Raw genomic sequence first — 144,179 nt, 5'->3', positions numbered from 1 at the left:
CTATGACTGTCCTATTGACCTCCTTCCAGGCACCTTCCCTCCAAAGGGCCATCTCTACTCGGTGGAGATGGCCAAACGAAACGCAAGAACCAAGCTATGGAGATCGCCCTCTGGTGTATGACCACCCAGGATGTTACTACCTGGAGCAAGTTTCTCCCATGGATCGAGTACGCTTACAACTCTCTGCCGTCTGCCGCCACAGGCCTCTCTCCATTCCAGTGCTGTTTGGACTACCAACCACCGCTGTTTCCCTCTCAAAAGGGAGGCGGTAGAGGTCCCCTCGGTGCAACATTTTGACCACCGCTGCAAACGGACGTGGTTGCGGGCCAGACGATCCCTACTGCAAGCATCCAGATCGCGAGTCTGACTGCGAGTCATGCTCGCCACCAGGGACATCCCCATAAGGCACCCCTTTACTGGATCTTATCTCACTCTAGCTACAGCAGGACTCTCCTCTCTCACTGGAGAACACGAGGAACCTACAGCCCCATACTGTACCCAGGTACAGCTGTCATTCAAACTCCCCTACTGGTCAGATTTCCCCTTAGTTATATTGTTCCAAACCTGACTACTCTTGAGTATCTACACACTCTACACACAGCAGCTGGCAGTATGCAGCTAATTGGTTTACATTCCACCAATAAACAAAAATAAGAGAGCAGAAAAGACTCATCTGTTGCACTATGCCTAAAGTTATTGATATTTTTGAGACAATCTCACCATTTTGTCACAGAAACACCAGGCTCCACCCTCAATCTCCATTCCCAATCACCCGAGTTCTAAGCACACACCTGACTCACATTAGCACTACACCTTAAATACACGTCACTTCCCCTCACTCAACGTCTGACCTCAAATATGGAAAAAGACTCCGCAACGCACCTGACCCAAAACCTTTGCTCCGTGTTTTCATCTCGTTTCCTTGCTCTACTTCTCATCTCCTTGCTCCACCTCTTGTCTCCTGGTTCATGTATGTTCCATGTTCTGCGCTTCACCTGATTGTCTGCACTCGTTCATCAGCTTTATCATCAACACATTTAAGACTATCCGGTATATTTATTCACTGTTTCTTATTTTCCACAAACTGTTAATAAAACGCCTGTTCGGGTTTTCATATGTTCATTGGCTGTTGAGTCTGTATTTCCGTAACAGAAGGTCAGACCACAACAATGAACCCGACGGGTCTGGACCCGTTACTTGAGCTGGTGAAATGACGCCAAGTTTTCACCTCCACTGCACCACTTCCGGCAACAACCGCTTCTTCGCTGACATCACCCTCTCACGCCAGTCCCATAGCAGCAGTGCCCTTCGGTGGCGAGGCGGAAAACTGCAATGGATTCCTTCTTCAGTGCTCTCTCACCTTCGAGGTGCAGCCTCAAAGGTACCCATCTGACAGAGCTAAAATTGTGTACATAATCTCCCTGCTTACCAATAAAGCCCTTCAGTGGCCCGAGGCCATTTGGAAGCAGGATGGCAGCATAGTGCATAATTACCAAGAGTTTACAACATACTTCCGGGAGGTGTTTACTCAATCAGCAGACTCTTCCAACACTGGCGAGAAACTGTTTAAACTCAAGCAAGGCGAAAGTTCCATTACTGACTATGTTTTAACTTTCAGAACCTTAGCCGCCGCCAGTGGGTGGAATGAAGCAGCACTCCTGACGAAGTTCCGATAAGGGCTGGATCCACATCTGAGACTAAAATTCGCGGCGCAGGACGACTTGTTGGGATTGGAGCGGTTTATCCGAACCGTCATCCAAGTGGCAAACCGTCTCCAAGAATGCACCACCGAAACCTCTCTGCGCCTCGAGCTATCTGCAGTTCTCAGCCAAACAAGGGTGCGATCCATTCCAGAACCAATGCAAGTGGACCCACAAGCATTCTCCAGACTCACACCCACTGAAAGACATCATGGCTGATCCAAGGGCTCTGCCTTTACTGTGCAGAAAAGGGACATGTCCGTCTGACATGTCCCAGACGGCCTCCTCGTCCATTGGTAAGCAAATTATCTTATCTCAGTAAACCTATGGCTCCTTTAACCACCGACGTAGCTCTTAATACTGCCTCTCTTTTTGTTCCAGTACAGGCACTCCAGGATTCGGGTTCAACCGGCAACTTCATTTTTGCTGCTTTATGTCACCAACTCAATATCCCTATGATTTTCCACCCGACCCAGTTCAAAATATGCTGAGTCCCCGGTGACCCCCCTCGGGTGGGATGGGTTTGTTACACCACTCATTCTATCAACATGCGAGTGGGCTGGCTACATCAGGAACGCATTGAATTTCTGGTTCTGGAACGGTCCACCTCTGATGTCATTCTAGGACGCCCATGGCTCACCGAGCACCAACCCATCATCTCTTGGGAGAGTGAAGAGATCCTGAAGTGGGGGTTGGAATGTATGAGTTGATGTTTACAGGCAAAGCCCATCCTGTCCGTTAATACCACATTTGTGGAGAGCCCCACCGACCAGCCCTGTGTGACTAGCCCTGAGTGCTACTCCCACTTCAGAGACGTGTTTTGACCTCAGTCCAGGGGGAACCATTGCCCAAAGGAAAAATCTTTTCTCTATCCCTTCCAGAGCAGTAAGCCATGGAAAGTTACATTGAGGGGGCTCTCCAACGCGGGTATATTTGGTCATCCAAATATACCCGCGTTGGAGAGTTTTTTCTTCATGGCTAAAAAGGATGGTGGCCTTCGTCCATGTATTGATAACTGTGCCCTTAATCAAATCACAGTGAAGTTCAGCTACCTGCTCCCTCTCGTCCCTACTGCCTTGGACAACTCAGATCTTCATAAAGCTGGATCTCCGGAGCGCCTACAATCTAATCCGAATACGAGAGGGGGATGAGTTCATTACACCCACCAGACATTATGAGTATTTCATCATGCCCTACAGCCTAGTCAATGCCCCCTCCGTGTTCCAAGGTTACATGAATGAGGTGTTCCGATCGTTTCTGAATCGGTTTTCATAATTTTCATCAATGACATACTTATTTACTCCAGGAACAAGTCTGAACATCGCATTCATGTGGTCGAGACTCATCGAGTCTCTCTGGAGACTCAGCATGGAGTCTCTCTGGAGACAACATTACCTGTTCCTGAAAGCCGAAAAATGCGCATTTTATCAATTCTTGGTGCAGTTCCTGGATTATTACATCATTCAGCAAGGGATCAAAATGGACGAAGGGAAGGTGGAAGCCATTCGGACCTGGCCGATCCCAACCAACATTAAAAAGCTTTAATGCTTTTTGGGTTTCGCGAACTTCTACCGGAGATTCATCCAAGGTTACAGTTCCCTTGTCTCCCCAATTACCAATCTGCTGGACGGTTAACCCAAAACCCTTGGCTGGAATCCTGAAGCCACCAAGACCATGTCTACACTCCACAAGGCGTTTACTTCAGCACCAGTCCTTGTTCTCCCAGACTCCGACAAACCATTTCTAGTAGAAGTCGATGCGTCTCGGTCAGGAGTTGGAGCCATCCTATTTCAGCAGCAAGGGGAAACCTCCTCAGTACCATCGCTGTGCTTTCTTCTCCCAAAAGCTGTCACCTTCCCAAGAAACTATGAAATTGGGAAGTGAGAGCTCCTGGTGATCAAGCTGGCATTAGAGAAGTGGAGACACTGGTTGAAGGGGGTGGTACACCCTTTTCTGCTCTTAAAGGATTACTGGAACTTAGAATATCTGCGGGATGCCAAACGCCTCAAACCGCGACAAGCCAGATGTGGGTTCCAGTTCACCATCAGGTATAGACCAGGAACAAAAAATGTCAAGGCTAACGCTCTCTCTCGCCACTATGGTGCGGAAGACACTGCAGAAACACTTGAACACATTTTTCCCTCAGCCCTGTTTGTCTCTCCGATCCAGTGGGAGATCTAAGAAGAAATTTGTCAGTCTGTGACAACCGAGCCCTCTCCACCAGACTGTCTGGCTGGCCGCCTCTACGTTCCTCCCACACAGCAGGACACCCTCCTCCATCAGGCACATATTTCTATGGGAACTGGTCACCCTGGGATGAATCAAACCCTCACTACTAGAAGAACGCTTCTGGTGGCCCAACATGGCAGAGCAGGTTAGAAGGTACGTGAGGGGATGTTGGGACTGTGCAACCACCAAGCCCTCCAGACATCTGCCAGGAGGAAAGTTATTAACCCTTTCCAATTCCCCGGCATCCATGGTCACACCTAGGAGTGGACTTTGTCACTGACCTCCCTCGTTCCGAAGGCCATACATGCATCCTGGTAATTGGAGATCAATTCTCCAAATCTTGCAGCCGAGTCATATTACAAAAACTCCCCTCGGCTAAGGAGACGGCCGAAGCATGGTTTTCAGGCTTTATGGCATCCCTGAGGACAAAGTATCTGACAAAGAACCCCAATTCATCTGCAGATTCTGGAAAGCTTTCTTCAATCTCCTGGGTGTGACCGTAAGCCTGTCTTCTGGATATTTAATTCAATTCAATTCAATTTTATTTGTATAGCGCTTTTAGCAATTTTCATTGCCGCAAAGCTTTACACAATCAAAAGAATTATTTAAGTTTGTATGAAATGTGAATTTGTATGAATCAAAATGGTCAGTTTGTCCCTGGTGAGCAAGCCAAGGGTGACAGTGGAAAGGAAAAACTCCCTGAGATGGTAATAGAAAGAAATCTTGAGAGGAACCAGACTCAACAGGAAACCCATCCTCATTTGGGTGAAACAGAAAGCAGTAAATGATCTGCATTTATACAGTGTGTTAGGTGGCGGGCAGTTCAGCTATAATAGCTGATGTTAATTGATGTTAATATGGAGTCCAGGTAGTTATTGAAGACCCAGGTAGACTTGTAGGAAGTTCCAATCCTGAACTATCGAACTGTCAAGTCCCCAGAGAAACAGTTGCCAACACCAGTCAAGGCCAGAACCATCTTCTAGGTAGAGAGAATCATCCCCAGACACCAGACGCATCCCAGAGAGACACACAAGGCATCTATGTGACGAGATCTTCAGCCAGAAGCGGGGTACCAGGATGGGTCAGACAGGTCCGGAGGGCAGAGGGAGTCTGGATCACTGGCAGCGCGGGAACGACATGTGTAGCTCGACAGAGAGAAAGAAAGAGTGAAAGGGGGAGACAGGAGGAGAGAGGAAAGAGAAAAAGGGGGAGAAAGAGAAGAAGAGGAGAGATGTCAGTTAGGTATGGTCTCAGTCACACAATGTATAATGCGAATGTATATTAACTGTAGAGTGCAAGCAGAGACTCCGGCAGGACCAACTATGACAGCATAACTAAAAGGGAGAGCCAGAAGGAAACACAAACATGAGGGCTTCCTGAGATGTAAAGCAAACAATCACCTCACCGTCAGCAAACCTGAGTGATCAATGGGAGTGAGGAAGACAGCATCCAAACATACCAGTTAGCCATAATACTTTACGTCCATGAGTCCCCCAGATCTGCTCCTTTACCTATGGCAAATCTATTTATAAAAATGCTTCGCTAAATAAATAGGTTTTTTGTCAAACTCCTGGTCTAATCATTAAGTTTTTCTTTTTTTTCTCTCCCTTCCTCTTCCCCCGTGTTGTTTACATGTCTATTCAAGAACATGGCGTTTGTTTTTGATCCTTTGCCCGCGTCTCTGACATCACCACCTTCCCTCCCACTTCCTCTTTATCACTCTATCAAGATGATTGCACTCACCTGTTTCCCTCGTGTTTTTTAGCCTGGACTTAAACACTGAGACTGTGTTTGAGTCCCGAACACTATTTGGAAAACTATTCCATAATTTTGGGGCTTTGTAAGAAAAAGCTCTGCCCCCAGCTGTATTTTTCATAATACGCAGTACTGACAAGCAGCCTGCATCCTCTGATCGAAGTAGGCGTGGCGGTTCGTAAGACACTAGCAGTTCGCTCTGGTACTGCGGCGTGAGACCATTTAATGCTTTATATGTCAAGAGTAGTATTTTAAAATCAATGCGAAATTTCACAGGGAGCCAATGCAGTGAAGATAAGATAGGGGTGATGTGCTCATATCTTCTGGTTCTAGTGAGGACTCTCGCTGCTGCATTCTGGACTAGCTGAAGCTTATTTATGCATCTAGCTGAACAACCAGACAGTAAGGCATTACAATAGTCCAACCTAGAGGTGATAAAAGCATGAACTAGGTTATCCTTATCCTGGCAACATTTCTGAGGTCAAAGAATGCTATCCTGGTAATATTATCTACATGAGCTTCAAATGAAAGGCTGGAATCAATAATCACACCAAGGTCTTTCACTGTTGCACTTGATGGAACAGAAAGGCCATCTAAAGATACGGTGTGATCTAAAATTTTACTCCTAGCTGTATGCGGTCCTATGACTAGAACTTCTGTCTTATCCGGATTAAGCAGAAGGAAGTTAATTAGCATCCAATTTCTTATGTCCTGCACACATTGCTCAATTTTAGTAAGCTGTTTTTTCTCATCAGGTTTTGCTGAGACATATAACTGTGTATCGTCAGCATAACAATGAAAACTAATACCATGCTTACGGATTATGTTGCCCAGAGGAAGCATGTAAAGGGAAAAAAGCAGTGGACCTAAAACTGAACCCTGCGGAACGCCAAACTCCACTAGAGAACATGCAGAATAATCACCATTTAAGTCTACATACTGATAACGATGGGTCAGATAGGATCTGAGCAAGGAGAGGGCTGTACCCGAGATATGAGCATAGCTGCTCCGCTACTATCTTTTCCAGAATCTTAGAGATAAAGGGGAGGTTTGATATTGGCCTGTAACTGGACAGCTGACAGGGGTCGAGGTCAGGTTTCTTAATTATTGTTTTGATAACTGCTAATTTAAAAGATTTTGGAACATAACCAATGCTGAGTGAAGAATTAATTATTCTCAACAGGGGTTCTGTTATTGCTGGTTTAAGAAAATGTGTCGGTACAGGATCTAATATACAGGTTCATGAATTTGCAGAAGAGATGAGTAAAATTAGTTAATTCTCTTCAAGGGGAGTAAAGTATTCTAGGTTCTGATCTGACATGTGTCACACCTGTGCCACCACAGTACGGGGGAGTAAGATCCGGTTCCCCGGACTATTGAGCCGAGGCTTTGTCTCCCCCTAGTGTGTCTACGTTGGTATGTCTTCCCCTTATCACAAATTATGTGCACCTGTGTCTCTCCCCTGTGTGTCTTTATTTAAGCTAGCCGAACCCGTAGTGTCTTGTCCGTTCACTGTTGTTGCTATGTTTGTTTTGCAAGTTTTTTCCCAACCTCACTATAACCTCCTGTCTCCTCCTCAGGATTAAGCCGAGTCTGCAGGGTCGGGGTAAGGCCTTTGTAACCAGGCAGTAGGGTCAAGGTCACGGTCAAGACGCCAGCCAAGCGCAGCGTAGAGCCCACGTGACATTTCTGTTAGTTTTGCTGTTCAGCTCTTGTGTGTTCGTGCCCGCCTGCAGACCCAACCTGAGGAGGCTGTTTTGTGTTTGTTTTTATTGTTTTTTTGTGTTATCTCTGTTTATGAAGAGTTCAGTATACGTGGGAAAACTTAACAAAGGCAATGAAAAGAGACTCAAGTGTATTTCAACCCATACCTGCATCTTGCGTCCGTTTCTTTACCCAGAGATCATGACAACATGGCTAGATTAACATCTGCATCAATTACATTGTTCGGTTTCAAAACATTAATTTTATGCCTAATATTTACAATTTTATTATTAAAAAAGTTCATGAAGTCCTCACTATTGCATGATGTTGTTGTGGAGATTTTTGCAGTGGTCTTATTTCTGGTTAATTTGGCTACAGCATTAAATAAAAATCTAGGATTATTTTTGTTATTTTCTATAAGAGTGGAGAGATATGTTGATCTAGCTACACTAATAGCTTTTCTATAGTTCAGGATGCTCTCCTTCCTTGCTATTTGAAATACTAACAATTTAATTTGATGCCATTTATGTTCTAATTTCCGAGCAGTCTGTTTTAAAGTGCGTGTGTGATCGTTATACCAGGGAGCAAGTTTCTTATGTCTAATAATTTTTCTTTTAACTGGAGCTACATTATCTAAGGTATAGCGAAATGTCGACTCTAAATATTCAGTCGCCTGATCGAGTTCTGTGGGGTCAGACCGTGATCTAATTGAAGTTGGGAACTCTGGGAGATTACTGATAAAACTCTATTTGGTAGTTGATGTGAATGTACGTTTCATACGGTAGCACGGTGCTGTGCGTACATTATTACTGTGACACACTTGAATTGAGACAAGATAGTGATCTGAGATAACTTCAGATAGTGGAATTGTGAATAAATTTCTAATACTTAATCCGAATAATATTATAAAATCTAAAGTGTGACCTGCTTTATGAGTGGGTCCTACTACACACTGATTTACTCCTACCGAGTCCAGTATGGACAGGGGCGGACTGGCCATCGGGAGCACCGGGACATTTCCCGGTGGCCTGACGGTCGTTCTGGCCTGCCGGCTGCCGCTGTGCAGATGATCAGCCTGGTATGTGATAGGCTGGTGTGCAACTACGAATTAATTGACGGATCAAATCTACGAATCAGGCAATGGAAAGGAAAGATTAGGAGATCAGGAGGGAAAATTACACTCCCACATGACCCAACGTCAGCAACGCACTGCCTAATATCTGGCTTAATCCAGAGACAGGGTATATCTGACTAAATCGTTCAAAAAATGGGGCGTAAACACAAAGGAGGAGCAGAGAGGGAGCGTATAAAAAGGAAAAAAGCCTTGGCCGCAGACGCAGCAAGCTGCTGCAAAATCCCAGCCATGTTTGCCAGTAAGGGAACAGGTCGGTCAAGATTACATTTACATTATATTTATAATAATTTGGCAGACGAACACTTTCATCCAAATCACTTAGATAATCACAATCGATAAAACTAAACCAACAAACGAGCAACAATATGTAAGTGCTGCTGTGCTGTGTCAAGTCTCGTTTCGTCTGAAAAGGTGACGAAGGAAGCAGCAGTAGCACTAGTGCTGCAAATGCTCCTGCTGTTAAGCTAGAGGTGGTGGACAGTTCAGCGTTTGAGTCAGAGCAGGGACCTTCAGGTAAAGTTAAAGATAAGCAAAACTAAACATGCAGGCAGCAGGCTATACTTTTTAAACAACATGTGCTCTTTATGATTTATAAGATCAGTAGTAGGACTGTGATTTTGGGGACATACAACTGATGGCTGCACAATTATAAATACAGATTATTGAACACGCTTATTTCATATTGCAGAGCAACTACATGTGCAGAGTGAGAGAGAGAAGGATTCAGGGAAAGATGAAGGAGACAGTGAAAGCCTTGATATCTCTTTTGATTATTTTGCCTGTCCACGGTCTAGGGATTTAGATTTATTTTAAAGTATCAACCAATTCAAACGCCTACTGGTGTACTAGTAGTGCTAATTACTTACTGTTTACTCTTACTGGTCTGTTCCACATAATGCCATAATTGAGTAAACATTGTTATCTGTTACTTACGCTGTTATAGGTTTTGTTAAGTTTATTTGTGTTTGTGTTCCTGATACATTTGATATACTAGAGTTGAGCACTGAAAATACATAAAATGTAAATATTTCAACATGTGAATGTGTCTCTTATTATCTCGTTTAAAAAGCCAATTTTCTATTTGTCATTGGTTTGGTAGTATAAATGGTGGGTTATTAAGGGTATATATTAAGGTTTTTTTTTTAATTCATTTATATTGCATCTGGTAGTCTACCTGTTACAATAATAGGGTTAGCCTACAAGTTTATCAGTCCAGTAGATTACATGAATAGGGTGGTGGTGACTGCAGCAGCAGAGGTGGCCTCGGAGTGGAGTCAAATTCCCAGCCTGAATTATTGTCCCAGTCCGCCACTGAGTATGGACATAAATGCTATTCTCAGAGGGTCTTCTGGATTTTCAAAATTAATATTAAAATCTCCAGCAATTAACACTTTGTCTACAGAAACGACTAGGTTTGAGAGGAAATCTGCAAATTCACTAAGAAATTCAGAGTACGGCCCTGGAGGTCTGTAAATGGCAATGATATCATTCTTAAAGTAACGGACAAACTGAACGGAAGATCCAGGAGATAGGCAGATACCTTTGTACCTTTTGCCATGATCACCAACAGTCCTGGAGCCAGTTCATTGACGCGCAGAATTCACTTTGGCAGCCCACCACAGGACTCACTCCCTTTCAGTGCGTACTAAGCTACCAACCGCCTCTCTTCTCATGGAACAGAACACCATCCAAGGTACCTACCGTGACTCACAGGTTCCAGGAGAGTGAGAGGGTTTGGGACTCAGCTTACCAACACCTACAACGTGCAGTTCAAAGAGAATGCATGGTCGCCGACATGAGGAGAGCAGATACTCCAACCTGATACGTTTCACCTGATTGTCTGCGCTCATCCAATAGCTTCATCATCAACACAGTTAAGACTATTTGGTTTATTCATTCAAATGCAACCACAGGGGGTGCTATCCAGTATCTTCTTGTGCCAGTCCCAAGTCTGGATAAATACAGAGGGTTGTGTCAGGAAGGGCATCCGACATAAAAACAATTGCAAAATCTATGATGCGAATCACAAATATCACTTCCATACCGGACCTACAGGGTGCTGGTGGAAATTGGGCTACTGTTGGTCAAAAAAGGATCGGAGGAAGGCGTGTTCGAAAGCACAGAGAAGGAAAGGCAGGAGTTTAGGAGTGATAGTAGGGACTTTAAATGTTGGGACTATGACAGGGAAGGCAAGAGAGTTGGTTGATATGATGCAAAGAAGGAAGGTGGATATACTGTGCGTCCAGGGTTCACATTGTTTTCCAATTGTTTTGGTGTGGATAGGAAAAGAAATGGAGTAGGAGTTATTCTGAAAGAGGAGTTTGTAAGGAATGTTCTAGAGGCGAGGAGAGTATCAGATAGGGTGATGAGTCTAAAGCTGGAAATTGAAGGGGTGATATTCAATGTTGTTAGTGGTTATGCCCCACGGGTAGGATGTGAGTTAGAAGAGAAGGAGAAATTCTGGAGTGAGTTAGATAAAGTGATGCAGAGCATCCCCAGAGGTGAGAGAGTGGTGATTGGTGCAGACTTCAATGGACATGTTGGGGAAGGAAACAGAGGTGATGAGAGTGTGATGGACAGGTTTGGTTTTTAGGACAGGAATGTTAAAGGACAGATGGTTATGGGCTTTGCAAAGAGGATGGAAATGGCAGTTGTAAATACTTTCTTCCAGAAGAGGCAGGAACATAGGGTGACATATAAGAGCGGAGGCAGAAGCACTCAGGTGGACTACATCTTGTGTCGACGTTGTAATCTGAGAGAGATCAGTGCAAAGTGTTGGTAGAAGAGAGTTTAGCCAGACAACAAAGGATGGTAGTCTGTAAAATGACGTCGGTGGTGAGGAAGGTGAAGAGGACAAAGGCAGAGCAGAGGATAAAGTGGTAAGACAGGCTAAGACAGGCTCTGGGTGGTCAGGAGGTGCTTCCAGTTAACTGGACAACTACAGTGATCAGGGAGACTTGTTTGAAGGGACTTGGTGTATCATCAGGAAAGGGAAAAGTGGACAAGGAGACTTGGTGGTGGAATGAGAAAGTCCAGGAGTGTATACAGGGAAAGAGGCTAGCTAAGAAAAAGTGGGACACTGAGAGGACTGAAGAGAGGTGGCAAAGGCCAAACAAAGAGCATATGAGGACTTGTATGCTAGGCTACGCTAGGACAGTGAGGACGGAGATGGATCTGTACAGGTTGGCGAGGCAGAGAGATAGAGATGGGAAGGATGTGCAGCAGGTAAGAGTGATTAAAGATAGAGATGGAAATGTACTGACAGATGCCAGGAGGGTGATGGGAAGATGATAGGAGTACTTTAAAGAGCTGATGAATGAGGAAAACGAAAGAGAATGAAGATTAGAAGAGGTGACTGTTGTGGAGCAGGAAGTAACAAATATTAGCAAAAGTAAGGATGAGAAGGGCGTTAAAGAGGATGAAGAGTAGGAAGGCAGTTGGTCCTGATGACAAACCTGTGGAGGTATGGAATTGCTTAGTAGAGGTGGCAGTAGAGTTTCTGACTAGTTTGTTTAACAAAATCTTGGAGAGTTAGAGGATTCCAGAGGAATGGAGGAGAAGTGTATTGGTGCCGATTTGTGCAAAGCTGTGGCAATTACAGAGGCATAAAGCTAATGAGCCATACAATGAAGCTTTGGGAAAGAGTAGTGGAAGCTAGGTTAAGGCCGGAGGTGAGCATTTGTGAGCAGCAATATGGTTTTATGCCTAGACATCAGATGCAGTATTTGCTTTAAGGATGCTGGTGGAGAAGTACAGAAGAGGTAATAAAGAGTTGCATTCTGTCTTTGTAGATTTAGAGAAAGCGTACGACAGGGTGCCGAGCGAGGAGCTGTGGTATTGTATGAGGAAGTCTGGAGTGGCAGGAAAGTATGTTAGATTTATGGATGCGGTGAGAGAGGATATGAAATTAGTTGGTGTGAGAGAAGAGGATGCAGAGGATAGGGTTAGATGGAAGCAGATAATTCGCTGTGGTGAACCCTGGAAGGGAACAGCTGAAAGACAAAGAAGAAGAAGGTTTATTAATTCACTGTTTCCCATTTGCCACAAACTGTTAATAAAACGCCCGTTCGGGGTTTTTATATGATTATTGTCTGTTGAGTCTGTAATTCTGTAACACACATAGAGAGGTCACAGTACACAAACATGCCAAAGTATAGGAGTGGTCTTGTTTTTTTTTTTTGTAACTTTCACTTCATTCTGCCTGGGGGGTGGGGGAAGGGGCGTTGAATAGGAGTGGTCTTGTTTTTTTTCTGAAACTTTCACTTTATTCTGTCAGTTCACACTCTGTTGATTTTCCAGTGCTCTGAGATGGCAGTGTGTTTTTTTTCGTTGTTGCTCACCGCAGTGTGTGTGGGATTGTATGGAACAAATACAACTGCAGGTGAGTAGGAAAAGGTGTGTGTGTGTGTTTGGCCTGTCCAGTAAAGGTAAAAAACACCCTGTGCTATAAATAATGTGATGTAAGACTACTCTTGTATATTTAGCTCACAGTAGAAAGGGCCAGTAGCTGGGCTAAGTTGCTAGCTATGTGGTACGTGTGCTCTGCAATAGACTGGCACCCTCTCCAGGGTGTACCCAGCCCTGTGCCCATAGTCTCCTGGAATAGGCTTCAGGCTTCCTTCGACCCAATATGGAATAACTGTTAACCCCTACGCCGCTGATAATACAGGGTGACACAAAAATAATGGGAATTTCTGAAATGCATAATGGAGGAACATCACACACTGCACAGCAATTAAAAAAAATTATAAATTCCATCAATGTTTCGTAAATAGCAAGTTTTAGGTTTCAATTACTATGAATAAAACTTTGTTCCTTTATCACTTCTAGTTTTATTGGATTGTAAAAAAGTTCCCGTTTTTTTTGTGTCACCCTGTATAAGATCTTTGTAATTATAATATTATATATTTATATAATTATTATATATAGGTATAATTGCTTTAGTCCCATTGTGGGATCATGCTTAATGCTTCCTGTTTTGGGTGCTGATATATGGTTTGGTGCACTCGCTTCACTTCACCGGCTACAACATGTACTTACACAGAGTATGCCTCGGTTTGTATTTTTGGTAAAACCATGTTGCTTTGACATTGTACATTAAAAAATTAGAAAATTTGTTTTTTGCATGTTCTTATCAATTTAAATGGACGTGCTGGCAATTAGCTGACTAAAACTCTAATTTTTAAAAACAGATAAATACTCTAGATAAAGGGCTGCAATTGTTAACATAATGATTTTACATTATCCATACTTAAATTAACTAGTGGATTAATGGATAAGGTAAATTAAATAAAATGTTCAATAAAACAAACTTTAACTATTAAACACTAATCCACAAGCCGCTGGGAGTTGTAGCATGGATTTATGGGTCGGGCTCTAAAGTGGCGAACCATGATGTATTTTTGGTCTGAGCATGAGTGGTTAAGTGTGGGTAGGAGAGACTTATGGGTAGGATGAGCTCATTACTGTTGTGGAGTTTTGAAGTAAATGTGCTTTATCACACACACAACATCTGACAGTAACGTAACTCCACCGTATCAGTGTATCACACACACATACACACACACACACACACACACACACACACACACACACTCACAGTATTACTGTATCACACACACACACACACACACACACACACACACACACACACACACACACACACAAGCATACACAGTATACATATGTAATGCTTCAGCACTGTTATTTCAGCAGTGAAAATATGAACTAATCCCAGTAAAAATATTCATTTTAGCTTTTCTAATTAATATCTATTGGTGCAGGTGTTTGTTTCAGTAAGCAATTAGCTTATTAGTAGCTTATTTATAATATAAGTATACTATTAAATCCGACACATAATTGTTCATAACGTCGCTTTTACTCAACACTTATGATGCAGGTTAAACTTCATGCAGATATAAAAGTCCTGCAAAAAATTTAATAAATTCTGTCAAGCCAGTCTTGCGTGATGCTGTGACATAATCTGGCTGGACAGACAAACAGACACATAAAATTTTTATGAAACTAGTTTCGGGTTCCCCAATGTATGAAATGTAAAGATATCATTGAAACACCAATCAAGTTCTGACCAATTTACAGACAAAACCTTCTTTTATTTATATAGAAACGGTTTATTGGGGAAAATAATAAAGTATTAAACACGACTGTCATGACAAAAAATGTGAAATAGATTGAAAGCTGTGCAGATACCTGCAGGTAAAGTGGATGCAATGACAGACTGAGGTAGTTTTGGTTGAAACTGCAAATACATGTAATAAATGAATATTTATATTTACATAAAGGGTCAAAGTGTAAGTAAAGGGGCTTATGGTGGTGGTGTGGTGCTTGTGTGAGTGGTCCAAGGTGTTGTCCGAGTTCAGGGACTGAACAGCCTGTGAGGAGCTGCTCCTCCTCATCCTCGCTGTGCTGACCTTCAGAGAGCAGACATGCTTCCCTGACTGTAACAGAGTGAAGAGTCGATTGTTCAGGTGCCTGACGTCCCTCACTATCGCTCTGGCCTTGATCTATCACCGTGTGCTGTAGTTAGAGTTTAGGTCCCTCTGTAGAGCTCATCTGTGCTGCTTAGTGCTGTTCTGAAACCAGGCTGTGATGCCTCTTTACAGAAAAAGCTTGATGGTGCTTATACCACTTATTCACTTATACCACTCCAGCACTGTTATTTCATTGGTAAAAATATTAAGTCATCAAAGTAAAAAAAAAATTCAGTTCAGCTTTTTTAAATTTATATCTATTGGTGCAGGTGTTTGTTTATATTGAGACCAAACTGTGATGCCTCCTCTCAGGAAGAACTCAATAGTTTGGGTGTAAAGGTTCTTTATCACTTTGAAGGGCAGTTTAACGACCTTCTGACATCTAAGCTGGTAAAGATGTGTAGGCCTTCTTCAAGGTCACAAGGTCACAGAAACAGTTTTTAAGCCATTCAGGCACGAGACATTACATTATGTTCATGTTTCCTATGTTCCCATACTTTCCTATCTTTCCCATACAAAACTTTTAATTATTTTATTCCTATTTCACATTTTACATTCCTTATTGGGATATTTTCTTTTCACACGTAGTCTTAATTTCTTTTTTATTATTATACTTTTATTTCATATTCTTTATTTAGAATACTCTATTTTTCTTTTAATTTATATGTAATTCGCGGTTATTTAAACATTTCACTGCATATCATACAACAGCAAATCTGATTTCAAATCTGTCATAGCAAATCTGTCATAGTGTCACAAAAAGTGTGACACTATGACTGTGTATGTGACAAATAAAATTTACATTTAAATTTGAACACACATGAGACTCTGACATTACAAGAATGGTGACAAACCTATAAGGACACGTTTGCCCAGTATCCTGCTAAACATTCATCCACTCCTGTTGGATCACAAAAGCTCAGAGAGAGAACACTTAAGAAGCTACTTTTATCTCAAGATCTGCAGGACTGATTTTGTCAGATTTTTGTTTATTTTTCTTAAATTAGTCCCAGTTCCAACCAATCAGAATTTCACAAGCTGTTGTCCTCTGTATATCTGTGTATATGACAAATAAAACCTCTGGATCACTAAATTTACAGATTTGCAAAATTGACTTAAAATTTGCCATTTTATTACATTTGTTTTATTAAAAGTATTATATTATTATACTGTTTTATTTGTTATTGTGCTGAACAGAAGTATGTAGAGATCTTGTCGTCACTCCGGCGTCTCTGCTGGTGGAGTATGGACACCCTGCTGAAGTGAACTGCTCCATACCAAGAAAACCTGTGACAAGATACACACTGGGCTGGGAGTCTAATTCATCACAACCGTATACAAGCACTAAAACAAGTTTGATGTGGAAGGTGGACAATCTGACAAATTGGAAAGAAGCTGACAGTCTCAAGTGCTCTCTCAGTACAACAACTGATCAGTGTAAGAGGCGTGTCAATCTCACTATTTACAGTGAGTACCACCAGCTCATAAAATCTCATCTCTTTCTTATTGTGTGCACATTTATTATATTTGTCTGTGTGTCTGTGTGTGTATGTGTGTGTTTACAGAGAGACCAGACAGCATTATCCTGAGCTCTGTGTCTAATGTGTGGATAGCGGGAAATCAAACAGAGCTAAAGTGTCAGATTGAAAACGTCGGTCCTGGACATAAACTGAGTGTACACTGGAGCAAAGCTGATAAAAAGCAAAACAATGCTTTTACACTATTCACTAAAACATTGCTTTCAGACTTGGTAAATGAGACAATGACTGTGAGCGTGACAGAGAAACTGAAGGTCATGGCCAGACGTGAGGATGAAGGAGTGCAGTACAAGTGTGCAGCTGTGCTGAATCTGGACACAGGTCCTATTGTGTCTGAATCACAGCCAATCACCATCACTGTACACTGTGAGTCTTTAACATTATTATAGTATCTGGATACATCTAACAAACATTAGCACTAGCTACATCAATATCAAGGTTCTCCCTGACAATACAGCAGATAGAATTAGGAATACTCACTCATGTACTTATCATCTATCCTGTACACAGGGTCGCGGGGGCCCTGGAGTCTATCCCAGGAGACTTAAGGCATGAGGCAGGGTACACCCTGGACAGGGTGCCAGTCCATCTCAGGGCACACACGCACATACTCCCAAAATGCAGGCAATTTTAAGAACGCAAATTATCCTAATCTCCATGTCTGTAGACAGTGGGAGGAAACCAGAGTACCTGGGGGGAACCCACCGGGCAGGGGAGAACATGCAAACCCCATGCACACAGAGATGGGAATTAACCCTGAGTTGGAATTGAACCCAAACCCTGGAGGTGCAAGGTGACTGTGCTAACCACTAAGTAACTGTGCCACCACATTAGGGACAGTTCTACTGAAATCTTGTTTAGTCTGCTCGTCCGTAAGAAGTTAGAGTAGAGTACACCTGTCCTGTTCCCTTATCCAGGTCACAGATTACAGGTGAGTCTGAATGTTAAATGGTGCACTGATTTTTAGAATCATGAAAATAATCAAGAACATTTCCCACTCCACTGTATCATAACATATAAAATTTTATATATCATAATAACTATCCTCAAGCTGTCTATGGACTACCAGTAATTTATATACATGTTTATGTTTTCCGTTTTTTTTGTTTTCTGCTCTCTTCTTTAGCTGGACAACCTCTACTTAGTTCTGTCTGGGTAATGGTTGGTTTGCCAGCGGTTGTTATTACAGTGTTGTGATCAGAGTGCTGGATGTCTTTCCAACACAAACACGTTCTACATCCTGACGCACCTGCAATTCCGCAAGAACAACAGCTATGTGGACCACAATGCTGCGGGTCAAAGCCAATTGTAGTGTATAGTGATGTTAAAACCTGTGTAGCTAACCCTGACTCCAGTGTATCTAATGCTAACCCTGACTCCTGTGTATCTAATGCTAACCCTGACTCCTGTGTATCTAATGCTAACCCTGACTTCTGTGTATCTAATGCTAACCCTGACTCCTGTGTATCAAAGGCTAACTGTGACTCCAGTGTATCTAATGCTAACCCTGACTCCTGTGTATCTAATGCTAACCCTGACTCCTGTGTATCAAATGCTAACTGTGACTCCAGTGTATCTAATGCTAACCCTGACTCCTGTGTATCTAATGGTAACCCTGACTACTGTGTATCTAATGCTAACTGTGACTCCAGTGTATCTAATGCTAACCCTAACTCCTGTGTATTTAATGCTCCTGTGCATCAAATGCTAACACTGACTCCTGTGTGTCTAACCCTTTGGTTTTAGAATCATGAAATGTTTGTAATGACTGAAGATTATGATATATTCTCTGAAGATCAAATAAAGATTTTATTAAACTACTTCATAGTCATTAAAGGCCACATTTTGAGCCTGTGAGTGAGTGAGTGAGTGAGTTTAGGTCTAATTTTAAGGGAAGATTATACCAAGAGTGTAGTGATAGTCATGAGTGTGAAACTAAATGTTTAAGTGGTAATGATAAATGTCACCAGTGCATATGCTCCACAGGTAGGATGTGATGTGAAGGAAAAAAAAGATTTCTGGACAGTGGTAGTCATTTCATGACACAAGGTGACATAAGACTGGTGGAAGATGTAGTCAGGTAGACTATCTGCTGTGTAGGAGAACAATTCAAAGGAAATTAGAGACTACAGTTTAAGGTGGTGGAAGTTAAAGAAGGAAGATTTTTGTGTGAAATTTAGAGAAAAGGTGAGTGGCAGATGCTATGTTTGCTTTGAGAGTACTAATGGAGAAGTATAGAGAAGGTGAGATAGAGTTGCATTTTGTGTTTGTAGATATAGAGAAAGCATATAACAGGGTTGTAACAAGCCGGGTCTCGTGAGGAGTGGAGCCGAGCAAAAATACTCTTCATTGCGGCGTTCTGAACAGACAGAGGCTCGGCCATTTAAACACACAGTTGCCAGGCAATGCAACAGCCAGGCAATCAGCCTGAATGCACCACACCTGGCGGCCTGTCTATTTAAGGGACCTGATACCCCGGCACTTCGTGCAATCATTTAGGTAGCACCGGGAAGGTATCAGGGCCAAAAAAAGAAAGAAAGACAGAGAAAGAAAGACAGACGAGGGCTTAAGAGAGGGAGAGGAGCAAAGACCCAGCCTCTGTCTCCCTAAAACGCCGGCGTGAGATAGAGATAGAGAGTAACATGCCTCAATTCAGCGTGCGCTTTTAGTTTACAGTAAGAGCAAAGCACAAATTAAAAAACTCTCTCAAAGAAATAAAGAAAAAAACATCAAGACAAACAACATATAAGTCTATTAAGGTATATCATAGAAAGAATGGCAATAAAACTGAACAGGTAAGCTGAAATAAAATCAGTAGCAGCATTAACTCATGCTAGTAAACTAGTTACTTATTTTAATTATTATGGTAGTCAATATTAATTTGGAAAAATGCTAAAAAACATTATATTTTGAATTAATATTGACTACCATAATAATTACTAGCATGAGTTAATGCTGCCACTGATTTTATTCCAGCTTACCTGTTCAGTTTAATTGCCATTCTTTTTACTTGCCTCTGGTAGATCAGGGGAGAGGTGTTGGTCATCATCAGCAGGCACTGGTTCATCATCACTGACCCTGCTGCACTTGCTCTAGCGAAGTTTATACTGATGAGTGGTGTATCTTACACTGCATCACGATGATACCCCCTGCGAAATGCTCATGATAACATGACTTTTTTTTACAAACAAAAACGGCAATTTGTCTTTTTCTCATAAAGTGTTTAGGTGAAATTCCACCCATACAAGTGTGACAGATATGCAAAGAAAAAAAATCAGAAAGGGGCAAATACTTTTTCATGCCACTGCACATGTAGTCAGATTGTTCCACTGGGATGAAACTGTGCCAGGTGGAGTTATAGCACTTTTAAAATCATACTAACTTTACACTGATATGAATAACTTTGAATAATGAATGCTTTTTAACACCCTTGTGATTCAATAAGAGACAATGCAAAGAATATTTTTCAACAGCCTGTAAATGATTCATTTTGGCAGTATTGTCTATGTAAGTCCGGTCTATGTAAGTCCGGTGCTACTGGACACTGAAAATATTATCTTTATACGTGTCACGTTGCGGATGTGACGGGCTGTTGTAATTGCCATGGGCTTAAGGATGGCAGGCAAAGAACATTGCGGAGGGAGTCCTGGACCTCTGTTGGCGCTCCAGATGAGCGTTTTTAGAGGGGAGGGTACTGTAACGGTTAACCCCTAGAGGACAACAAATGCCCAGACCCGTTTCGTTGATTTTTGTTGTGTTTAGTTGGGAACTACGTATCCCAGATAGCACTTCAGTCAGGTGATAGAGCGCACCTGAACCAAGGGGACTAACTAAAGTGATTATTATAAATAGCCTGACTGAAGTTTAGTCAGGCGTCTAGCATTGGTTACTGTTATTGTAGTTACGGGGTTACGTTAGTTGTTTTTTCATAGTAAGTGTTACTATAGTGCTCTAGCGAAGTTTATTTATGTTTTGTATTGTTGAGCATCAATAAAACAACGTCTTTAAACGTCTTTACTGCCTCTGCAGTTATGCCACGCCGACACAAGACTCGCAATCATGACAGTGGGCTGCTGGATCCACACACACATACTCTTTGGCCGCTGCATCAGTGATTTCAGGATAAAGCAGATGAGTTTGGTTGATGGAGAAGCATAACTGGTTGCTCAGATTTTCGACAATGTAAAGAAATCTCTGCTTCTTTTTTTAAGGATTTCACAGTCCAACATTTTTTTCCAACAACCACTTCCCACCATCTTACTGATTTCTAACAGTTTCTGTTGTTTAATTATCTCAACAACAAGCTCGAGGGTTCGACTCCTTTGGTGACCCATAACATATTAGACAGACCATTTCTCAGGCTTTCGCCTCTTAATTGGAGTTGTATTATGTCTCCCTCTCCAGCGTATAAAATCGGTTTATGTCATACACACTACCCATAAAGTTCCCATAAAAAGAGCCATAATCTGCTACGTTACTCTGCTGTATATTTAATAAATGTCTTATGTTTATATTATTAAATCGGGACTGCAACACCACCCGGGGTTTGTTAGCAGTGTTTTGCAGTGGGAAATGATCGGGCTAAGAATTATTGTATTTTGATGAGAAGAGCAAGGCAGTCTGTGGGAGTTGCTGCAGTTGAGTTGTCAACATTTCCTCCTCCTCCTATCTGCTCTGTTTCAGCCCCTTAGTTATCATCTACGGTCACCCCTTCGGGTTGGCAAAGGGTTTTTATTTAATTTATCAATGCTTGATACTCGTCTAATCATCTAGAACCCTGGGGCTCCTCTAGGAAATTGTTCATGGTTGCAAGTTGAACTTGTGTGCTTGCTATTTAGACAAGTTGAGACTCTGTGTTAGAAGTATTATTTGCTAATAAACTGCAAGTAACATGGTTTGCTAGTGTTCCGCAAGACGAACAGATTTTTAATCAATTTTGACTTGAAAAACAAACAAGTCTTGGTTTACAAGTACCGAGTATTCTGTCTAACGCATGCACTTCTTGTTTTGATGCCGAGCGTCACGTGATCACAACTGAGACAACATTTTTTCTTTCTCTCAAGACTCAAGACTTGAAGACTCATTGCGGAGAATCCTTTCTTGTATATAACATATGGAGGTTTTGCAATGCTTTTTGCATGCGCACCCAATAGAAAATGAACGAATCACTCTCCGAGATGACTCGTTCATCTGAGTCATGTTAAAGATTTGTTCAAAAAGAACGAATCGTTCATGAATGACCCGCCACTAACACACACACACTCTTTTTCTCTGCTCTACACTGCTCTGTCGCGATTCTTTTCGAAGGTACAGTAAAGTGCAGGTTAATTAGTTTTATTTTTACTTTACACCAGTGATTCCGTAAGTGTTTCGCTCAATCGAGTGTTGTTAGAGGGATTTCTTGTTTATTTTTCCGATAAAACAGTGTTTCTGTTGTGTGTGCGCGCATGTGTGAAAAGAGTGGAGGAAGGGTAACTGTGTAAAACGAGAAGAGGGAGGGGCTCCTTACATTAGATTCACTCACACATAGACACAAACGGAAACACTTATCTGTTGGGATGTTCCCATGCTGTCATGCCTTATTTTTCTCCATTCCTCCCAGACCAACTTACACACATACTGTATACACACACACTTGAGACTCATTCACAGATGATTTCTTCCAGCGTTTAATATATTTTTATAATATTTCTGAAATGAAAGAATGCTATCCTGATAATATTATCTACACAATCTTTGAATGAATGACTGGAATCTATAATCACACCGAGGACGTTTACTGCAGCACATGATGAAACAGAAAGGCCATCCAGAGTGAAACTGCCCACGAGTGGTGGTGTATACACATTGCGTACACATACACACACACACATACACACACACACACTGTACTGAAAAAAAAAAACACACAGAGCTTCACAGTGAAAGCTGATGCTGAACACCTTATTCCCTTATATACACAGCTAAACTCTTATGTCTTAAAAAGAGACAACAAAAATATTCTTCATATCTGGTGAACTTTCTTTTTTTCTTATGCGGTAACTTAAAATAAAACAGGAAGTGCTTTCTGGGTGTGGTTGTGTGCATGTGTCTGTGGGTGAGTGCATTATTGACCTCAATACAAATATTTAAATGTTACTGTAAATTTTCTCATGTACTGTATTTCCCTCTGTGGATAATATTATGTCACATCACACTCTTAAATGCTGTAGCTGGTGTGTAACTTTGCTGCGGTCTGTAAATACATTTGAATATCAGTTTATTTTATTAGATAGCTAATCTGCACTGTTATGACTGTTCCAATCACTTTGTGAGTTAATTTCAACCAGATTACCTAATATCATTTCTCTGGAAGGATGATTTGACTTTAGAATAAAAGCAGTTTATCGGTGGTTCAGCAGAAAGAGGCTGGAGCTCAGTGATGTTACTCACAAAGATAATTGATGTCTTCCACAGATAATGCTTTGATTGTAAAAGGGTGAGGAATTGGATGTGTGGCATGAGAATGTGACAAGATTCTCACAACGGGAAAACAAATATCTACAACTAGAGTAAGCTTGTCCTGGTGTCATGACTTTACAAATGACTTCCACATACATCTACAGTTCACCCAGCTGATCTGAGAATGGTCACAATCACCTGTGTGTATCAGTATGTACAGGGGAAGTGTCTGAGCTGCACCATGTATTGGATCTCATCTCACTCTAGCTACAGCAGGACTCTCCTCTCTCACTGGAGAACACGAGAACCTACAGTACAGCGACATACTGTACTCAGGTACTGCTGTCAATCAAACTCCCCTCCTGGTCAGATTTCCCCTTAGTTATATTGTTCCAAACCTGATACGCCTTAGTATCTACACACTCTACACACAGCAGCTGGCAGTATGCCGCTAATTGGTTTACATTCCACGAATAAACAAAAAGAAGAAGAGACTCATCTGTTGCACTATGTCTAAAGTTATTGATATGTTTGAGACAATCTCACCATATATAGAGAGGTCACAGTACACAAACATCCCAGACTTTGGCGCAGTGTGCCTGGTGTGAAAGCTGGGTCAAATTATGTATTATTTATAAGTTAGTATTATTAATCATTAATAACATTTATAAACAAGGGGAAGTATAGAATTAGAAAAGCCCAATTAAAAGTACTATGGTGAAATTATACACAAAACCACATATACCTCTGTACCCACTGGGTGTCACGGTTGGCTTTAGGTGAGGCAAATATAAGTCTTTTAATAAGGAACACACAACAGAAACATAAACCAACACAGTCTCACAATGAAACTAAAAGGATTAAACTATGAACCTAGGAGAAAAAACTAAATAGCAATAGCATGACTTTACTCACAAGACTGGAACTTAGGAGACCAGCATGACATCAAAATAAGACAGAACAGAAGCAAAACAGGAACTAAATAAAACAAGAGCTAAGCTAAATAGACTAGGAGCAAAACAAAACTAACATACTAACATTAATTAAACAACACAGCACTTAAACAACACAGAATCGAGAATGGAACAGACCAGGAGCTAAAGGAAAGGGCATGACAAAAACAAGGAACTTCACAACAACTAAACTAAACAGATGAACGACAAAGGGCCAAATAAACACATGACTATTTATAATAAACTTAATGAGTTGCCTCAGTTTATCAAGTTATCCCTGACACTGGGGTGAGTGTGGGTACAGAGATATATGTGGTTTTGTTTATGTTTATTGGTGTGTGTGTGTGTGTGTGTGTGTGTGTGTGTGTGTGTGTGTGTGTGTGTGTGTGTGTGTTTGTGTGTGTGTGTGTGTGGTCGGGGGTTATAGGAGTGGTCTTGTTTTTTTTTTTTGTAACTTTATTCTGTCAGTTCACACTCTGGGGATTTTCCAGTGCTCTGAGATGGCAGTGTGTTTTTTCTCGTCGTTGCTCACCGCAGTGTGTGTGGGATTGTATGGAACATATACAACTGCAGGTGAGTAGAAAAAGGTGTGTGTGTGTGTGTGTGTGTGTGGCCCGTTCAGTAAAGATAAAAACACCCTGTGCTATAAATAATGTGATGTAAGACTACTTTTGTATATTTAGCTCACAGTAGAAAGGGCCAGTACCGGGGCTAAGTTGTTAGCTATGTGGTACGTGTGCCCTGCAATAGACTGGCACTCTCTCCAGGGTGTACCTATTAAATAGGCTTCAGGCTTCCTTCGACCCAATATGGAATAACTGTGAACCCCTACGCCGCTGATAATACAGGGTGACACAAAAATAATGGGAATTTCTGAAATGCTTAATGGAGGAACATCACACACTGCACAGCAATAAAATTTTTTTTACAAATTCCATCAATGTTTCGTAAATAGCAAGTTTTAAGTTTCAATTACTATGAATAAAATTTTGTTCTTTTATCACTTCTAGTTTTATTGGATTATAAAAAAGTTCCTGTTTTTTTGTGTCACCCTATATAAGATCTTTGTAATTATAATATTACATATTTATATAATTATTATATATAGGTATAATTGCTTTAGTCCCATTGTGGGATCATGCTTAATGCTTCCTGTTTTGGGTGCTGATATATGGTTTGGTGCACTCGCTTCACTTCACCGGCTACAACATGTACTTGCACAGAGTACGCCTCGGTTTTTATTTTTGGTAAGACCATGTTGCTTTAACATTGTACATTAAAAAATTTAAAAAAAAAAGGTTCTTATGCATGTTCTTATCAATTAAAATGGACCTGCTGGCAATTAGGAGCTGACTAAAACTCAAAATTTAAAAACAGATAAATACTCTAAATAAACGGCTGCAATTGTTAACATGATGATTTTACATTATCCATCAATCCACTAGTTAAATTATGGATGGATAAAGTAAATTAAACAAAATATTCAATAAAACACACAGAAAAAAAACTTAATTATTAAACACTAATCCACAAGCCGCTGGGAGTTGTAGCATGCGTTTATGGGTCGGGCTCTAAAGTGGTGAACCATGATGTATTTTTGGTCTGAGCATGTGTGGTTAAGTGTGGGTAGGAGAGACTTATGGGTAGGACGAGCTCATTACTGTTGTGGAGTTTTGAAGTAAATGTGCTTTATCACACACACAACATCTGACAGTAATGTAACTCCACCGTATCAGTGTATCACACACACACACACACACACACACACACACACACACACATATATGTAATGCTTCAGCGCTGTTATTTCAGCAGTGAAAATATTCATTTTGGCTTTTCTAATTAATATCTATTGGTGCAGGTGTTTGTTTCAGTAAGCAATTAGCTTATTAGTAGCCTATTTATAATATAAGTATACTATTAAATCCGACACGTAATTGTTCATAACGTCGCTTTCACTCAACACTTATGATGCAGGTTAAACTTCATGCAAATATAAAAGTACTGCAAAAAATTTAATAAATTCTGTTAAGCCAGTCTTGTGTAATGCTGTGACATAATCTGGCTGGACAGACAAACAGACACATAAAATTTTTATGAAACTAGTTTCGGGTTCCCCAATGTATGAAATGTAATGATATCATTGAAAGACCAATCAAGTTCTGACCAATTTACAGACAAAACCTTCTTTTATTTATATAGAAACGGTTTATTGGGAAAAATTATAAAAAAGTATTAAACACGACTGTCATGACAAAAAATGTGAAATAGATTAAAAGCTGTGCAGATACCTGCAGGTAAAGTGGATGCAATGACAGACTGAGGTAGTTTTGGTTGAAACTGCAAATACATGTAATAAATGAATATTTATATTTACATAAAGGGTCAAAGTGTAAGTAAAGGGGCTTATGGTGGTGGTGTGGTGCTTGTGTGAGTGGTCCAAGGTGTTGTCCGAGTTCAGGGACTGAACAGCCTGTGAGGAGCTGCTCCTCCTCATCCTCGCTGTGCTGACCTTCAGAGAGCAGACATGCTTCCCTGACTGTAACAGAGTGAAGAGTCGATTGTTCAGGTGCCTGACGTCCCTCACTATCGCTCTGGCCTTGATCTATCACCGTGTGCTGTAGTTAGAGTTTAGGTCCCTCTGTAGAGCTCATCTGTGCTGCTTAGTGCTGTTCTGAAACCAGGCTGTGATGCCTCTTTACAGAAAAAGCTTGATGGTGCTTATACCACTTATTCACTTATACCACTCCAGCACTGTTATTTCATTGGTAAAAATATTAAAGTTTTTTAGTTTAGCTTTTCTAATTTATATCTATTGGTGCAGGTGTTTGTTTATATTGAGACCAGGCTGTGATGCCTCCTCTCAGGAAGAACTCAATAGTTTGGGTGTAAAGGTTCTTTGAAGGGCAGTTTAACATCCTGCTGACATCTAAGGTGGTAAAGAAGTGTAGGCCTTCTTCAAGGTCACAAGGTCACAGAAACAGTTTTTAAGCCATTCAGTCACCAGACATTACACTATGTTCATGTTTCCTATGTTTCCCATACTGTAAAACCTTTTATTATTTTGTTCGTGTTTTATATTTTATATTCCTTATTGGGATATTTTCTTTTCATAGTCTAATTTTCTTTTTTATTATTATACTTTATTTCATATTCTTTATTTAGAATACTATATTTTTCTTTTAATTTATATGTCATGGGCGGTTATTCAAACATTTCACTGCATATCATACAACAGCAAATCTGAAAGTGTGACACTATGACTGTGTATGTGACAAATACAATTTAGTGACTACAAGAATGGTGACAAACCTATGAAGACACGTTTGCCCAGTATCCTGCTAACAAACATTCATCCACTCCTGTTAAAACACAAACAGGCCAATTCGAAGCAGCTCAGAGAGAAAACACTTAAGAAGCTACTGTTATCTCAAGATCTGCAGGACTGATTTTGTCAGATTTTTGTTTATTTTTCTTAAATTAGTTCCAGTTCCAACCAATCAGAATTTCACTAGCTGTTGTCCTCTGTATATCTGTGTATATGACAAATAAAACCTATAGATCACTGAAGTTACAGATTTGCAAAACATACTAATAATTTGCCATTTTATTACATTTGTTTTATTAAAAGTATTATATTATTATACTGTTTTATTTGTTATTGTGCTGAACAGAAGTATGTAGAGATCTTGTCGTCACTCCGGCGTCTCTGCTGGTGGAGTATGGACACCCTGCTGAAGTGAACTGCTCCATACCGAGTAAACCTGTGACACAATACATGCTGGGCTGGGAGTCTAAATCATCACAACCGATTACAGTCACTGAAACAAGTTTGATGTGGAGGGTGGACAGTCTGACAAATTGGGAAGAACCAGAAGATCTCAAATGTTACCTCACAACAACAACTGATCAGTGTATGAGTCGTGTCAATCTCACCATTTACAGTGAGTGCCACCATGTCATAAAATCTTATAGCTTTTTTATTGTGTGCACATTTATCATATTTGACATGTCTGTGTGTGTGTGTGTGTGTGTTTACAGAGAGACCAGACAGGATTATCCTGAGCTCTGTGTCTAATGTGTGGATAGCAGGACATCCAACAGAGCTAAAGTGTCAGATTGAAAACGTCGGTCCTGGACATAAACTCAGTGTATACTGGAGCAGAGCTGATCTGAAACAAAACAACGCTTTCACACTATTTAAAGAAACATCACTTTCAGACTTGGTAAATGAGATGAAGAATGCAAACGTGACAGTAAAACTGAATGTTAAGGCCAGACGTGAGGATGAAGGAGTGCAGTACAAGTGTGCAGCTGTGCTGAATCTGGACACAGGTCCGGTTGTGTCTGAATCACAGCCAATCACCATCACTGTACACTGTGAGTCTGTAACATTATTATAGTATTTGTAAACATCTAACAAACATTAGCACTAGATACATCGAGATCAAGGTTCTCCCTGACAATACAGCAGATAGAATTAGGAATACTCACTCATGTACTCATTATCTATCCTGTACACAGGGTCGCGGGGGCCCTGGAGTCTATCCCAGGAGACTTAGCGGTGTACACCAGTCCATCTTAGAGCACACACGCACATACACACACTCCCACACTATGGCAGTTTTGAATACGCAAATTAGCCTAATAGTTATGTCTTTGGACAGTGGGAGGAAACCAGAGTACCTGGGGGGAACCCACTGGGCAGGGGAGAACATGCAAACCCCATGCACACAGAGATGGGAATTGAACCTGAGTTGGAAATGAACCCAAACCCTGGAGGTGCAAGGTGACAGTGTTAACCACTAAGTAACTGTGCCACCACATTAGGGACAGTTCTACTGAAATCTTGTTTAGTCTGCTCGTCCGTGGAGAAGTTAGAGTAGAGTACACCTGCCCTGTTCATAACTCCCTTATCCAGGTTACAGATTACAGGTGAGTCTGGATGTTAAATGGTGCACTGATTTTTAGAATCATAAAAATAATCAAGAACACTTCCCACTCCACTGTATCATAACATATAAAATTTTATATATCATAATAACCATCCTCAAGCTGTCTATGGACTTCCAGTAACTTATATACATTACTCATGTTTTCCATTTTTTTTGTTTTCTGCTCTCTTCTTTAGCTGGACAACCTCCACTTCGTTCTGTCTGTGTAATGGTTGGTTTGCTAGCAGTTGTTACTACAGTGTTGTAATCCTGTTTGGATGTCTTTCCAACGCAAACACATTGTACATCCTAAAGCACCTGCAATTCTGCAAGAACAAGAGCTATGTGGACCACAATGCTGTGTCCCAAAGCCTACTGTTGTGTATAGTGATGTTAAAACCTGTGTAGCTAACCCTGACTACAGTGTATCAAATGCTAACCCTGACTCCTGTTTATCTAATGCTAACCCTGACTCCTGCGTATCTAATGCTAACTCCGACTCCTGTGTATCTAATGCTAACCCTAACTCTAGTGTATCTAATGCTAACCCTGACTCCAGTGTATCTAATGCTAACCCTGACTCCTGTGTATCTAATGCTAACCCTGACTCCAGTGTATCTAATGCTAACCCTGACTCCTGCGTATCTAATGCTAACCCTGACTCCTGCGTATTAAATGCTAACCCTGACTCCTGCATATCTGACACTAACCCTGACTCCTGCGTATTAAATGCTAACCCTGACTCCTCCATATCTGACACTAACCCTGACTCCTGCGTATTAAATGCTAACCCTGACTCCTGCATATTAAATGCTAACCCTGACTCCTGCGTATCTGACACTAACCCCGACTCCTGCGTATTAAATGCTAACCCTGACTCCTGCGTATCTGACGCTAACCCTGACTACAGTGTATCAAATGCTAACCCTGACTCCTGTTTATCTAATGCTAACTCTGACTCCTGCGTATCTAATGCTAACCCTGACTCCTGCGTATCTAATGCTAACCCTGACTCCTGCGTATCTAATGCTAACTCTGACTCCTGCGTATCTAATGCTAACCCTGACTCCTGCGTATCTAATGCTAACCCTGACTCCTGCGTATCTAATGCTAACCCTGACTCCTGCGTATCTAATGCTAACTCCGACTCTAGTGTATCTAATGCTAACCCTGACTCCAGTGTATCTAATGCTAACCCTGACTCCTGTGTATCTAATGCTAACCCTGACTCCAGTGTATCTAATGCTAACCCTGACTCCTGCGTATCTAATGCTAACCCTGACTCCTGCATATCTGACACTAACCCTGACTCCTGCGTATTAAATGCTAACCCTGACTCCTGCGTATCTGACACTAACCCTGACTCCTGCGTATTAAATGCTAACCCTGACTCCTGCGTATCTGACACTAACCCCGACTCCTGCGTATTAAATGCTAACCCTGACTCCTGCGTATCTGACACTAACCCTGACTCCAGTGTATATAATGCTAACCCTGACTCCTGCGTATCTAATGCTAACCCTGACTACAGTGTAGCTAATGCTAACCCTGACTCCTGCATATCTAATGCTAATCCTTAAGTGTATCCAGTTGAAATTTTTAAAACATCAAGCCGTGCCCATTTTCTGTGGCCCCACCCATTCTCACACCTGCATTTAATGAGCCTATGGAATGAGTGAGGAGTGACAACAGATTGGTGTTCATGCCGTTCTCTGGTGCATGAACTTGTTTCATTACTTTTTACTCAGGTAAATATCAGCTTGTACTAACACTAGGTTTATGATGATAATTTATTTATTTTAGTAGCCGCTTTATCCTGGTGACAACAGACGCTGAGTCTATCTCTGGAAGGCTCGTTTCTCTTTCTCTCTCTTTCTCATTCCTTATATGGTAATGCTCCTTATGGTTTATGTCCTGACAGATACCTTTAAAAATTTACTTTCTTTGATCTCCGTAGTTTGCTGTTGAACATGCTCTTTTTCTTTGATGCACATGATTGGCATTTCCTCTGGGCGTTTAGCGCAAAAATGAAAATACCTCAATTTTCTGTAAACAAACTAGTGAACATTCGGGTGGAACGGGAATTTCGTACCATGGATGTGCATTCCACAAATCTCCATCAACTGCAAGATGCTATTCTATTAATATGGGTCAACATTTCTAAAGAATGCTTTTAGCACCTTTTTGAATCAATGGCACGTAGAATTAAGGCAGTTCTGAAGGCGAAAGTGGGTCAAACACCGTATTAGTATGGTGTTCCTAATAATCCTTTAGGTGAGTGTATATTAAACAATAAGACACCAACACCATTAATTTCATTTAGATAATTATTTTGAAGTGCGTCATATCTGGGTGGAGTGCACACATCATAATTTATGTTGTACTGTATATTTTGAGTTAATATTATTTTACTTTGAGTTTAAGTTACTATTGAGCTGGTGAGGGGCAAATGGCTAGAGCTGCTGCATTATGTTTGTGGAGCTCTAACTGCGGTCCGTCAACTATTAAGATCCGACATGCCGCATCAACTGCAACTATGGTTCCACCGGTCGTACCAACATGTAGACTGTGGGAGGAAATTGGTAGTTTGCTATTTTATGTTTGTGTGTGTATATATAATATGTATATGATTTTGATTCTTTCTTTGATTCTTCTTTTTTCTAATTGTTCTGTTTAATTTATTTTAATTATTTAACTGCCCCATGTTTGTTAGTTTGGTTGTTTAGTTTTGTTGTTATCTTGTGGTTCCCCTATGTTTAAAATGTGTTTAAAAATGGACTGGTCCATCCCTATAAATGTTTTCCCATTGGCCTGTCTAGAGGGTTGAGGGTAGTTGTTTTCATGTTTAGTATGGTTTAAGTGTTTCCTGTTGGGGTCTGTTGGATTCAGATAAGTTCCTCTAAGTTTATTAGTTTGAATTTAACTTTGATTCTTTTGACCTTTTTGAGTAGTTTATTTGATTTGAAATTTAAATATTGCTTTCTTTAAGTTAAATGTACACTTTTTGATTTATTAAAACTATCATTTGGGTGAAAGCTTGGTTTTCTACGTCCCCTCATTCAATTGCGCTGCAAATGCCCTCACATAGTAATTCAATTCAATTCAATTCAATTTTATTTATATAGCGCTTTTAACAATGGTCATTGTCCCAAAGCAGCTTCACAAGAAAAAAAATGAAAGATTTTTTTTTTTTTTTTTTTAAGAAAGAAAAGAAAAGAAAATATTTGGAAGTGTGTATGTGTGAGAAAAATGTGTCTAGATAATAATTAAATGAATGAATGATGAATGAAATGTCTCTGATGAGCAAGCCAAGGGTGACGGCGACAGTGGCAAGGAAAAACTCCCTGAGATGGCAATAGGAAGAAACCTTGAGAGGAACCAGACTCAACAGGGAACCCATCCTCATCTGGGTGATAACAGATAGAAATAACATCAAGTGTGTTGTGCAGGTGAAAGTTCAATATATCAGAAGTTGTGTAGATTCAGTTCAGCAGTAGGTGCAGAGGGCAGATGGGGTCAGATCACTGGAAGCACAGGAGCAGGATGTGTAGCTCCAGCCATCATAAAGCAGAATCTAGCTGGAGCAGGTCCTTCTCAAGATGCCTTAGAAACCTTGCAGGGTTGGCCTTTGTCTACTGAAGCTGGCACAATCTCCAGATGTCTCAGGATGGGTAGAAAAATACAGAAAAGATGGAGAGAATTAGCGTAGTTGCCATTCAGGATAAGTGTAATGGAGTATGAGGTTATGGGTTGAGTTACGCGTATGCCAGATTAAAGAGATGCGTCTTGAGCCTACTTTTGAATTGGGAAACCGTGTCTGCTCCCCGAACAGTGTCTGGAAGGCTATTCCAAAGCTTTGGAGCCAAATATGAAAATGCCCTGCCCCCTTTTGTAGATTTTAAAATTCTGGGAATTACCAGAAGTCCGGAGTTTTGTGATCTTAAGGGACGTGGTGGATTATAGCGTATCAAAAGACTGGTTAGGTATGAGGGAGCTAAACCATTTAAAGCCTTGTATGTAAGTAGTACTATTTTGTAATTAATTCTAAATTGAACAGGTAGCCAGTGCAGGGATGATAATATAGGTGTTATATGATCATATTTTCTGGATCTAGTGAGAACCCTGGCGGCTGCATTTTGGACTAACTGTAGCTTGTTTATTGAGGATGCAGGACAACCACCTAGTAATGCATTACAATAGTCCAGTCTGGAGGTCATGAATGCATGAACTAGCTTTTCTGCATCAGATACGGATAGGATACTCCTAAGTTTGGCAATATTTCTAAGATGGAAAAAGGCTGTTTTTGTGATATTGGAAATATGATTTTCAAAAGACAAGTTGCTGTCTAATATCACGCCCAGGTCTTTTACTGTTGAGCTAGTAGTAACAGTACATCCTTCTAAACGCAGGCTGAATTGTGAAAGCTGTTGTGTGCTGGTTTTTGGGCCGATGAGCAATATCTCTGTCTTATCTGAATTTAGTAAAAGAAAGTTATTGGTCATCCAATCTTTTATGTCCTGGACACACTCTGTTAATCTAGACAACTTGGGTATTTCATCTGGTTTTGTTGAGATGTATAATTGGGTATCATCAGCATAACAATGGAAACTAATCCCATGCCTTCTAATGATGTTTCCCAGGGGAAGCATGTAAATTGAGAACAGGAGAGGTCCTAAAACTGACCCTTGTGGGACACCATATTTCACTGGCATTACATCAGACGGTACTCCATTTAGATCTACAAAATGGTATCGATCAGACAGGTATGATCTAAACCATTTTAATGCCTGCCCCTGAATACCTATATGATTTTGTAGGCGGTCTATGAGAATATTATGATCTATGGTGTCGAATGCAGCACTTAGATCAAGTAAGACTAATATTGAGATGCAGCCTTGGTCTGAAGCTAAAAACAAGTCGTTTGCAATCTTAACTAGTGCAGTTTCTGTACTATGATGTGGCCTGAAACCTGACTGAAATTCTTCTAGGATGTTGTTTTCCTGCAAGAATGTGCATATTTGAGCTGATACTACTTTTTCTAATATTTTTGATATGAACGGAAGGTTTGAAATCGGTCTATAATTTGTTATTTCATTCGCGTCCAAATTAGATTTTTTAAGAAGCGGCTTAATAACTGCCAGCTTCAAAGGTTTAGGGACGTGACCTAGATATAATGAAGAATTAATAATGTTTAGAATTGGCTCTCCAACTGTAAGCATCACTTCTTTTAAAAATCTGGTTGGTATTGGGTCTAACAGGCACGTTGTTGATTTAGCTGAGGTGATAAGTTTATACAGCTCTTCCTGTCCTATACCTGTAAAGCACTGAAAATCTAAATGTGAAGCTCTTGGCTGAACTAGATCATGAGATGCTATTAGAGGTTGAACCTCTGTTATTTTCTTCCTTATGCTATCGATTTTTTCATTAAAGAAGTCCATAAAATCTTCACTACTAAAATGTTGTGGAGTACTCTCTGCAGGCATCTTAGGTTTTGTTAGGCAGGCTACTGTACTAAATAAGAACTTGGGATTGTTTTGGTTTCTTGCTATCAGTTGGCTAAGATGCTCGGTCCTAGCGGTTTTTAGAGCCCGTCTATAGCTGCACATACTGTCTTTAAACGCAATTCGAAAAACTTCTAATTTAGTTTTTCTTCATTTTCGCTCAAGGTTACGGGTTGCTCTCTTTAGGGCGCGAGTATGACTATTGTACCAAGGAGCAAGTGTTTTATCTCTGACTTTTTTTAATCTGATGGGAGCAACAGTGTCTAATGTACTGGTAAAAATAGTACCCATGCTGCTGGTCACTTCGTCTAGATCGTCTGCATTTAGGGGTCTAATAAGAATTTGGGACAGATCCGGTAGATTACTTGTGAATCTGTCTTTAGTAGTCGGATTCATATTTCTAACAAATCGATAACGTGGAGAGACACAGCTAATCTGTTCTACGGGTAGAGTATATATCAGGAGGTGATGATCTGTGATATCATCACTTTGAGTTAAAATCTCTATATTAGTGACATCTATACCATGAGATATAATTAAATCTAGTGTATGATTACAGCGGTGAGTTGATCTATTTATATTTTGTTTAACCCCAAAGGAATTTAGTAAGTCCATAAATGCGAGGGCTAAAGTGTCATTAGCATCATCTACATGAATGTTAAAGTCACCTACTATCAACACTTTGTCAGAGTTAACAATTAGGTCTGATAGCAGATGTCCAAATTCTTTTAGAAAATCGGCATATGGCCCTGGGGGTCTGTACACGGTGGCCAGAGTAAAATATAGCGCGGGTTTATTATGTATTTCATTAAGTGCAACATTAATGACGAGCACTTCAAATTAGTTAAACCTGGGCCTTATTTTCTGAGTAACAGTAAGTACATCTTTGTAGATAGTGGCGACACCACCACCGCGACCAATTAGACGGGGCTCATGCTTATAAAAATATCCTGACGGAGTAGACTCATTCAGACCAATATATTCATTTGGTTTAAGCCAGGTTTCAGTAAGGCAGAGTGCGTCAAGGCAATAATCTGATACCATTTCATTAACAATAAGTGCTTTAGGCGTAAGGGATCTAATGTTGAGAAGTCCAAACTTTAGAGGTAGACTTCGATTACTTATTTGGCCTTTTTCTGGTTTAATGGTTACCAGATTGTTTCGGCTGGATTTAACGAATTTATTCTTTTTTCTCACTAATCGGGGAATAGACACAGTTTCTATAGTACAAGCTATGTGTGTGCGTCTATTAGTATGGTGAGTTGTATTGTGGCTGATATCTAAAGAATCTGAGGTATGACTTACCGCAAGTCAGATGGTTCGTAATGTCCTGGAGATGTTGTCAGAGAGGACCGCTGCTCCAGCTCTGCTAGGGTGCAGGCCATCTGTGCGGTAGAGCCTAGGACGCTCCCAGAAAACATTCCAGTTATCAACAAAGGGTAATCTCTGTTGTTGACACCAAGATTGTAACCATTCATTGAAGGCGAATAATCTACTGAACCTCTCGATTCCTCTCTGAAATGTCGGAAGTGGTCCAGATACGACGATCTTTGTCGTGGGTGATGTGCTGCGGACCTTCTCAACCAGGCTCCTGAAGTCCTTCTTTAGGATCTCCGTCTGCCTCAGCCTGATGTCGTTGGTGCCAGCATGGAGAACCACAGCTCGAATGTTCTTCCTCAGGGCCGCAGGCACCTGTGCAGCAACATCAAGAACACGTGCACCAGGTAAACAGCGCGTGTACGCCTTACCTTTAGCTGTGGTAGCACGCACGTGCCGGACAATGGAGTCTCCGATGACCAGCGCGTCGTGTGCCGTCTCACGGAGAGGAGCGAAGCGGTTTCGGGTTGAGATCTCGAAGACGGGTGGTGGCGGAGGAGGAGAGGTCCTCGCCCGGGGCTTGGCGCGCGTCTTCCGCTGCTGAAGTTTCCAGGCCTCGTGGTATCCCGGCGCCGGGGTGAAGGAAAGCTGGGCAGGCTGCGTTCTCGGTGCGTTGGACCTGGGCAGAGAAGCACGCGGAGTAGAGGTTGTCGGGGAATTCTCATGCCGAGAATTTACCTGGGACAGGTGAGCGTCGGTCCGCGACGATTCCAGCGTGGCTTTCCGCTGCTGTAGCCGGGCCAGCTTCACCTGTAGGTCGCGGATCAGCTTCTCCACGGCCTCCATCTCCAAGTCCACCGAGTGCAGCTCCAATGTCTCCTCACCTGCACACAGGGGCAGAGACCCAACCGACATGGTGTCTAAAAATAGAAATAACCGGTGCGAAAGAGCGTAAACAAACTTGTGATAGCCGGGCTAACGGGCTAGCGATGCTAATGAAAAGCCGGCTAGAAGCGGTGTGCTGCAAAACTATTAAAACTTATACGATATAAACTTATACGAAAACGATATAACACGCGTTTCGAGTGAATATATTATAAGGTAGTATGAAATACTTATCTGTTATATGTTTACTCTTCGTAAGGGGACGAAAAAGTAGAAAAATTGGTCAGTCTGGCGGAGCTCGGGAATTCACTCTCACACACTGAAACTGATTGTAACATTGGGCATTACACACTTCAGCATATTGCAAATGAATTGCACCTCAAAGTAACACACTGTAACACACTATCTCAGTTTAACACACCGTACCTTACTGTAGCACACTATAACCTGATGTAATACTTTGTAATTCAATGTAACACTTTGTAGCCCAATGAACCTAAATATTACACAATGTAGCGAATTGTAATGTTTGATGATTTACTGTAACACACTTAATCTCACTGTAAAACTGTAATAAAAAAAAAAAACACTAACTTTTTTACACTCTGTAATTGCCTTACACACTAAAACTTATTGGAAATTTTGTAATATTGTAATTGTAATATTGTATTGTAATTTATATTTAAACTGTAAACTACTGACTGCAATAATCAGCTTTTTGTGTTTTTCTTTTTTAACTAAACATATAGAAAACATGTAAAAAGATTACTAGACTCACCTATATAACCTCTGACATTTGGGGGGCGCTGTGGGGACACTGACCGTGACTACTTAAATTTAAAGCAAATTGTCACAAACTCAATTTGTGAATGTGTAATGTGTAAATATCCTTCATCACAGCAATGTAAACACATTTACGGCACAAAAACCCTTCTGTTTGAAGTTTTATTATTGGGTTGAGATCTGGTGACTGTGGGGGCCATTTAAGTACAGTGAACTCACTGTCATGTTTAAGAAACCAATTTGAAATGATTCAAGCTTTGTGACATGGTGCATTATCCTGCTGGAAGTAACCATCAGAGGATGGGTACATGGTGGTCATAAAGGGATGGACATGGTCAGAAACAATGCTCAGGTAGCCTGTGGCATTTAAACTATGCCCAATTGGCACTAAGGGGCCTAAAGTGTGCCAAGAAAACATCCCCCACACCATTACACCACCACCACCAGCCTGCACAGTGGTAACAAGGCATGATGGATCCATGTTCTCATTCTGTTTACGCCAAATTCTGACGCTACCATTTGAATGTCTCAACAGAAATCGAGACTCATCAGACCAGGCAACATTTTTCCAGTCTTCAACTGTCCAATTTTGGTGAGCTTGTGCAAATTGTAATGTCTTTTTCTATTTGTAGTGGAGATGAGTGGTACCTGGTGGGGTCTTCTGCTGTTATAGCCCATCCGCCTCAAGGTTGTGCGTGTTGTGGCTTCACAAATGCTTTGCTGCATACCTCGGTTGTAACGAGTTGTTATTTCAGTCAAAGTTGCTCTTCTATCAGCTTGAAACAGTCGGCCCATTCTCCTCTGACCTCCAGCATCAACAAGGCATTTTCGCCCACAGGACTGCAGCATACTGGATGTTTCTCCCTTTTCACACCATTCTTTGTAAACCCTAGAAATGTTTGTGCGTGAAAATCCCAGTAACTGAGCAGATTGTGAAATACTTAGACCGGCCCGTCTGGCACCAACAACCATGCCACGCTCAAAATTGCTTAAATCACCTTTCTTTCCCATTCTGACATTCAGTTTGGAGTTCAGGAGATCTTGACCAGGACCACACCCCTAAATGCATTGAAGCAACTGCCATGTGATTGGTTGATTAGATAATTGCATTAATGAGAAATTGAACAGGTGTTCCTATCCTTTAGGTAAGTGTATACACTACCTGTCAAAAATTTTGACACCCTTTCTAATTCCATGTCGTTTCCTGATTTTTTATTTTTCCTACAATGGAAAGAAACGCTCAGTCACTGAAAAATATATGATAATTTCCTTTGCACAGTTGATATTGAAATCTGCTACTTATGATCTGTAAAGCTTCATAACGGCACTAATCTGAGGTGCTGGTTGTTCATTTGTGATTGGCTTTCCCAGGAAGGTGTTCATGAGAGCCAGTTTCATCAATGTGCTTGATAAGTTTTGCAAATGCACTTGACAATACTGTTCTCACACCGTCTATACCGCTTTATGCTGTATTCATGGTCGTGGTGGTGGGGCCTGGAGCCTATCCCAGGAAACTTTAGGGTGCCAATCCACTGCAGGGAACACACATGCTCACATACTACAGGCAATTTGGGGTTGCTAATTAGCCTAACCTGTATATATTTGGACTTTGGGAGGAAACCCACCAAGCACAGGAAAAATATGCACACAGAGGCGGGAATCAAACCTGGCTGGGAATTAAACCCGAATACTGGAGGTGCATGCGACACTACTAACCTCTACACCACCGTGCCACCTACAGCTGACTGTCATGTCCTAAAATAACAACTGACTGCTGCTGCTGTTGTTAATGTCATGTGTATTATTTAATAGTTTTGAAAAAATCCATTATTGTTCCAGAATGTTGAAAATAAATCACTAAACAAAACAAATTGCATTGGACAGTTTTATTAATACTGTATTTTACAAAGGGAATGAAATCCAGTCAGTGAATGTTAAGTAGAGTTTAGTACCTCTGTGTAAACCACATCATCGTGTCCCAGTTCCCTAATCTAAAAAAGCACTTTATTCCTTTATTTAACTACAGAACGATCATTAGTGTACTGACTAAGTTCCTGCTGTCGCTTCCCTTATAGCAGCTATACACACTCGTACCCTCACCAGTCTCTTTTGTTACAGCATGTTACTGAGCAACTGTAAAGAAGCGTAAACTCCACAGTGAAATCACAACAAATCACTACAGAATTATTTATTCAATTCAATTCAATTCAATTCAATTTTATTTGTATAGCGCTTTTAGCAATTTTCATTGCCGCAAAGCAGCTTTACATAGTCAAAAGAATTATTTAAGTTTGTATGAAATGTGAATTTGTATGAATCAAAATGGTCAGTTTGTCCCTGGTGAGCAAGCCGAGGGCGACAGTGGCAAGGAAAAACTCCCTGAGATGGTAATAGGAAGAAACCTTGAGAGGAACCAGACTCAACAGGGAACCCATCCTCATTTGGGTGAAACAGAAAGCAGTAAATGATCTGCATTTATACAGTGTGTAGGGTGGGAGGCAGTTTAGCTATAATAGCTGATGTTAATTGATGTTAATATGGAGTCCAGGTAGTTATTGAAGACCCAGGTAGACTTGTAAGAAGTTCCAGTCATGAACTATCGAACTGTCAAGTCCCCAGAGAAACAGTTGCCAACACCAGTCAAGGCCAGAACCATTTTCTAGGTGGAGAGAATCATTCCCAGACACCAGACGCATCCCAGAGAGACACACGGGGCATCCATGTGACGAGATCTTCAGCCAGAAGCGGGGCACCAGGATGGGTCAGACAGGTCCGGAGGGCAGAGGGAGTCTGGATCACTGGCAGCTCAGGAACGACATGTGTAGCTCAACAGAGAGAGAGAGAAAGAGTGAAAGGGGGGGACAGAGGGAGAGAGGAAAAAGAAAGAGGGGGGGAAAGAGAAGAAGAGGAGAGATGGCAGTTAGGTATGGTATATTTACAGAAATAAATAGCACTTATTATTAGAGCTCACATATTAATAAAAACATATAAATGAATTTTATTGAATGGTATATTTTTGAATTATTTAGTACAAAAATAAACGTTTATATTTGGTGTGCTGTTCTGTTGAAACTGTGTCTGCAGAATAAATAAATAAATAAATAAATAAATAAAGGTTATTAAAATAAATAAATGGTTTTGTAATAAAAATGCAAAAATAACTGCTGACTCGTGTGTGTATATATACTCAGCAAAAAAAGAAAACGTCCCTTTTTCAGGACTGTGTATTTTAACAATAATGTTGTAAAAATCCAAATAACTTTACAGATCTTCATTGTAAAGGGTTTAAACAATGTTTTCATGCATGTTCAATTAACCATAATCAATTAATTAACATGCACCTGTGGAATGGTCGTTAAGACCTTAACAGCTTACAGAAAGTAGGCATTTAAGGTCACAGCTCTAAAAACGCAGGACACTAAAGAGACTTGTCTACCGACTGTGAAAAACACCCAAAGAAAGATGCCCAGGGTCCCTGCTCATCTGCGTGAACGTGCATTAGGCATGCTGCAGGGAGGCATGAGGACTGCTGATGTGGCTAGGGCGATAAATCGCCATGTCCGCACTGTGAGACGCCTAAGACAGCGCTACAGGGAGACAGGAAGGCCAGCTGATCATCCTCGCAGTGGAAGACCACATGTAACAACACCTGCACAGGATCGGTACATCCGAATATCACACCTGCGTGACAGGTACAGGATGGCCACAACAACTGCCCGAGTCACACCAGGAACACACAATCCCTCCATCAGTGCTCAGACTGTCCGCAATAGGCAGTCCATGAGGAGGAGATGCACTGCAGTACTTCAAGCAGCTGGTGGCCACACAAGATACTGACTGGTAGTTTTGTTTTGAGCCTCCCTTCATTCAGGGACACATTGTGAAACATTTTTAGTTTATGTCTTATGGTGTTGACTCTTTTAGTGTTCATACAAATATTTACACATTAAGTTTACTGAAAGTAAAAACAGTTGAAAGTCAGAGGACGGTTCTTTTTTTGCTGAGTATATATATATAAAACACATACACATATGGCAGATGAAGGCTACATTACCCAACACACATGTGCAAGAACACTGGAGTGCTAATTATCACACCTGCACGCCTGGAACCACTAGTATAAGAGACATCAAACCCCGCGCTCTTTGTCAAGTATACATTCCTGTGCATTTGTTCCAGTACTTTGTTTGTTTGTTTGTTTGTTTGTTTGTTTGTGTGGAGCAAATAAAAATAACTTTTAGCCTGCACTTGTGTCCTACTCTCCTAACACAAACGCAGTACATCACTATTAACCAAGAAACACATACTGTACCTTTTTTTTCACCCATTCATTCATCCTCTATACTGCTCACACAGTATGTATGTGTTTATGTATTTATGTGTATATAGAACGGGAGGACAGACACGGACTGGCCATCAGGAGGATCCCCCGGTGACCTGGCGACTGATGTGGCCTGCTGGAAGCCAACTGTGTTTTGTGTAATAATGAATATATTTTTTATATTATTGCCCACCAAATGTAGTGAACTGATGATTTCAGGAATTGGCATTTAATTAGTTTATTAAATAATAATAACAATATTAATGGTTCTTTAATCTGATTCTGTTAGTCCTGACTGGCATCGTTACACTCCGCCTCTGCACCACGCAAAGCATCTAAACAGACATTCTAGGACGGAGAGAAAGCGACCAGGTGGAGCAGAAAGGGAAAGGCAGAGTAAAAAGAAAGCACTTCAAAAAGAAGCAGCAAAATGTTGCAAAATTTCGGATCTATTCAGGGCTACAAATGCAGATCAGCTACTTCTCTAAATTACTGTAGTTTCTTAAGTTTTGAACTGATAATAAATTTTATATGTAGTGCATGACTATGGTCATGTAAAATACTATATGCTTAAAGACAATAATATATTTTTTGTAAAGTTACATTGTCACAGTCGGGCGAGGCTCTGACGCCAGCCGAACACAACGCCTTTTATCTCCATAATACTAACCATGATCACCTGAAGTCAATCAATGCACGTCCATAAAAAGCACACACCGCAGCCACTGTCCGGGCTCGTATTGCCTAAAGTGGACCAAATCGCCGAGATCACACGTAAGAAGTGTATTTTTTACCTGTACTCTGTGTTTCAGAAGTATCCCTGTCTGTCTCCCTCATCTTCGTGGTGTGTGCCTCCTGTCGCTCCCAGGTCTCAATCATCGTCTCCACAAAAAGAAACAGCTAAGGAAATCTCAAACGACATCCGTGACTCAGCGAAAGCAATTTTTGAATTAAGACTTGCATTATATGACACTTTTTCTAAAACTGCCGTTAATTCTGTCTCTAAAAATCCACATCTAATCCTTTATACTTACCATCGTGTGAGTGTCCGTCCTTGTTAAATATATAAGTATTTTAGCAAACAAAATTTTTTTTTTTATGCAGGTGGGGGAAAAGCAGGGAGACAGGAGCTATAGGGCAGACATGAACTAAAATTAACAAATTTTTCAGTCTGATATTTAAAAAAAATAGGTTGTCATAATGTAGTCATTATTGATATCTTTTTTACATTTTACATTTTTTTTTTTTTTAACGAAGGTGAAGACAGCCAACCTACTGTAGTACCAGCTCTGGTGCAGTGTAGTGATGGGTTGTTCATGAACGATTCATTCTTTTTGAATGAATCTTTAACGTGACTCAGAAGAACGGGTAGTCTCGGAGAGTGATTCGTTTTACTGGCGAGCATGTGCAAATCATCGCAAAACCCCCGTAGGTTATGTACAGGAAACTGAATTGAGCGAATCTTTCTTAATGACTCTTGTACTCTGAGTCCGAGACTTCCATAGACGCTATGCGGTCCAATAAAAAATAAAAAAAAATGAACGACTCAGACTGGAAGATATGAGAGGTGAGCTACTCACTCTGTTTATTACATGTCCTTAGTTGCATTGTAATATTTTGATTAATGGAACTATAGCCAAAACTTGTGTATGTAAACATGTTGGGGGTCTTTTTATTGAAAATGCAACATTTTATTTTATTGCTGATCAAAAGAACAAAATGACTCAAAAAAAGATTGAAACAGGTAAAAAAAAAAAATAATAATAATAAATAATTTTCTCTAACATATCAAATGAAATTGACTGTCTTGCTAATTTGGAGTTTATCTATGTCATTTTTAGATAAAATAAATACATACACAATGTTCTTGATATCAAGCTATCCAACAAAAATTACAAAAGAAACTTACTTTATGCTGATGAAAATAACATAATAAAGATATGAACAAACGCATGCACCATTGTATCACACAAAAAGTGGAAGCGGAGGAGAGCAGAGCTGGTCATGGAACAGGCAGTTCCGCCTCCTTCTGATTGTCTTGAATTGACCCTACTGTAGTATCTGAATGGCTGGAATTGTGACAGAGTTACAGTGGAGCAAATGTAGCTTTGTGGTTTTGAGAGAGAGAAAGAGAGAGAGAGAGAGAGAGAGAGTTCGAACTCACACATGAGCCTGAAGTACAAAAGTAAGTTTCAGAGTGTGAGAGAGAGAGAGTGGTGCACTGAAATATAAGATATGAACACGACAGTATTCAAAATTGTCCTCTAATTTATTCTTTCTGTACATTGTTACAATTATGATTTTGTACACATTAATTAAATAAATTGCTTATGTGCTTTGGAAAATACACTGAACTTTATATTCCTATAACATATTAAAGTGTTATACAAATATTATGAAGGACATTTGGAGGTTATAATTCCAACAATTGGTAAAAGCATGTTTTAATATACCTACTTGATTCTTTTAGTATAAAGTATTATGGAAGATTTTAATATATTTGTGATGCACTGAAGTCTGTATGTTTTTTCTCACTAGGGTCTTGTTTGTCTGACAGTGTATGTGGAGCCACTGTTGCCTAAAGGCAGATTAGTGGGAAGGCCAAATAATTGAAGTATAACACTTATTTGACATTTTGATGTGTGTGTGTGTGTGTGTGTGTGTGTGTGTGTGTGTGTGTGTGTGTGTGTGTGTGTGTGTGTGAGAGAGAGAGAGAGAGAGAGAGAGAGAGAGAGAGAGAGTTAAACCTGACTCGGCTGTTGGCTGAGAAGGAAGAGACAGCAGGACTAAAGTGTGGCCTAAGAATCAAAAGGAAATGGAAAAAGAAAGCTTGTGGAATTATGTTGATGTTCCTTGGGTGTGTGGTGGTTAGCGTGGTCTGATCAGCAGTAAGCAATTTTCAAAGACGGTAAGTTGCAATAGAACTCTTACAACATATACAACAATTAAGAGAGTGTCTGGCGCCTGGTTGGGAAAGGGAGCTAAACTAAACAGATATCACGTAAGTATCAGAAACAATGGAAAAATGACATTATTACGTGACATAATAGTGACGCAACACCAAAATCATGGAGAAAGAGAGTAAGAAATATGTTAGAGAATGGCATTGGTGAGATAAAAAAGGCGACCACGGCAGTGGCCTAAAGATGGACCTTAAGATTGTGCAGAAAGGTGAGAAATTGGGAACAGAAAGAAAGTGAAAGAGGTAGAAGGTAAGCTTAAACTCAAACTGAGAACAGAAAGGAACAGAAGCGTATTGTAAGGAAAAAAGGCTGGGTGAGTCAGGAAGGAAATTGAGCAACAGAAAAAACATGTACAAGTAACAAGTAATTAAAACAGGGAGGGAGAAATTAGGGAGCAAACGAAAAGAAAAGAAACTGGTGAGCAAATACTAGAGCAGAAGAGGGATAGATAGGGAAAATAAGAGCTACTGTAAGAGGAGAAGAAAAGAACCATACTACCACCAGAGTTGCATGAAAAGGCAAGACAGCCCACCAACCTAAAACACTGACCAAGCTCAAGGCTCTAGCGAGACATATCCCTTAACAGGAGTGGTGCTAATTTCAGAAGAATGAACCAACATGGAACTACAAGTCCATAGAACACTGCGGAGTGGTAAAAGGTGACCTTGATTATGGCCATAGGAGTACATTTAAATCTCCGTATGACACCAAGTGTCACAGGTCGGCTCTAGTATTAGGTGGATGACATGGATCTGCAGGCCAAAAAAAGAATAATGTCACAAGGACTCAGTGAAGGTGCTTATAATGTTGGCTGAAAGTGGTAATAAGGTAAGCAAAGAGCTTTGTAAAGAAAGCTTTGAATATTCAGGACTTGTGTTTGAAAACTTGTTGCTAGTATTTGAAAAGCACCACAACCCCAAACTGTGCGTCATGTGTTGTAAATTTTGGAAATAAGCAATTGACTGTGGATATGCAAGATTGTTTTAAGAATACAACCACTCAGAAATCTAGTAAAAATACAGTACTTTGTACATGGCCTGGACACTGGAGGTCCTGGCTGCTTTTGATTCAGTGCCTGGTGTGAAAGCTTACAGTCTGCAAGTTATATTATGTTTAGTTTGCCTATGTTATTTATTAGCTTTTATTATAATACTTTATTTAGTAACACGGATGGAAAAATACTGTATAGAATAATGATAAAAAAAAGGACTATGGTGCAATTATACACAAATCTATATATATAGTTATATATCTATATACTATATATCTATTATATATAGTAACAAAAGCACATATATACTTCTGTACTTTCCACTTATGGGTGTATGTGTGAAGGGGAGTGAATATAAGTGGTCTAACTTTCAGTTCACTCTCTGACGGTTTAGATTTTCCAGTGCTCTGAGATGGCAGTGTGTTTGTTCTCTTCGTTGCTCATCGGACTGTGTGTGGGACTGTATGGAACACATACCACTGCAGGTGAGCAGGAAACGGTGTGTGTGTGTGTGTGTGTGTATATGTGTGTGTGTGTGTGAGAGAGAGAGAGAGAGAGAGAGAGAGAGAGTGTAGTGGTGTAGTGGTATCTGGAGAAGTGAGTGTATTGTAAACAGCAAAAGGAAACAACACTCTGTGCTATAATTGGTAAAAAGAGCCAGTAGCTGGGCTGAGGTTAGCTGAGCTGTTGCTAGCTATCAGCACTGATGTAGGTTGCTTGTTCTGAAAGCTGTTTTTTGTTTGGATCATTCACTTCACCTTCCCTGTTAATTAAATTTTTCATATTTTGGCCTTTTTTTGGTGTTTGTCACTATAGACATATGGACTGTAGCATTATTGTGTGCATGTAATAAACCAAATCAAAACCTTTAAACAAGTAGGATTTAGCAAATTGGAATCAGAATCACGTACAAGGTTGCACGTACAAGGAATTCGTTTTAGTGACAGAGCTTCCAGAACAAAAAACAAATGACAAGACAAAACAGCACGACACACACATAAAAAAAGGTTGACATCAAATGGAGTAGGGTGTGAGATCCTTTTTAAATAAGTTACATAAATATCTGAAATCTGTGGTACTATACAGTATATTGCACAGTGGTACTGTACACAATACTGCACATATATTTATTGACAGTTAGAATAATGTTTAGCTGTTCATGAGGGAGATTGCCTGGGGGAAAAAGTGTTTTTGTGCCTGACTGTCCTAGTGTTTGGTGCTCTATAGCGTCGACCCGACGGCAAAAGTTCAAATAGAAGGTGGCTTGGGTGTGAGGGGTCCAAAGTGATATTCCGAGCCCTTTTCCTCACTCTGGATGTGTACAGTTCTTGCAGCGTGGGCAGGGGAGTGCCAATAATTTTTTCAGCAGTCCGAACCGTCCATTGTAGTCTTCTGATGTCTGCTTTCGTAGCTGAGCCAAACCAGGCAGATGGGGAACACGAAACCCCACTGTAGCAGTGCAGCAGAGAATATGGGCCAGTGGTAGCTCAGTGGTTAAGGCATTGGACTACGGTTCGGAAGATCCCAGGTTCAAACCCCACAACCACCAAGTTGCCCCTGTTGGGCCCTTGAGCAAGGCCCTTAACCCTCATCTGCTCAGATGTGTAATGAGATAAAAAAAAATGTAAGTCGCTCTGGATAAGAGCGTCTGCCAAATGCCTAAATGTAAATGTAAATGAATATGTCTCAAAATAACTCATATGGATTTGCAGGTGCATTAATAGATATAAAGCTCTACTGGGGAACAATCCTCCGGCTCAAAACCCTTTTTTTTTTAGCTTGAATGTTTTTGTTAATGTCTTATTAAGCATGCTCACATGCTATAGCAGCTTCCCTTTCTTAGCCCTGAATCTTCATCCTAAATTTCATGAGTCAGCATTGGGTTAATAGCCTACAGTTACTTACACAAAAGAGACTGCCATGCATGCATACACGCAGACTTGACATTTCATTTTTATATGTTAGTATCAATTTAAATAAAACTATGCTGATTAGAAGCTGGCTGAACTTGAATTTGATATATAACTAGGGCTCTACAGATGAATACTGGGGCACATGCACTAGTTATAGGGCTGGAGTGACTCCTTCTACAGTATCAATAACAGAAATTTATAGTTATAGCAGTCCGCACTACTTTCTTAATATATTATGCCAGTAGTTTTGTATATGGTCATGGTGCTGCAAAAATAGAGTGCAGGTAAAGATTCAAAGATTCAAAATTGTATTTGTTACATACATGATAGTTCAAAGTACAGTAGTAGTTAAATGCAATTGCAACAACTCCAGACTGTGCAGATTAAAATATAAAAACACTCAAATACAGTAAGGATAAATACAGTATGTACAACTTATATGTGCAACAAAACTAGTAGATGAAAAAGAATATAAGTTATATTGTGTAAATATACAGTCTGTAATATAAGATGAATGTGCAAATATGCAAATTTATCCGAGGTTATTAAGGTTTCCTGTCATACTGGTAGCACTTTGTGTCACGGGTTTAATGTTATCCAAGTGTAATCCCTATCACTTTACACTCGTAGCGTTTTAAGGCAGATGTGCATACGCTGTGTTTTTTTACACACGACTCCTGACAGTAACAAATCGCCATAGGATCAGTGTATCAGGGTGGGTGGAGAAGTGTGTATGGCCAGTGCTAACTGAAAAATAAGGAGGTATACACAGTAAACCCACATATACCCTGCACTACACCTCTGTGTGATATCACTTCTAAAACACACTTTGTTAAGGTTTAAACAATAAAATGTCAAGCTGCCAGCTCACACTGGCCATTCAAGAGCTGTTTAATTTTTGACAGTCTAGTTTAAAGCTCTTTGGAAAATGTGAAATTTGAGTCTTTGTGTTCTTTTTGGTCAGCCTTGACTTTTGGTTTGAAATTCTCCCATGGATGCCATTTTTGCCCAGTCTCTTTCTTATTGTTGGATTATGATCACTGACCTTATCTGAGTAAAGTCAGGCCCGCAGGTCTTTTTGAGCTCCTGGACCTTCCAGAACTTTGGGTCACTCCTGGGAAGGTTCACCACTGTTCCAGGTTTTCTCCATTTGTGCATAATGGCTCTTATTATGCACAAATGGAGAAATAGCTCTCATAGCACTGCATGAAAAGAGGTGTATCTTTACTAGGAAACTCCTGTATCCACCACTGATTTTCGGAAGTATCTACAAGTACCACTGAGCGTATACATCAAATTTCCCTAAGCTAGAATACTTCCAGGTTTTATACCAATTCGGATGTATCTTGCTGAGGAATCCTTCCATGGTACAGCCATTTGTTGCCATGGCAAATAATCCACTCAAGGATTCTGTCAGGAGACATTCACACCTCAAGCCCCATTTGCATTTTACACCTTTGCCCAACTCTGCTCTTCCTTATTGGTTTCCTATCTCAACATTAATTCGTTGTTTTAAAAAAACACTCCCAAAACCCTGACATCTATTGGGACATTACCCAGTCACTACTTTTTATTTAGCCCAACCCAAGCCCTCATAACTTAGTGACTTGATTGGTTATTGGGCAGGTATGTAGATAGACCCTATCCACCCCCCCCCACCCTCCCACACACAATACTATATATCCCCCACATCCTTTAAAAAATGACAATAGAATTGATTCAGAATTTTTTATTAAAATCTAACCAAACACTAATAAATATACAAAGCAAAGTAAGAATAAGGTAAAAACATAAAATATGAAAAAAATGAACAAATGTGCATTTATAAAGGTACAATTAAATTAAAAGCAATACTAAAACAAACATGCACTAGTGCTTGTTAGATGTCCAAAATAAATGTCTTTCTAGCTTGGTCCCTTTAGATATTACACGCTGATGGCATGGCACGTAATGGCATCCTCCTCATCGGACATCAGTTCCAGTATTGCAGTCTGCCACAGTTCTTTCTCTGCATCTGTTTAAACAACCGTACACCTGGACTCCAGCAACTGCAAAACACGTTAACCCCTAAAAACACTCGAGATGTACCAAACTAAATACATAAATGAATTTGTAAACTTACAGTACTTATCTTTGTCGGTTTTTAGCCCCTGTCTCAACTGAGTCTTTTAGCGGAGACTTTTCTGGCCAGACAAAAAGTATTTCCTCTGCAATGTTTAACATGTTGATAAAAAAATAAAAAAATAAAAATCAGATAAGAGACAAACAATTCAAATTATTAGAGGAACAAAAGTAAAGGGACGTGAAAATAATTACAATAACACTTTATGATTATACCCTTTATACACTCAGGGTCTGCAAAAGTCATCTTTAATACCTCCAGCAGATATATCATCACTGCCTGATCATGAAGTAAACTTATTCTGTGTGGAAAGAGAGGAGTATCATTAATTACATTTAAAATGATTATCTAAAACCCATACATAGCATGTAAAGAAACAACATTCTTACCCAGTGTGTGGATCGTATTTATGTGAGTTGTTTTCTGAATTATGGAGGCTCCTTACAGCTTCCTGTAATGTTGAATTAAAACCACTTTAATACATACCTTTGTAAACAACATTGTATAATTCAGACGTGACAAACTTTTAAATATGCTGGGCACCTACAACAATGCAAGTAACACAAAGTAGATGTGTAGCCAAATGCTTAGGCTAACTTGGCAAGGTATAATTTACTACTGTATTCTCACATAACATAAGGGTCAACTTACCACAATCCCCACGGTATGCATCCTTTTAGCTTTTTTATGCACATGGCTTGACTCATCCTGCAGTCTTCTCTCATCAAACATGCGCTCAAATGCATCAAGATGCTGGATAACCTCTTTGAGAAGAGCAGTGTGTGCCACTTGCTTCTCCTTCAAACCCTCTAGCTGAAGGGACAAAGGCACACAATGACTAATCCTCCCACCCGGCTATGATAAGAAGAACAGCACCTCTTCCTGCTAGTCATTAACATACAAAAGGCTTCCTGGAAAGTTTCACCGATTCCCGTATACATCCACATACATGAGGTATCTGTTCGTTTCACAAAATTTCCTTTGCATTCTACCTTTCCAAGCATTCTGCCTCATACATCTGGCAAACGTAAAGTTTAGCGTGGATTTCCCATACCATATTTGTCCGGATACATCTCTTTTCAAGCAGTGTAGTTTGCCCAAGTCCCAAAGCCTTAGGAAACATTTATTTTGTTTTTGTTCTATTCTTGATTTTTTTGAGATCATGGCATGATGTGTTGTTTTTTTTCTTCTGTTTTAGTTCTATTTAAGGGTTTTCTTGATTTAACAGGTCTGATTAAAACTCTTGGAGTGGACAAATTAGTGTAGAGTTTAGCAGCGTAACGGTGGTAGTAAAGAAGCTGGAGCAGAACCTGCTGGTTCTGTATGTTAACATATTCAGTGGCTGGTAGTTGGGTGCCAAAGATGTGCTGGGTGGTTTTCATGACCACATGTGGTTTTCGTAGGGCTTTCCTTTTTGACCAAGTGGAGCTGCCATGTCAGATTGTGATAGAGTTGGCCAGCATGCTCTCAATAGTGCAACGATAAAAGCTTTCTAGTATCTAGGAAGACACTCTTTTTTCAGTCTCCTTAGAGAGTAAAGACACAGTTGCAATTTTCTATCAAGAAGCGAAGTTTTATTGTGCCAGAACAGATCTTCTAAAATGTAGACACTGATGTGCTGTTCAAGAACCGTTTTATCATTGACATTTACTTTCCCACACTGTTATACTTCTCCCACGTGATCATTTTTTCCCAGGCTGTCATTGTTTTCTCCTACGCACCCGAACTGCCCCGCCACACACCAGTTTCTCATTCCATTAGCAGATTACTGTGTGCGCTTTTGGCCAATTCTCTCACGGTTTTCACGGATTGTTTTCACATCCCCTCACATCTTACAGGGACAGGGTGCAAATTTATCACAGGACATTCACACACACACACACACACACACACACACACACACACACACACACACACACACACACACACATAATAAGAAAGAAGTCTAGTTGACATGACTCAACTTCCAAATAACTTGATCTATTAAAGAATAAGAAATTAAAGATGAAGGTGGTACTTAGGAAGTGAGGGGATAGAAATAAGGTGACTACCTTGTAAATCTGTTAAGAGAATGCATAAGTGTGCTGGCATCAAAGCTAAATGTAGCTACTTTGGACAATCTAATATCTAAAACATATTCTGGGTTGTTTACCACTTTTTTTGTTTATTGAATAATTCCATACAGGTTTTTTCACATAGTTATATAATAAAAATAAATAAAACCACTAAAGGCAGAAGATATATCAAAACTTTTGACTAGTAGTGTACCTGTGTGTCTGTAATAAAAAGTTTTTCAGCAATTTCAGAAAGTACAGTAAAAACCTTGGATTGCAAGTAACTTTGTGTATTGCAAGGCATGCAAAAAAATTTTTTTTTGCAAATTATTTTTATTTAACAATTGTCATACCTACATTTTTTAAAATCATTAAATTAAATGCATTATTTTTACTATTATAGAATGAAGAAAAAAAAAAAGAAAAAACTCCAAACCCACCACGAGCATAAACAAAAACCTACACACACACCCCTGCATCATCCAGCCCAAATGAATCTGTCTGAATTTGATTGGTCATACACACACCGGTGCATAATCTAGTTCAAATAATCATTCAGGCAGTACCTGTAAATTTGCTAAATAAGCAATAAGTGATTGCCATATAAAAGAACATATCAATAGAACCTCTCAGTGTGTATTTAATCTTCTCAATCTTAAGAAAAGATAATAAATCTGTAATCCACTGTGAACAAGATGGTGCCGGTGAGGTCGGCTGCCGTCACGACTGTTCCGACCTCCTTTTCTCTGTTTTTGTTTTTTAAGTTAGTTTTTAGTGTCTTAAAATCGGCAAAATTACCACCATGGAGTACATTAGTTATGATAGAGACACTCTTGTTTCTATTGGTGTACAATGTACTCACAATTCGATGTTTTTAACTCCGGATCCAAGCTGGCCGAGTGAGATTCTGAGGGAGAACAAAGGACGCGACGCGAAGCGGCGGCCCCGAGGGAAACGAGCCAGCGTCAGGAACAGGCTGAGAGCCCGTGCACACTGCACACTTCTGCCTAGTATCCTGCTCGCCAACGTCCAGTCACTGGAGAACAAGCTCGATGACCTCAGGGCCAGGATAAAGTTCCAGAGAGACATTCGGGACTGCAATCTTCTCTGCTTCACCGAGACATGGCTGAACCCAGCGGTGCCGGACCATGCCATCCAGCCAGCCGAGTTCTTCTCGGTTCACCGTATGGACAGGACACGGGACTCGGGGAAGTCAAGGGGAGGTGGCGTGTGTTTAATGGTGAACAGCAGCTGGTGAACAGCAGCTGGTGCAACAGCGCGAGCGTTGTTCCTCTCACACGCTCCTGCACACCAAATCTGGAACTACTGTCCATCATGTGTCGTCCTTTTTATCTACCTCGGGAGTTTACATCGGTCATAATCAGCGCCGTTTATATTCCACCACAAGCGGACACGGACACTGCCTTATGCGAGCTGCATGAGGCACTCACACAGCACCAAACACAACACCGGGACGCTTCCCTTATTGTGGCGGGGGACTTTAATAGTGCCAACCTCAAACGCGCAGCGCCGAACTTTTATCAGCACATCACCCGCCCCACCGGGGCGAAAGGACACTGGACCACTGTTACACTACAGTCAAGGACGGCTACAAGGCACAATCTCGCCCTCCGTTTGGTAAATCCGACCACGCCGCAATCTTCCTCATGCCAAAATACAAACAAAGGCTGAAACAGGAAGTTCCGGTTCAGAGGGAGGTCGCGCGCTGGACGGACCAATCGGTGGCCGCGTTACAGGACGCACTCGATGACGCAGACTGGGACATGTTCCGAAACAGCTCCGATGATGACGTCAGCGTGTTTACGGAAGCGGTTGTGGGATTTATCGGGAAACTAGCGGATGATACCGTGGAAAAAAAGACTATTAAAACGTTTCCCAACCAGAATCCGTGGGTGGATAAAACCATCCGCAAAGCTCTGAGATCTCGCACCGCTGCCTACAACACGGGACTCGCGTCGGGGGACATGGAACCGTACAAGGCTGCGACATACAGCGTTCGGAAGGAGGTGAAAGAGGTGAAGCAGCGCTACGGGAGAAAACTAGAGTCACAACTCCAACAGAGTGATTCTAGGAGCCTGTGGCAGGGATTAAGGACAATTACGGACTATAAAACACCAACAACAAGTATGACGAACGCGAAAGCGACTCTGGCAGACAAGCTAAACACTTTCTATGCTCGCTTCGAGGCTGCAGCTAAAGACGCTAGCGATGCTAATGCTAACGGCTGCAGGCAGGAAGTCACTGCCAGCACCGGAAGCGCGTTCATCATCACCAAGCATGACGTGAGGAGAGCCTTCAAGAGAGTGAACACCAGGAAGGCAGCAGGACCAGACGGCATCTCAGGCCGTATCCTCAGAGCCTGCGCAGACCAGCTAGCACCTGTGTTCACTGAGATATTCAACATCTCTTTATCTCAGTCGGTGATCCCCACATGCTTCAAAGAGTCCATCATTGTTCCTGTCCCAAAGAAACCACATCCTGCTTCTCTCAATGACTATCGCCCTGTAGCCCTCACCTCAGTAGTGATGAAATGCTTTGAACGCCTAGTCAGAGACTTCATAATTTCTTCACTACCAGACACACTGGACCCACTACAGTTTGCATACCGCCAGAACCATTCCACAGACAATGCAATCTCTCATCTCCTCCACACATCACTTACTCACCTGGACACTAGGAAGGGGAATTATGTTAAAATGCTCTTCATCGACTACAGCTCTGCATTTAATACCATAATTCCCTCCACACTCACCACCAAGCTAGAGCACCTGGGACTTAGCTCATCCATGTGTCAGTGGATCTCCAATTTTCTGACTGGCAGACCACAGGCAGTAAGGATGGGCGGACATGTCTCAGCCTCACTCACTCTCAGCACACTGGAGCCCCCCAGGGTTGTGTTCTGAGCCCCCTGCTGTACTCTTTGTACACCCACGACTGCGTGGCCACTACCAACTCCACCGCCATCATCAAGTTTGCTGACGACACTGTCATGGTGGGCCTAATCACCAACAATGATGAGTCGGCCTACCTAGAGGAGATTGTAAATCTGGAAAACTGGTGCCAAAGGAACAATCTCCTCCTGAACGTCAGCAAGACAAAGGAGCTGATAGTGGAATTTAGTACAAAGCAGGAGAGGAACTACCAGACCCCCATCATCAATGAGAACCCAGTGGAGGGAGTGGACAGCTTCCGATACCTCGGTGTTCACATAACGCAGGACCTGTCATGGTCCTGTCACATCAACACCGTGGTAAAAAAGGCCCGGCAGCGTCTCTACCACCTCAGACGCTTGAGAGACTTTAGACTGCCCTCTAAGGTGCTCAGGAATTTCTACTCCTGTACCATAAAGAGCATCCTGACGGGAAACATTACAACCTGGTTTGGAAACAGCACTATGCAGGACAGACGAGCTCTACAGAGGGTGGTGCGATCAGCTGAGCGCATCATCCGCACCGAGCTCCCTGACCTGCACTTGATCTACAGCAAGCGATGCTGGACCAAGGCCAGGAAGATTGTGAAGGACCTCAGCCATCCCAACAATGGACTGTTTTCTCTGTTGCGGTCTGGAAAGCGATTCCGCTTCCTGAAGGCCAACACAGAGAGACTGAGGAGGAGCTTCTTCCCGCAGGCGATAAGGTCTCTCAATCACATCACACCACACAGGAGTAATGTCTTTTAAACATTGACAATGACTGGACAATCATGGACACATTCATGCAATACATATTTACATATCTGAAGCCATTGCACATGTCACTTTATACAATACATGTTTACCTGCCATTGCACATGACACTTTGCCACTCTGACACTTTAAGACATTTCGATGCCACTTTAAAACATTTTTAATTTTTTTTATATATATATCCCCCCCCCATATTCCTATATTCTATTTTTGTGATATTTTTACATGCCCTTATTTGTACAGTTGTTAATTTTACTAGTTACATTTATTTTCCTTTGTATTTTATTTCTTTATTAATATTTATTTCTTATATATAGTTTTTTTATTTTCTTTTTAAGGTCACCGACGGTCGTATAAGCATTTCACTGCATATCGTACTGTGTATGACTGTGTATGTGACACATAAAATTTGAATTTGAAGATAGAGGGACACTTAAAGGACTTCCAGTGTAAAAGTATGGAACTCCTGGCCAACAAAGATAAGAAGGCGATAACATCTTTATGTGCAGAACTTAATAAAACTGAATCATCTGTAATGCCAAATATAGCAGTTAATGGACATGGCTTTACTGTAACTGTACCCCAAGTTTAGTGGACATAAGACTGGAAAAAACATGTCCTGCAAGTTTGGGCACAAAAAAAAAAAACCCATATGACTTAAATTACTAGTATAAAAGGAAAATTGGGAAAACACTTGGATACAAAGTTGCAAACTTGCAGGTAACAAAAGATGTTAGCTGCAGACTAGCAAAACTTTTAAATATTCTATCTTCATACAAATGATAAAAATGTGTGATGCCTTCATAATGCCATGATGAAAAACCTAAATCTAGAAGTGATGGGAGAAACAAATGATTTTTATGCAATGGACCCATTGTTGACACAGATCCAAGTTTAAAGTGACATCTTAACTGATACCAAATCAGTGTATTGAGCGGGTTTGATTAAAAAGAAAGTGCAAAGTAGAGCTAATATAGAGGATAATCTATCCTGATTTGCACCATAGGGTTTCTGATAAGTTTATCCAAAAATTTAAGTTTTGAATATGTGCAGCCCAGGAGTAAATTTGAAAATTAACAGAGTTAGTTCACCACCAAGTCTACATCTCTGCAGTAAGATCTTACGGATTCTAGGAGGTTTCCCAGCCCAAAGAAAAAAGAGCTTACGATTTTATCCAAGGAATCGAAAAAAGTATTTCGGTAGAAATAAAGGAAGTGATTGGAAAAAATTAAGAAATTTAGGAGGAATGGTCATTTAAACTGCATAGATTTTTTCCGGTTAAAGAAAGAGGCAAATTGCTTCATCTCTGGGTATCAGATTTCACATCAGAAATAAGAGAGGAGAAGTTGGCATGAGGAAGGTCAGATAGAGAAGCAGTTACTGTAATACCAAGCAAAGCCTGAACAACTAAGTTTAAAAGGCAGGTAAAGCATTATTATTGACCGGGTAATAGTCACTGCAAATTTAGTTTATACCCTGAGAAAGAACCGAACTTATCCAAAATAGTTAAAATAACTGGAATATAGGCTCAGTTACATATAACTCAAAAGTCATCAGCATATAGGGATAATTTTTGCTCCAACCCATTATGAATAATACCTTTAAAAGCAAGAGAAGCTCTAAGCCTAACGGATAATAGTTCAATTGCAAGGGAAAAAAGCAGTGGTGACAGTGGGCATCCCTGTCGGGTAGCACGCCCGAGAGTGAAATAATCAGAGTTTATTGTGTCAACACTAGCTTGTGGGGATTTGTAAAGGAGGCGAATCCAGGAAATAAATGTATCACCAAACCCAAATTTCTTTAATACTACAAACAAGTATTCACACTTAACACTATGAAATGCCTTCTTAGCATCTGTGAAATTATAAACTTAGGGGATACAGATGTTTGTTTGGAGTAAATTATATTAAAAAGTGTATGAGTATTAAAAAAGAAATGCCATCCTTTTGTGAAACCGGTTTGCTCCTCAGATATAACATGTGGTGAAACATCTTCTAAACGGGATGCAATTATTTTAAATAATTATCTTAAATATTTCTAAATATTAGCATTTAGCAATGATAATGGCCTATATAATCCACACTAAAGTGTATCCTTTTATTTTTTGAGCAATTGAGGCGTAGTTAAAAGTAGATGGTAATGAGCCCTGGTCAAAGGATTCATATAATACACCAAGGAGCAATGATGCCAATTTATCTCTAAACTTTTTTATAAAACTCAATTGGAAAACCATCTGACCCTGGAGCTTTATTAGACTGCATTGCCTTAATAGAAACCATGATTTCCTCAAGAGGGGATATAATGGATCCTCAAGAGATAAGTAATGGAAAGTCCAAATCCCTTAAAGATACTGTATTAATAACAGGAATATTAATACTTTGAAGGAAATAATTAAATTTTGTATCATCTTCAAGGCATTCAGATTTATAAAGGAAGGAGTAATATGATTTAGATGATTTTAAATGAAGACATTTTTAATTTGTGATATTAGGCATTAGGCAGGCTGTCGTTTTAGCTGAGGTGCTAACAATCTACTTGATTTATCCCCATATTCATAAAACATTGAGCAACTGAGACTGGTTTTGGATCCCCCAACATATGAAACCTAAAAACATAATTGAAAAACAGAGCTTTAATTTATAATTTATATATTTATATACTGGGGAAAATATTAAATAAGAATTAAATTTACAGACACTTAAATAAGAAGAGAATTTACAAGGCAAATATAAATATTGATGAAGAAATGTAGACTCTTTTGGGGACACAGCACAACTGTCATGAAGTGCTAAATAGATGGAAAGTTGTGCAGAGACCTGCAGGTAAAGTTACAGGCTAAAGCTCAAAGTTGTGTATTATGAAGACTAAAGGTGTTGTTGTTTGTGGTGTTGTAGTGTAGTGTAGGCCTATAGGTTCTTTGGCATTTTGGAGGACGGTTTAACATCCTGCCGACATCTTAGTTGGTCAAGATGCTATGAGGCTTTCTTCACTAAGATCACAAAACTGTGTTAACGCCATTTAGGCGTGAGCCATTACATTACGTTAACAAACACAATCATGCTATTCTAAAATTACAAGAAAAATGACAAACCTATGAGAAGACGTTTGCCCAGTATCCTGCTAACAAACATCCATCCACTCCTGTTGGATCACAAATAGGCCAAGCTCAGAAAGAGAATAGTTAAGAAGCTACTCTTTTCTCCAGATCTTCAGGACTGCTTTTGTCTTATTTTTTATTTAATTCCTTATGCTTGTTTTTCTTAAATTAGTCACAGTGCCAACCAATCAGAATTTCACTAGCTGTTGTACTCTTTATACCTGTGTATATGACAAATAAAACCTCTGGTCCTCTGAAGTACCATATTTGCAAAACACAAATTTGTAGTTTTATTACATTTGTTTTGTTGTATATATTAAATTATTACATTTATATATTATATTTATTATAATTATTAAATGTTTTATTTGTTATTTGTTAAACAGAAAAATGTAGAGATCTTGTCGTCACTCCGGAGTCTCTGCTGGTGGAGTATGGACACCCTGCTGAAGTGAACTGCTCCATACCGACTAAACCTGTGACGCAATACATCCTGGGCTGGGAGTCTAAATCATCACAACCGGATACAGACACTGAAACAAGTTTGATGTGGAAGGTGGACAGTCTGACAAATTGGGAGGAACCTGACGGTCTCAAGTGTTACTTCACAACACCAAATGATCAGTGTAAGAGCAATGTAAATCTCATCATTTACAGTGAGTACCACCATCTCATAAAATCTTATTACTATCCTGCTATGTGCACATTAATTATATTTGACATGATTTACTTTGTGTGTGTGTGTGTGTGTGTGTGTATGTGTGTGTTTACAGAGAGACCAGACAGTGTTATGCTGAGCTCTGTGTCTAATGTGTGGATAGCGGGAGATCAGACAGAGCTGAAGTGTGAGATTGAAAACGTCGGTCCTGGACATAAACTCAGTGTACACTGGAGCAGAGCTGATTCGAAGCAAATCAAAGCTTTCACACTATTCAATAAAACATCACTTTCGGACTTAGTGAATGAGATAAAGAACGTGAACGTGACAGTGAAACTGAACATTACGGCCAGACGTGAGGATGAAGGAGTGCAGTACAAGTGTGCAGCTGTGTTGAATCTGGACATAGATCGCCCCGTGTCCGAATCACAGCCAATCACCATCACTGTACACTGTGAGTCTGTAACATTATTATGGTATCTGTAAACATCTAACAAACATTAGCATGAGCACTAGCTACACTCAAAGTTATCCCTAACTATACAGCAGCTAGTATTAGGAGTAGTTTTACTGAGATTATTAGGAGCCGGCATGGTGGTGTAGTGGTTAGCACTGTCGCCTTGCACCTCCAGTGTCCGGGTTCGATTCCTGACCAGAATCGATTCCCGTGTGCATGGAGTTGCGTGTTCTCCCCGTGCTTGGTGGGTTTAATCCAGGTACAAGACTTGTTGGTTAGGTTAACTAACGTTCCCAAATTGCCTGTAGTGTGTGAATGAGTGTGTGAGTGTGTGTTTGTGTGTGTGCCCTGCAATGGATTGGCACCCTGTCCAGGGTGTACCCTGCCTTGTGCACTAAGTCTCCTGGTATAGAAGATGAGTGAGTGAGTGAGTGAGTGAGTAATCATTAGGATTTTTATTCTCTCTCTCTCTCTCTTTCTCTCTCCCTCTCAGATAAACCAATTATTACAGGCCCTTTATTTACTAATGTATCTCGAGCTGAAGGTGAAAGCCTGATGATGGAGTGCTCAGCAGATGGAAAACCCAGCCCTCATTACAACTGGACTTTACCTAATAACACATCCATCTCAGGTTCCTCCATCCGTATCAGTAACATCCGTATAAAAGACCAGGGTCAGTACACCTGCACCGCTTACAACTCTGTGGGCCACGTAACCAAGATGGTGACTGTCAGAGTTACAGGTAAGTGGGAATGGTGCACTAATTTGTAGAATCATGAAAGTAATCAAGAACACTTCCTACAACACAGGCAATATGCCATTGGGTTTTTCTCGCACTCGTTAAGACAAGACTCTCAAAAGAATGTGAGCAGAAGCAAATGCTCATTTTAACTTTAAGTGCTAGATTGCTATAGATGAGGCTTACATATGAGAGACTTATTTATGTAACATCTCTGTGTTACACACATAACTCTCTCGTCTGTTAGCTTCAGGGTCTGATCAGTTACTTTAACTACACTGATAAAAATATCCAGCCTGATCTTCTTAAAAAAATTAAGGCAACTTTTTGCATCAGATTATTATGTAGTTCAAACAAGACTATTCTTTGTATTTACTACTTACATTTCTTTCTGTAAAAAATATTTTTTGCTAGTAAAGTCTACTTAATTTTTTCTAGTTAAGTCTATTTAATTTCGCAAGTAAACCCTACTTAATTTAATCTACTTAACTTTAAGAGTTTCAAATGTGTATTTTTAATTGAAATTTAACTTTTTTTTTAAGTTTCTATATTACTTGGAGTGGGGCCTACTTTGTTTTATTAAATGTCCTGGTCTCATTTTAAAGTTACATATACTCACATTATCTAGTTAGGCATTTCTTATATATTATAGTTAAAATACCAGTTGTGTAATTTTGTACTTTGAAATGCAACTTCATCCAGCACAAAACTTGAAGTAAGAACCACCCAAAAAAAAACTGGGTTAATATTGCTGGGTTAATTTAACCCAGGAAAATGGGTTATTTGTTTAACCCAGCAAGATGGGTTAAATATTCAACCCAAATGCTAGGTCATATTTAACTATAATGCTGGGTTAATTTTACCCAGCAAAATGGGTTGTTTGTTTATAGTTAAAGTGAACATACTATTAAATGTTCTTAGAAAAAACATTTATTTTTCAAAAGCACAAGAACAGATAATCAACAGCGACATCATTACTATACTATTACTCATAAAGGCAGAATGGAGTAATAACACAAATAGGCTGAGGCAGCTTCTACAGAGCAGGATCTCTCTGTGACTTCAGACATCTTTTCTGCAGAACAAAACTATCCAGCCCTGGTTCCGTTTTAACATACGAACACTGTCTATGACTTTTCAAATAGGCCTCGCTATTTCATAGCAACATTACAAAAAGTCCTATACAGGAGCACACTGCTTTGGATAGTTAATGTCAAAAATATAAAATGCTTTGAAGCACACATCAACCGCCCCAAGTAGTGTGTATTGCTCCAGAGCCTAGCAAACTTCAACCCAGCAGCTGGGTTACACAAAAACTACCCAACTCTCTGTAAATAACCCAGAAAATGACGCAACAGCGGCAACCCAGCGTTTGGGTTAAAACTTTTTGCACACGAGGTGAACAGAATGCTCCAAAGAGTTGTTTCCTACCATAATGAGGCTTTGGTACACTTTTAATTTGATACGGGGTTTCCCATGCTTTTTCCATGGGGAGGCAGTTTTATTTAAACAGAGTAAAATGAACAAGATTATTGTTTGGTGTGTGTGTGCACTTAAAAATGTTGTCAGGGATTACGTAAAAAAAATAAGTTAACGAAAAAAATGCACATTGTCTTGTGTTCTTAACAAATGCAAATTAAGTTCTAACTTAGATATATTTATGTAAACGTACAAACTTGATTATTTATTGTTGATTACACAGATTTAATTTTGCTACATTTACAACATCTCAGATTAATTTTTTTCAGTGTACTGCATATTTTGCCATTACACACAAACTCAATTTTATTGTCACTTTCATGCTGCTCTTTGCACAATTACTTAGGTATCTGCACAAAACCTCTAAAGTTACCGATTTGCAAAACTGACTACTAATTTACGTGTTTTTAATTATATGTATTATATTATTAGACACTTTTACTCTTCTTTGCTAAAAACATAAAATCAGCTCTGGGTTTGTTATTGTGCTGAACAGAAGTATGTAGAGATCCTGTCGTCACTCCGGCGTCTCTGCTGGTGGAGTATGGACACCCTGCTGAAGTGATCTGCTCCATACTGAGTAAACCTGTGACGGGATACTGGCTGGGCTGGGAGTCTAAATCATCACACCCGAGGACAGACACTAAAACAAGTTTGATGTGGAAGGTGGACAGTCTGACGAATTGGGATGAAGCTGACAACCTCACGTGTTACATCACAATGGAAAATGATCAGTGTAGGAGTCGTGTAAATCTCACCATTTACAGTGAGTACCACCATCTCATAAAATTTCATTACTTTCTTTATTTATCATATTAAACATGGTTTAATCTGTGTATGTGTGTTAACAGAGAGACCAGATAGTGTTATGTTGAGCCCTGCCGTGTGGATAGCGGGACATCAGACAGAGCTGAAGTGTCAGATTAAAAACGTCGGTCCTGGACATAAACTCAGTGTACACTGGATCAGATCCAATCAGAAGCTAAACAACGCTTTCACACTATTTAATAAAACATCACATTCAGACTTGGTAAATGAGATGAAGAACGTGAGCGTGACAGTGAAACTGAACGTTACGGCCAGACGTGAGGATGAAGGAGTGCAGTACAAGTGTGCAGCTGTGCTGAATCTGGACACAGGTCCGGTTGTGTCTGAATCACAGCCAATCACCATCACTGTACACTGTGAGTCTGTAACATTATTATGGTATCTGTAAACATCTAACAAACATTAGCATAAGCACTAGCTACACTACCACTTAAAAAGTTTGGGATCACTTTCTAACTTCATGGTTGTTCCTGATTTATATTTCTTTCTACATTGTAAAGCAATGGTAAAGGTGTCCAAAATACGCAATCATCTGCTTTGAACAGTTGATGTTGAGATGTATCTGCTACTGATGATCTGTAGAGCTTTCATAAGCGCTCTAATCCAAGGTGCTGTTAATTAGTGATTTCTGAGGCTGCTAACTCTAAATAAACTTTTCTTCTGCAGCAGAGGTAATTTTTGGTCTTGCTTTCCTGGGAAGGTCTTCATGAGAGCCAGTTTCATCATGATGCTTGATGGGTTTTGCAAATGCACTTGACAATACTATTCTAGCACGAACTATTTCAAAAAGTCTGATCTCCGTGTCTTAAAATAACAACTGACTGTTATTATTGTTGTTACTGTACATAATAACTTCACTCCTATGTGTTATTTTATAGTTTTGAAACCCCCGGTATTGTTGTTGACATTTGCAAGTGATCCCAAACTTTAGAGTGTACACCTACAGTAGGTCAAGTTTATCCCTGATTGTACAGCAGCTACAGTTGCATTAGGAATTGTTATACTGAGATCTTGCTTAGTCTGACTGACTGTGAAGAAGTTAGCAAAACGTTTTATTCTCTCTCTTTCAGATAAACCGATTATTACAGGCCCTTTATTTACTAATGTATCTCGAGCTGAAGGTGAAAGCCTGATGATGGAGTGCTCAGCAGATGGAAAACCCAGCCCTCATTACAACTGGACTTTACCTAATAACACCTTTATCTCAGGTTCCTCCATCCGTATCAGCAGCATCCGTATAAATGACCAGGGTCAGTACACCTGCACCGCTTACAACTCTGTGGGCCACGTAACTAAGACGGTTACTGTAAAAGTAACAGGTGAGTGGGAATGGTGCACTGATTTGTAGAATCATGAAAATCATTAAGAACACTTCCTACCACACTGGCAATATGCCAATGGGTTTTCTCGTACTTGTTGAGACAGGACTCTCAGAAGAATGTGAGCAGAAGCAAACACTTATTTTAACTTTGTAATTGTTAGATTGGCACTACATGAAGCTAACAGATGAGACAATTATTTGTGTAACATCTTAACATCAGTGTTACATGCATAACTCTCTCATCTGTTAGCTTCAGGGTCTGATCAGTTACTTCAACTACTGCATATTTTGCTATTACACACAGACCTAATTTTATTGTCAGTTTCATGCTGCTCTTTGCACAATTACTTAGGCGTCTGCACAATCAATATTATTTGCACTGTTGTCACTTTGCCACATATAAAATGACACATCATAGCTGCAACTCCATTTCTCTTACTTGTTTTTTTTTCTTTTTAACTTGTGATTTATTTGCCTTGCACTAGTACAGTGAGGTCAATAAGTATTTGATCACCCTGTGATTTTGCAAGTTCTCTTACTTAAAAATCATGGAGGGGTCTACAATTTTCAGCATAGGTGCATTTTCACTGTAAGAGACAGAATCTAAAAATAAAAATCTGCGAATCACATTGTATGATTTTTAAATAATTTATTTGTGAATTACTGTGTCAAATAATTATTTGATCACTTGCTTATCAGCCAGTTTTCTGACCCTCAACGACCTGTTATTTTGCTTTTAAATAGTTTAAAGGCTTCTTACGGAGCCACTCCTTGGTTTTCCTGGCTGTGTCCTTTGAGTCATTGTCATGTTGGAAGACCCGGCCATGACCCATCTTTAATGCTCTGACTGAGGGAAGGAGGTTTTTGCCCAACATGTCACAATACACGGCCCCGTTCATCCTCTCCTAAATACAGTGCAGTCGTCCTGTCTTCTGTGCAGAAAAACATCCCCAAAACATGATGCTTACAGCCCCATGCTTCACTGTAGGTATGGTAGGTATTTATCTCCAAGATGGCACCGGTGAGGTCGGCTGCCTCCGACTGCTCCGACCACCTTTTCTTAGTTTTTGTGTTTAAGGTTAGTTTTCACCGTTTTAAAACCAGTCAAATCATTATCATTGATTACATTAGGTATGATAGAGACACTCTTGTTTCTATTGGTATACAATGTACTTACAATTCGACGTTTTTTAACTTCGGATCCGAGCTGGCCGAGTGAGATCCTGAGGGCGAAAAATGGACGCGACGCGAAGCGGCGGCCTCGAGGGAAACGAGCCAGTGTCAGAAATAGGCTCAGAGCCCATGCACACCACACACCTTTGCCTAGCATCCTGCTCGCCAACGTCCAGTCAATGGAGAACAATCTCGATGACCTCAGGGCCAGAGTAAAGTTCTAGAGAGACATTTGGGACTGCAATCTCTTCTGCTTCACCGAGACATGGCTGAACCCAGCGGTGCCAGAGCGCCGTTTATATCCTGCCTCAAGCAGACACGGACACTGCCTTATGCGAGCTGCATGAAGCACTCACACAGCACCAGACACAGCACCGGGATGCCGAAATTTCATTAGCATATCACCTGCCCCACCAGGGGCAAAAGGACACTGGATCACTGCTACACTACAGTCAAGGACGGCTACAAGGCACAATGTCGTCCACCGTTTGGGAAATCCGATCATGCCACCATCTTCCTCATGGCAAAATACAAACAAAGGCTGAAACAGGAAGTTCTGGTTCGGAGGGAGGTCGCACGCTTAACGGACCAAACTGGGGCTGCGTTACAGGACGCACTAGATGACGCAATCATTTAGAAACAGCTCCGATGACGTCAGCGTGTTTACGCAAGGCAGTTGTGGGATTCATCGGGAAACTAGCGGATGATACCGTGCAGAAAACGACTATCAGAATGTTTCCCAACCAGAAGCCTGAGTGGATAAAACCATCCGCCACGCTCTGAGATCTCGCACCGCGGCCTACAACATGGGCCTTGCGTCAGGGGACACAACTGTACAAGGCTGCATGATATAGCGTCCGGAAGGCGGTGAAAGAGGCGAAGCAGCGCTACGGGAGGAAACTAGAGTCACAACTCCAACAGAGTGACTCTAGGAGCCTGTGGCAGGCACTAAGGACAATTACGGACTATAAAACACCAACAACCGGTATGACGAATGCGGACTCAAGAATCCTGCTTCTCTTAATGACTATTGCCCTGTACAATAGCCCTAACCTCAGTGGTAATGAAGTGCTTTGAGCACCTGGTCATTTTTTTCACTACCCGACACACTGGACCCTCTACAGTTTGCAAACCGCCCAAACCGCTCCACAGACGATGCAATCTTACATCTCCTCCATACATCACTCACTCACCTGAACACTCGGAGAGAGAATTATGTTAAAATGCTCTTCATCAACCACAGCTCAGCATTTAATACCATAATTCCCTCCACACCCACCAAGCTGGAGCACCTGGGACTTAGCTAATCTATGTGTCAGTGGATCTTCAACTTCCTAACTGGCAGACCACAGGCAGTCATCAAGTTTGCTGACGGCACCGTTGTGGTCGGCCTGATCACGAACAACGACGAGATGGCCTACCTGTAGGAAATTAAAAATCTGGAGAACTGGTGCCAGAGGAACAGTCTCCTCCTGAACGTCAGCAAGACAAAGGAGCTGATAGTGGACATTAGTACAAAGCAGGAGAGGAACCATCAGACCCCCATCATCAACAGGAGCCCAGGGTGGACAGCTTTAGATACCTCAGTGTTCACATCACGCAGGACCTGTTATGTCCTGTCACATCAACACCGTGGTAAAAAAGGCCTGGCAGCGTCTCTACCACCTCAGATGCTTGAGAGACTTCAGACCTCCCTCCAAGGTGCTCAGGAATTTTTACTCCTGCACCATAAAGTGCATCCTGATGGGAAACATCTCAACCTGGTTCGGGAACAGCACCATGCAGGACAGACGAGCTCTACAGAGGGTGGTGCAATCAGCTGAGCGCATCATCCGCACCGACCTGCACTTAATCTACAGCAAGCGGTGCTGGACCAATATCAGGAAGATTGTGAAGGACCTCAGCCATCCCAACAATGGACTGTTCTCTCTGTTGCGGTCTGGAAAGCAATTCTGCTCCCTGAAGGCCAACACAGAGAGACTGAGGAGGAGCTTCCTTCCGCAGGCGCGAAGGTCTCTCAATCACAACACCATGCAGAACTAATACAATCTTTCTAACATCCATGGACACATTCATGCACACCTACACTTAAATATTCATGTTTACATTCTGGACCATTGCACAAAGACACTTTAATAAGTTTAATAAGACACTTTTTATGCATATTTGCACACCCTCTTTCTTTCACCAAATTTCAAATTTTTTCAAATGTTCTATTGTACAGTATATTCTATTTTTATTTCTATTTTTATCCTAGTTAAATTAAAATTTTCTATCGTATTTCTTTTATTCATATTTATTTCTTATTATAAGCTTTAATTTTCTTTTTAAGGTCACTGGCGGTCGTATAAGCATTTCACTCCATGTTGACTGTGCATGACTGTGTATGTGACAAATAAAATTTGAAATTATAAATGTAAATTTGTATTATTGGGTTAAAACTCATAATTTTTCTTCCTCCAAACACGGCGAATGGAGTTAAGACCAAAAAGTTCTACTTTGGTCTCATCTGACCACAAGACTTTCTCCCATGACTCCTCTGGATCATCCAGATGGTTCCTGGCAAACTTCAGACGGGGCTGGACATGGGCTGAACCTTCCGTGCGATGCAAGATTTTAAACCATGACGTCTTATTAGCCTTGAAAACGATGGTCCCAGCTCTCTTCACGGCATTGACAAGCTCCTCCCGTGTAGTTCTGGGCTGATTCTTCACCATTCTTAGCATCATTGATACCCCATGTATCTACTTAGACGTTGGCTGATTGTGGGGTGCACAGGTGTCTTTATGACTGTTACCGACCTCAAACAGGTGCTACTAATTTAGAATCATGGGCAGAGTGTAGCTGGACTATTTAAAAGAAAAATAACAGGTCTTTAAGGGGCAGAAATCTGGTTGATAAGCAAGCGATCAAATGCTTATTTGACACATTAATTCACAAATAAATTGTAAAAAAATCATACAATGTAATTTCTGGATTTTTCTTTTTAGATTTTCTCACAGTGAAAATGCACCTATGCTGAAAATTGTAGACCCCTCCAAGATTTCTAAGTAAGAGAACTTGCAAAATCACAGGGTGATCAAATACTTATTGACCTCACTGTAACTTCTGGTCAGTTCTCACACGTCTGTGTATACTGACTGTGCGTAAAATATACAGTGTGCAATCTACAACCTGTCTTTGTGTTACTGTCTCCACTGCTGCTGCATATCTGGAATTCTCTTTGGGATTAATAAAGTTTACATCTATCTATCCATCCATATGCCATATAAAATCTAATGAAGCAGCAACAAAACATTAAAAACCCCAGAAAACTGCTGCTGACATTTTCTGCCGGTCCTTTCTTTCTGCTGACACTTTCTGCCGGTCCATTATGATTTCCTAGTTGCCAGTCATATACCCCAGACATGCCACTCCTCATGTGTGAATCTTACATTTCTCTCCTTTAAAATACACCAGAATGTCCAGCAAACAAGTCAACATTTGTCTTACATGTGGGTTTACAGATCAGGAAAATAGATTAAAAAGTGGTCACAGCTTTACCAGTGACTGGGACACACCAAAACTCTTCCTCCTCCAGTACTAGTTTGCCACCGCCATCACTGGACTGCTTGTTCTGGTCCTGGACAGAAGTGGTCTTGATAGCTTTATTAATAGCACTCAGAATGCATGCACCGCAGCTTGCATTTAATGTGGAGCTTCGGATTAACATGTTCATGCTCCAGAAAAGATGGCTGCTAACCTGGAAGACTAAATCATGACAAAATTTAGGCCTGCATTCTTTTTCGCAGTGTATGTCAAAGTGTGCTCCAAAGTACGCCTTGCTCCCTACATTGTTTCAGTTCTCTTTCAACTGAACAATTTCTCTCCCTGTACTTTGGAATCACACTTAACATGGCTGAATACACTGAGCAGTATACCTTACTGGGAACTTCAGGGTGATGAATGCACCTTAAAAGAAAAACAGCCAGTGTAGGAGGCATAGTACGTCACTATGAAGGATGGTAAATGCAAACGATAAGGAAATCTCACTTGAGATTTTAATTCATTCAGGTCAGGACGAGCTTGAACATTATCACACCACTCCCCTGTAAAAGGATGACATAAATACCTTACCTTATCACTTCATCCACAACATGTTTAAGAAAATACGACAATGGCTTCATCATCTTATTAAACAACTCCAGGATACACTCATCAGGAAAAGGATCATGGACACTTCTCAATACCAGTAATAATGTGTTCATACTGCTGAGGTCAGGTAAACACTTCAACAGTCACATGACAAATAGAGAAAAGCTCAGGAGGAGCTTCCACCTGCTGCTCATCAGGACTTTAGTCTGCTCATCTCCTGGACATCAGTATACACACACCTCAGTATTGCTCAACTCTTTTTTACTGCTTTTGTTTTATGTTTAATCTAATTTTTTATATTCCCCTTTTTTGCATTATTCCTGGTGCCAACCAATCAGAGCTTGATTGCCTGTTTAACTCTGTAGAACTGTATATGTGACAAATAAAACCTCTGAAGTTACAGATTTGCAAAACTGACTACTAATTTGCCATTTTACCTTTTTTAAATATATGTGTTATATTATTAGATGCTTTTATTCTTCTTTGCTGAAAACACAAAATCAGCTCTGGGTTTGTTATTGTGCTGAACAGAAGTATGTAGAGATCCTGTCGTCACTCCGGCGTCTCTGCTGGTGGAGTATGGACACCCTGCTGAAGTGAACTGCTCCATACTGAGTAAACCTGTGACGGGATACTGGCTGGGCTGGGAGTCTAAATCATCACAACCGGATACAGACACTGAAACAAGTTTGATGTGGAAGGTGGACAGTCTGACGAATTGGGAGGAAGCTGACAATCTCACATGTTACATCACAATGGAAAATGATCAGTGTAGGAGTCGTGTAAATCTCACTATTTACAGTGAGTACCACCATCTCATAAAATACTATTACTTTCTTATTGTGTGCACATTTATCATATTTAACATGGTTTACACGTGTGTGTGTGTGTGTGTGTGTCTGTGTGTGTGTGTGTGTGTGTGTGTGTGTGTGTGTTAACAGAGAGACCAGACAGTGTTACACTGAGCCCCGCCGTGTGGATAGAGGGACATCAGACAGAGCTGATGTGTCAGATTAAAAATGTCGGTCCTGGACATAAACTCAGTGTACACTGGAGCAGAGCTGAGTCGAAGCAAAACAAAGCTTTCACACTATTCAATAAAACATTGCTTTCAGGCTTGGTAAATGACATAAAGAACGTGAACGTGACAGTGAAACTGAACGTTACGGCCAGACGTGAGGATGAAGGAGTGCAGTACAAGTGTGCAGCTGAGCTGAACCTGGACACAGATAACCCTATGTCCGAATCACAACCAATCACCATCACTGTACACTGTGAGTCTGTAACATTATTATAGTATCTCTAAACATCTAACAAACAGCATGAGCGCTAGCTACACTACCACTCAAAAGTTTCGGATCACTTTCTAACTTTATGGTTGTTTCTAATTCATATTTTATTCTACATTGTGAAGCAATGCTGAAGGTGTCAAAAATATGCAATCATCTGCTTTGAACAGTTAATGCTGAGATTTACAGTGGCTTGCAAAAGTTTTCGGCCCCTTGAGCTTTTCCACATTTTGGCACATTATAGCCACAAACATGAATCAATTTCATTGGAATTCCACTTGAAAGACCAATACAGAGTGGTGTACACGTGAGAAGTGGAACGAAAATCATACATGATTCCAAAATTTTTTACAAATAAATAACTGCAAAGTGGGGTGTGCATAATTTTTCAGCCCCCTTTGGTCTAAGTGCAGTCAGTTGCCCATAGACATTGCCTGATGAGTGCTAATGACTAAATAGAGTGCACCTGTGTGTAATCTAATGTCAGTTAAAATACAGCTGCTCTGTGACGGCCTCAGAGGTTGTCTAAGAGAATATTGGGAGCAACAACACGATGAAGTCCAAAGAACACACCAGACAGGTCAGGGATAACGTTATTGAGAAATTTAAAGCAGGCTTAGGCTACAAAAAGATTTCCAAAGCCGTGAACATCCCACGGAGCACTGTTCAAGCAATCATTCAGAAATGGAAAAAGTATGGCACAACTGTAAGACTACCAAGACAAGGCCGTCCACCTAAACTCACAGGCCGAACAAGAAGAGCGCTGATCAGGAAATGCAGCCAAGAGGCTCATGGTGACTCTGGATGAGCTGCAGAGATCTACAGCTCAGGTGGGGGAATCTGTCCATTGCACAAAGTTGGCCTTTATGGAAGAGTATCAAAAAGAAAGCCATTGTTAAAAGAAAAACATAAGAAGTCCCGTTTGCCACAAGCCATGTGGGAGACACAGCAAACATGTGGAAGAAGGTGCTCTGGTCAGATAAGACCAAAATGGGAGTTTTTGGCCAAAATGCAAAATGCTATGTGTGGCGGAAAAATAACACTGAACATCACTCTGAACACACCATCCCCACTGTCAAACATGGTGGTGGCAGCATCATGCTCTGGGGGTGCTTCTCTTCAGCAGGGACAGGAAAGCTGGTCAGAGTTGATGGGAAGATGGATGGAGCCAAATACAGGGCAATCTTGGAACTAAACCTCTTGGAGTCTGCAAAAGACTTGAGACTGGGGCGGAGGTTCACCTTCCAGCAGGACAACGACCCTAAACATAAAGCCAGGGCAACAATAGAATGGTTTAAAACAAAACATATCCATGTGTTAGAAAGTCCAGATCTAAATCCAGATCCAAATCCAATCAAGAATCTGTGGCAAGATCTGAAAACTGCTGTTCACAAACGCTGTCCATCTAATCTGACTGAGCTGGAGCTGTTTTGCAAAGAAGAATGGGCAAGGATTTCAGTCTCTAGATGTACAAAGGTGGTAGAGACATATACTAAAAGACTGGCAGCTGTAATTGCAGTAAAAGGGGGTTCTACAAAGTATTGACTCAGGGGGCTGAATAATTACGCACACCCCACTTTTCAGTTATTTATTTGTAAAAAATGTTTGGAATCATATACAGTATGATTTTTGTTCCACTTCTCACATGTACACCACTTTGTATTGGTCTTTCACGTGGAATTCCAATAAAATGTATTCATTTTTATGGCTGTAATGTAACAAAATGTGTAAAAGTTCAAGGGGACCGAATACTTTTGCAAGCCACTGTATCTGTTACTGATGATGTGTAGAGCTTTCATAAGAGCTCTAATCCAAGGTGCTGTTAATTGGTGATTTCTGAGGCTGCTAACTCTAAATGAACTCTTCTGCAGCAGGGGTAATTTTTGGTCTTGCTTTCCTGGGAAGGTCTTCATGAGGGCCAGTTTCATCATGATGCTTGATGGGTTTTGAAATGCACTTAACACTACTATTCTAGCACGAACTATTTTAAAAAGGCTGATCTCTGTGTCTTAAAATAACAACTAACTGTTATTATTGTTGTTACTGTACATAATAACTTCACTCCTATGTGTTATTTCATAGTTTTGAAACCCCCGGTATTGTTGTTGACATTTGCAAGTGATTCCAAACTTTAGAGTGTACACCTACAGTAGGTCAAGTTTATCCCTGATTGTACAGCAGCTACAGTTGCATTAGGAATCATTATACTGAGATCTTGCTTAGTCTGACTGTCTGTGGAGAAGTTAGCAAAACTCTTTATTCTCTCTCTTTCAGATAAACCGATTATTACAGGCCCTTTATTTACTAATGTATCACGAGCTGAAGGTGAAAGCCTGATGATGGAGTGCTCAGCAGATGGAAAACCCAGCCCTCATTACAACTGGACTTTACCTAATAACACCTTTATCTCAAATTCCTCCATCCGTATCAGTAACATCCATATAAAAGACCAGGGTCAGTACACCTGCACCGCTTACAACTCTGTGGGCCACGTAACCAAGACGGTGACTGTCAGAGTTACAGGTGAGTGGGAATGGTGCACTGATTTGTAGAATCATGAAAATCATCAAGAACACTTCCTACCACACTGGCAATATGCCAGTGGGTTTTCTCGCACTCGTTGAGACAGGACTCAACTGTCTTCACAAGAATGTGAGCAGAAGCAAGCGCTTATTTTAACTTTGTGAGTGCTAGACTGGCGCTACATGAAGCTAACAGATGAGAGACTTATTTATGTAACATCTCCGTGTTACACACATAACTCCCTCATCTGTTAGCTTCAGGGTCTGATCAGTTACTTTAACTACTGCATATTTTGCCATTACACACAGACTCAATTTTATTGTCACTTTCATGCTGCTCTTTGCACAATTACAGTACTTGGGTATCTGCACAATCAATACTATAAATAAAGTATCTAATGATCCATTTATTTATCCATCTATCCAATCATCCATCCATTCATCCGCAGTGGAACCTCGGATTGTAAGTAACCCGATTTGTGATTGTTCCACAAGACAAGCAAAAATTCTTAGGAAATCTTTACTTGAAAAACAAGCAAGACTTGCATGTATTACGTTTGCGCTTCTTGTTTTGGCGCCAAGCGTCACTTGATTACAACTGAGCCAAAGGTTTTTCTCCCTCTTGCGCTGCGAAATTGTGGGTAATCGTCTCCCTTGCTCTGTCTTTGTGCACGTCTCCCACTGGTATAATCAACTGCCATGCGGCGTGTACTGTTTACTGTAACACTGTGACCACGTGTGTTTATGTAAAGCATCATTTATTTTGTGTTTGTATGTGTGTGTGTGTACAGTCCACATGTACTGTTTATTATACCACACGTGTCTGTGCGTGTGTAAATCAAAAGCAAGTCTAATTAGGGAGGTTAAAGATCCATTTTCTCTTTCTCTCTCTCTCTCTCTCAGTCTCCACAGATTCTTTTAGTGTGTGTGCACGCGCACCATTAGACAGCATGCCCCTTCCCTCCTTCTCTCGCCTTCATACACATACACACACAAACTAACTGAAACACTTCTTTGTCGCGATTCTTTTAAAAGGTAAAGTGCAGGTTAATTTTGAAAATGTTTACTTTACAAAAGTGATTCTGTTAGTGTGTGCGCACACTCAAGTGTCATTAGAGATGTGCCTTGTTAATTTTCCCAATGAGGCAGTGTTTCTGTTAGTGTGTGTGAAATCTTACTTAAGATTTTAGGTCATTCAGGTCAGGACGATCTTTAACATTAAGTTCATAAACACACACATGAGACTATGACAATAGAGATGGTTACATGGATGGAGAAACCTATGAGGAGACATTTGCCCAGTATTCTGCTTTCGAACATCCACCTGGGACTCGTGTTGGTCCACGCTAGTGGTCGCTTTATTTTATTGCTTCTGTTTTATGTTTAATCTAATTTATTATAATCATTGTTTTATTGCATTAGTCCCGGTGAAAACAGACCTGTACTAGCTGCTTAACCCTTTAGAAGTCTATATGTGACAAATAAATTCCCTGAAGTTACAGATTTGCAAAACTGATTACTAATTTGCCATTTAATTTTTTAAATATATTCTATAAATTATATTATTGGATGCTTTTAGTCTACCTTGCTAAAAACACAAAATCAGCTCTGGGTTTGTTATTGTGCTGAACAGAAGTATGTAGAGATCCTGTCATCACTCCGGCGTCTCTGCTGGTGGAGTATGGACACCCTGCTGAAGTGAACTGCTCCATACCGAGTAAACCTGTGACGGGATACTGGCTGAGCTGGGAGTCTAAATCATCACACCCGAGGACAGACACTGAAACAAGTTTGATGTGGAAGGTGGACAGTCTGACGAATTGGGAGGAACCTGACAACCTTACGTGTTACATCTTATTGGAAAATGATCAGTGTAGGAGTCGTGTAAATCTAACCATTTACAGTGAGTACCACCATCTTATTACTTCCTTATCGTGTGCACATTTAACATGGTTTAATCTGTTTGTGTGTGTGTTAACAGAGAGACCAGATAGTGTTATGTTGAGCCCTGCCGTGTGGATAGCGGGACATCAGACAGAGCTACAGTGTCAGATTAAAAACGTCGGTCCTGGCCATAAACTCAGTGTACACTGGAGCAGATCCAATCAAAAGCTAAACAAGACTTTCACACTATTCAATAAAACATTGCTTTCAGACTTGGTAAATGAGATGAAGAACGTGAGTGCGACAGTGAAACTGAACGTTACGGCCAGACGTGAGGATGAAGGAGTGCAGTACAAGTGTGCAGCTGTGCTGAATCTGGACACAGGTCCGGTTGTGTCTGAATCACAGCCAATCACCATCACTGTACACTGTAAGTCTGTAACATTATTATAGTATCTGTAAACATCTACTGTAACAAACAGCATGAGCATTAGCTACACTAACACTCAAAAGTTTGAGATCACTTTCTAACCCCATGGTTGCTCATGATTTATATTTCTTTCTACATGGTAAAGCAATGCTAAAGGTGTCCAAAATATGCTATAATCTGCTTTTAACAGTTAATGTTAAGATGTATCTGCTACTGATGATCTGTAGAGCTTTCATAACAGCTCTAATCCAAGGTGCTGTTAATTGTTGATTTCTGAGGCTGCTACCTCTAAATGAGCTCTTTTGCAGCAGAAGTAATTTTTGGTCTTGCTTTCCTGGGAAGGTCTTCATGAGAGCCAGTTTCATCACGATGCTTGATGGGTTTTGAAATGCACTTAACAATACTATTCTAGCACGAACTATTTCAAAAAGGCTGATCTCTGTGGCCTAAAAATAACAACTGACTGTTATCATTGTTGTTACTGTACATAATAACTTCACTCCTATGTGTTATTTCATAGTTTTGAAACCCCCGGTATTGTTGTTGACATTTGCAAGTGATTCCAAACTTTTGAGTGTACACCTACAGTAGGTCAAGTTTATCCCTGATTGTACAGCAGCTACAGTTGCATTTGGTATCATTATACTGAGATCTTGCTTAGTCTGACTGTCTGTGGAGAAGTTAGCAAAACTCTTTATTCTCTCTTTTTCAGATAAACCGATTATTACAGGCCCTTTATTTACTAATGTATCTCGAGCTGAAGGTGAAAGCCTGATGATGGAGTGCTCAGCAGATGGAAAACCCAGCCCTCATTACAACTGGACTTTACCCAATAACACCTTTATCTCAGGTGCCTTTATCCGTATCAGTAACATCCGTATAAAAGACCAGGGTCAGTACACCTGCACCGCTTACAACTCTGTGGGCCACGTAACCAAGACGGTGACTGTCAGAGTTACAGGTGAGTGGGAATGGTGCACTGATTTGTAGAATCATGAAAATAATCAAGAACACTTCCTACCACACAGGCAATATGCCAATTGGTTTTCTCGTACTCGTTGAGACAGGACTCTCAGAAGAATGTGAGCAGAAGCAAGCGCTTATTTTAACTATGTAGGTGCTAGACTGGCACTACATGAAGCTAACAGATGAAAGACTTATGTAACATCTCCGTGTTACAGTCATAACTCCCTCATCTGTTAGCTTCAGGGTCTGATCAGTTACTTTAACTACTGCATATTTTGCCATTACACACAGACTCAATTTTATTGTCACTTTCATGCTGCTCTTTGCACAATTACTTAGGTATCTGCACAATCAATACTATAAATAAAGTATCTAATGATCTATCTATCCATCCATCCATCCATCCATTCATCCACAGTGGAACCTTGGATTGTGAGTAACCCGATTTGTGACTGTTTCGCAAGACAAGCAAAAATTCTTAGGAAATCTTTACTTAAAAAACAAGCAAGACTTGTATGCATCACGCATGCGCTTCTTGTTTTGGCGCTAAGCGTCACATGATTACAACTGAGCCAAAGGTTTTTCTCCCTCTTGCGCTGCGAAATTTTGGGTAACCGTCTCCCTTGCTCTGTCTTTGTGCACGTCTCCCACTGGTATATTTAACTGCCGTGCGGCGTGTACTGTTTACTATAACACTGTGACCACGTGTGTTTATGTAAAGCATCATTTATTTTGTGTTTGTGTGTGTACAGTCCACATGTACTGTTTATTATAACACACGTGTCTGTGCGTGTGTAAATCAAAAGCAAGTCTCATTAGGGAGGTTAAAGATCCATTTTCTCTCTCTCTCAGTCTCCACAGATTCCTTTAGTGTGTGTGCATGCGCACCATTAGACAGCATGCCCCTTCCCTCCTTCTCTCGCCTTCATACACATACACACACAAACTAACTAAAACACTTCTTTGTCGCAATTCTTTTAAAAGGTAAAGCGCAGGTTAATTTTGAAAATGTTTACTTTACAAAAGTGATTCTGTTAGTGTGTGCGCACACTCAAGTGTCATTAGAGATGTGCCTTGTTAATTTTCCCAATGAGGCAGTGTTTCTGTTAGTGTGTGTGAAATCTCACTTAAGATTTTAGGTCATTTAGGTCAGGACGATCTTTAACATTAAGTTCATAAACACACACATGAGACTATGACAATAGAGATGGTTACATGGATGGAGAAACCTATGAGGAGACATTTGCCCAGTATTCTGCTTTTGAACATCCACCTAGGACTCGTGTTGGTCCACACTAGTGGTCGCTTTATTTTATTGCTTTTGTTTTATGTTTAATCTAATTTATTATAATCATTGTTTTATTGCATTAGTCCCGGTGAAAACAGAACTGTACTAACTGTTTAACCCTATAGAAGTGTATATGTGACAAAAAATTCTCTGAAGTTACAGATTTGCAAAACTACTTACTAATTTGCCATTTAATTTTTTTTTCATATATTCTATAAATTATATTATTGGATGCTTTTGGTCTACCTTGCTAAAAACACAAAATTAGCTCTGGGTTTGTTATTGTGCTGAACAGAAGTATGTAGAGATCCTGTCGTCACTCCGGCGTCTCTGCTGGTGGAGTATGGACACCCTGCTGAAGTGAACTGCTCCATACCGAGTAAACCTGTGACGGGATACTGGCTGGGCTGGGAGTCTAAATCATCACACCCAAGGACAGACACTGAAACAAGTTTGATGTGGAAGGTGGACAGTCTGACCAATTGGGATGAAGCTGACAATCTTACATGTTACATCTTATTGGAAAATGACCAGTGTAGGAGTCGTGTAAATCTCACCATTTACAGTGAGTACAACCATCCCATTATTTTATTTTGTGCACATTCATCACATTTAACATGGTTTAATCTGTTTGTGTGTGTGTGTGTTAACAGAGAGACCAGATAGTGTTATGTTAATCCCTGCCGTGTGGATAGCGGGAGATCAGACAGAGCTGGTGTGTGAGATTAAAAACGTCGGTCCTGGACATAAACTCAGTGTACACTGGAGCAGATTTAATCCGAAGCCAAACAACACTTTTACACTATTCAGTAAAACATCACTTTCAGACTTGGTAAATGAGATGAAGAACGTGAGTGCGACAGTGAAACTGAATGTTACGGCCAGACGTGAGGATGAAGGAGTGCAGTACAGATGTGCAGCTGTGCTGAATCTGGACACAGGTCCGGTTGTGTCTGAATCACAGCCAATCACCATCACTGTACACTGTGAGTCTGTGACATTATTATAGTATCTCTAAACACCCAACAAACAGCATGAGCGCTAGCTACACTACCACTTAAAAGTTTGGGATCAATTTCTAACCCCATGGTTGTTTCTGAGTTTTATTTCTTTCTACATTGTAAAGAAATGCTGAAGGTGTCAAAAATATGCAATCATCTGCTTTGAACAGACATAACACTGTCTCGGACAGCAGCCTGTCTTGCATTCTTTTTAAGTTACTTTTCTCTTTATTTCTGTTTTTCCTTTTCTATATTTCTTGCTTTTTACTTAGTTAGGTTTTTCAGTTTATAATTTTTGCACTGTTAAGGAATTTTTTTATCGGTTCGGACATGCAAATCTTCAAAAACAAAAACTCATCTGCGATGACCGCGATGCCACGCTGCCCCTTTGTTTACAGCCGGGACCAGCTGCGGGGACTCTGACAGCACAGCCGGTGCTGGCCTTCAGCACGACATCCCTGCGGAGATCAAGAGGAGATACGTGGCTGCAGAGCCGGGAAAGCACGACGACTAAAGAAAAAAAAGATTTCGTCCTGCTTTCCCGTCGGTAGTGATGGGTAACATCCGATCCCTAGCGAATAAGATGGACGAGCTTACGATGATAACAAGGAAAGAGGAAGTTTTCTGAGAATGCAGTGTCATGTGTTTAACTGAGACATGGCTGCAAAAAACATCCCGGATCCGGTGGTTGATCTAAACGGATTTATGTGGGAGCGGACAGGGACCCTGGTAGTAGCGAAAAGAAGAGGGGAGGAGGACTCGCTCTTTATGTAAACAACCGCTAGTGTTCCCCTAGTTACGTTAAGGTGGGAATGACTGTGTGTAACCAACACATTTAACTGTTTGCAGTCGGTCTTAGACCATATTATTTGACTAGAGAGTTTTTACTTAGCTATAATCATGATTGTTTACATCGCCCCGGATGCAAACACGGTGCGGGCGTATGACGTCATCAGCTCTGCGACAGCAGACCTCCTGCATCGATGCCAGTCCGCGTTTGTAGCCTTAACAGGCGACTTCAACCACACAAATCTTACCACTGTTCTACCCACATTCAAGCAATATGTGGACTGCAAAACAAGAGACAACAAAACTTGGACCTGTTCTATGCCAATGCTATGGAGACATACACCTCCATCCCTCTCCCTCCCCTGGGCAGGGCTGATCACAAACTTGTCCACCTCCAGCCCCTTTACAAACCTGTTGTCCAGAGACTGCCTGCAGTCACAAAGACTGTTACAAGATGGACAAGGGAGACAGAAGAGACTTTGCAGGGATGCTTTGAGGCAACTAACTGGAACATTCTCTGTAATTCTCATGGAGACAATATTGACAGTCTGACAGGCTGTGTTATGGATTATATCAACTTCTGTGTGGACTCAGTGGTTCCCAAAAAAACATTAAATGCTTCACCAACAATAAACCCTGGGTAACCAAAGACATCAAAGCTACACTAAACAAGAAAAAGAAAGCTTTCAGAAGCGGTGACAAAGAACAGCTGAGACTGGTGCAGAAGGAGCTCAGAGACAAGTTTGCAGAGGGAAAAAACGTCCTACAAAAGGAAGCTGGAAAGCAAACTTCAGGAGAACAATACCAGGGAGGTGTGGAATGAAATGCGGGCCATTACTGTCCTGAGACAGAAGAGAGGTGTTGGGATGGATGGAGATGTTGAATGTGCAAACAACCTAAATCTGCACTTCAGTAGATTTGACTGCCCTGCGTCTCCTGTCTTCACTCTCAGCTCTTACCAGCTTCTCCGTTCTCCTCCCCCCCCCCTCTCCTGCTCCCTCAGCCTGTCTCTCTCTGTCCCTCTCAGCAGATGACATCAGAAGGGAACTGTGCAAACTCAATTCCAGTAAAGCTGCTGGCCCTGATGGTGTCAGTCCCAGAGCCCTCAAGTGCTGTGCTGCCCAGCTGTCTGAAGTTCTACATCAGATCTTTAACAGGTCTGAAACTGCAGAGGGTCCCGTCATTAGGAAAGACATCCTGCCTGGTTCCTGTCTCAAAAAAAAAAAAACGGGTCGACCCCCAGTGACTACAGGCCAGTGGCTCTGACTTCACACATCATGAAGACAATGGAGAGACTCATTCTGAAACACCTGCGTCTGTTGGTTGATCCTTGGCTGGATCCCCTACAGTTTGCATACCGACCCCGTATCGGTGTGGAGGACGCCATCATCTACTGTACCTGCTGGACCAGGCTTATTCTCATTTAGACATTGTTGAGAACACGGTGAGGGTCATGTTTTTCGACTTCTGTAGTGCTTTTAACATGATCAGACCATCACTGCTGAAGAATAAGCTCACGGAAATGCAGGTGGACGACTCACTGGTAGCTTGGATTACGGACTATTTAACAAATCGACCATAGCATGTCCGGCTAAAGAGCTGCTGCTCTGATAACATCCTGAGCAGTACGGGTGCGCCACAGGAGCCTGTCCTATCACCCTTCCTCTTCACCCTCTACATGTCTGATTTTAAGTACAAGTCTCAGTCATGTCACCTGAGCAGAAGTTCTCTGATGATTCTGCCATTGTGGGCTGTATCAGGGATGGACAGGAGATGGTATACAGTGTGGTGGAGAGCTTTTTTGAGTGGTGTGAGCTAAACCATTTACAGCTTAACATCACAAAATTCAAAGGAATTGGTTGTGGGCTTTGGGAGACAGGCTTCTCCTCCCACCCCTGTCATCATTAGATGATGTGGAGGTAGTTGAGGATTACAGGTACCTGGAGGTACACATTGACTGTAAACTGGACTGGTCTAACAACACCAACGCTGTTTTCAAGAAAGGGCAGAATCTGCTTTTCTTACTAAGGCGGCTCAGGTCTTTCAACGTATGTAGGAAAATGCTAACCATGTTCTATCACTCCATTGGGCAGTGGGGTGAAGACAGCTGATGCAAACAGGCTGAACAAGCTGATTAAAAAGGCTGGTGCTGCTTAGGCTGACTGTCTGTGGAGAAGTTAGCTAAATTTAATAATAATTAATAATGGATTTTTATTCTCTCTCTCTCTCTCTCTCTCTCCCTCTTAGATAAACCGATTATTACAGGCCCTTTATTTACTAATGTATCACGAGCTGAAGGTGAAAGCCTGGTGATGGAGTGCTCAGCAGATGGAAAACCCAGCCCTCATTACAACTGGACTTTACATAATAACACTTTCATCTCAGGTTCCTCCATCCGTATCAATAGTATCCATATAAAAGACCAGGGTCAGTACACCTGCACCGCTTACAACTCTGTGGGCCACGTAACCAAGATGGTGACTGTAAGAGTTACAGGTGAGTGGGAATGGTGCACTGATTTATTGAATCTTGAAAATGTGAGCAGAAGCAAGCGCTCATTTTAACTTTGTAAGTCCTAGATTGGCACAAGATAAGGCTAACAGATGAGAGACTTATTCATATAACATCTTGGTGTTACCTGCATAACTCTCTCATCTGTTAGCTTCAGGGTCTGATCAGTTACTTTAACTACTGCATATTTTGCCATTACACACAGTCTCAATTTCATTTTTACTTTCATGCTGCTCTTTGCACAATTACTTGGGTATCTGCACAATCAATACTATAAATAAAGTATCTATCTATCTATCTATCTAGCCACAGTGTAACCTTGGATTGTGAGTAACGCGGTTTGCGAGTGTTTCGCAAGACAAGCAAAAATTTGAAAGAAATTTTTACTTGAAAAACAAGCAATTCTTGTTTTATGAGTACAGAGTAGCATTTATCACTCTTGCGCTTCTTGTTTTGATGCCGAGCGTCACATTCTCACAACAGAGTCAATGGGTTTTCTCTTTCTTGAGCTGCGGAATTTGGGGTACTCGTCTCCCCTGCTCTCTCGTAGTGCGCGTCTCTTACTGCTATAATCGACATCCGTACAGTCATTTACTGTTTACTATAACGCTGTGACCACGTGTGTGCACGTAAAGCATCTTTCATTTTGTGTTTGTGTGTGTTTGTGTGTGTATAGTCCGCATATAACACAAGTGTGTGCGCATGTGTAAATCAAAGGCAAGTCTTATTAGAGAGGTTATATGTCCATTTTCTTTCTCCCTCTCTCTCTCTCAGCCTGCACAGATTCTTTTAGTGTGTGCATGCGCCATTGAACAGCCTGCCCCTTCCCTTCTCCTTTCCCCTCCATACACGCGCACACACACACACACACACAAACTAACGGAAACATTGCTCTGTCGCAATTCTTTTAGAATGTAAAGTGCAGGTTAATTTGCAAAATGTTTACTCTATAGCAATGATTCCATTTTTGTGTGCGCACACTCAAGTGTCATTAGAGATGTTCCTTGTTAATTTTCCCAATGAGGCAGTGTTTCTTTTAGTGTGTGTGAAAGTCGTACCACACAGTAGTCGTCCCCCCACTAAAATAAGAGAGAAAGAAGGGTTACTGTGTAAGACAAAAAGAGGGAGAGGGCAGGGTGCCATTCCTCCTCTCCTCTTACTTTAGCTTCACACACCCACATACACAGTGCATGCACACATAAGTCCTAATGGAAACTCTTATTTGTCGAGACTAATTTTTACTTTTTTCAAAGGTAAAGTGCAGGTTAACCCTTAGGAGCCAGCGGGTAACTGTGAATAGAACTTAAAATGCTTTGTCATGTTTAATCATACACATACGTGTTGTGCATCATTTGAATCTGTAAAGAGTCTACTTTTATTTGTGTATACTCACAATATCCACAAAACATTGTGCTTTTGTAAAATAAAGAAAATAAACAGGGCGTGCTTTCAGCCGTCTCAGTCTCTGTGAAAATCTTTTTGAAACACTAAAATAAACTGAAACTCCGTATATACTGCACAGACAGACATAGGGAATATATCTATAGAAAGCTTAAAGTGTCTACTTTTCAATTAAGCAATTTAAATGAAGAATAAATATTTTTCAGTTTATGTAAACCATGTGAAACCAAGGAGAGGCACAGAATTTCTTTCGCACTTCACTATCTGGTAATGACCCGTGGCAGGACACGCCCACATGCCATTCACACGGAAAACAGTCAGGGTAATTTACATACATTGCCACGGCCCTCGGACACTGGTTTAAAACACACACACAGAGACCGGCTTGAAAACACACAGATTTAGTGAGTTTTCTGCACGGTTAGAAGATGGCACGCGCTACACAGCCGAGGAAGCTCTTCAGATGATTCTGGACAGTGAGGAAGAATTTATCTGACTGTGACTCCGATAACGGAGTCCAAACAGGAGCATTTTGAAGAGGATCCAGCAGAGGACATTCAAGCAAGCTGCAATGACAATGGGTAAGTTATTAAGTCTTAAATAACTCTTATTCTGATAATATTAAACTAATATTTAGAAATATTTTCCTCACTGTAGTGTTAAGCGTAAGGATTCACGGCGCAGATATCATGTAACACTGAACTGCTTTATTTTTCACCTGCCCATACCATAATCCGGTGTTGTGTCGAAGTTGGTTCCCCCATCAGGATGCGTTTTTCTTAGCCCCATCCCTGTAAAAACAGCACAGGGAACGAGCATTTAGGAAAAGGCTTGCCCGCAAAGGGTTATGCGCATACCACTGAAATTCTACAGAGCGCGGTAAAGGCCAAAAAGGACATTGTTCAGGTTTTTAATCCCTGAAAGAACATTAACGTTTCCCCCTCCAGCAACACTTTACAATAATAGTCTCAGCATCACATTAAACACCACCACACTCACTTCAGCTAGCTTTTGTCAGCTTATGTGAAACATTGGCTTTTAATGCCATTTACATAGTTTAGTGTAGCATGTAGATAACACTGCTAACACGCTGCCTTATGTAGCAAACATGTTATTTCCCGGTGGCTAAGCTAATGCCTTATGGAGTTTACAGATGTTTGTAAATGTTCTAATGTATTTCGTCTCGTTTCGGATATCTTTAGATTATATTATATATTGGTTGCTAATATACATTTGGCTCAGTTTTGGTTAGCTTATAACACTGCTATCTATGATGTTATTTAGCACAAACAAGCTAGCTCCAGTTGGCTAAGATACTGCCTTATGTAGCTAAGAGATGGATTTATGTGGTTTAAACGTTTATGATGCCTTTTTTTTTTAGCTCAGATTTACAAATATCTGCTCAGGTATAAATGTTTAGAATGTGTGAAAGATTTTTTTTGGCCTCTCTGTATATATTGTGCGTCCATACCTATTAATTGCACATCTATTTACTCTGAACAGTGTAGGCTAACATTTATTATTTATTTGTTTTTAGGAATGTTTCTGCATCACCCTTGCCTAAACCAGCACCTCACATCGGGACACGCAAGCGCCGGTTTAGTTTTGAGCGCAATTAAGAATCATATCGATTAAGAGCGCATATGTGTATATATCAATATCTTCTGATGATAATGTACATTAGTTTTTTTTATTGTGTTATCAGCATGCTCATGACTTTTTCTTTTTTTTTTTTGCTTTTTTTTAATGATCAGCTACCTGTCCCCCAAAAAAGCAAAGGCAAACAAGATGCAGGCAATGTCATGGAAACGAGATGCTGCGCGAAAACGCTATGGGAATATCTTTTCGTGTTGCCGGTTGTGAAGCATGTGTGTACCAAACACGCCAAATTTTGGCTTATATAACCTCGGTCAGGTGACGTCATCTGATTAGATGCACCTGCAGGTTATAAATAGGAGTGAGCCGGCAACATTCCTCAGATTGATTGTCTGAACGGACGTCCGGTCACGTGGGCAGTGCGGCATTGGGACGCAGCATCTCGTTCCCGTCTTTTCAGGGAACAGGGTTACAACAAAGTAACCCGGGACGTTCCCTTTCAAAGGCTACACTCGATGCTGCGTGAAAACGCTATGGGAACGAGAGTACCAATGTCGCCGCACTGCGAGTGTCTGGACCCCGCATTGTGTAGCGTGTGCGCACAAAGCTGAGAGGTCTCAGAACTATGTCTGGGAAGCTGACTCGAGGACTCGTGAGCCCGGAGTGACAGGAACATCCAGACTATAAAATCTAATAAATGTGTGCGGAGAGGACCAGCCCGCCGCGTCACACACTTGTTGCAGGGGAAAACCTCTTGCAAGTGCAATAGATGAAGCAGTCCCCCTGGTTGAATGAGCCCTGATTCCTAGAGGCGAAGTGAGCCCACGCGCCTCATAGGAGAGAGCAATAGCATCTCTCACCCAATGTGACATGGTCTGCGTAGTAGCGGCCGCCCCCCGGTTGCGGCCTCCATAGCAAATAAAGAGCTGCTCTGATCTACGCCACTGGCAGGTGCGGTGGACGTAAATCCGAAGAGCACGTACTGGACATAATAGGTGAAGTTTCTCCTGCTCCGAAGCTGTAAAAGGCGGAGGACAGAAGGCTTCAAGAACAACAGGGTGCATGTTTGAAAATGGAACTTTCAGAAGATAGTTCGGGTGAGGATGTAGAATGGCCTTGACTAGCCCAGGGGCAAAGTCCAGGCAGGATGGGGAGACTGACAAGGCACGCAGATCCCCAATCCTCTTGAGAGAGGTAATGGCCATAAGCAAAACCATCTTAAGAGTCAGAAGCCTGTCAGGCGCTGACTCTAGCGGTTCGAAAGGAGTGTCAATTAGACCTTCGAGCACAATAGATAAATCCCATGACGGGGTCGTGGCTCTAGTGGGTGGCCTTAACCGTTTAGCTCCACGAATAAAACGGGCAACTAAAGGGTGTTTTCCCACAGTAATCCCCTCGATTGGAACGTGGCAGGCTGAGATAGCGGCCACGTACGTCCTAAGGGTACTAGGGCACAAGCCCAAAGACAACTTATCTTGGAGGAACTTCAGCACTGAAACAATTTGGCAGTGGACTGGGTCTACCTGCTTTGTCATGCGCCAACTTTCAAAAACATTCCATTTGAGGGCATAAGCTTTTTTAGTGGAGGGAGCTCTAGCGGCTAGAATAGTGTCAATAACGCTGGCTGGGAGACCAGCTTGACTTAGTTGGTCCCGTTCAGGGGCCAAACGTGAAGGTTCCAAAGCTCCGGTCGGGGATGAAATATTGTCCACTGCGCCTGAGACAGAAGATCCCTCCTCACTGGAATCATCCAAGGTGAGCCATCGAGGAGAGATATTAGATCCGAGAACCATACTCTGGCCGGCCAATGGGGCGCTATCAGTAAAAGGCGCAAACCGTGTTAACGGACCCTCGCCAGGACTCCCGGGAGCAGAGATATTGGCGAAAACGCATAAAGGCGTAAATTGGGCCACGTATGGGCCATCGCGTCCAGACCCAGGGGAGCTGGATGAGTCAGAGAGTAGTAGAGAGGACATTGTGTTGTCTCTTGGGAGGCAAAGAGGTCCACCTCTGCTGTAGAGAATCTTTCCCAGATTTGGCTGACTATGTCGGGGTGGAGTTTCCATTCCCCGTTTGTCACAGCTTGTCTGGACAGTAAATCTGCTCCCACATTCATGTGCCCTAGAATGTAAATCGCCCTGAGGGACAGGAACTTGTCCTGTGCCCAGAGCAGAACCTGATGCGCTAGCTCGTTCAAGCGGCGCGAGTGCAGTCCGCCCTGGCAATTTATGTAGGAGACTACCGATGTATTGTCCACCCGCACTAGAACATGGTAGCCTCTCAGCTGCTGGAGGAAGTGCTGTAGGGCCAAAAATAAAGCCATCATTTCAAGGCAATTGATGTGCCATGCGAGAAGATGACCTCTCCAGCGCCCTTGAGCTGGACGGCCATCCAAGACCGCACCCCAGCCGGTAAGGGAAGCGTCTGTCGTTAGCATTTTGCGACGACAAGACGGACCTAGAGTGGGACCCAAGGTGAGAAACTGGGGTCTGAACCACATAGAAAGGGTACGACGTCCTTTGAGCGTAACCCTTATTCGCCTTCGGGGATTGGCCCTTGTATGAAATCCCCTGGCTCTTAGCCACAACTGAAAAGCTCTCATGTGCAGAAGGCCCAAAGGTATCACCGTGGATGCAGCTGCCATGAGGCCTAAACATTTTTGAAAGTGATAAATAGTCACTTCCTTGTCTAGTCTGATTTCCTTGAGGGCGCTGAGGATGGATTCGACACGAGCGGGAGACAATTGTGCCCGCATAGTGATCGAATCCCATCTGACACCCAAGTATGTTGTCCTCTGAGCCGGAACGAGAACGCTTTTGGTAGCGTTTAGTCTCAATCTCAGCGAATGGAGATGAGCTAGGACGACATTGCGATGTTGGAGCGCTAGCTGCTGAGACTGGGCCAGGATTAGCCAGTCGTCTATGTAATTGAGAATACGGATGCCCTGGAGTCGCAAGGGAGCCAGGACAGCATCCATACATTTCGTATATGTGCGGGGTGACAGAGCTAGACTGAATGGAAGGACCTGATACTGGTAAGCTTCTCCCCCGAAAGCTAACCTCAGGAACTTCCTGTGTTGTGGCAAAAATTTTATGTGGAAGTATGCGTCCTTTAAATCTATCGTCACGAACCAATCTTCTGGTTGGATTTGCGAGACAATCATATTGATGGTTAACATCTTGAATCTGTACTTTTTGAGATAGCGGTTCAACCCGCGAAGATCCAAAATCGGACGCAGCCCCCCGCCTTTCTTGGGAACCAGAAAGTAGCGACTGTAGTAGCCTGACTCCCTGTCTGGAGGAGAAACCTGTTCTATGGCTCCCTTCTCCAGCAATGCCTGGAGTTCGGAGTTTAGCAGATACGCTCTATCCGGTATCACGGAAGTGTAGACCACGCCGTTGAAACACGGAGGGCGATGAGCAAACTGAATCCTGTAGCATTTTTCTACAGTCTTTTGCACCCAGGGAGATATGCCTGGCAGTAGCTTACACGCTGCCAGTTTCTCCGAAAGGGGTACCAGTTTTAGTGCGCGGGGGGGTGTTAGTGGTTCGGCATCCTGGAATATAGCAGGATAAAACCAAAGCACTAACATATCTCTGGAGGTCGGTGAGGTCCGAAACACCAGAGGCGGCGGAAACTGAACACCGACCCCCTGGGGGTGTCCGGGGGGGCATGCTCTTATAGGAAAGAGAGTTGAGTGCCGTTCCCCGGGGGGGATCACCCCCACAGTCCTGGGCACGTAGGCTTCAGGACTTAGTCTTTGAAAAGAAGACAATGCGGCGATCTGATCTTTTGGAGGCAGCCTGTTGGGGGCGACGAGCCGTACCCCAGTCCTTACGGGGGGGTGCCCGGCTGCTGACGCTCTTTTTCTGTGCTTCTCGCCTGGTGAGATTCAGATCTGGCCGAGGCTGGCTGGCCGAGGACCTCGACTCTTGAGCACGGCGTGGAAGAAATTTCCCAAAAGCCTGTTCATACAATTTAGCTTCTCGGAACCTAGTGGCGACGGAATTCACAGCGTCGCCAAATAGGCCGGAAGGTGAGACAGGGGCATCAAGGAGGAATCTTCTATCCTTGTCCTTGATGCCTGTCAGGTTTAACCACAGGTGCCTTTCAGCGGTCACCAAGGAGGCCATGGAACGGCCGATTGCACGGGCTGTCTGTTTAGTCGCACGCAGGGATAAATCAGTAGCCCGGCGTAATTCATTGAATGCGTCATGATTCAGTGTGCCGCTTGTGCTCAAATCTTTCAGCAGATCAGCCTGATACGCCTGCAAAACCGCCATGGTGTGCAAGGAAGCGCCGGCCTGACCTGCTGCTTGGAACGCTTTCCCTACCAGGGTAGAAGAAGTTCTACACGGCTTGGAGGGAAGTGTTGGTTTCTTTAATGAGGATGATGTTCCAGGAGAGAGATAGCCCGCAAGCGTCTCTTCTATCTGGGGCATCACCACATAACCTCGTGCTTTTGCATCAACGATGTTCGAATAAAACGAAGTCGATGGTACAAAAATACGGAAAGAAAAGGGATTTCTCCAAGAACGAGATAACTCGTTGTGGAGGTCATCAAAAAATGGGAGAGAGCGGCTCCATCTCCTGGCCACCCGACAGAAATCTGTCATCTAATTTAGATTGTTTTGGGTGAGCCTGCTCCTGTGGCCAGTCAATATGCAGTCGTTCGACTGCACACGTTATAACTTCAAGCAATTCCTCATATTCTCTTTCATCTTTCTGAGGAAGCAACTTCCATTTCCACAGAAGCAGGAGAATGAGTCTCTTCAACACACCAGCAAAGCACCAGAGTGCGCTCGTGAAGTGGAAGGAGAGACATCGGGATCGGGGGAGAGGGCGAGAGAAAGGAGGGACTCCGTCTCTCGCTCCTCGGCCAGATCTGCTTGTGATCCCCATGAGTGCAGCGCGGCTCGTGATTCCCTAAAGAACGCGAGACGCGCGCGAAGCAGCTTTATGGGGAGAAGATCACAGTGCTCACACTCTCCATTAAGCCCTTCGAGAGCGTGCTTTTCACCCAAACATTCGAAGCAGAATGTGTGCATATCGCCCTCCGAAAGGAAATTTTTACAAGGAGGGGGACATCTAGTTCTAAATTCCGCCATACTAACTGGTGAGTTTTATAGATTTAATTCTGCTTATTTTGTATTTTTGTTATGCTTGCTGACACACACACACGCACAATGCGGTGAAGAAAAAGATCTGAGGAATGTTGCCGGCTCACTCCTATTTATAACCTGCAGGTGCATCTAATCAGATGACGTCACCTGACCGAGGTTATATAAGCCAAAATTTGGCGTGTTTGGTACACACATGCTTCACAACCGGCAACACGAAAATATATTCCCATAGCGTTTTCACGCAGCATCGAGTGCAGCCTTTGAATGGGAACACCTTGGAAATGTTAGGCATGCATGTATCCCTGCGTCTTCAGGAACTGCTTTCAAGAGTGGCACTGGGATGTGTGACTATACAAACCATACACCCATTTTATCTTGTACTGTTCCTGTTTGCACCATGTGTCCTAAAATGTCTAGGTTTTTTTTTTTTTTTAGTTTTTTTTTTTTTTGCACTGTTCCTGTTGCAGTTTTACCCTGCATTTATGTTTTTGCACAGTTTATATCCTACACATTTTTTTTGCACTTTTTGCATTTTTTTTTATTTTGAACTGTTCCTATACTTTTTGCAAATGATTCTTAAGTTATTCTAAATAAACTACAAACAAAGAAATATATTTCTGTCCTCAAATTATTCTTTTGTAGCACTTTTCTCTGTCCCATACCTGACTGAAAGGGATAATTATACAGCTCATTATGCGGGTCTCTGTCTTCTCTGGTAAGAATTAACCAGAAATAACCATTATTCATGCTCATTCACACCTCCTTGCATATGGACTTTCTAAACAAAAAGTGTCTTAGAAAATTAAATTAAATAAACGTATTGTTTTCTGTAAATAAGTAAACGAGATGATTGTCACATCATTTTGAAGTAAAACACTACAAGATCAAGGTCACAAAAGTCTTGTACACAAATGTTATAAATGTGTTTTGTGGTCTTATTTCAGTGACTTATTTTTTAGTTGTTTTCAATTATCACGCATAACTTTTTTTTCTCCAATATACAAACTTGTACATGCATGCTGCACATATATTATTGTAGCCCAGTTTGTGCTGAATACAATGTTATCATACTTTAGACATTTATATGTTTATAAGTAACTAAGCTTATGTTTTAACTTCCGGTGCCCCCCTGTGTGGCAGCCTGCAACGGCAGCTCTGCTAGTTTCCGAGCTTCTTTCTTATTTTCCTTATTATTTTTCGTAACTATTTATAAGTTCTTAGCTATCTTTATTCTGACATCATGCACTACCGTTTCGTTATAGTTCTGGGCATTTTTCTGTGGTCTTAACTACTTTTTTCACCTGTGTTTGGAGATCCAGCGCGTGTTTCCTTTGTTTACACTCAGGATCAGCTGTTAGCTCTGCGCCCAGCAGCGGTGCTGCCGGCAAATCTACCCGATATCCCCAGCGAGGTGAGAAGGAAGAGACGGGGGTGTCGAGCCGGGAGGGAGCATTATCGCCCGAGAAGGAGACGTTACAGACCATCTATCCCTTCTGTTATCATGGGAAATGTAAGGTCTCTCGGAAATAAGATGAATGAGCTGACAGCGCTAACCTGATCTCAGAGGGAGTACCGGCAGTGTAGCATCATGATGCTAACGGAGTCCTGGCTAACACCGCAAACACCGGACACGAACATGGCGCTGCCCGGTTTCCAGCTGCTGCGAGCGGACAGGACAAGGGAGAGCGGTAAGAGGAAAGGAGGGGGGCTAGCAGTGTTTGTGAACGACAGATGGTGTAACCCGGCGCACATCACTGTGAAAGAACAACTCTGCAGCAGAGACATTGAGCTATTAGCCATTAGCATGCGTCCTTACTATCTTCCACGGGAATTCTCGCATGTACTCGCGATAACAGCGTATGTTCCACCCTCGGCCAACGCAGAGGCAGCCTGTGACTCTCTCCACTCTGTAGCCAGCAGACTGCAAACGCAATCGCCAGGAGCCCTTTTTTTAATATCTGGGGACTTCAATCATGTATCACTGGACTCTACACTGCCCACCTTCACCCAGTATGTGACATGCACCACCAGAGACAATAAAACATTGGACTTACTGTATGCCAATACAAAGGAAGCATACAGTTCATCACCTCTTCCTCCCCTGGGAAGATCTGATCACAACCTGGTCCTGTGTACGAACCCCTAGTACGCAGGGAGCCACCAGTCACTCGCACAGTACAGAGATGGTTGGAGCCGAGCGAGGAGGCTCTAAAGGCTGTTTTAAGTCTACTGTATGGGAGGTGCTTTGTGACGACCATGGGGAGGACATCGATAGCTTTGTCACCTGCGTGACGGACTACATTAACTTCTGTGTGGATAACACCGTACCCACCAGGACTGCTTCTCAAACACCAAACCATGGATTACACCATAAATAAAAGCTGTCCTTAAGCAGAAGAGGAGGGCCTTCAAATCTGGAGACAAGGAGGAGCTGAAAAGGGTGCAGAGAGAGCTGAAAGGACTGATCAGGGATGGGAAAGACAGCTATAGGCAGAAGATGAAAAACCAGCTTCAGAGGAACAACATTAGCGAAGTCTGGAGAGGCCTCAGAACCATCTCAGGCCACAAAGATCAAATCTCTCTACCCATGGGGAATGTGGGGTGGGCAAATGAAATCGATCACTTCTTTAACATTGGCTGCAGACACTCCCACCCCCACTGCTGCTGTTCCACCTCTGACCCAAGGATCACTTTAGACCTCCTCTACACACCCTGCTCACTTTTCCCCCACCCCCAACAACAGCATCCAGTACACATCCAACACACAGCTCCAGTCTGACTCTCTCAACCATTCAGGTCAGGAGGAAACTTAGGAGGATCAAAGCCAGGAAGGCTGCAGGTCCAGACGGCATCAGCTCAAGAGTTGTTAGGTCCTGTGCAGATCAACTGTGTGGGGTGATGGAGCTCATTTTTAACATGAGCCAAAAGCTGAGGAGAGGTTCAAAGCTCTGGAAAACCTCTTGTGTGGTACCAGTGCCGAAGACTCCACATCCCATGGATCTAAACAGCTACAGGCCGGTGGCTCTGACATCCCATTTAATGAAGACCCTGGAGCAACTGGTCCTGGCTCAGCTTCGGCCCCTGGTGAGCTCATTACTGGACCCACTTCAGTTTGCTTACCAGCCTGGCACCGGAGTAGAGGATGCCATCATTCACTTACAGCACCGTTCCCTCTCTCACCTGGAGACTGCTGGGAGCACTGTGAGAATCATGTTCTTTGATTTCTCCAGTGCCTTTAACACCATCCTTCCAACAATCTTGAGGGATAAGCTGGAGTACACAGGAGTGAATCATCACCTCACAACATGGATACTGGACTACCTCACTAACCGACTACAGTACGTGAGATCTCAGGGCTGTGTGTCGGACATGGTGGTCTGCAGTACAGGGGCTCCACAGGGAACGGTTCTGGCCCCATTCCTCTTCACCATATACACTGCAGACTTTACTCACAACTCCACCAACTGCTTCCTGCAGAAGTTCTCCGATGACTCTGCAATAGTCGGCCTCATCACTGAAGGGGATGACAAGCATACAAGGGGATGTTGCTTCACACCAGTGGCCGTTCAGGCCGATTTAAAACAGCTCAGAGAGACAATAGTTTTCAACATTCTTTCAAGATCTACACGACTCCCCTGTAAAAGAATGACATAAATACCATACCTTATCACTTCATCCACAACATGTTTAAGAAAATAAGACAATGGCATCATCATCTTATCAAACAACACAAGGAAAGCCTAGGAGACAAGGAGTACAGGGAACTAAACAAGGACTTTGTGGACTGGTGCCAAAGGAACTACCTCCAGATCAACACTGGAAAAACCAAAGAGCTGGTGGTAGACTTCCGGAGGCACAAACAACCTCCACTACAACCACTGAACATCCAAGGCATGCTCATCGAGTCTGTGGAGAGCTATAGATACCTTGGTGTTCACCTGAACAATAAACTGGACTGGACTCACAATTCAAATGCACTCTACAAAAAAGGGCAGAGCAGGCTCTACCTGCTGCGGAGGCTCAGGTCTTTTGGAGTGCAGGGCCCACTTCTGAAGTCCTTTTTTGACTCTGTGGTGGCATCAGCCATCTTTTATGGTGTGGTCTGCTGGGGCAGCAATATCTTTGCTGGGGACAGAAGAGACTGAACAGGCTGATTCGGAGGGCCAGCTCTGTTCTAGGATGCCCTCTGGACCCAGTGGAGGTGGTGAGCGACAGGAGAATGGTGGCTAAGCTGTCATCCCTGTTGGATAACATCTCCCACCCCATGCAGGAGTATTTGACAGCACTGAGCAGCTCCTTTAGTGGCAGGCTGCTGCACCCACGATGTGGGAAGGAGAGATTCTGCAAGTCTTTTTTACCAACTGCTGTCAGACTGTACAACTTAGACTCATACGCACAAGCAAACGCACAAACGAACAAAAACACACATTAAATACACCATTGTAGCTATGTGCAATATTATGAAGGAACATTTTAAACTTTATAGTGATGTGCAATATCTCCAGTCATGTGCAATACTATGGTGAAACGTGCAATTTTTCTTTCTGTCTCGGGGAACCACCATAACTGGGCAAAGTGCAATTTAAAACATTTAGAATATTACTGTAAATGCCTGTCATTCACTCTCTGTATGTATACATATATTCATTGAGTACAAACATATTACTTAGTCAACTGTGTTTACTTATTGTCTAAATATATGTTTATGTAAATATTTTTTACTACACAGATGTCCATATTTTATAGCCAGAGTGTATAGTATACATTTATACAGTTAGTATTTGTTATCTTATTTGATTTCCCCTATTTTTACCTTATTTTACTTTATTCTGTTGTTTCTTAATTTTTAATTTTCTTTGTACTGTCCACTTGCTGCCATGGCAAAACAAATTTCTCACTTGTGGAACTCATAAAGGTTTATCTTATCTTATCTTATCTTATCTTATCTTAAAAAATACACAAATGTCAGGACATGTCCAATCCCTTTATGTCTCCAAAACAAACTGCAGACTCCTAAGGGTTAATTTGCTTTATTTTTACTTTATATTTTGTATGAATCATTTTTATGTATTTTTTCTTTTTATTGTGGAACGAATGATCTGAATTTTCATTATTTCTTATTAATTACTTTGATTTACGAGTGTTTTAAAATACGAGCATGCTTCCCGAAAGAATTAAGCTTGCAATCCAAGGTTCCACTGTGGAACACGCCAAAACTTTTCCACGTCTGGTAGAAGATCAAATCATGTCGCCATTTCTGGCTGCATTCCTTTTCATAGTCTACTTCAAAGTGCACTTCATATGCCCTCTTTCAAGTGTAGGGAATGTCAGTTAAGGACCTTTCCCTCAAAATTACACCATTCGAATTACCCTGCAATGTCACCAGGGCAGATGTCAAGCACCTCAGATACTTCTTGTTGCTGCTGTGAAAATTTCACACTATGGATAATAAATATTGAATATTTATTGAAACAAAAACTCATACCACTATAAAAAAATATTGAAATGTGTATAACTTGTAAATAATTTGATCATTTTTAATCAAATATTTTTTTACAGATTACTAGCCTATATAATAATAAGGATGTATTTATTAAATTAAATATATAATTATCATGTTATTAATATTTCCATCCTGTATAATAATGATAATAAATATACAAATGCCATTTTGAGGGAAGTGAGGCCACATTGTTCACTTTTTCCATCTAAACGGTCTTTCTGTTAGAAGTGTGGCTCTTGGTTTTAAGGGATGGATCCAGACGCAGGTGCAGAAGCAGGGTGTGAGCGGCTTTTGATCGAGCTCAGTAGAAGCGTGGCCGTTAAAGCAGGTGTGCGAGCTCGGAGCCATAAATCCGCCAATGTTGGAACAGTGCCAAGATCTTGGAGCCAAGATCTGAATCGTAATCGAGGAGCAGAGCGCGTGAAATCCGTTGTTATAATAGCGTGAAGAAGAGCCATAGTTAAGAGGGTGCAAACGTGGGTCAGAGCCGTGAAATCCGTAAGCGTGGGGTCAATGCAGAGAAGTGAAGATGAGCCGTAGTCGAGAAAGCATGAGCATTGTGTTGAAAGCCGTGAAATTCATTAGCGAAGCAAACAAATCTCGTCGTGAAGCAAAAGAGAAAACAAGAAATGAGAAAAGCCTGGCAAGATAAAAACAAACAAAATAAACATGAGAGAATTGGTTTAGGGCACTCAATTATCTGGCGAAGAGACAGTGTGCTGCGCTTCCTTTTAATTAAAAGGTAGAGAGGAAAATTTACAATGTGTCGTAGCTGGGACACGTGGACGTGAAATCATAGAGGACATCATTAATGAGGGATTGGAAGACGGCAGGGGTGTTGGTCAGACCAAAAGGCAGCACCAAATACTCGTAATGCCCCGTAGAGGTGTTGAAGGCTGTCTTTCATTTGTCCTCCTCCCAGATACGGATGAGGTGATAAGCATTTCATAGATACAGTTTCATGAATCTAGGGGGAATCATCTCCCTGGAGCAGTTAAAAGGCGGTGGTCATGAGTAGAAGTGGGTAGCGGTTCCTGACGGTGATCTCATTGAGCTCTCTATAATTAATACAGGGGCGTACTGACACTTCTTTTTTCTTCACAAACAAGAATCCTGCCCCCACAGGGGAGGAGGACAGACAAATGATTCCTGCGGTGCGGCCTTCTGTGATGTACAGTAGGTACCCAATCGGAATGGCTATTACCGCCGCGGCAAACCGACAGCAGACAAAATAAATCAGTTGCATTCAAAGTCATTCGTGAAATGACCGCCAGATGCCGCAAAGTGACATTTTAACTCGCCGCAGTTTTAAAATATAATTTAGCCATAAAAAATTTAAAAATGTTGTATCAAAGGAATACAATAGTGATGGCAATTTCCACATGAGTACTTTATACAACAAACATGAAAAATCTGAACCAGAGCTATTGATATGTACTGTACAATACTGAGTCAAAAAAAAAACATTGTTTAAATGTTGTTTAGATCAAGTTCACTAGCTGATAATTCTATTTATACAAGGTATAAACGGTTATATAGCGTATCGCTGTATCTGTTTATTGTAATTTAAGTTCTGGGTTATTTCGGGTACTTTAAACACTTTGTTGGGTTGCTCATGTTGGGTCATATGAGATGTAGTGAGTCATTTACAAATGAACACCTGGTTGGGTTATTTTGACCCAACAAGTTCAAAATATTACTGTTATTGTGTCACAGGTGTAGTTTTAAGAGTTGTTTAGGCAGAAATGCATGTGTATACAGCTCAAAACCTCCATCAGTTATTAAAGATATTGGCTATAAGAAAAAATGCCCCAACGATTTTGAAGATTTGAACTTAAGGAAATCTCCCGGTGCTCTGCGTATAACACCGGGCCAACGCATGTCGGAATTTTTTTTTTAACATTTTTGCAACGTGGGCTATTGTTTTTTTACTTATAATATTTGTTAATTCAATTTAAATAAAGTTTGGGCTCAGGATTTTGATTCGGCATCATAATCCCCCTCTTAAAGTAGTCTAATCAGCGCTCAACCGCACGCATAAAGTTTTCCAGAGCGCAGAGGCAGAAGTAGGCTAATGATTATGAATGCGTCGGGAAAAACAGCAAGCAGACTGACTCTGACCATTTAAAAAATTCATTGATAAATTAGTGATTTCTTTGGTTTCAACTGTAGTGATAAAGGTAATCATGTCATCTCATCATCTCCATGGCAGTGGATGCACCAAAAATCCACTTTTCGCACGAATTACATCGTCCAAAATTTTTTTTTATTAGTTTATATAAAAGCAAATATTTCGCTTTCTACAGTACACGTAATTTTTTCGTCATTGTGAGTGCGCTTAAATAAAAGTAGAGTCTTATAAAGGCTATGTGGCTTTATAAAGTTTTATTATATAGTTTTTGCACATTAATCTGGCAAACTTTTTCTGATGCACACCCAGAGTCAGTTTTCTGAAAGGCTAGATATAAAGTTATGCACTTACTTTGTTTAAATTTGATGCAAATAAGAAAGTCATATTTCATTTTAATTCTAATTTGGACTGTAATTTTAGTACTGTAATTGGTAATTCGTTTAATGTTTCACTTGCATTTCATAAGGTTTTGCGGCAGTGGTATAAGGGTTGCTACTGGGATGTAAAAATGTAGCTTGTTAAAATGTTTTTGTTATTTTTATATATATATATATATATATATATATATATATATATATATATATATATTATATATATAGTTTTTATTATTTAAGCTTCAGGAAATTTTCAGGTGCTCTACACATAACACCGGCCCAACGCTCTCTGGTTAAAACAGCAGAGGTATTTTATTTTGGGTATTTCTAATAGGTATTCTTTGGTATAATACGCTTATAGTATAATATATCAGGACTGTGCAACGCATCCTGTACTCTGTGTTCCAGATACTTTGGTGGAGGCTGTTGATGTTTGTTTTAAAGGTTTTCTTGTCTTTAAACTACACAAAGCAGTGTCTTCCCACCTGGAACTTTCTTCAGCATACTTTATATCAGATTGATTGACATGAGTCCTCATCTGTTACCTTTTAAAGAACAACAGTTTTTTCAGCTCACAATATTTTAAAAAGTTTATTGTTCTTGTTTTAATGTTATTTTAAAGTATGAACCAGTAATAGCTAAAATAGTAAAATAAATAGTTTAATGGTTTAAATAGTTAAAATAAATAGTTAAAATATTAACAGGGGGAATATTTTCTGTCATGTGGGCATTAGAAGATTTGTATTGAAAACTTCTAAATAAAAAGTGACAGCTGGCACGCCTAAAAATAGATGCAGGATTATTTTATAAAAGTCTAAATAAAACTGCTTTTTTAAATGTTGGCTATTGTTGTTTATCTTCTCCTCTTTAATATCCTACAAAGTCTACTCAGCGCTCAACCGCACGCATAAAGTTTTCCAGAGCGCAGAGGAATTTTGTTGTACTGAATAATATTTATGCAGTATAATTAGGGCCTCTTATTCCTATTTATTCTGGGTTGTTTTTCTCTTAGTGTTAGTAGTAGTGTTACTGTGTGTGCTTTATAATGTCAGATAACATTTAAATGCTAATAATTCACCCCTCCCCAGGTGTAAATATATCTGTTTTCACCTATACATTCAGAGAAACTTAGTTGGATCTGAGGCTCTTCTAAAGACCTGCAGTGATTCAGGCCTCTTTTTAAATTTGTGTAAATTTCATCTTCCGGATAAATGTATATAAAAGCAGACATTTTGCTTTGTTAATGTATATATTTTTCACATCTGTGAGGCGAGTATACACAGAGTTTCGGTTCATTTTCTGACGCTCAAGTTCACCGAAAACAATACAGAATAGCGCACCTGGTTTGCTTTTATTACTTTACAAAATCATAATGATTTTGCGTCATTGTGAGTGCACATTAAATAGAAGTGGAGTCTATGATATACACATGATATAATCTAAAGGCTAGATATAAAAGTATATATTTACTTTGCTTAAATTTGTTGCAAATTAGAAACGTTCATATTTAATTAAAATTCTACATCTGTACTGTAATTTTAGTTACTTTGATTGTAATTTTTTTTATGTTTTACTTGTATTTTATAAGGTTTTCAGCGGTGGTACAGCGCAACGGGGGTCATTATTTATTAAAGAAAATTATGATGATCATAACAGCCTACTGCATATCATTCTTATAATAACGCAAAAACACAAGCACGCTTGAGAGAATGAACTAAGGCCTGAGGCGTCTGTCTTTAGTTATATAGCGCCACTCAGCGGTAAAAGCCAACAAACGCACAAACCCAAATGCTGCCGCTGTGCGCGACAGCAGTAAAACCAACAATCCGATTGAGTACCTACTGTATGTGTTCATGACATCTCTCTTTTGGTGGGTTTAGGAGTATAGTCGACCTTTTGGTGGGAAAGTGCCTGGGAGGTTGATGGGACAGTTGCATGGTTGATGTGGTGGGAGCGACATGGCCCGGGTCTTGCTGAAGATCTTGAGATCGTGGAACTCAGTGGAAACATTGGAGATATCCAGAGGGCTTGGCTGGAGTGGGGAGTGAGTGAAGCGCAGAGTGAAGGCATGACGGGCACAAGAGGGGCTCCAACCCATGATAACAAGCTTGGTCCAGTCAATCTGGTGGCCATGGAGAGCTAACCAGGGGAGACCAAAGACCAAGGCGGCATGTGATTTATTTAGAACAAAGAGGCAAATCTCCTCAGAATAATTGCCCGACAACCTTAGAGTAAGTGGAAGAGTTCTGTGCATAATGGTCAGGAGAGGACCCCCATCTAGGGCTTGGACTGCCAGGGATGTGCAAGGGATCCTGAAAGCCCTGACCGTAGCGGCGCTGATCAGGTTCCAGTCAGAGCTGTGGTCAACGAGAGCCTGAATAGGGTGAGCTTAGCCGTTAATGGTCAGCGTTAAGGAAAGCAAGGGGCGAGGTTCTGGGAGTCTGTCAGAAGGAGCGCCCTCTAGAGCTCCCAGCCTGACTAGAGGGCGCCTCATTTTACCGGGCAATCTTTGAGCATGTGAACTGAGCCCCCGCAGTAGATGGAGGCCCTCTCCAGGCGGCGGCGAAGTCTCTCCTCCTCAATTGCGAGTCCTGCCCAGCTGCATGGGCTCCTCCTGATTGCTCTGAGACAGAGAGGATAGGCGGGGTGTCCTGGGAGGAGGCAATCTCCTGAGGGGGGGTTGCCTTCGGATCGGTCATCTAGAACAAATACGTGAATCAATCCTCCCCACGAGATCTATGAGTTCGTAGAGGTCTTAGGGTCGTGGGTGTGGAAGGTGACATGACAGCGTGGGAAAACATGCCAGCGTGGTGAAGAGCATGACAGCGTGGGAACAGAAATGTCAAGAAACGGAAGCAATCCTTCCGCAGTCCTTCCGCGAGAGCGCTGAGAAAATGACGCTTTCAAGATCTACACGACTTTCCTGTAAAAGAATTACATGAATATATGTCTTAGAAACATATGAAAGACAATGGCTTTATGATCTTATCAAACAACACAAGAAAAGCTCAGGAGGACCTACTGGTCATCAGAACTTTAGTCCGCTCATCAACTGGACATCAGTATACACACACCTCAGTATTACTCAGCTCTATTTTACTGCTTTTACTTTATGTTTAATCTATTGTTTTATTGCATTAGTCCTGTGCCACCAATCAGAACTTTACTACCTGTTTTACCGAGTAGAACTGTATACAGTATGTGACAAATAAAACCTCTGAAGTTACAGATTTGCAAAACTGACTAATAATTTGCCATTTTAAGTTTTTTTAATTCTTTAAATTATATTATTAGATGCTTTTACTCTTCTTTGCTAAAAACACAAAATCAGCTCTGGGTTTGTTATTGTGCTGAACAGAAGTATGTAGAGATCCTGTCGTCACTCCGGCGTCTCTGAGGGTGGAGTATGGACACCCTGCTGGAGTGAACTGCTCCATACTGAGTAAACCTGTAACGGGATACTGGCTGGATTGGGAATCTAAATCATCACACCCGAGAACAGACACTGAAACAAGTTTAATGTGGAAGGTGGACAGTCTGACCAATTGGGATGAAGCTGACAATCTTACGTGTTACATCACAATGGAAAATGATCAGTGTAGGAGTCGTGTAAATCTCACCATTTACAGTGAGTGCCTCCATCTCATAAAATTTCATTACTTTCTTATTGTGTGCACATTTATCATATTTAACATGGTTTAATCCGTGTGTGTGTGTCTGTGTGTGTGTGTGTGTGTGTTAACAGAGAGACCAGACAGTGTTACGCTGAGCCCCGCCGTGTGGATAGCGGGACATCAGACAGAGCTGATGTGCGAGATTAAAAACGTCGGTCCTGGACATAAACTCAGTGTACACTGGAGCAGATTCAATCCGAAGCCAAACAACGCTTTTACACTATTCAGTCAAACATTACTTTCAGACTTGGTAAATGAGATGAAGAACGTGAGCGTGACAGTGAAACTGAACGTTACGGCCGGACATGAGGATGAAGGAGTGCAGTACAAGTGTGCAGCTGTGCTGAATCTGGACACAGGTCCAGTTGTGTCTGAATCACAGCCAATCACCATTACTGTACACTGTGAGTCTGTAACATTATTATACTATCTGTAAACATCTAACAAACATTAGCATGAGCACTAGCTACACAACCACTCAAAAGTTTGGGATCACTTTCTTAATCCATGATTGTTCCCGATTTTTTTTTTCTTTTTACATTGTAAAGCAATGCTGAAGTCGTCCAAAATATGTAATCCCCTTTCAACAGTTAATGTTAAGATGTATCTGCTACTTATGATCTGTAGAGCTTTTCTAACGGTTCTAATCCAAGGTGCTGTTAATTGGTGGTTTCTGAGGCTGGTAATTCTAAATGAACAACTTTTCTGCAGCAAAGGTACATTTTGGTCATGTCTTCATGAAAGCCAGTTTCATCAGGGTGCTTGATGGGTTTTGCAAATGCACTTGACCATACTGTTCTAGCACGAACTATTTCTGTAATGTTCTTCCTGCATCTACTCATGCAATTTAACAACCAACCAAAACTCCATCGATAAAGTATAGACAAGTCAGAATTCATCTTAGTATTCAACATTTAATAAGATGCAAGATACCTTGTGAATTAAAAGTAAAACTAAAGAAAAAAAAAGTGAACAATAATCAGAAGGCAAAGAAAATAGCAAGAAATACTGGTCTAGTGGGCTACCCTTGTCAAAAATAAATAAATAAAAATAAGTATACTTGCAGCCAGTATACCTTAAGTGTATTAATGATTAGTTCATTTGAAGTGTGCTATTTTCGACATACTAATTTTGTGCTAAATATATTTTAATTGTAATTAATGTGTAGTAAAGCATAACTTTAAGTGTATTTAGTGTACTTTTATGTGCTTAATTGAGACAACTTTAAATATACTTAGTACACTTAAAGTATATGGCGGTGTGTGTACTAACGTACATACCTGACAGTAATTAATACAATTTAAGTATATATTTAATGTATTATAAGTACATTACAGCTATTTTACTGAGTTATAAATACATTATTAATATACTGTAAGTGTATTCTTATTGCAACAGTAGCATGCTGTTTTACTTCTGGACAATTACAAATACTTAAAAAGTACACTTTGTGGTTAATACAAATATACTTTATTATATCATACAGTACACACAACCTTCTATATTACAGTATTGCAAATGTTACCAGTACACTAAAGGTGTTTAGGATAATTTACAAATGCTAAATGCATTTTTTACACTATAACATGTTTTTGAAAAGCATTACATCAGTAATTATGAGGCAGATTTTATTCATGAGTTCAACAGATTTTATGTTGCTCAAGGTTACAAGAAAGCACTACTATAGTTTATTTGTGTTCAACAAAACGTGTTCACAAACACTCAACCTAAAATCTAAACTGTTGTCTGAACACATACAGACATTAGTATTAGAATATACAGGTACAGTATTAGTTTAAATCTGGTGTGTTGATTCTAGCTGTTACACAGAGACTGAAAACAGGAGCCGTTATACCACAAGCAAAGTACATAAGATTTAGCAAGAACATTAGACAATACATTCTATAGCTTAAAGTATGTACTTAATTACAAATTACATAACAAAAACCATAAAATTTACCTTATGCCGATAAAAATAAAATAATAATGATACAAACTAACGCACGCGATCATGCAGCTTCCAGCCATTAATTCAAACTTGAAGCGGAGGCCTGGGGGGAGGGGGGAAGCCAGAAACAGATGATTGGCTGGTGTTGCACTGATTCTAGTCTCTGGTTGGCTGAAATAGTTACAGACTTAAAACGCTGCTGCAGTTTGTGCAAGTGTAGCTTTATGACAGTGAGCGCAAGAAGAGTGAGAGAGTGCAAACATAAATTATCTTGAACGGGCAAAAGTGATTTTCAGCGCACAAAAACGAGTTTGAGAGCGCGCACGGGAGAGAGAGAGATTCAGCATGCACAAACGAGTCTAAAAAAGTCTAAATGACTATATTTTATATATATTGACTGATAGTAAAAATTTTTGTTAGTATATTTGCCGTGTACTATCGAGGATTCCAATATATTTGTAATACACAAATATATTTTTTAACAAGGGTAGGCTAATAGCTATTGGCTATTCCATATTACATAAAACTGAAGCTTTAAATTACCTTAATATAACAAATATATGCAAATATATATAATTAAGTATTATATAATGAAAGATTAACTTAAAGATGATGCATTTATAAACAGAAAACAAAGGATGGCATCCAAACAAGTAAAACTAACCACAGGTGGAACTCCACTCGCTTTTTTTCAAGTAACTGCCACTAGGGGGCAGCAAACCTATATTAATGTTTTTAAAGTTTGGAGTAGAGCAATTTCAGAAAGGCTGATCTCCGTGTCTTAGAATAATAACTGACCGTTATTATTGTTGTTACTGTACATAATAACTTCACTCCTATGTGTTATTTCATAGTTTTGAAACCCCCGGTATTGTTGAAATTTGCAAGTGATCCCAAACTTTTGAGTGTACAGTAGGTCAAATTTATCCCTGATTATGCAGAAGCTACAGTTGCACTAGATCTACTGAGATCTTGTTTAGTCTGAATGTCTGTGGAGAAGTTACTGAAGAAAAATTTCTTATTCTTTCACTCTCTCTCTCTCAGATAAACCGAATATTACAGGCCCTTCATTTACCAAAGTATCACGAGCTGAAGGTGAAAACCTGATGATGGAGTGCTCAGCAGATGGAAAACCCAGCCCTCATTACAACTGGACTTTACCTAATAACACATCTATCTCAGGGTCCTCCATCCGTATCAGTAACATCCGTATAAAAGACCAGGGTCTGTACACCTGCACCACTTACAACTCTGTGGGCCACGTAACCAAGATGGTGACTGTAAAAGTTACAGGTGAGTGGGAATGGTGCACTGATTTGTACTGTAGAATCATGAATCATAAAACATACACAGCGAGTGGACACACAAACACACACACACACTTACGCACACAAACACTAATGGAAAGAGTTATCTGTCTGAATTTATTTTTACTTACCAGGTAAGGTGCAGGTTAATTTTTTTTTTTTTTTATATATATATATATATATATATATATATTTTGTATTTATTATTTTTCTGTTTTTTTTTTTAAATTGTGGAACAAATAATTAGAGTTTTCATTATTTCTTATGAGGACATTCACTTTGATTTATGAGTGTTTTGATATATGCACACACTTTCAGGAGGAATTATGCTTGCTTTTGATAAAGCAGCAACAAAACTTAACAAACCCCAGAAACCAGTGACATTCTCTAAAACTAGTAGGTATCAACCAGTTTCTTTAGGCTGACACTTTCTGCTGGTCCGGTATGATTTTCTGGGTGCCAGTCATATACCCCAAACATGCCACTCCTTATGTGTGAACCTCTCATTTCTCTTCTTTAAAATACACCAGAATGTCCAGCAAATGAGTCAACATTTGCCTTACATGTGCATTTACAGACCAGAAAAATAGATTAAAAAGTAGTCATGCCTTTACCGGTGACTGAGACACGGCAAAACTTTTCCACCTTCGACACCGGCGGACCAACTGTTGGGCCGACGGTACATCAACCTCCAGTTCCTGGTGTTCGAACATGGAAGGTTGAAAACCGTGGCATACCTCAAAGGGCTTAGGTTAGTAACCGACAAGATATGGAGGTTGTGCGACAGCTCTGCCCAAATGAGATAGCAAGCCCAGGAGCGCTGGCGATCGGCGACGAAGCACCTGAGGTCCGCTCCGTCTGACTGTTGGTCTGAGGGTGGTATCCAGAAGATACACTGCAGGTTGAATCGATCAGACGGCAGAAGGCCTTCCAGAACCAGGCACTGACTCGTGTGTGGCACGTATAGGTCCAGGCGGCACACCTCCCGGTGTGGTCTCTTCGGCCTGTGCCTGGCGAAGCTGCAGCCGCCGCGACGGGAGGCCGGTTAGCTGCGCTAGCAACCGCCTTGCGTGGGCCGCGAAGAGTAGCGAGCTCTCTGTAGCGAGCTCTCCGTTTAGCTGATTGATTAGCTCGGCGTGCTGATTTACCACATCGCAGAGGCGCGCATAATCCGCTGGGTTTACCACTTTCGGCCCTGTCATTCTGTCACGAACTAACTGGAATGATCGGAAGACTTAGCACTTAGCAGTTAGCCCTTTGTAGCGTGGATGGTAAACACAAATGCGGAAGTAAGCGAGTAGGCAGGATAACCACGCGATTTTCTCTAAGGACTCTCACACAAGGGGAGCAAGGGAAAAACACAAATTTAACCCGCGTCCTATAAACACACACTCAAATCAGTAAGCAGACCCAAGAAAATGAGTACTCGCGATTTGGCAGACGGACAATCTGGACCAACATGGGCGAAACTCAATGACTGAGCGAGTGTGAAGCGCCATCTTGTCTCCTTTTATGCTTACTGTGTCGCGACCTTACTACTTCCGGGTCCTAGTGCCAGTCACGAAACGGGTGTGTGTGACAACAATGGCTTTATCATCTTAAACAACTCTAGGATACACACATCAGGAGAAGGATCATATTGATTTCTCAATACCAGTGATGATGTGTTCAGACTGCTGAGGTCAGGTAAACACTTCAACAGTCACATGACTAATAGAGAAAAGCTCAGGAGGAGCTTCCACCTGCTGCTCATCAGGACTTTAGTCTGCTCATCTCCTGGACATCAGTATACACACACCTCAGTATTGCTCAACTCTATTTTACTGCTTTTGTTTTATGTTTAATCTAATTTTTTATATTCCTTTTTTTTTGCATTATTCCTGGTGCCAACCAATTAGAACTTGATTGCCTGTTAAACTCTGTAGAACTGTATGTGACAAATAAAACCTCTGAATTTACAGATTTGCAAAACTGACTACTTATTTGCCATTTTACCTTTTTTAAGTACTGTATATGTGTTATATTATTGGATGCTTTTACTCTTCTTTGCTAAAAACACAAAATCAGCTTTGGGTTTGTTATTGTGCTGAACAGAAGTATGTAGAGATCCTGTCGTCACTCCGGCGTCTCTGCTGGTGGAGTATGGACACCCTGCTGAAGTGAACTGCTCCATACTGAGTAAACCTGTGACGGGATACTGGCTGGGCTGGGAGTCTAAATCATCACACCCGAGGACAGACACTAAGACAAGTTTGATGTGGAAGGTGGACAGTCTGAGGAATTGGGAAGAGGATGGCAATCTAACGTGTTACATCAAAATGGAAAATGATCAGTGTAGGAGTCGTGTAAATCTCACCGTTTACAGTGAGTACCACCATCTCATTACTTTCTTATTGTGTGCACATTCATCATATTTACCATGGTTTAATCTGTGTATGTGTGTGTATGTGTGTCTCTATGTGTGTGTGTGTATGTGTGTGTGTTAACAGAGAGACCAGACAGTGTTACACTGAGCCCCGCCATGTGGATAGAGGGAGATCAGACAGAGCTGATGTGTCAAATTAAAAATGTCGGTCCTGGACATAAACTCAGTGTACACTGGAGCAGAGCTGAGTCGAAGCAAAACAACACTTTCACACTATTCAATAAAACATTGCTTTCAGGCTTGGTAAATGACATAAAGAACGTGAACGTGACAGTGAAACTGAACGTTACGGCCAGACGTGAGGATGAAGGAGTGCAGTACAAGTGTGCAGCTGTGCTAAATCTGGACATAGATAACCCCATGTCCGAATCACAGCCAATCACCATCACTGTACACTGTGAGTCCTTAACATTATTATAGTATCTGTAAACACTAAAAAAAAGGATTAGCACTAGCTACACTACCACTCAAAAGTTTGGGATCACTTTCTAACTAATGGTTTATTATGTTTTGAAATATGCAATAATCTAAAAAAAAAAAAGTTGCAATCATTAAAAAAAAAAAAAATCCGCTACTCATGATCTGTAGAGCCTATATTGCGGCTCCAATCCAAGATGCTGTTAATTGCTGATTTTTTTAAGCTGCTAATCGTTAATGAACTTCTCTTCTGCAGCCAAGATAAGTTTTAGTTAATAACAAATGACTGTATTGTTGGTGAAATTTGCAAGTGATCCCAAACTTTTGAGTGTAAACCTAGCTCAAGTTCATCCCTGATTATACAGCAACTACAGTTGTATTAGGAATCGTTCCACTGTGATCTTGCTTAGTCTGACTATCTGTGGAGAAGTTCGTTAAATTTTTTAATCTCTCTCTCTCTCTCTCTCTCTCTCTCTCTCTCTCTCTCAGATAAACCGATTATTACAGGCCCTTTATTTACTAATGTATCACGAACTGAAGGTGAAAGCCTGATGATGGAGTGCTCAGCAGATGGAAAACCCAGCCCTCATTACAACTGGACTTTACCTAATAACACATTCATCTCAGGTTCCTCCATCCGTATCAGTAGCCTCTGTATAAAAGACCAGGGTCCATACACCTGCACCGTTCACAACTCTGTGGGCCACGTAACCAAGACAGTAACTGTCAGAGTTACAGGTGAGTGTGAATGTTGAATGGTGCAATAATCTGTAGAATCTTGAATATAATTAAGAACACTTCCAACCACACTGGCAATATGTTAATCAGTTTTTCTCACGACATCTAACAAACATTAGCTTTAGCACTAGCTACACCGAGTTAAATCAGAATCAGAATCAGAAAGAGTTTTTATTGCGAAGTACGCTCGCACGTACAAGGAATTTGTTTTAGTGACAGAGCTTCCAAAACAAAAAACAAATGAGAAGACAAAACAGCACGACACAAAAAAAAAGAAAACAATGGAGTAGGGTGTAAGATACTTTTAAATAAGTGAATCCAAGATGGCGGCGCGGCAGTAGCACGCAGCGGCCGCTCCGGAGCCAAAATGGTGCTACGTTGTTTGCGTTTTGTGTGTAACGCGTTTATTTTACTCAGTGTATGGATACCGTCGCGACTGGTGTCCGTTCATACAACAGGCAGACACTTTTGTTCCTAAATAACCCGGGTAACGACATCCACGATGAGCTGAGGGAAATGAACACCACAAACAATATTTATGTAGTGTAATTTGTGATAAATAATTTGTTATTTGTACATTGACAAACGCCTGCAAAATAAATGTGTCATAAAATAATCATTTTTGGGGATTTGTATTAATCGTCTCGATGGCTATCACGTGCCTAGGGTTAATTATAATAGTAATAATATATTTAATAATAATAAGCCTTAACTGTCCTAATATAATATTTGATAGAGATTATGTAGGGGGGCAATCCGTGGCAGGGGGGCATTTTAGCGCATAACACCTGTTTGCGCTAAAAAAAAAGGTTTTATTCGCATTTCCGAATTCAATAGCTGCATAAATAAACCCATATAAATAAGATACCCATATATGTCCTCTCCACATTGTCTTTAAGCTACATCCACCTTAAATTATACATGTTTAAAAGCATAAACACCATTATTCTCTACAGCGCAACGAATGATTTAGGGATCATCAAAAAACGCCGCACACCAACAAAAAGCGTAGAACGATATTGATCTTCCCTTCTGTTCAGCGCCTGAAGAATCAAAAAGCAACTTTGTTACCACACAGGAAACTAAAAATGCCAGACTAGTACTGCCTGATAAAAAAGTTAATGTTTAACAAATATACAGAAACATCAGCATACACATTGAAATAAATGAAATTACATATATAATACCGAATGTTTCCTTGTATATTGTTCCTCTGCAATTAACATGCCGACGTTAAACCGTTATTGTTGCACTATGGTTCCACTTTTTCTCTGATGTTATTTTAATTTACTTGTATTAATGAACTATTTCTTTGCGTGTGATTGTTTAGTTTCGAGTGGCCGATCTTTATTGTCAGTAAAGAAAAGCATGAATTAGAATAGGTACTTTAATATTATTTTCCACTAATTCCCTTCCGTTCATTGTGCCCCACCTGTCATGACTGTATTCCCCACTAGTGGGGTGCACCCCACACTTTGAGAACCACTGGTGTAGAGGGAAAAGAGCAGTGGGGAGAGAACGCATCCCTGAGGGGCTCCAGTATTGGTGGTGTGGCTGTTGGACATGAATTTCCCTAGTCTCACTAGCTGCTGCCTGTCTGTCAGAAAGCTGGTGATCCAGTGACAGATAGAGCTAGGAACAGAGAGTTGGTTTAGTTTGGTTTGAAGCAGTGCTCGGATGATCGTATTAAAAGCTGATGAAAAGTCTATAAACAAGACCCTTGCATAAGCCCCTGGTTTGTCCAGATGTTAAAGGATGAAGTGCAGTCCCATGTTGACTGCATCATTAACAGACCTGTTTGCTTTATAAGCAAACTGCAACGGGTCCAGTAAGGGTCCTGTGATGTCCCTCAGATAGGCCAACACCAGTCTTTTAAACAACTTCATGACCACAGATGTTAGGGCGACTGGTCTGTAGTCATTAAGTCCTGTGATTTTTAAGGTTAATTTAGGTGATTTTAACATTTAAAGGTTATCTCTGACTATACAGTACACCTGCACTGTTCCTAACACTTTGGTCCAGGTAACCATGATGGTGACTGTGACTGTGAGAGTTACAGGTGTTACAGTGTGTGAATGGTGAACTGATTTGCAGAATCAATATCTTATCATTCTCAAGCTGGCTATGGATTATCAGTAATTTACTTTAATTACTTATGTTTTCTGTTTTTATGTTTTCTGCTTTCTTTTTTAGCTGGGCAACCTCCACTCACTTCTGTCTGGGTAATGGTTGCTTTGCTAGCGGTTGTTACTACAGTGTTATTTGGATCACTCTGCATCCTGAAGCACCTGCAATCCCAAAGGAACAACAGCTATGTGGTCCGTAATGCTGCAGGTCAAAGACAACTGTAGTATATATTGATGTTAAAACCTGTGTAGCTAACCCTGACTCCTGTGTATCTAATGCTAACCCTGACTCCTGTGTATTTAATGCTAATTCTGTCTTCTGTTTATCTAATGCTAACCCAGTGTAAGAAACGCCTACATTTAATTTAAATTCTGAATCTGTACTGTAATTTGAGTAATGTGACTATGAATTTGTTTATTTACAATGTTTTACTTAAATTTATCGCAACTACATTCAACTCTTAACAAGCTGAGGCTCATTAATCCTAGAGAGAATAAAGTCTATGGTATTTAGTAATAGCGCCACTTATCAGTAAGGCGAGGAAACACACACCCCTAATGCTGTCGCCGCAAGAGATACGGTGGTAAAACTCTTAATGTTGAGTACCATCTGTATTCTTCCACAAAGCTGTGCACTATATAGTGTGTACAGCAGCCTTATTAGAGAGCTAGACTTCATAAACATAAAATCTTGTAAACCAAGTCTTTTGTACCATTTACAATCACAAATTAAAATTTTTGTCACTTTGTGTGGTTTATATGGTGAAACTCACTAAATTTGTTGCTGTAAAAAGATGTCGAAAAAAGGGTGAGGTCAGGCCAAGGACAACCTAAATCTCAAACCCAACTGGCAGTAACAAGGTCAGATAAAAACTAAGATAATAAACATGGTGGAAATGAGAGAATCCCCTTTGGCCTGTTCTTCTTCACCACCTGACTGACCCCTAGCTTCTCCATGAAACTCGTCCACTTTGTTACTTAGTTACTTTTATTTTGTTACAGTGTAACTAGGTGTGTGACATCATAGTATTTATTTCAGTAGCAGCTTCATCCTGGGAACACTTGGCACATTAAGCAGAATTAACTAGGAATGTCACTAAGTCATGCGACCCATAACATTTCATAAACAAAAGATTGTAAAATAAATTCAGTTGTAGTGGGTGTGGAAATTATTCAGACCCCCTTAAATTTTTCACTCTGTTATATTGCAGCCATTTGCTAAAATCATTTGATTGACTTTCTACAACTTTCTCCCAGCGCATGACTGCATCTCTGGAGCTCAGCCACAGTGATCTTTGGGTTCTTCTTTACCCCTCTCACCAAGGCTCTTTTCCCCCTGGTAGCTCAGTTTGGCCGGACAGCTAGCTCTAGAAAGGGTTCTTGTCGTCCCAAACGTCTTCCATTTAAGGATTATAGAGGCCATTGTGCTCTTAAAAACCGTAAGTGCAGCAAAAAAAAATGTGGTAAACATATGCAAGATCTTGGCCAGATCTGTGCCTTGCCACAATTCTGTCTCTGAGCTCTTCAGGCAGTTCCTTTGTCTTCATAATTTTCATTTGCTCTGACATACATTGTGAGCTGTAAGGTCTTATATACACAGGTGTGTGGCTTTCCTAATCAATCCAATTAATATAATCAAACACCTGGACTCAAATGAAGGTGGAAAACCATCTTAAGGATGATCAGAAGAAATGGACAGCACCTGGGTTAAATATATGAGTGTCACAGCAAAGTGTGATATTTCAGTTTTTCCTTTTTTTAATAAATATGCAAAAATGTCAACAATTCTGTGTTTTTCTGTCAATATGGGGTGCTGTGTGTACATTAATGAGTAAAAAAATTAACTTAAATGATTTTACCAAATGGCAAACAGTAAAAAATTTAGGGGGATCTGAATACTTTCCGTACTGTAAATCCTTCATCTGGGCTTCATCTTGCTGACTCACCCTGACTTCTCAATCAGTCTGAGGTCATTCAAGGTCATGTCTCCAAATAAAAATAAACAAACATCACTGTCACACATCAGCAGAAAAAAATATATTATATAATATAATTTATCATAAATAAAAACATATTTTTAAAATGCAACATAAGTGTCCTAAATCCATACAACACTTCATAATAATACACTAAGCCACCAATGGCTACTAATATTTTTATTGCTGTATTTATTTGTGTTATTGTTGACAACAGGAAGAATGTTCTCAGAGACAGACAGACTAGTGATATGCAGTACTCACTCACCCATCTTCTATACCCCTTTATCCTGTATTCAGGATTGCGGGGACCTAATGACTATCCCAGGAAGCTTAGGGCATAAGGCGGGATACACCCTGGACAGGGTGCCAATCCATCGCAGGGCACACATACACATGCTCATTCACACACTACGGGCAATTCAGAAACGCCAATTAGCCTAACCTGCATATCTTCGGACTGTGGGAGGAAACCGGAGTACCCGGAAAAAACCCAACAAGCACAGGGAGAACATGCAAACTCCATGCACACAAAGACGGGAATCAAACCCGGACCCTGGAGGTGCAAGGCGACAGTGCTAACCACTACACCACCAAGCCGCCAATATATGCAGAACTGTGTAAAAAAAGGGAACAGTAATTAATGAAACAAAGTCAGTATTTGGCGTGACAACTCTTTGAGCACTCAGGGTACAGTTTGTGCAGTCCACTTAGCATCCTACTCAGCAGAACCACACACAGTTCTACTGAGGACTTTGACTGTCACACCTGCTTCTTTTTGACATGCAAAGCCTGGCTGCTTAAATTCTTTTTTCCTGAAAAGTATATAAAGTGCTGCTTTCTTTTCTGACATGCAAATATTTTTCTGTAGCTTTTTAAATTTTTAAAGGAGTACTAACGTTTTAAAATCATAAATGTTTTCATACTATATCAGTACCAAAGTCATAAAACAATTAAAAAGAAATCTATTTAGACTTTTGCACAGTACTAGAGGCTGTTTATTTTACAAATCATCTAATTTCCATGTATTGCTGCCTGTTTTAAACAAGGAATGAAACCCGGCCTTTGTAATTAACTTTGATTACAGCATATTTTAATAAAAGTGCTTGTGCCCTCTCACATGTGGCTCCACTCACCCCAATATACTGTATATATATATATGAATGTAAAGGAGAGTTTAGTACTACTGTTTATATATTGTTCTATGTATCTACAATTTAGGAATAAAACCACATCATCGTGTCCAAGTTCCAACCTTAAAAAAAAAAAAAAAAAACTTTTCTTTTTCTAACCAAAGAACGTAACAAAAGCCCCTTTAGGATGGCAGCTGTGTGCACTTTATTACGGTGCTATGTAAGCAGAACACTTGGGGAACCTCTCTCAGGTTATTTTCACACACGTGTTTTGTCCCTTTTATTCCACAGTAAGTTGTTAATGATTACCCTTATGTTTATTACAGAAGAATCATCTGTGGAGTGTCATGTAACAAGTGAGTTACTGCTGTCGTTTTCCATATAGCAGCTTTACACACTCGTTCCCTCACAAAGTCTCTCTTTACTCTCTCTCTCTCTCTCTCTCTCTCTCTCTTGTTACAGCATGTCACTGAAAAAAATTTAAGAACCTATTCATCTATTACCTATTGGTCTTGAGCCACCTTTAGCTGGAGCTAGCTGAGGTGGCCCTCCAAAAAAGAACATACCACCAGAGTTACAGTATGTAGGAAATATAAGCAAAGGCAGATGAGAAGGAAATCAGGGATTAGAGGTGGAATATGGAATAGATTGAGATGGAAAGGCAGCTGGCTACTGTTCCCAGCCATCACAATGTCAAACATCACATTTCTAAGAAACAAGATGAATGAACTTTCTACACTCACCAAGTTCCATTTGATCTGTCAGCAGACTAGTTTGTTTTATTTCACTGGGACATGGCTCTCTGAGGATGTGGAAGTTCAGCTGGATGGATTTAGCATCATTCACGGAAACACAACACACAAAAACACGGAAGTCGATTGGGGCGGACTCTGTATGGCGTTGAAGAGTAAGTGGGCAACAACATCACAGTGAGGGAAACTAAATGCTGTAAACACTACGAACTAATTTAGACCACATTATTTACCTAGAGAGTTCTTTTAGATTACTGTGATTTTAGTGTTTGTACCAGGGACAGTTATAACAGAGCTGTTAATTAAACTAAAAAGCAGTCTTTGTTTTTACTGAGGGATTTAAATAAGTGTGACACTACTATACATCTGCCAAATTTGGAGCAATATGTCACAACCCCCACCAGAATGCAGAACACACTATACTTGTACTTTGGCAACATACCTAACGCATATATTTCTAAATTATGCCCACCCCTAGGCCTTTCTGACCATGATATAATTCTGCTACTGCCAAGATATATCAATGAAAAGAACTGAACCCATAATAAAATTTACCAAAGTCTGGAATAAAGATGCAGCTGAAACTCTAAGGGTATACTTTGAGCTGACAGATTGGGATTTTTTTTTAACGACTGGTGATGACGAGTGGCAAGGTGGTCGCAAGGGGATGAACTAAGAGTAAAGAAAATTTAGAAAGAGTTTAGAAGGCTGGGTGAGATTAATTTGAACGAATTTAAATGAACATCTGGAAACATGCGTGAGGCATGGCAGGAATTAAAGATCATTGACAGAACACCCAAACCTGTAATAGCTGACTGCCTAGATCCTGCTTTCTTCAGCTAAACAATCACTTCACCTAGTTCAATATCTATAGCACATGATTAAATGAAGCAACCCGGGTCAATGAAGACCCTTCTCATCCTCTGCATAGTTCATTCATGCATTAACCATCAGGCAGGAGTTATAAGTCCCACTGGTATGGAAAAAACATTACCAGAAATAATTTATTTCCAGTGCAATAATGGCTCTGAACATATAAAAATATACATTTATGTGTATTATTTGTGTTTTTTATTGTTCTTGTCTGTGTTTTTATTGTTTAAAATGAATAAATAAATAAATAAAAATTATGGAGCCTTGTCGATTTCTGTCACTATCTGGGACAGACAATAAAGTTGTGTTGTGTGTGTTTGTGCTTTGCGATAGATTGGCACCATGTCCAGGGTGTACCCACCTCCTGGAATTCTCCTAAAATCCATAAAGGTTTATTTTGTTAATGAAATACATGAAGGTTTAACTTTGCTAGCTGTGTAATAGTATTAAGCATCCAAAAGTTGTTTTATGCAATTATTAAATATTAAGTGGAAGTATTAATAGAAGGTTTGAGATCTTTTATTGACACCTTGCTGCGTTTTCACTTTAGTTTTCCACATTACCCATAATGTCGTGTGGTGCACCTCTTTATCAGTACACTCTAAACCCTGCTGTCCCTGCAAAAACATCAACTCACTACTGCTAACTTGTCATCTGGGAAATAAAAACATGCTCAGTGCAAATCTGGAAAGGGATATGTACTGTAACAGGAACCTGAAGGAATCTTTTATGGTCTTATGACATGGCCCTGTGTTCTTGCAGGATTGCCTATATTTGCCTCCAGCTGAGACACAATCCCTTCTTTTCATCCAATCACATGATTGTCAGAGTCCCACTTGTCCTCAATCCCAGCCACCAGCTCCCTAGGGTTTCGCTCCACCGACTGAGTGAGATCACAGAGGACTTGCTCCACCTTGGAGAACTCGGCCTGGGTGTAGTTTTGCGCACCCGCAACACCAAAACTCTCCTAGTTTAATTCTACCACTAATACTAATGTTAATGTAAGGCTAATGCTAGCTTGATTCACCCTGAGATACTGCAGTCTCTGTTTAAGCTCTTTGGCATGCAGGGCTTACCTCTCAATAGACATCTGGATGTCCAGTTCTGGATGTCCAAGCATTCTCTGGAGGAGAGGGACAGGAAGTTGTGTACTGTTACATTTAACAGAAAAAAAATCTTGAAGCATTCATATAAATCTACATTACTGTCAGAGCTTTTGTAAGAGAAAATTCATCCACACCTTCTGACTAATGAAAGCACAGCACTGCAACAGCACAGTCACAAGATCAATGCAGTGTTTGTAGTGTTTGTAGGCACGTGACAAGATGGCGGAGTGAGCAGTTAACCTTTCTCAGATTCTCCAACTTGGTTTTCTTAAAACCTTCAAATTGTCGTTTCAATCTTCATCCAAGCTTTCAAATTTTTAGCCTAAACTGTGCTTAACTCTTTTTCTCAATTATTTGTTTATGTTCATGATAAACTTTTAATTATATTCAACCTTCTATTGTTACACGGGTGGATTATGGCTGGAGCGACCACGATTATTCATTAGCCGCGGCTAAACAAACTCGTAAGGAAGACATTACACTCCGTTTAAAAGCCCGAACTCAAAGAAGGTAAAAAAGTTCTCTGCGCAGAAAGAAAATATTTCTAACTGTGTTGTTCTTAACGCCATCCAGAGCCTTACTCGTAAATTTGATTCCCAAAGCGAGCATATCCAAGCTTTTGAGCACCGACTTAAGGAAAAATTTAAAAGGAATAGGATGTTCTTATTTTTAAAAAGCAGGTGGACATGCTACTGAAAGAAAACATGGCGCTGTGTGAATTGTGCCGTGAGCAAAAAAGATACAAGCGCAAATGGTCGCTATGGCTGAACGGTGTCCCTGAAAATCACAACACCGAAAACACTAGAGAAGTTATTAAGATTTGATCTAAAGTTGTTCATCATTCAACTGATCATCTACAAAACATAGTAGATATTGCACACAGGCTGGGCCAGAAAGCAAGAGCCTATTTTCCCAGACAAATCATCATCCAGTTTTTCATGAGGAATGCCCAAGATCATCTTTGGCCAAAAGTTCAGGAGACGAGGAAGAGAGGACTTAAAGTCTATTTGCGAAATAGGTATGCTGTTATTGATGGTCACCGTGTGGTTGATTGAATGAGTATTACCCTACCCCCCTCATGACTTAATTTATTTTTGTTGGATAGATTGCTTTAAATGTGCATGTTTTAAGTTAGTGAGCAAATGGGATAGGGATTTTCATTTACATTTACAATATAGTTATACTATAGTTTAAAAGGTTACTATGCTTATTATAATCCTCTGAGTGTTTGTTAGCTCACTTAGATTGTTTTTTTTTAATACAGGAGACACATTCTATTGATAATTATATTAGTTTTTGGAAATCTCTATGAGGCAGTGGTGACATGTTTTTCTCTCACGGTACTTCACATTTAGCAGGCGTGGCAATCTTGTTAAATAGACTGGAAGGTAAGGTTACTGATTATAAGCAGAATGTTGATGGCCATTGGCTTATGATTGTTATAGATCTTAATGATTGTAATTACATTCTAGTAAATATATGTAGCAGGATGAGCTGTCTCACCATATTGATTATATTTATGTGGGCACCTTATTTACAATCGGTTATATTGCCATACTCCGGGTTGGAGGACTTCCGGGTTACCTGGTTCGTGTCGGAGATTATTCCAGGCGCTAGCCAATCCGTTTTGCCGGTGGGCTGTTATAAAGGTAGCGGAAGAGCCTTTCATGTAGCGCGCCCGCCTCCTTTTGGTTGTGTATCTGACTTCCGGTCTTGCCACAGGTAGGAATGCTCCTCGCAGTCGCTTAGCTATGCTTTCGGGCAGTGGTACTTACTTAAATGTTTTCCTTAGGTTTCCTCTGGACTCATTAACCGTGAGGTATTTCCCTATTAGCTCTGTAGAGTGTGCGCGCTGTTTTATGGTGCGTCTGACTTTCGCTTTCATATAAGGTATGACTGCTTCTTGCGATCTCTCTTTTATGCTTCGGGACTGAGGCACTTATTTAGATCTGTTTGTAGACTCATTTTGGCTTCTTCTACAGTGATGTCCTTTTTTTGTGGACTCTCCTGTGTGTAGTGTGCGCATCGTTTCGTTGCGCGTCTAATTTCCGCTTCCGTTTCAGGTATGAGTACTTTTCCTCATTTATTATTTATATTTTGGGGAATGGGTTTTCATTGAAATGAAACTTTTAGGTTTCTCCTGACTCTTCCGTAGTGAAATCTCTGCCTATTGACTGTCTGTTGTGTAGAGCTCATGCCTTTCGCTGCACGCCCAACTTTCCGTTTTTTTTCGTTTTAGTTTTTACCTAGACGGTTGGGTTCTTTTGTTTACAACATTGCCTGACTGGAGTCGGTAAGTGGCTCGTTTCCTGTACTTCCTGGTTGTACTGGGATGGCTAGGGGTTGGTCATTCAGCATCCGGGAACAGGTATGTACGTTTTATTAGTACATTTTATTGTTCTCCGTGGTATGTGCATGTTCAATCTGTTTTATTTCAATTAGGAACTATAGGTTGGAGTGGGTGCTGTGGACGGGTGCATGAACGCTGCTGCTTTGCTTTCTGGTTTTCTGCTTTGCTTTCGGGTTTTCTGCTTTGCTTTCTGGTTTTCTGCTTTGCTTTCTGGTTTTCTGCTTTGCTTTCTGGTTTTGCTTTCTGCTTTGCTTTCTGGTTTTGCTTTCTGGTTTTGCTTTCTGGCTCTGCTTTGCTTTCTTTTTTTTTGTTTGTTTTGCTCTTTGCTTTGCTTTCTTTTTTTGTTTGTTTTGCTTTTTGCTTTGCTTTCTTTTTTTTGTTTGTTTTGCTTTTTGCTTTGCTTTCTTTTTTTGTTTTGCTTTGCCTGTTTTGCGTTGCCTGAATGCTGCTTCGCAAGACCTCTGCTTTTGCCTGAATGATTTATTTCTGTTTATTTTGTTTGCTTTACTGTTACTGGATAAATATACACACTATATACTTGCTTCACTGTTGTGTTGCATGATTGCTGCTTCATTGACGGGCTGCTTGGCTATTTTACGGCGGTGTATGCATTTTGCTGAGTTTATTTTTAAATTATAAATTGTCTCTTTTTGGTTTTTCTCTTTTCTCAGTTTTTAACTACATGTTCCAATTTTGTAAAGTTGTGAGTTGAAGGTGGTGGCAGTGTGACGCGGTGGGGTCTGTATCCCCTCTTCGTGTGTGTGTTGGTCACTCCTCTGTGTCGATTGTCACAGTGAATTGTGTGTGGGTGTGATTCACGTGTGTTTGGGGTGATTCTGGCCTGGATCTTCATCCCTTCTTTGTTGTTTATAGTCTGCCATCCACTGGTAAGCTCCAGCTCTAGCTTGATAGTACATTTTAACTCTTACTTTTCTTAGTTTTGCATATCCCTGATGTTGCTAAATTAAATCTAGTTGTATTATTGTTGTACCTAACTGTTGAACTGTGGAATTGTATGTGATTGTGAGAGAATAAACGTTTATGTACGAAAACCACGCTCTTTGCATTTTCAGTGAACGTACCTGGGTGCCTTAGTTAATTCAATAATTAGGGTTGTTTATTTCCTTGGGTGCAATTCCCAAGGTGGCGTAATTGGCTACAGCAATTAACAGTAGGGGAGCGGCGGAAGGTGAGATAGCGCCCCCTAGCACTCGCCACAATCTGGCGTAATCGGCAGGATCACTGTTTTAAGCAAAGGCGTGGTTCGTCATATTTGTTTTTTTCTCCTGTCTTGTACTTGGTAAGTTTTCTTTTTTTTTTTTTTGCGTATCCTATTGTAAGGCAAAGCAGCAGTGTTCTGCAGGGGACCTCTACTTAGTGGGGTGAGATTTTCTCTCTTGTGAGTGGTCTTGGTGCCTTAAAAATTTTGATTGGATTCCAGCCATGGAGGACGAATTGCAGGAGCTGAGAAGTTCAGTTGTCGCCCAGTTGAGAGCTGACAATGAACAGCTCCGCCAGGAACGAGCTTCTGCCACTCCAGAAGCCAATGTTGTGCCTTCTACTTCGCACGCCCATCCTCCAACAGGTAATGCCTCTTCACTTCCTAGTGTTTCGGTGACCGAGCGCTTAGTTTTCGTACCCCGAGATACAGTAGGCGGTGTCCCATGTTTAGGGGGAAAGGCGGTGTTGGGTTGGATGAATGGCTTGAGGAGGTACGAGCTTGTATGAGGTCTCGGCATTTGTCCGTTAGAGATCAAGCATATTTCCTGTTCGATCACTTAGAGGGAGAAGCTCGCGACGAGATAAAGTATCGTTCCACTGACGATAGAGAGGACCCGGAGAAGGTTATTTCAATACTGCAAGAGCTGTATGGGTGTTCTCAGTCTTACGTAGCGTTGCAGGAGGCCTTCTTTTCTAGGCGCCAGTTAGAGGGAGAGACTTTACAGGAGTTTTCATTAGCATTAATGAGCCTTATGGAGAGGGTAAAATGTTGTGCCCCGACTGCTATGTTCAATGCAGGTGTCCAGTTGAGGGATCAATTTGTGGAGCATGTTCTTGACGGTGGTTTGCGTCGTGAGTTGAAGCAGATGGTGCGTAGACAGCCCAGTGCTACTTTACTGGAGTTTAGAGGTGAAGCAATTCGGTGGGAACAGGAGGGGCTTCCTAGTGGGGTGAGAGGTCGTAGCCATTCCGTTCCATCAGCATTAGGTTTTCAGTATGGGATTCAGAATAGACCTAGTAATGTGGCCCATGCCCCTCCTGCAGAGGTGGTTGAGCTAAAAGAGTTTTTGAAATGCCAGCAGGAGCAATTAAAGAGTCAGCAAGAGCAGCTGCAGCAGCTAGCGCATAGCCTTTCTCGGCTACAGCCTTCTTATCAGCGTAGCCGTTCTCCTCGTAGAGGTCTGGTGTGCAGGCGTTGTCAACAACCTGGCCACTTTGCACGAGAGTGCGATGGGGTGCGTGCCCCCCCTCGGTCTTACTCGTCCCATGTTCCTACCGCATCTGACAGGCAGTCCCGTTCGGCGTCGGAAAACTAGCACCCACTGCACTGCAGAGCCACAGTTCGGAGGGGTTTTCTACTGGCTCACGGGCCGCTCCTAGCAGTTTAGGCGGTACTTCAGCCTTGGTGTCGTCCTGTCCACACCTTGATATAATCTTGGGTGGGGTAAGGGTATCCTGTTTGCTAGATACAGGTTCGATGGTGTCCACCATTACCGAGAGTTTCTTTTTTAAAAATATCCAGCCCTGGGGCCAGAAGCGTCTTCAGTCGTGTCATTGGCTGCAGCTTAGGGCTGCTAACGGGTTAGCCATTCCCTATATTGGTTATCTGGAATTGGATGCGGAGTTGTGTGGTAAGGTAATGCGGCAATGCGGAGTGCTGGTGGTTAAGGATCCTCCCGGTGGTAGCCAGCCTCAAGTGCCCGGTGTTTTGGGGATGAACATCATCCGTCGGTGCTATAAAGAGCTTTTTGGGGAGCATGGTATGGCTTTGTTCAACTTGCCCTCCGTTTCAGAGGCTTCAGTATCTGTTGTACAGGCACTGCAGCAGTGTCATGAGTCCAGTGCTTCGTCTACTTCTGAGCTTTCTGGTCGGGTAAGGGTTCAGGGTAGTAGGACTTGTCGGATCCCCGCTGGGGTTATGAAGTTGGTAGCGGCCACCTGTTCCGACCAGTACTCTGGTCGTACTGTGCTTTTTGAGCCACCAGATTTCGGTTTGCCTGCTGGACTTTTGGCATCTCCTGCTATAGTGCAGGTGACAAGAGGAACAGTTTATGTACCTGTCGTTAATGTGGGTTCTACTGAGGTGGTGCTGTATCCCCGTGTACTGGTAGGTACCCTCCATCCCGTTTATGTTGTTAGCCTACCTGCTGGAATTACAGAAGTTCCAGCGTGTACGGTGACTGTGAATTCGCAATCTGTTGTTCCGACGGTTTGGAACCAGATAGAGGCCTTAGATTTGTCTCTGTTGCCCACAGTAGCTCAGGAGCAAGTGAGAGCTCTTCTTTTTAAGTACAGCTCTGTTTTCTCTGGTCATGAGATGGACCTTGGCTGTACCACTCTCATAGCACATGACATCCCACTTTTGGATGACGTTCCTGTTAAGCAACGCTATAGGCGTATTCCTCCATCTGAATACGAGATAGTGAAGGAACATATAAATAAGTTGTTAGCGGCACAGGTCATTCGTGAGAGCAGTAGCCCTTATGCCTCTCCGATAGTCCTTGCTCGAAAAAAAGACGGTACTTTGCGGATGTGTGTTGATTATCGTCAGTTAAACGCCAAGACAAGGAAAGATGCATTTCCTTTGCCCCGTATTGAGGAGTCCCTGGATGCCATGACTGGAGCGTGTTGGTTTTCCACCATGGATTTGGCTAGTGGGTACAACCAGGTCCCGGTCACTGAAGGAGATCGCTCCAAGACTGCTTTTTGTACGCCATTTGGATTGTTTAAATGGAATCGCATGCCTTTTGGCCTCTGTAATGCTCCCAGTACCTTTCAGAGATTAATGCAGCGGATATTTGGTGACCAGCAGTGTCAGTCTTTGTTGCTGTATCTTGATGACATCATTGTATTTTCTTCCACTGTAGAACAGCACCTGCAGAGACTTGAGGTGGTGCTGGGTCGGCTGCAACATGAGGGCCTGAAGGTAAAACTTTCCAAATGTGCGTTTTTCCAACGGGCAGTGCAGTACTTGGGCCACGTGATCTCTGACCAGGGTGTATCCACTGATCCAGGTAAAATCCAGGTGGTAGCTGACTGGCGACCTCCTTCAACCGTCTCAGAGCTGCGATCCTTTCTTGGGTTTGCTAGCTATTATAGACGTTTTATAGACGGTTTTGCCAAGTTGGCAGCTCCTTTACATAGGCTGGTGGCAGACTCGGGTGGTGCTGGATCGACAAATAGGAGGAGGTCCTGTGCTATTGGGGCGTGGACAGAGGAGTGCAATGCCAGTTTTGAGGCATTAAAGAGCAAGCTTACCACTGCACCTGTATTAGCATATGCTGACTTTTCCTTACCTTTTGTGTTAGAAGTCGATGCGAGTCATTCTGGCCTGGGAGCAGTTCTTTCCCAGGAGCAAGGGGGAAAGTTGAGGCCAATAGCTTATGCTAGTCGGGGTCTCAAGCCCAATGAACGTAATATGAAAAATTACAGTTCTATGAAGCTGGAGTTTTTAGCATTAAAATGGGCTATGACAGAGAAATTTAGAGACTACCTCCTTGGTCAACGGTGCCTGGTCTATACCGATAATAATCCCTTGAGTCATTTGAATTCGGCTAAGCTTGGTGCTACTGAACAACGTTGGGCAGCTCAGCTTGCCTCGTTTAATTTTGAGATTCGGTATCGTTCAGGTAGGAGCAACCGCAATGCAGATGCCCTGTCACGGCAACTTCACTCAGGTTCAGCAGTGGAGGCTATGGCTCCTGGTACGCCACTTCCGGTGTCTTTTCAGCATGCTCCACCGCCGGAGGTGTCCACGGCCTCTCAAGCTGTTGTGAAAGCGCTGCCTTGTCAGACAGCTGATTTGCGGGCCCTCCAGGAGGCTGATCCAGTGCTCCAAGACGTCCTTGTGTTCTGGAGACGGAATCAGCGGCCTAATATGGAGGAGCGTAAGCGGTTATCGCAGCCTGCCCTGGTACTTTTACGACAGTGGGATCGCTTGGTAGAGAAGGGTGGTATCGTTTATCGGCAGGTCTTTCTTCCCAGTGGGGGCGAATCTGTTGACCAGCTGCTGTTGCCACAGGTGTTAAAGCAGGAGGTTCTGACCGGGTTGCATCAGGAGCATGGTCATCAGGGTGTTGAGCGAACGTTGGCACTCCTACGACAGCGGTGCTATTGGCCCGGTATGTCTGTGGAGGTAGCTGAATGGTGTAAGGCATGTGAGCGTTGCCAAGTGTCCAAAACTGTCATCCCACCGTTCATAGTTTTATGGGACACCTTTTGGCATCACAGCCTAACGAAATTCTGGCGATTGATTTTACTGTGTTGGAGCCAAATCGGAATGGGCTGGAAAATGTCCTCGTTATGACTGATGTTTTCAGTAAATATACCTTAGCTATTCCAACTCGTGACCAACGTGCCACTACCGTTGCTCAGGTGCTAGTAGTGGAGTGGTTTAGTAAGTTTGGTGTCCCTGCACGAATTCATTCTGATCAGGGACGCAATTTTGAGAGTCTCCTCATTCAGCAACTTTGTGGGATTTACGGGATTCAGAAGTCCCGCACCACGCCACATCATCCAGCTGGTAACGGCCAATGTGAGCGTTTTAATCGGACCCTTCACAATTTGTTGCGTGCCTTACCAGTATCTAGGAAGAGAGACTGGGCTTCTTGTTTGCCTCAAGTCTTGTTTTGTTATAATACCACACCCAATCAGTCTACCGGTGAGTCTCCATTTTATTTAATGTTTGGTCGAGAGGCTCGGTTGCCAGTGGATTTTTTGTTGGGGAGAGTTCAGGAGCCAGTTGCGGGCCCTGTTCATGAATGGATTCTGGAGCACCAGACTCGCTTGCGAACAGCATTTGAGGGGGCCCAGGAACGATTAAGGCTTGCTGCAGCTCGCAGGAAGCAACATCATGATCAGCAGGTGCAAGGTGAGCCATTGAGGGAGGGTCAGTTGGTGTACATACGTGATTTTAGTGCACGGGGGCGTCACAAAATCCAAGACCTGTGGAGCTCGGTGGTTCATCAGGTTTTGAGAGCACCTAGAGAAGGAGGGTCAGTTTATACAATTGTACCGGTTGGAGAGGTTGGCAGGTCAAGGCAGGTACACCGCTCTTTGTTAAAATTGGCAGTTAGTCAGAATGCTCCTCGTCCTGCTTCTCCTAATGACACGGTATGTGATCCTGTCTTGCCTCATGCTCCATTTTTGGAGAATGAGTCTGAGTCTGACTGTGAGGACGACCTTTTGATTTTGGCTCAGGAGCCACCTCTCAGTTCTTGTCCTTCGTCGGTTACCTGCCCAGACACAGGGGTTCCAGCCACCCTTCGGCCGTCAGCGTTAGAATCAAGTCGGCCCGGTGGTGTGTCGCATCCTGTCGTAACCGTACCCGTGGTGACAGATCTACCATCTGTAGTCCCGGCGGTTTCGGTTTTGGATGACCGAGATAGTGGTAGGGTCATGGTGCGTAGGACAGCACGAACCACAGCCGGGCAGCACACCAATGTCCATCATTTACCAAGACCGGTGGGGGTAGTTGCCCAAGGTGACCTTGGTTCAGTGTGTAGTGCAGCTTCTGCTGTATTTAGGCCCTGGGATTAGTGGGAATGTGCATCGTCGGGTCGACGATTCAAAAGTGGGGGGTAGATTGTAGCAGGATGAGCTGTCTCACCATATTGATTATATTTATGTGGGCACCTTATTTACAATCGGTTATATTGCCATACTCCGGGTTGGAGGACTTCCGGGTTACCTGGTTCGTGTCGGAGATTATTCCAGGCGCTAGCCAATCCGTTTTGCCGGTGGGCTGTTATAAAGGTAGCGGAAGAGCCTTTCATGTAGCGCGCCCGCCTCCTTTTGGTTGTGTACCTGACTTCCGGTCTTGCCACAGGTAGGAATGCTCCTCGCAGTCGCTTAGCTATGCTTTCGGGCAGTGGTACTTACTTAAATGTTTTCCTTAGGTTTCCTCTGGACTCATTAACCGTGAGGTATTTCCCTATTAGCTCTGTAGAGTGTGCGCGCTGTTTTATGGTGCGTCTGACTTTCGCTTTCATATAAGGTATGACTGCTTCTTGCGATCTCTCTTTTATGCTTCGGGACTGAGGCACTTATTTAGATCTGTTTGTAGACTCATTTTGGCTTCTTCTACAGTGATGTCCTTTTTTTGTGGACTCTCCTGTGTGTAGTGTGCGCATCGTTTCGTTGCGCGTCTGATTTCCGCTTCCGTTTCAGGTATGAGTACTTTTCCTCATTTATTATTTATATTTTGGGGAATGGGTTTTCATTGAAATGAAACTTTTAGGTTTCTCCTGACTCTTCCGTAGTGAAATCTCTGCCTATTGACTGTCTGTTGTGTAGAGCTCATGCCTTTCGCTGCACGCCCAACTTTCCGTTTTTTTTCGTTTTAGTTTTTACCTAGACGGTTGGGTTCTTTTGTTTACAACATTGCCTGACTGGAGTCGGTAAGTGGCTCGTTTCCTGTACTTCCTGGTTGTACTGGGATGGCTAGGGGTTGGTCATTCAGCATCCGGGAACAGGTATGTACGTTTTATTAGTACATCTTATTGTTCTCCGTGGTATGTGCATGTTCAATCTGTTTTATTTCAATTAGGAACTATAGGTTGGATTGGGTGCTGTGGACGGGTGCATGAACGCTGCTGCTTTGCTTTCTGGTTTTCTGCTTTGCTTTCGGGTTTTCTGCTTTGCTTTCTGGTTTTCTGCTTTGCTTTCTGGTTTTGCTTTCTGCTTTGCTTTCTGGTTTTGCTTTCTGGCTTTGCTTTGCTTTCTTTTTTTTTGTTTGTTTTGCTCTTTGCTTTGCTTTCTTTTTTTGTTTGTTTTGCTTTTTGCTTTGCTTTCTTTTTTTTGTTTGTTTTGCTTTTTGCTTTTTGCTTTCTTTTTTTGTTTTGCTTTGCCTGTTTTGCGTTGCCTGAATGCTGCTTCGCAAGACCTCTGCTTTTGCCTGAATGATTTATTTCTGTTTATTTTGTTTGCTTTACTGTTACTGGATAAATATACACACTATATACTTGCTTCACTGTTGTGTTGCATGATTGCTGCTTCATTGACGGGCTGCTTGGCTATTTTACGGCGGTGTATGCATTTTGCTGAGTTTATTTTTAAATTATAAATTGTCTCTTTTTGGTTTTTCTCTTTTCTCTGTTTTTAACTACATGTTCCAATTTTGTAGAGTTGTGAGTTGAAGGTGGTGGCAGTGTGACGCGGTGGGGTCTGTATCCCCTCTTCGTGTGCGTGTTGGTCACTCCTCTGTGTCGATTGTCACAGTGAATTGTGTGTGGGTGTGATTCACGTGTGTTTGGGGTGATTCTTGCCTGGATCTTCATCCCTTCTTTGTTGTTTATAGTCTGCCATCCACTGGTAAGCTCCAGCTCTAGCTTGATAGTACATTTTAACTCTTACCTTTCTTAGTTTTGCATATCCCTGATGTTGCTAAATTAAATCTAGTTGTATTATTGTTGTACCTAACTGTTGAACTGTGGAATTGTATGTGATTGTGAGAGAATAAACGTTTATGTACGAAAACCACGCTCTTTGCATTTTCAGTGAACGTACCTGGGTGCCTTAGTTAATTCAATAATTAGGGTTGTTTATTTCCTTGGGTGCAATTCCCAAGGTGGCGTAATTGGCTACAGCAATTAACAGTAGGGGAGCGGCGGAAGGTGAGATAGCGCCCCCTAGCACTCGCCACATATATATGACTTTAACAATCAGGCATGAAATAAGAGATTGATATATAATTTATGTATCATGATCAATGCTTGGACGAATATGTACTCTACAGACAAAGTTATTGTTGCAGGTGACTTTAATGTTGTCCCAGACAAATGGCAGTTTTGACAAAACTCAGTTTGACTCCCACTCTTTCAATGCTTTAATATTTTCACACTTACTTGATCTGGTTCATATTTGACATAGGTTTAATCCAGATAAGAAACAATACACATGACGCAGTACTATAGGACGAGCTCATTGTTCCAGATTAGACTACTGGTTAATAACATCTAATTTAAGTGATCTATCTTCCAACTGTAGCATTTGCCCTTTTCCTCTAACTGGTCTTTGCACCATCACTCTTTCTATCTTGATCCATCTAGAACAATGACAATTCTTTTTCACAGCCTAAAATGTTACACTGGAAATGTAACTCTAATTTATTAAAAAGTCATTCTTTCTATACAGTAAAACTATTTTATTGCTAATTAGTAAGATTAAGTTCCTCAATGATTTATAACCTGTGGACAAGTGGGAGTGGCTTAAATATAAAATTAGGAGAGTTAGTATTCACAAAAAAATAATTTGGCTAATTTGAAAAGAAAGCAACAATTGGATATTATATGTCAAATAAATCATATATGTAACCAATTTCAGCCAAGTGGTGAAGATAATGTTGAACTCCAACAGCTACAGTTACAGCTTAATGAGATTTACATAGAAAGAGCCAAAGGTGCATTTATTCGTTCAAGAGCAAGGTGTATTGAAGATGGGGAAAATAATTCTTTATATTTCTTTAACTTAGCAAAACAGAGAGACTAAGAAAGTTATAAATAAATTATATATTAAAAATTGTTTAAGTGAGGATCTGGAGAAAATTGCTAGTCATATTCATATTCCAGTTTTATAAATATTTTTGGGTCAATATTTAGGACTTGATGTACAATGCTTTTAAGGAGTGCACTTATAATTCTGTTTTGTCACTTACAATGAAACAGTGTACGTTAATACCAAAACCTTACAAAGAAAAAATGTCCTTGGACAATTGAAGTCCATTGCACTTATTTGTAGTGACTATAAACTCTTTGTGCTTGTTTAACAGATTAAAGACTGGACTTTTTAAGATAACTGATAAAACTTAGTCAGCTTTTATAAAAGGAAGACACATTCATAACCATACTCGCATAGTTTTAGATTATGGTTGCTTGATTTTAATTCACTGATCTCTCATAATAGCTTTATTTTATTCTTAAATATTTTTTTTAAGCATTTGATTCTTTAGAACACCCCTTTCTGTTCAAAACGTTGGAACTTTTTGGTTTCGGAAAAAAAATTTGCAATATTATTTAAATGCTTTATAAGGGTATAAATAGCAGTATATCTCTCAGAAGAGGACTTTCAAGAAGGTTCTCAGTTAAACGGGGTATTCGTCAGGGATGTCCAATCAGCCCTCATTTATTCATCTTAGCTGTAGAATCGCTGGCAATATTTATTAAGCACTCCTCAGATATACAAGGTATTGAAATTTTGGGGAGGAAATTTATAATTAGCCAATTCGCTGATTATACAGTCCTGTTACTTAAAAACAAGAATCTGGTTTAAATTGCAATCGATTGTCATGATCTCGGCGTGTGTGTGGACGTGGCATAATTGCAGAGGCAAGGTGTTGGTTCAAAAGCTTGTTTTTATTTAAACACAAAAACAAAAACAAAAGCTCCTTTCTTAGAGCACTAGTAAACTTTAATGTAACTTTCTCATTAACAAAACACCCGTCACGAAAACCATGACTAGAGATAATGCAACTATTTATAATAAACTAAATTACCTGCCTCGATTCAGGTGAGTGCTTCCCTCACCTGATCGAGGTGCAGTCTGGGACTTGAAGTTTCCCTTCTAAAAACTAAAACAAACGAAACACAACAAAAACCAGTCTTTGGGCGCTTTGACACCCTTTAGGGGCTAACCCTTACATCGATAAAATAAGCTAATTTTCTAAAACATCTGGCCTGACTTTAAATCTTACGAAATGTGAACTTTTGGCTGCTTATGGATGTGACTTTTTAAATTTAGCTGAAAAATTTGATAAAGTATCTTGGTCTTGTGATTTTAAAGAACCCACATGATATTGAGAGGTTGAATCTTACTCCTAAAGTAAAAGCAGTTCAGAAATCTTTGAATCATTGGATTACATGTGATTTATCCTTATTTGGTCGAATCTTGTTGTCTAAATGGAAGGTTTATCGAAGCTTATTTATCCATGCCATTCCCCTTATACTTTCCCTGAACAATAAAATAATTTAACCCCATAATATTTAAATTCATATGAAGGAATAAAACTCATTACTTACGCAAATCTCAGTTAGTCACGGATTACGAAAAAATGGAGGTCTAAGAGTCGTGGAACTTAAATCTGAAACTTAAATCTTTTAGAATCAAATGGATAAAAGAGTGCATTTCTCAGCTTCACTCTTTATGGTACAAAATCCCTAATAACATTTTTAACAAGGTTGGAGGTATTGACTTCTTATTTAAATGTGATTTTAAGGTGTCAAAAATTCCAGTGAAGTTATCTCACTTTCACAAACAAGCCTTGCTTTTCAGGAAAATGTTATTTACCCAAACCTTTTCTCCACACAATATGTTATTGTGGACTAACAGGGCTATTTTTATGAACAGGAAGTCTCTCTATAAAGCAGACTGGTATAACAGTGGCGTAAAATTTGTTCGTGATTTATTGATATGAAAAAGTTTGTAAAGCAATTCATATTCCTCTTTAAAAATCTTTGATGTTACTTATTAGACAAAACCGCAATAACAGATTCATCAGTCTGTTCTTTAAACAAAGAGACTTTAAATCTTGTGATGTAAGAAAAAAAATCCTTTTATTTTTATTTATCATGTCCCATTGCCCCAAAAATAAAAGAAACATATTTCAAATTAGTATTGGCTATACCCTGTCAATGACTTTTTATCTATAAGATTTCAATTTGATGTAGATTCCTGTATATTTTGTAGAACTCTTGATCATTTTTTTTTTCATAATCTTTTGTTAAGACCCTTTGGTCTGATATACACAGTTGGTTGTCACTGAAATTGGATAATATACATTTGTTTAGTTATATAGATATTGTATATTTTATGGATAATCTTGATACTAGTATGTCAGACACTGTTAATCTTGTATTAATTTTGGGTAAATATCATATTCACACTGTAGCTGTAAGTGGCAAGGTAAACTACCTCCTTTTTGCTTTTGTTTTTGCTCTGAATGTTATTCCTTTTATATAATTCTTTAGCAGTATAGGTATTTTGCTGTGTTTGTGTGTGTGTGTGTGTGTTCCCTATCCTTTTGTGTAAATATCTTTAAAAAAATAAATAAAAATTCTAAAAAAAAAGTTTGTAGTGCTTGTAGTGTTTCTGTGACTTCACAGGATTTCTTTAATTTCTATAAAGAAAATATAGTGCTAGTGGAAAAAGTATGTGAAACCTTGATTAAATGGCCTCAAATTCGCAGTTTGGAGTTTGGAGGTGTGGACGAGAGCTACTTTGACTGATAAAAAGAACTCAAACTTTTCTAGTTTTCTCCGCTTTTTCTAGTTTTCTACGCCCATGTCTTTTTTTGCCTCGCCCAAGTTTTTATGCCTCGGCAAAAAGAACTTTCAGAGAATCTATGATCAAAAATTGCTGATTTACATTAAAATTTACATTTAGCTGGAAAGGGTTTCAAAGTAGTCTAGAAGACTTTAGAAATTCAGTCAACAGTTTTGGACTCTTTGGGACTGTGCAGAAAACCATACAATTATCTTCCATAAAAAATATATAGTTAAAAAAATAATAATATATATATATATATATATATATATATATATATATATATAGGTTTTGAGTGACAACCATCATGCTTTGCGGGAGGGGTTGTTATGTGTTCACCGTGTTGGGGAAAGGTGTTTGGGGTAGTGGCTTCGGCCAGGTTGTGTGTGTGTGTGGGTAGATGTCTGTTTAATTAGTGTGGATGTGTTTTATGTAGGTTGGATGTGCTGAATAAAAAAACAAAACAATTGCCTTGGGCAGCCAAGAAGCTCACTCGTCTCTCCAAGTTCCTTCTTAGTGGGAAAAACGCTACATTTGGTGTCAGAAGTGGGATGGAGAGTAACGGGTTAGAGCGCACCCCTCCGGGCGGATGAGCGGAAGGACTGGGCGAAGTTGTGGGAGTTGCTCCACTTCCGGTTCGGCGCGGGTGACCGTAACGAGGCCGCGTGCGAGGAGCTGGCAACCCACGTGCGAGGAGCTGGCAACCCGCGTGCGGAGCGCCTCCGAGCCACTGGGGGCGTTCGCCATGGACCTAAGATCTCTTGCACGCCAGGGCTACCCGGAATTCGGGCCCGTCCAGCAGGAAGAGGTAGCACGGCGTGCATTCCTGCGGGGAATTCAGCCGTCGCGGCTTTGCGAGCACATCCGGTTGGCGGCACCGGATTCCCCGTTTGAGGCGCTGCGCAAAGCCGAGCGCGCCGAGCCCATCAGGGCAGACCACCACGGCAAAAGAGCCGAGCGTTCTCCCGTTGCTCGGGGCCGCTCGGTAGGTGAACCTAGCCGGGGACAGGGCTACCCGTCGCAACTAGCCCTCGACTCAGCCTCCGAGATTCTGCGACCACGCCGAGGGCTGGGACCGCCGGACTACCGCTGCAACGTTCTCAGGCCTGAGGACAACGTACCCCAGCAGCCGTTAAAACTAGCCGAGGGGAAGCCGCCTCCCACAGCCGTCTTTGTTTCCCCAACTGCTGGGTTCAACTTCCAGTCAGGACGCGTAGGAAATCGCGCGGGTGTCTACGTGAACTGTGGCCTGGACAACGTTTCGCTACGGGCGCTCGTGGACACTGCCTCTACAGTTTCGCTGCTGCGCTCGGGAGCATTAGAACAAGGCGAGCGCGGTTGTATGCTGCCGGACCCGGCTTTAAACATTCGCACCGTGTCTGGGAGTTATTTGAAGATACGGGCCTGTCGCACAGTGCTAATACAAGTAGGTGCAATAATTCTTTCCCATCCATTCTTTGTGCCAGACATCGAGGATGATTGTATCTTGGGGTTAGACATTTTGGAAAGGTGGGGTGCGGTACTGAATCTCGTGGACGGAACTCTGCGTGGTAACTTCGGGTTAGCCAGGTTGCTAGTGCCCAAAGCGCAGCCGGACGTGTTAGAAGCACGCACCAGGGGGCGGGACTTCCGGTAGCCGACCGAGCGAGGATAATGGTCGAGCTAATGCAGCGTAGCAGTGTAGGGCTTAGTCAGACACAGACCGACACCGTGAAGTCCCTTTTGCATGAGTTCGCGGATATTTTCGCGGTAGATGAGCGCGAGTGCACACATACCAATCTGGTGCAGCACACGATCGATACGGGTAATGCAGCGCCTGTTCGGCTACATCCGAGACACCTCCCATTAGCTAAACGAGCTATCGCCGAGCAGAAGCTGCGTGAGATGGCCGATTCGGCGTCATAGAGCCAGCGTCCAGACCGTGGTCTTTAGCCGTTAAAGGACGAATCGTGGCGGTTTTGTGTGGACTACCGGCGGTTAAACAAGGTGACGCGTAAAGATTCTTATCCGTTACCGCGAATAGATGATGCGCTGGAACACGTTGCGGGCTCGGCGTGGTTCAGCTCGTTGGATTTGCGTAGCGGGTATTGGCAAGTAGAGCTCGCCCCGGAAGCACGACCAAAAACCGCGTTCTCGATCGGGCAAGGGCTATGGCAATTTCGGCGCATGCCGTTCAGCCTCTGTGACGCTCCAGCGACGTTCGAACGGTTGATGGAGAAATTGTTGACAGATATTTCTCGCAACCGTTGTGTCGTTTACCTGGATGATTTATTGGTGCACGGCAAGGAGTTTGAGGTCGCGCTAGCTAACCTACGTGAAGTATTTTTGGCTATCTGGCGGGCGAATTTGCGGCTCAACCCGAAAAAGTGCCAGCTGACAAGTTTTCTAGGACACGTAATTAGTGCTAGAGGTATTGCCACCGATCAAGCAAACATTGCGGCGGTACAGAATTGGCCTGAATTGCTAAATGTGTCACAACTACGCACCTTCCTCGGGTTAGCCTCTTACTATCGCCGGTTTGTGAGGGATTTTGCCATGATCGCCAGTCCGCTGCACGGGCTCACAAGGAAGAATCAGCCGTTTCGCTGGGACAGGGTGCACGCGCGTGCTTTCACTCGGTTACGGGAAGCTTTGGTCACATCGCCCGTTCTTGGATATCCTGATACATCTCGTATGTTTATCCTCGACACGGACGCAAGCGATGTAGGGCTGGAGGCCATCCTGTCTCAGGTTTCCGAGGATAAAGAGCGTGCTATAGCTTACTTCAGCCGCGCGTTGTCAGGACCGGAGAGGAACTACTGCGTCACGCGGCGCGAGCTGCTAGCGGTCGCCGCGGCCCTTAAACATTTATACAGGCAATCCTTTCTGCTGCGGACCGATCACGCTTCGCTGGTATGGCTGCTTAGTTTTAAAGAGTCTGAGGGGCAGTTAGCGCCATGGCTCGAGCGGTTGCAGGACTACGATTTTACCGTTCAGCACCGAGCGGGAAAACTGCATGCTAACGCCGATGCTTTATCCCGCCGGCCGTGCAGCAAAGAGCGTTGTCGGCACTGCGAGCGGGTTGAAGAGCGCGTGGGTGGTTGTGACATTGAACACTCTCCGACCCCCGTGAAGTAGAATGTCCTCCAGAGCCCCCGTTGGTAATCAGCTGTCCGAGCCGGCGTGCAGCCGAGTTATTGCGTCGCGTAAACCATCGCCTGTAGTCGTTTCGCCTGTGCCATAGATGGACTGTGATCAGATAATTGCCGAGCAGGAGAAGGATCCGGCGCTGCAGCGGGTACTGGGGTGGGTTAACGCGGGCCAGAGACCGGATCATGCCGTGATTGCTCACCTGGGGCCCGAGAAAAAAGCTCTACACTCGCAGTTCAACCGACTAGTGTTGCGGGGAGGTTTACTCTACCGCCACTGGAAACGGCCGTGCGGCGCTGGCGAATCTTTTCAGCTGCTGGTGCCGCGGAATCTGCGGGCACGAGTGTTGGGAATGGTGCACGGGCATGCGGGTGCAGGACACTTCGGAGTCACTAAAACGCTGCGGCGGTTGCGTGCTCGCTTCTACTGGCCGGGCTGCCACACTGATAGTGAACTGCGACGTCTGCACGGCAAAGAAGGGCCCAACCCAGCGCTCGCGAGCACCCCTGCAAGACTTTCGGGTGGGGGCACCTATGGGGCGTATGGGTGTGGACATTCTTGGGCCGTTTCCCATCTCCGATCGCGGGAACCAGTATGTGCCGGTGGCCATGGATTATTTCTCCAAGTGGCCGGAGGCGTTTGCTGTCCCTGACCAGAGCGTTTCCACCACGGCTCGAGTGCTGGTGGATAAGGTGTTTAGCCGTTTTGGCGCCCCGGAGCAGTTGCACAGCGATCAGGGGCGTAACTTCGAGGCGGAGGTGTTTGCGGCGGTGTGCGAGCGCCTCGGGGTGAAAAAGATCCGCACCACGCCCCTTCATCCGCAGAGTGAAGGCCTTGTGGAACGCTTCAATCGAACGCTCACCACCCAACTCGCCGTGCTTACCAGCGACCGGCAGAAGGATTGGGACGAACATTTGCCTCTCGTGCTTTGGGCTTATCGCACAGCAGTGCAGGAGTCCTCACAGCTGAAGCCAGCTGCGTTAATGTTCGGTTGCGAGTTGCGCACGCCCGTGGACCTTGTGTTCGGGTCCCCCCCACAAGTGGATTTACCCACGAAGCCGGGGTTGGATTATTTTTTTTCACTGAAAGACAAACTGTTCCGTGTCCACGAGTTGGCACGTAGACACTTGGCGGATGCCGGTGTTAAGCAGCGCCGCGTGTATGACACTCACAGCCGGGGGCGAGACTTTGCTACTGGGGAGCAGGTGTGGGGAAAAGAGGGGCTCTTGCCTAAGCTCATGTCTCACTGGGTGGGCCCCTGCACGTTCATTGCCCAGCTCTCCGATGTAGTCTACCGGGTGCAGTTGACGGGGCGGTCGCGAGTGGTCGTGCTCCACTGGGACCGTCTCGCTCCCTAACGGCCCAATGCCAGTGAAACATTGAACTCGGTGTAGGCCTGTCTCAGGAAGAGGACTGCACCCCTCCTTCCCCGCAAAAAGACTCCAGCGTTCACAACGCCAGCGCCGACCACCGTCACACCTCCAAGAGTTCGCCATGGTGACTGGGGACAGTCACAGCTCGGGTGGGGGCAGTGTGGCGTGGGTGGGTTTTGAGTGCCATCATCATGCTTTGCGGAAGGGGTTGTTATGTGTTCACCGTGTTGGGGAAAGGTGTTTGGGGTAGTGGCCTCGGCCAGGTTGTGTGTGTGTGTGGGTAGATGTCGGTTTAATTAGTGTGGATGTGTGTTTTATGGAGGTTGGATGTGCTGTTTTGTGCTGGTGCTGAATAAAGTACTCCCAGCCATTTGCATTGGGCAGCCAAGAAGCTCACTCGTCTCTCCAAGTTCCTTCTTAGCGGGAAAAACGCTACAATATATATATATATATATATATTATATATATATATATATATATATATATAAATACCGTAGAACCTTGGATTACGAGCATAATTTGTTCTGGAAGCGGGCTCGTTTCTAAAACACTCGTAAATCAAAGCACATTTTCCCAAAAGAAATAATGAAAATTAAAATTATTTGTTTCACAGCTCAAAAAAATTAATATATAAAAATAATAACACAAAATATAAATAAAAAATATAACAAATGAACCTGCACGTTACCTTAAAAAAAGTAAAAATTTAAATCTGACAGATAAGTGTTTCCATTTATGCGCACAGGCGCTGTGTGTGTGTGTTTTTCTCTCTCCTGCGCTGCTGAGTGTGTGTTATGTGTGTGCGCGAGCGTAATTTGACACCGTGCCGGTTGTGTGTGAGTGAAGCACCCCCTCTCTGTTTCACACACACACACACACACACACACACACATTAAAGGCGAGAGAGAGAGAGAGAGAGAGAGAACCGGCACGGTGTCAAATTACGCGCGCACACACATAACACTCACACTCAAACACTGACACACTAACAAGAGTGTGTGTGCGCGAACCTGCGCGGTGTCAAATTACGTGTGCACACACATAACACACACACACACTGCAGCGCAAGAGAAAAAAAAAACACACACACACACTCAAACACTGACACACAGTAAAGGCGAGAGAGAAAGAGAGCGTTATGCTCTGCATTATGCGCACACACATAACACACACACTCTGCAGCGCAAGAGAAAGAAACACACACACGGATTGATTATACCAGTAAGAGACGAGCACTAAGACCCAGCAGGGGAGATGAATACCCGCAGCGCAAGAGAGAGAAAAACTGTTGGCTCAGTTGTGATCACTCAGTTCTTGTCAAAACAAGAAGCGCATGTGTTATACATGATATACATGATAATTATTAAAAATTTCGGCTCGTCTTCCACTGGGTGTGGAAGGTGGTGGGGTATGTTGTATTTCCCTCTCAATGTCTGTAAATGGACATGTTGTTTTAACTGTTGGGTTAATAGGTTTTATTCAGTTAAATTTTCCAGGAAATATAAATGAGAACATATGGGAAAATATGAGCCTGGGCACTGTACTGTAATGTTCCAACCCAAACGCCTCTTCATTTCGCTTTTTCTATGTTCCCAGGTTCTGGAAAGGGGACACAGCTCTATATGTTTAAGTCACCCTGGATCCACATGTCAAAAATGTTTCTGGTGGCCAACATTAAAAGCGGATGCTTCCAGCTGAAAAATGACCACTCAACAGCACCTCAGATAAGAGGCGTTATGAAGTCTTTACAGAGCATAAGTAGCAGACACATCTCACCATTAACTGTTCAAAGGAGATTAATGCATTTTTTGGATGCCTTCGACATTCCTTTACAATGTAGAAAGAAATAAAAATCAGGAACAATCATTAAGTAAGAGAGTGACCTCAAACTTTTAAATGGTAGTGTGTATATATATATCAGCACAAAAGGAATGCAGCTGGGAAGAAGGGTGCCTCACTGCCTGGACCTGCACATGTCTCCTCCCTGCTTTTCCTTCCTCCCTCCGCAATTCCCTTCCCTTTTCTCATTATACTTAATAAAATGACCCTTTTCCTTTAAGACCTCGCCTCATGTCTGTGTGTCTGTGGTGCCACCCGTCAAAGATCTTATAACACTCTTGTGAAGTTTTTCTAAAGTTACATAGTAGGAGAGGCGAGTTGCTCGGTCTGTCCGCTGTGCTTCGGTAAGCTTTTCTGGCGCCAGGAGAGACTCAGTCAAACACACACACATACGTTGTCTGTCAGAAGGGTCTCTGTTTATTAACAGCAAAAGATGGGGTTTATATATGTTTGACCAATGCCTGTGCCATAGACAGATGTTACTACAAAGAACATAAACTATTGTAAATGCCCTGGTGAGATCCTGAAGACTCAAAGGAGAAGAAGATAGAGAGGTGTCCGTCCAGAGACAGATCACAAGATGTTGGCTCGAGTTAGCGGGAGAGGGGGAAGGAAACAGAGGGGGAGAGAGAGAGGGGGGTGGAGAGAGACATAAAGAGAGAATGGGAAGGTGAGCGTGGGAGAGTTCACACCTTAAGGAGCAGATGCAAGATGAGGCAGGAAAATAGCAGCAGGAAAGATTTAACACGTTAATATCAGATCTATGAGGAAGAGAGCAAGAGAGTAGAAATTACTCCTTTATATATAAAATAATTCTAACAACTCTACACACAGCAGCTGATACTATGCATCTAAATGGTTTATATTCCACCAATAAACAAAAAGCGATATTTTTGAGACAATCTCACGATGGCTCTTTCACCTGCCAGCTCTGTACCAGCTCTGGCTGTGTAGGTCAGAGGATGAGATCAGGACACAGTCTAGTCGAACTGTACCTGAGAGGTCACAAAACACAAACCTACCAGACTTTGGGCCAGCAATAAGATCTGTACAGTACTGAAATCCATGCCTTGTGTGAAAGCAGCCTTCATTAGCTTGCAGTCTGCAGATGGGTAAATATTTTTTATTATTTTTACTATAATATTTTACTTTATTTAGTAACACTGATAAAAAAAAAGGAAAGAAAAAGCTCCAATAAATGTACTATGGTGTAATTAAACACAAAAATACTGTAACAAAACCGCATATCCTTCTGTTCTTTAGGGGGTGTGTGTGTGTGCCTGTGTGAGTGAAGGGAGAATGGGAGTGGTCTTATAGAGGTTACTTCACTCTGTCGGTTCATACTCCCGATTTTCCCAGGTTCTGAGATGGCAGTGTGTTTTTTCTCAATGTTTCTCACTGCAGTGTTTGTGGGATTGTATGGAACATTTGCAACTACAGGTAAGCAAGAAAAGGCGTGTGTGTGAGAGAGAGCAGTGGTGTAGTGGTGTTTGGAGACGTGAGTGGAGTGTAATGTAAATGGTCCTCTTTTTAAACTGGCCAGTCCAACAAAGGGGAAACAACACCTTATGATATAATTACTGTTATAGAAAGTAGGACTACTCTTGTATATATAGTTCACAGTAGAAAGGGCCAGTACCTGGGCTGAGGTTAGCTGAGCTGTTGCCAGCTATCAGCACTGATGAGGCATCATGATGTTGTTTATTCTGAAATCAGATTTTTTTTTTCACAAGAAGCCATATTTTGGTGTGTGTGACAATGGACATATAGTAATATTACTGTGTGCATGTAGCAAGTGGGATTTAGCAAATAAGTAACACTAAACCCAAGTGTAAAAATGTTTAACATCAAAATAACTTTGTAAATATACAAGATTAATGTGCAAATATATATATATATATTTATCAAAGGTTACATTTCCTTACATACTGGTAGCACACAGTTTTAACATAATATAACCCCTGTCACTTTACACTGTTTACAATGTTGATTTGACGTTATCCATCAATCCAGTAGTCAACTGGTAAATTAACCACGTTAATTAAATTAAATGTACAATTAAACACAAATTAAAAATTATGTATTTATTAAATATAAATCAATAAGTTTCTTGGAGTTGTAGCATGGATTTATGGGCATGGTTCTAAAGTGGCGAATCATGACATTTTTTGTCTGTGCATGCGTGGTAGGCATGGGTAGGAGAAACTGATGGGTAGGACAAACTCAGTTCACATTAAAGGGAAAACAACCATACTGTAACAAATGCCTTTTCCGCTAAACTTTCACCATCCAATGCAAGAGCCAAGACAATAACATTTTCATTGCTGCCGATATGAGACCATTTTCTGTGGTGGAAAATCTGGGATTTCGGCGATTCATCCACACACTGGAACCACGCCATCCTGTCACGCACACATTTTACTCGCACGGTGGTCTCAACCCTCTACAAGGAGTGCAAGGTAAACGTTGTACAGGCTCTGAAAGAGGCAGAAACCATCGCCATAACTACTGACGGTTGGACTTCTAGGTGTACGCAAAGCTATATCACAATTACAGCTCACATTATCAACAGTAATTGCATGTAAAGGGATATTTTTGTTGTTTATTATTTATTTTTATTTATACTTTTTAATTTTATTGTGTAATTAATTGTCTGTCAGTTTATGGCAAAATATTTTGCAGTGTTTACGTGTTATTACTGCACATCATTCATTAAAATAAAAGTTTTATTTCATAAAGTTGATTTCAAAATGGACATGCATTTTTTGCATTTTGTGTTTTTCAGTTAAATAAAAGGCAATTTTTGCTATATATTTAAACATTGAGGATTTCTTTTAAAAAAATGTCTAAAAGTCTCGTGAACCCAGTCTCGTGTCTCATCTCGTCCTATGGGAAAAGCGTCTCGTCACACTCCTAGCAACGAGTGATCTAACATGTTAGGTCCGCCATTTAAGTACTTAGTTACTTAGTTATTTTTTCAAAAATTTTATCAGTTATTCAGACAATGTATCTAATCCGTGAGCCAGACAGCAGTCATTTCCAATCCATTTGTGTGTGTGAAAGTCGTCCTACAAGCCCCGCCCCCAATAACCTGCTCCACCCCCCACCCCCTCTGTTATTCCTGCTGTTATACCCCTATTTCACCTATGCGGTTTGACTATGCGAGGACTAACGCGCGGAAAGATGGAAACCTAATCACAGCGCCAAAACTTACAGTGAATCATGATAAACTGTACTTACGGCTACCACGCAAACCCTCCTAAGTGAGATCGAGGTATTAGTAGTTAACAGATTATTGGCTAAACTTCACGGAGTGATGATGGTAGAATAATTACAAAGGTCTTGACTAAAACTACATGCATGAGGAATAACAAAGGAGTTTATTTTCTGCAATGGAAAAGTACTCTAACTAGTTACTTTAACCAAAAAGTAACACAGTAATGTAACTAATTACTTTTTAAAGACAGTAATTTTGTCATTTAATTTGTTACTTTAAAAAGTAACATCCCCCAACACTGGTCACAATAGACATATAGTAATATTACTGTGTGTATGTAGCAAATCAAATCAACACCTTTAAACAGGGATTAAAAAAGGATTACCAAGTGGGGAACACTAAACCCAGGTGTAACAGTTGCAGCAGGGAAAATGTCTAGCCTTAAAATAACTTGGTTCTTAGGTGCATCAACATACATAAACTCTATTGGGGCACAGTCCTGTAGCGCAAAAATAATTTTTTTTTTCAATGTCTGTTAATTTCTTACGTACTTACACCCTATAGCAGCTTCCCTTTCTTAGCCCACAATTTCCTACATTTCATGAGTGAGTCAGCAGTTTAAAATAAAGTATAGCCTACAGTTACTCCCTTAAACTCTAAAGACTGTTGTGCATGCATACACTCAGAAACGTTATACTACTCATCCAAGTAGCTTCTTTAGCCACTTTCGTCTAACAGTCCAAAGATATTTAGATAATTGGCATTCCCAAATTGTGTGTGTGTGTGTGTGTGTGTGTGTGTGTGCGTGCGTGCGTGCGTGCGTGTCCGTGCGTGTGTGAGCGGGCGTGCGCTTCAGGCCCCCTGCGGGCTTGTGCACAGGATAGAGGATTAATTAATGAATGAATGAATCTCCCTGTCTGTGATGTGCCCTGAGTTGAGCTCTTACAAAGTCTATATATGCTTTCAAGTATCTACCCAGCAGGTCTTAGACCATACTGTAAATGGCACACAAACCTACAGTAACTTGTCTAAAGACTTGAAGAGTTGTTCAGGAGCAGCAAGAATGAACTGCAGACAATATTTGTATTCCACCATGACTTTATTAAGGCTTCTAGAATCTATACATGGCCATCCAATTCATCAATGACTACAAACCACCCACACAGACTCTACCCACCAACAGTGTCTTTGTTCCTAATGAGCTAAATAATTTCTATTCCCACTTGACCTGGGATGCAGGCAGTATTTCAAAAAATAATGACATCTTTCCTGCTGTGCATCCCATTTCAGCCTCCACAATAGATTTGCACTCAGCACTAAGCAGTTTGCCTATTGCCCGAACAGGTCAACAGAGAATAATGCACTTCTTTCTGCCCTCTCCCATTCCATTCAGACAACAACAAATATGTAGGAATCATGCTTATTAATTTTAGCTCTGCTTTTAATACAGTTATACCAACTATGCTGATCATCAGCTCCAGGGCCTGGGTGTCAGCCCTTACATTTGCAGTTGGATTCTGGACTTTTTCACTGACAGACCTCAGTCTGTTAGACTGGGCAATCACATGCCTTCTATGCTCATTCTGAATACTGGAGTTCCACAGGGTTGTGTGCTGAGTCCATTGCTCTATTTCTGGTTTAACCATGCCTGTGTTTCTCTGCATAACTTAAAGGCATTAGCTTAAAGCCATGAGATCCTTTGGCATTGTGACAAGCTGAAGTTGTTGGTCAAGGAGGCAGAAGCGTTAGATCAGAGCCATGAAATCCCTTGGCGTTGTGACAAGTTTTGCTAAGCAGAGGTGTGGTCGAGTGAGCAGAAGCGTTAGATCAAAACTGTGAGATCCCTTGATGTTGTAAATTAGAAGCATGAGTTCAAAGCTGTAAGTTCGATCAAGCCAAGACATTGTTGTTTTGCTGCAGCATACAGTAGGAGCCTTTTTAAACAGCCCCCTGCTCCGTGGTAGGACCCTCCTCGATCTGGAAGATCTGTAACCTTTCTGTGCACAGACCCAGATTCCCCGCGATGACGCAGTGAACAAAGACCCCCCCCAAAATCCTATTTTGCTTTTTTTCTAATAGGCTGGTTGCAATGCTGTACTGTATAGTCCTGCGAAGTGGAGCAGTGACTGCTTCAGTTAACTGGAGTTCTTGCATTGTCAACATATTTTCATGATTAAATCAAGCATTTTATCTTGGAGATGTACAGCATACTGTGTCAGTGTCTGAGTACCAGTCACTAACTATGCTTTAATGGTCCAACCTTTTATGCATGTAAGACGCAGTGCCACTGGAAGTTATTGCATTGTTTAAATATTTTTATCATTACCTCAAGGATGTAATCTTTCTCTGTCACTTTTATACACTTTCAAAATAATAATATAAAAGTTTTAAAATGCAAGCTGAAATGTATTTTCATGTAGTTGTTAATAATGCACTGGCATCTTTTACATAAATAAATATATAAATGAATAAATAAATAACTCAACTAAGTATGGGCTATAGTAATTTCATGCTTAAGAGCAGTCATGAGTGTTTTTTCTTTAACATTAACAGTGTTACAATGTATAGAGACATATATTAACACTATGCAAAGTCACACCTCTGGACAAAGAGATAGGAAAGGATGCCGTATAATTTGGATGTGTGTGAACAAGTTATTTGGTGGAATGCTCATGGAATGCTTTCTGTTTAAATCAGAACTCAGTCACAGTTTGTTTGCGGATTCTCTGTAACATTCAATTTAGTTTTTTTTACATAGCGGTTTTTATAATGGTATTATCTCAAAACAGCATTACAGAATTAAAAAACAGTTAAATAAATGAGAATGAAATGTATAAGGAAATGTGTATGAATCAAAATGATTATAGTGTTCCTGATGAACAAGCTGAGGGCGAGGGGGAGACTCTCAGAGATTCATCTATAAAGGCCATAGAGCTCTCACTATGTTTGTACTGCACACTGCAGGTACGGTTGTTAGGCCAATTGTTAATACACAGTACTGTAATGCATAGAATACGTACTTCCTGGTTTGTTTTATTTTAAATATCGCTTATCAACTACACACCATTCAGAAAAATAAACAATGTCTGCGGCCAATTTAAAAAAATCGCAAAAGTCACGGCCAAAATGGGGAAAAGATAGACATGGTTATGAGCGTTTAGCTTGCTAGCGCCTGTAAATCTAGCCTTA

General features: G+C 41.5%; 1 protein-coding gene and 1 long non-coding RNA gene across 7 annotated transcripts; one reads left to right on the top strand and one right to left on the bottom strand.

Moving 5' to 3' along the window:
• The first annotated feature begins 24,406 nt into the window (after positions 1–24,406).
• Positions 24,407–113,480, top strand: LOC128519615 (hemicentin-1-like). 6 transcript variants are annotated; one of them, XM_053493401.1, is made up of 17 exons: positions 24,407–24,519; positions 27,621–27,890; positions 59,307–59,645; positions 60,142–60,390; positions 69,854–70,123; positions 70,264–70,596; positions 72,886–73,134; positions 74,767–75,036; positions 75,115–75,447; positions 76,160–76,408; positions 77,997–78,266; positions 78,355–78,687; positions 104,797–105,045; positions 107,154–107,423; positions 107,549–107,881; positions 108,391–108,639; positions 110,833–113,480. In XM_053493401.1, the coding sequence occupies exons 1-17, from the start codon at positions 24,447–24,449 to the stop codon at positions 110,988–110,990; spliced, it is 4,497 nt and encodes a 1,498-aa protein (XP_053349376.1). In that variant the 5' UTR covers positions 24,407–24,446; the 3' UTR covers positions 110,991–113,480. The 6 variants fall into 6 exon arrangements, with proteins under 6 accessions (XP_053349376.1, XP_053349375.1, XP_053349377.1 ...); XM_053493400.1 differs by lacking the exon at positions 69,854–70,123 and adding an exon at positions 62,363–62,632; XM_053493402.1 differs by lacking the exons at positions 69,854–70,123; positions 104,797–105,045; positions 107,154–107,423 and adding exons at positions 62,363–62,632; positions 81,739–81,987; positions 101,489–101,758.
• On the bottom strand, positions 49,275–50,485 carry LOC128519625 (uncharacterized). Its single transcript, XR_008357864.1, has 4 exons — positions 50,328–50,485; positions 50,066–50,127; positions 49,892–49,977; positions 49,275–49,761 (listed from the first exon to the last, which is right to left on the bottom strand). It is a non-coding gene; the product is annotated as an uncharacterized LOC128519625 (long non-coding RNA).
• Positions 113,481–144,179: the final 30,699 nt, after the last annotated feature.

The sequence above is a fragment of the Clarias gariepinus genome, chromosome 3, assembly GCF_024256425.1.
Source record: "Clarias gariepinus isolate MV-2021 ecotype Netherlands chromosome 3, CGAR_prim_01v2, whole genome shotgun sequence".
NCBI classification, from domain to species: domain Eukaryota; kingdom Metazoa; phylum Chordata; class Actinopteri; order Siluriformes; family Clariidae; genus Clarias; species Clarias gariepinus.
This window is presented reverse-complemented; position numbering and strand designations above follow the sequence as displayed.

What these genes read in the sequence shown, in the direction of transcription:
- LOC128519615 (XM_053493401.1), top strand. Translation starts at nt 24,447, where the DNA reads ATGGCAGTGTGTTTTTTCTCGTCGTTGCTCACCGCAGTGTGTGTGGGA. An exon ending in GGTGACTGTCAGAGTTACAG is followed by an intron (nt 73,135 to 74,766) that starts GTGAGTGGGAAT and finishes TGTGCTGAACAG; the next exon opens with AAGTATGTAGAGATCCTGTC. An exon ending in GGTGACTGTAAAAGTTACAG is followed by an intron (nt 105,046 to 107,153) that starts GTGAGTGGGAAT and finishes TGTGCTGAACAG; the next exon opens with AAGTATGTAGAGATCCTGTC.